This window comes from Glycine max, chromosome 9 (assembly GCF_000004515.6).
Source record: "Glycine max cultivar Williams 82 chromosome 9, Glycine_max_v4.0, whole genome shotgun sequence".
Lineage (NCBI taxonomy): Eukaryota > Viridiplantae > Streptophyta > Magnoliopsida > Fabales > Fabaceae > Glycine > Glycine max.
The window spans coordinates 36874063-37018241 of NC_038245.2; the positions used below are offsets into that span (position 1 = coordinate 36874063).

Sequence of the window (144179 nt, forward strand, 5' to 3'; positions counted from 1 at the left end):
GTAATTACGGTGTCGTAAAATGGCATTATTGTAGCAGTGGCACATTAAATTAAATAGTCAGAATTTGTGTCTTCAAAACTTTTAAGAGTAAAAAAATATCACATCTAATAGAATCTTATTATAATAATAATAATAATAATAATAATAATAATAATAATAATAATAATAATAATAATAGCTTATGACAAATGACACATCAGTGTTAATTAACGGGATATAGGTCCTAGAGTTTCTGGAGTAAGCTTCTTTATGAACTTTACTGTGTCCAAGTGTACATCAAGGTTTATGGTCCAATAAAGGAATTGTTATCAGAAGAAAACCCTCTAATCTACTGGGACATTATTATGAAAAATTACTTGACAAATTATTATTCAAAAGGCAGTGATGGGCTCTCTTGCTTGCTTCCTTTCAAGATCTGAATCAAATACACATAAATAGATTAGGGAACTCTTGATTTTCATGGAGAAGGCTTTAACTACATTATAAATAACATAAGCCATTGGTTGTGATTTGTACGTATCCAAGGAAATTATAGGTCTTATAAGTATTTATACTACCCGAACTTATGTACATGTGTATTAGGTGATCGTTATTTATGTTTGGCAAAGCAAAGGCGTACTTTGTGATTGAATTTGAAGTGGAATGGGAGACATATGCCCCAAGCCTGTGAAATGGAAAGTGAATGTCAAAATGCATGCATTTGCGTACATCTACAACTTTTTTGTAGGAACTCCAAACAAACAAGCCCTAAAAAATTCTCACCCTCAATGCATGCTAATTGCCAAGCCATATAACATAGTTTAAAAGTTGGTGCAACCAAAGTATGAACAAGTTGGTAAAAATAAGTTTATACTTAGGACATCCTCACTGTGAAAACATTTTCTCATCATCAATAGATTTTAGAGGAAACGCTAAATCTAAAAAAACAGATGACAAAGGCAAAAATAACGAAAAACAAAGTCAAATTGTCCAAAATAAAAAGCAATTGAAGTACAAATTGAAAAACAAAATCCCATGACTAAAGAACATACCATAGGGAGGTGGTAGGTGGAAATTAGTTAATTAGCTAATGCCTGGGAACCATCGACACAAAGGATGAGGCTATGCAGAAACTCACGACTCATTAACACCTTAGAGAGAGAGACTGACTTTTGTGACACCCTCTACAACACATATATGTACTAATAATAAAAAGAATAAAAATATAGAATTAATTAAAAGTTTTTTTAAAACACATTTAAATAAAAGTATTTCAAAAAGGTAAAAGGCTCAAATTCACTTTTCTAACATCATAATGGAATGTGTCCAAATAAATAATAAAATCATCTCAACTCAAAACAAAGCCGTCTAAGACTTCATGCAATTAATATAGAAACATATGCTCCAATGTCACATCCTATCAAAGCTTTGTGTTCCAACGTCTTCTAGCATGAGGTTTTCCATAGTCATCCACCTAACTATCTGCTCCCACGAATACAAAGTTTGAGATCATCACAGGATCCAAACACAAACAACACGCAGGGAGTGAGTTATCACATTCATAACTATTTGAGAGAAACGGGGCAACATAGATATACATATCATATAAATGAAATACAACTTACTTAAACATAACTCATGTCATTCCACCATTTGTCACGTAATATCACATCTCAACACAACATGTCTCATTCGTTTTCACATCATTCACGTACTAAAGGATCAAACACTATCACTCAACCAATCAATATCAGTCAATACACAAGCGTTATGCAACAGATATACTAAGACTCAATCATATATGTAATGTGGTACCATGTCAGTGAAAAACCTCGTCGGGCACCCAAGAGTACATAACAATACAAACTACATGATAGTAAGTCAGGTCACTCTCACTAGGTAAAATTATAGGGAGACCAGTTAGGGTCACACTGTTATGCAAGAATGCTCCAACCATGTGGGATCGGCACATGCTTAAAGGAGCACTCCAACCGGGTGTTTTTACCCCCCAAGGCCTAGACTCCGAAGAGTTCGTCAGGGCCTCTCCCTCCTGATTCAGGTCTAACCCAGAAAACATTTTAGCACACAAACTTTATCTATAAACTGTATAAAACACATGACTCATTAATTGTTCTCAAAATAATTTTATCTTGTTACGCTTGTAATTAAACTTGTCGGGTCCCCACAATGGTTCCCATCATAATACTTGTTGTGCATTAACTCGTTGCCCTTAAAGGGTCTTATAGTCATGTGATTGTAGGATTCATAGCTCACAACTCAATGCATACAACATCTCAATGCACATATTTATTATAAGTCAATGCATACTCAATTTATCACATACACTCGGTCTCAATCACAATGGTAACATCCCAAAGTAACATGTTATCACACCTCATGAATCATATACACTTTACCTATGAATTATGCAATACAAACAACTACTCAATTGTTTTCAAAATCATTTTAACTCATTGTGCCTCAAAGTGATTCAATTCGGCTGGATCCCATCACAATACTCGTCACGCAAAAACTCGTCGCTCTTAAAGGGTCTTAGAATTGTGTGATTGCACAGTTCATAGCTCACAACTCAATACATACAACATCTCAATACACATGTATCTCACCATTCATCACAAGTTCAATTTGTCACTTACTAGCAATTTGAATCACAATTTCATAATCTCAATATAACAATTTATCATGCCAATCTAGCAAATCTTGTCCAAAGTATAAGCAATTTTAAAAAAATGTTTCTCATAACATGTGGAGTAAAACCACTCAAAAAATTTCACACAATCATATAGAAAGAATTTCAATACAGTGAACATGCCAAAATAAATCCAAATTTGATCCTCTAAGGATCACTACACATGTTCATTCTAATCTCAATTATGATAAACTCATCCCTTACCTCTAAGCGGGCTCACGTGTGTATTTCGACAGCATCTCTAGCAGTTATCTAAGATTCCTCAAGTTTTTCCTCTGATTGTTCTATTGGGGTTTCTAAGCGTTAGAGCAAAAAAGAATGGATTAAAGCCTATATTTTAATATCTTTGTGCGAGGCACATTTATCTCTCCATGGACATTGTTTCGCAAATCCCAATGGTGGATCTATTCGAATTTGAATCTTGAACCTGGTGATTAAATTTCACAAACGAGTTTGGGATCTTAAATTTACTGGAACTGGTTTGGGTGTAGACAGAAAAAAGAAAACTACGATGCGAATGACATTTCTCTCACGTTCGACATTTTTCTGCAAATCGCAACGGTGCAAGTGTGAAAAAATGAGTTTAGAACCTAATGTTCAAATTTCACAATGATCCAACGGTTAATTCTTATAGGATCATCATTTTACTGAGATGGATTTAAGTGCATGCGAGAAAAAGAAGGGGTTTTGAGAGAGGAAGAAGAGAAAACGAGATTAGGAGGTAGAGGAAGCATAGAAACGTATCATCAGTCTGAAAAATGACCTAACATGTTTCTATTTATAGCCAGGGTACTCCCAACCTATTATTTACTCTATTTTTTTATTATTTTATAAACAAGAACTCTATTTCATTTTCTATCAAATGAATAAATAAAATATCCTTTTTATTTTCCTTCAAATTATTATTTTAGTTAATAAAGTTATTTCTCCTTATTTATTTAATTATAAAAAAACATCATTTTCTAAAACTATTTATTCTTAAATAAAAAAAAAACTCTTTTTAATTTATTTTACAAAAAATGGATGTTGTAGCTTTGGCGCTGTTATGAGCAAGGAGAGGTGAATGAAGATTAATGTCAATAAAAGAGGTATGAAATTGCAAAATGGGAGATGATGGATCTGAGAGAAAGAGAGGTCAGCAATTCCATAAGAAGACATTTCTCTAATACTGCAAAAATCGACGCCTCAATTTCCTTTCATAGTACTTGTTCAATTCAAATATACTTACCCATTTATGCAATTAAAAAAATGATCTTTTCTTATGCAATATAAATTTTCATAAAATACAAATAAAGAATCTGAATCTTGTAATTATACAATTATTAGAACTTGCATGATCAGAATCCAAAGTGAAGTTATGCACTTCAATTTATTTGCTTCAACTTTTGGGTGCAAAAGCAGGAGACTTCATAAGTTCTTGGAGTGCATTAACAAAAATGCTCATATTTTTTGTTAGCCTAAACTCTACTTCATATTGCATGCACAGGGCTGCAACAACTGCAAGTTGTACATGTATGCTCAATAATAATCAATTTTTTAGTCAACTTCCTAATCGTTTCATATCTGTGAAGTTTGGCAACACAAAAGTGTTAGGTTACAAGTGTAAGGTGAAGTCCTACATCGGGCAAAAGTGGAAAAGTTGAGCACCATATAAGTGTGCAGAAGACTCATAAACCTGAGCCTTAAGGTTTTGGGTTAAAGTGTGGTGTCAAGTTTCCTTATGTGGTAGCACGTGGTCCACCGGTGTAAATCTATCCGGTGTTTACTCCCCTCTAATTCCCCAACAACTTGTATGTTGGATTTTTTGGACTCCCTTTCTATGAGGAGTAAAGGCCCAAATGAAAAATCTCATGTCTCACTTATTTAAGTGGAGAGGGGTCAGATTAGAGAGTAAGATATAGTGAGAGAGACTTATTTGAGAAGGAAGAAAAAGAAGGAGAAGGAAAATCATTGTGATTTTCGCATAGCCACTAGAGAGTATTTTTCAGATTGCAAATGCGGATTCATTCACCGTTGGATCACATTATTTGCTCTATATTTTATGGTTTTATCTTCTTGTCTCTATTATACCAATTGGGGGTTTGTTTTGATTTGACTGTTTGTAGCACGTTTTAGTGCACTTGTTGGAGGTTCTCTTGTATCTTCATTGATTATAGTGAAGTTATTTCTTTGATCTAAAACGACCTGTAGTTTTTACCCTTGCATTGAGGGATTTTCCACGTTAAACAAATTGTGTCTTTGTTTTTTCCTTAATTTCTATTTTGTGCTCTATATTTCATTGGTGCTTGTGACACCCTTTATCCCATACATATATGTACTAATAAAAGGAAAAGAAATCACAATTAGTTAAAAGTTTTTGAAACACATTTAAAAAAATTCCTTTCAACAGGGTAAAAGACTCACATCATATTCAAATTTTTCCAAATAAATAATAAAGTCATCTCGACTCAAACAAGGCCATCTAAGACTTCATATAATTAATATAGAAACATATATCCCAAAGTCACATCCTATCAGAGCATGGTGTCCCGACGTCCTTCAACACAAGGTTCCTTAAAGCAATTCACCTAGTCATCTGCTCCCCCGAACACAAAGTTCAAGATCATCACAGGATCCAAACACAAACAATACATAGGGAGTGAGTTATCACATTCCTAACTAAGGGAGAGAAACAAGATAACATGTAGGTATAAATATCATATAAACAAAATAAAACTTACTTAAACATAGCTCACGTTATTTCACCATTTTTTTGCCCAACATCACATCACAACACAACACATCTCATTCATTTTCACAACATTCACGTACTCAAGGATCAAAACACAATATCATCAAGTCAATCAATATTGATCAATACACAAGCGTTATGAAACATATATACAGTAAGACTCAATACTATATGCAATGTGGTACCATGTCAGTGAAAAACCTCGTCGGGTGCCTAGGAGTACATGATAAGACAAACCACATACTAGTAAGTCAGGTCACTCTCACTAGGTAAAATCATAGGGAGACCAGTCAGGGTCACGCTGTTTTGTGAGAATACTTCAACCATGTGAGATCGACACAGGCTTAAAGGAGCACTCAAACTGTGTGTATTTACCCCCAAGGCCTACATTCCGAAGAGTCCGTCAAGGCCTCTCCCTCTTGATTCAAGTCCAACCCAGAAAACATTTTAGCACACAGACTCTATCTATGAACTATAAAAAACACACGACTTGTCAATTGTTCTCAAAATAGTTTTATCTCGTTACGCTTGTGATTAAACTCATCGGGTCCCCATAGTGGTTCCCATCACAATATTCGTTGCGCATTAACTCCTCACCCTTAAAGGGTCTTATAGTCGTGCAATTGTACAATTCATAGTTCATAACTCAATGCACACAACATCTCAATCACATACATACTCAATTTATCACATACACTCGATCTCAATCACAATGGTATAATCTCAATTTAACATGTTATCACACCTCATGAATCATATACACTTTACCTATGAACTATGCAATACACACAAATACTCAATTGTTTTCAAAATCATTTTAACTCGTTAGGTTCCCACAGTGGATTCCATCACAATACTCGTCGCCCTTAAAGGGTCTTACAATTGTGTGATTACACAATTCATAGCTCACAACTCAATACACATGTATTTTACCTTTAATCACAGGTTCAATTTATCACATACTCACGATTGGAATCACAATTTCATAATATCAATATAACAATTCATACAAAAGGTTTATCACAACATGGGAAGTAAAACCCCTCAAATAATTTCACACAATTATATCAAAATCATAGGTCAAAACATAAAAACATCAAGAACACTCAAATTTATCAATCAATTCTCATAAGAACATCAATTGGTACGTAAAACATAACAATATTGTATTTATAATCTTAAAGGAAAAATTATAATTCAATAAACATCTCAAAATAAATCCCAATTTAATCCTCTAAGGATCCCTACAAATGTTCATTCTAACCCCAATTGCGATAAACTCATCACTTACCTCTAAGCAGGCTCACTGTGCATTGTGACAGCAATAGCAACATCTCTAGTGGTTTCCTGAGATTCCTCTAGTTTTTCCTCCAATTGCTCTGATAGGGTTCCCAAACATCAGAGAGAAGGAGAAGGGATTGAAGCCTCCATTTTGTATTGTCTTTGTGTGATTCCGTTTTCTCTCTTCGCGAATACTATTTCTCACATCCCAACGGTGAAGGTGTTCAAAGCTGAACCACAAAGCACATATCAAAAGTTCACAACAATCCAACGGTTAACGAGTCCAGGATTGTATTTTTACTGACCTAACATGTCTCTATTTATAACTAGGGTACTTACAACTTATCATTTACTCAATTTATTTATTTTTTATCATTTTATAAAAACAAAATCTATTTTATTCCCTATCAAATGAATAAATAAAACACCCTTTTTATTTTCTCTCAAACCATTATTTTAATTGATAAAGTTATTTCTCCTTATTTATTTGATTATAAAAAAATTTATCATTTTTCTAAAACCCTATTTATTTACAAATAACAATCCTTTTTAAATTAGTTTACGAAAAATGGGATGTTACAGTGCTCCTCACAGGTTCTTGCAAGTGTGGGGAAATTTATTTTCACTGCTTATTACTCTGTTATAGAGTTTGTTATTGTGTTGGCCTGTTTCCTCCATCAGAGTGGTATCAGAGCTCTTGGTTAAGGGATTGTTTTATTACTTGCTTGAACAATGAAGGCACATATGAAGGGTGATAGAGACAAGAGCAAAAGCAAGTTTAGGTCCCGGTACAAGAATATTGAGTGTCATTATTGTCATAGAACGGAGCATATCCAGAGGAATTGTTTTCTATGAAAGATGGAGAATAAAGACAAGAAGGGTAAGCAAATAGAGAAGGATCATGATGATGACCGTGTGACTACTGCTACCAATGATGATCTTGTTATTCTCCATGACCCTGATTCGCTTAATCTTGTATCTGATGAAAGCATGTGGATAATTGATAGTGGTGCTACACTGCATGTTACAGCCAGGAAGGAGTTCTTCACATCTTACACTCCATGTGATTTTGGAGTTTTGAAGATGGGTAATGATGGCGTGTCCAAGGTGATTGGTGTTGGTGATGTTTGTTTGCAAACCAACATGGGAATGCAGTTGCTACTTAGAGGAGTGAAACATGCTCCAGATGTCCACTTTAATTTAATCTCTGTGTAGGTACTTGATGATGCTGGTTATGATAACCACTTTGGTTCTAGAAAGTGGAAACTCACTAAGGGTAACCTAATTGTGGCCAAGGGGGAGAAACTTTCAAAGTTGTATTGGGCAAAAGCTTTGGTTGCTAGAGACAATGTGAATGTTATGGATATGGAGGCATTTTTGTGGCACTGAAGGCTTAGTCATATTAGTGAGAAAGGGCTGAATTGTTTAGCCAAGAAGGATATGTTTCTAGGATTGAAGAATGCAAATTTGGAGAAATGTTCATGTTGCATGGTTGGTAAGCAAACCAGAGTATCCTTCAAGAAGCATTCTCCCTCCAGAAAATTTGAGTTGCTTGAATTGGTGCATTCAAATGTTTGTGGCCCTTTGAAGGTGAAATCCTTTAATGGTGTAGATATGATGAATAAGGCATTACTAAGAGGGAAGTTTGAAGCTTGCTTTGAGATCACCGGTTTGGTGGTCATCTCCACATAGTTGTTAGAGGGAGATTTGTTGGATTTTTAGGGCTCATTTCCTATATGGAGTAAAGGCCCAAATGAGAAAGCCTGTATGTCTCACTTATTTAAGTGGAGAGGGATTAGATTAGAGAGTAAGATATAGTGAGAGAGACTCATTTCACAAGGAAAAGCAATTACAAATCATTGAGAGAGAAAGAAGGAGAGGGGAAATCATTGTGATTTTTGCATACCCACTAGAAAGCATTTTTCAGATTGCAACTGCATATTCGTTTACCATTGGATCTTGCTGGTTTTCGGACAACAAGTTCTACATGCATGATATTTTAAAGTGTCTGGTTGGATCGGGAAAAAGATATTTGTAGAGAGAGATAAGTGTTTCAAATTATTTGCTCTATATTTTGGGGTTTTATCTTCTTGTCTCTATTGTACCAATTGGGGGTTTATTTTAATTTGACTATTTGTAGAATATTTTAGTGCACTTATTGGAGATTCTCTTGTATCTTCATTGATTATAGTGAAGTTATTTCTTTGGTCTGGACGACCCGTGGTTTTTATCCTTGCATTGAAGGGTTTTTCATGTTAAACAAATTGTGTCTCAGTTTTTTTTCTTAATTTCTATTTTGCGCTCTATATTTAATTGGTGCTCCTCATAGGTTCTTGCAAGTTTGGGGAAATTTATTTCTGCTGCTTATTACTCTGTGATAGAGTTTGTTATTGTGTTAGCTTGTTTTCCCCATCAAAAAGAAGCTTAGAGTCCATAAAGAGCATAAAACCTCAATGGATAAAATTAATGATTTATTGTAATCATTAGATTTTAAGAAAATAAATTATGAGAATGAAGAATAACTAAAAAAATTATTCTTGATATAAGTTGATCCTTCTTTATGTGTGTGTGTGTGTGTGTGTGGAATTTGCTAACATAATCCCATTTTATTTTTAGAAGGTGTACATTAACAACTTGAATCTGGGTGTATTTTAAGAACAATGCTAGTTATAGTTTGCTAACTACACCTTCTAAAAAATAAGTGGATCTATATTAGCAAGTCACACAAGCATTTGCTAATGTACACTTTACACTCACTTATTTTTTTTAGAAAAATACATTAGCAACTTGTATCTGGGTGTATTTTAAGAACAATTGTAGTTATAGTTTGTTAATATACACCTTCTAAAAATAAGCAAGTCTACATTAGAAAATCCTTATACATAAAGAAGAAGAAAAAAACCTTAGATCTATTTGTTCCACCAACAATGAATACAAAAATTCATTGCCTCATCTTCCTATTATCACTTTATGCATGTCTAAGCATTAAAGTTGTGTTTGGTTATGTGTTGCAACCACATCCAATGAAAAAAATTCGCATTCTGAGGAAAAAAAATGCCAAAGCAACACATGGGTTGCTTTTGTGTTGCGTTAAATCCAAAGGTATCAGAAACACACTTAATCGTTGAAATGCCATCACAAGAAAAAAATTATTGGTGATCAGAAAGTTGTTGCTTACTTGAAAATTTCAATAGAGATAAGTATTTCCCTACATATTATCTAATAATAAAATATAGCTTTAGGTAAGTATATACAAATCATAAGTGACATGGAAAAATAAACAACCTCATAGAGCTAAAGGGAAGAGTAATATTAATGGATAATGAAACAAAAATAAATTGATCTCATTAGAAGCAATTTGATTATTAGGTCTTAATGAGGAAAAAAAATTAACCTTGAATATCCATATTTTTAGAACCTTCTGATCAAGTCCAAGTTGTTGCTTGTGTTGATCTCATTGAGTGAGGATCTTGGTTTACAGATCTAGAAAAAGGTGATTCGTATTAAGAGATTTAACACAATATGAGAGGCGAGAGGGGTAAAAGAGGTGAGAGTAGGGCTAGGGTTTCAAAGAGAGAAAAAAACCCAATGGTTAAGTTTTAGGGTTAAATGTGAAAACTTGTTTTAAGTAAGCAATATAATATGAGTATAGGCTTAATTTTACTCTTTGTCGAGAGCAGGTTTAGTTTCAATAGATGCAAAGATCCAAAATCAAACTTGCCCAGTGAAACCTATTAATTCAAACCTTTTTATTTACCAACTCAAGCCCATCCATTAACCAATATTTTCAATCAATTTTTTTGGATATGGGTGGAGTGTCAATTCCCTACCCATCTCTACTAACAACCATCACATTAAGAATTTTTTTCATGTTAAAGTCTTTTTTTTTAATTACACAAGTCATTAATAGATTAAAATAATCTAATAATAGGAACACCAAATAACATAGTACCAAATACAAATTAAGATACATGGTTAGATATAATATTAATTTAATAAATTGTCATCTATGACATATAATTTATAATGTAGAACATCTCTTGGCTCTAACTAATTAGGTTTGAATGCCTTTCAACGAAAAAGTCGTACGTGGATCTTGAGAGAGATGTTAATAAGGAGGCCTTGTATGTTTTTCTTTTTATAAAATTTTTATTATAAAGGAGCTCCCACAAGGATTTTCATAAAGATAACTATACTCTAATTATTGCTGTCATATCATGATATGAGCCCAATAATTGAAGATCCAAAGTGTAACTTTTTTTTTTACAGATGATCCAAAGTGCAGTGTGATTTAAATAAAAGAGACCAAATGTGTAATATTGAATAAGTCACATGAACACTTTCATGATAAGGGTGGTTATCCAATATTTTAATAAAAGGACAAAAAACTTTTAGTTATATTGGGATAACATTATTAATATTCTTTACAATAAAATTAAAAATTACCACTTTAATTTATTAATTAAAATCACAACACTAAATTATGTATCTTGAAAGTTAAAAAAGTGCAAATGATGATATATTAATTCTTTCTTTCTAAAATTTTCACCACCTGTCAAATAATTATTTTATTCCAAATGAAGTCATTTAAAAAATATTTCATTGAGTTGTTTCTTTAAAATTTATTTTTCAAATAGTTTGAATTGTAATAACAGTTCCTTTTTTAATGATAATAACGCCCTTATAATTAATCTTTCTTCAGTTTCTTGACATTATTTAATAAATCTTGGAATAAAGAAAGAATGTTTAGCTTAAACAAATTAACCTTTAAAAAAAGCTTAAACAAATTAATGTAAAGGATCAATAGACCCGTTGAAGGCAGAAATTACTTTATGGTCTATCACAATTGTAGTTAGGAACATAATTCTTTCACCAAATTTTTATATAATATTTAATTAAATTTTATTAATTTTTTTAGGCTAAAATATATGTTTGTAATTCTTAATAAATATTTAATTTTATGTTTATTTCTTAATAAATTTTTTCTTTATTTTTTATTTCTGATAAAACAAAAAAAATATTTTATTTCTTGACACTTTTTTTAGTTCTTATATATTAACAAATTTTATATTTTTCTGGATAATTTTTTATATTTTTATTATGTTTTTGAAAAAGACTAATAATAAATAAATTTTTTATCAGGATCAATAAAATTTAATAATTTATCCGGAATTAAAAAAAGTGACAAAAATAAAAATTTTGTTTTATCAGAAATTCAATAAAAAATTATTAGGAAGTAAAAGAAAATCCGATATTTATTGGTAATCAAATTAAACATATTTCAACGATAAATTAAAAATTTGAGTTGTCCCATGAAGAATCACGTAATAACAATAGGGAGTTTACAACAGAGATACCTTTCTCAACCAAGTGGGCTAAATTCTTTTGATAGAATTACTTAATAATTTGAAACTACCTAATAATTTCTCTCAAAATATTGACTATTGCATTGGCTAAGTGAATAGCAGGCCCCATACAATATTAACAGTGAACCAAGTTTGACTTGCATTCTATCTACTATTCAACCTTTACCAACTTCCTCATCACCAATGTTTTTCTTTTTTCACTCTACCCTTAGATACTTTACTGTTTCTGCTACTTTCCACTATGGTGGTCACCACCGGCACAAATGAGTTAGAGACAAGTGATGGCTCTACTTATGATGGTAGAGCTGAACGAATATCTTTTGATGATTCAAAAACTGGGGTGAAGGGCCTTGTAGATTCTGGGATCACAAAGATCCCACGCATGTTCCATTCTGGCAAATTGGACCTCAGTGAGACCTCACTAAGTGCCTCAAATATCATCAGTATCCCGATCATAGATCTTCAAGAGGTTAACAAAAGTTCATCTCTGCATGCTGAAGTGGTTGACCAAATTGGAAGTGCATGCAGAAAGTGGGGTTTTTTTCAGGTGATGAATCATGGTGTTGGTGTTGATGTTTTGGATGAGATGATATGTGGAATCCGTAGGTTTCATGAACAAGATGCTGAGGTAAGGAAAACCTTTTACTCCAGAGATAGCAATAAGAGAGTCAGATATTTTTCCAATGGTGGCCTGTTGAGAGATTTGGACCAGCCTGCCAACTGGAGGGATACTATTGCTTTTGTTGCAAATCCTGATCCTCCCAACCCAGAAGAAATACCAGCAACATGTAGGTAATGATTCTAATTTCAATTATGGCACTTAAACCTGCACTTGGTGAGGCACGAAGGCACAAGGCTTTAAGGAAAATAATCCATCGACACACCTAAGTGCTAATTGAGAAAGAGAGACAAGTATAGATATGATAGTTGATATGATCTGATGGGAACAGAGATGAAGAGCAATGATAGACCTTATTAAGGTGTTAGATATATAGCAGTGTTTACATTTTTTGCGGTTGTGGTTGTGGTTGGTCCTTGATATTTTGGCCAATTTTGCGGTGGTTGCAGACACCCCGAAAATCTTGACATTGCAGTCACAATTGTGGTTGTTTGTCCATTTAATAGGGGATTTGGAATTTCTTGTGTTAGTAAGGAATATGAAAATATGATGTTATGAGAGAGAAAGATAGAAAACAATTATAATAGGACTGACCAAATACCGGTAAATTGGGTGTATTAATTTTATTTGTGTCTTGATGTTTGTTAACATCTTTAGTTCTTTTTTGGCTGTAAATTGTGAAAACTGCAGAGCCGGATCTTAGGTTGCTCTAGGTTGTTTTATAAGCAAAACATCTATACTTGTAATTGAGGAATATAAATGCATCTTTCTTCTATTTCATATTTGTTGCAAGGAATTTAGTAAGGTTACTTGTGCTTTTAACTGTGGACCCTATAAAATTTGGACATTTTTGCTTTTCATTTGATGAAATGTTTATTTATTTGTAGAGACATTGTGGCTGAGTATTCAAAGAAAGTAAGGGCATTGGGAGTTACAATCTTAGAGTTATTGTCAGAGGCTCTTGGTCTTGATCCTTCTTATCTTAAGAAAATGGACTGCTCTGAGGCACTTTTTATTATGGGTCACTACTATCCGGCATGCCCTGAACCCGAATTAACTCTGGGCTCTACGGAGCACACTGATATGGACTTCATGACAATACTTCTGCAAGATCAAATGGGTGGTCTTCAAGTTCTTCATGAGAATCAATGGATTAATGTTTCTCCTGTGCATGGGGCACTTATTGTTAACATTGGAGATCTCTTACAGGTAACTACTTTAATAGTTATTTTATGTTTTCTATTGATAAATGGAATTGAAATAACTTAAAAATTACCAATTCAATGAAACTACTATAAGAGAAATTTTATAATTGTTTATCTTTAAATATGATGTGTTAAAGAGAAAGTTAGAATAACTCCTTTAAAAAAAAAGTTGGAATGTTGCCTTAGGTGATTTGGGAATGCCTAGAGAAGAGTTGTAGAAGATTCAGAAAGCAGAGTAGATTAGATTAAGGGTAGCCTAATTGCTAGAGACAAAGGAAGACTGAGAATAATTTAAGCAATAACATTAAGAAGGATTGAGAAGTCAATAATTTGAAATTTGATACTAGGATTTACAAAAGAACATTATGGTATCGTTTAATACTATATATGATTTATGTAGCTGACCCAACCTAGCGGTCAAAAATCTTGGTTGTTGTAGTTTGGCTTTAAATATGTTGGCAGATGCAAAAATTGCAGAATGGTCCATGCACCAGAGAAAAACAGTTTGTGAAAAGCGGCTAGGATTTTCTAGGTGTAAATCATGGCATACGATTTGTGATACAGCTGAAAACGTAATTAAGAAACAAACAGCTGAATTAGCAGAAGCAGAACCAAAGGAAGCAGAATCACCAAACTCAGGGGCAAAGATGGAAGAATCAAGACCAAAAAGGACCATTACCAAACCTCTTTACCTGCGGGATTTCGTGGAATGAATGAGCAAAATGAGGCACCCAGCAGAGGAACCACGCACCCTCAAATTCACCTTGTCAGCTGAGGTGTCATAATTCCGTTAGGATTAAGATCCAATTACTTTGTCTTTTCCTCCAAGGCTACATGCCAGCAAGAATGAATCATTAGAATTTGTATAAGCAAAACGCTATATAAACAGAACAGGATGTATCTAAGGATTCAAGGAAATAATACTCAATTTTCTCTTATCTTCTTTCTCTCTGGAGACACCTAGGTCTCGAAAGCTAGGTTCCCCCCTTCCTTGTTCATAACAAAATTGGTGCTTTCATTTCGTCCTCCCATGTCTGACCATAACCCTTCCGCCCTTGACCGCATTGAAGATGCAATTTCAAAACTTGCTTCTAGCCAACTACAGGTCACTGAAAAACTCGAGGATTTACTCCTTCGCATGGCCAACCTCGAACAGACAGCACACTCAAACACATATCCCTCATCCTCTTCACCCACACCTGCATCAAACACCATAACCATTACTCACCCGAAAATGAAACTGGACATACCTCAGTTTGACGGCTCAAACCCTTCGGGGTGGGTCTTCAAAATAACTCAATTCTTTGCCTACCACTCTACACCCGAATGCGAGCGCCTCACGATTGCCTCCTTTTACATGGAGGGCCCAGCGTTAGCGTGGTTTTAGTGGATGACCCGAAACCACTAGCTGACCACTTGGGCTGGTTTTTTAGAAGCACTCGAGGCACGATTCTCACCTTCACCTTACGAGGACCCCATCGGGATCCTCTTCAAACTCACACAACAAGGATCTGTGACAACTTACCTCAACCAGTTCGAATCCCTGGCTAATCGGATTGTCGGTCTGCAACCCTCCATGCTCCTTAGCTGCTTCATCTCAAGCTTGGACCCCGACATCCGCTGCGAGGTGCAGGCGTTACAACCCCTCACCCTGGCTCACGCCACCGGCTTGGCCCGCCTCCAGGAGGATAAACTCGCCGCCCAACGCCGCTCCCCATCCCACTCTCCCTCCCACCACCTTCCTCCACCCCCAAATCCCCTTCCTTTACCACCTCCACCCAACCCTAATGTTTTTTCCTCACCCTCTTCGTCTACCCCTTTACTCCCCACTCCACCGAAACCACCCCCACTTCCCTTTCGCCGCCTTACTCCGGCCGAACTAGCCAGTCGCAGGGAACGCGGCTTATGCTTCCACTGCGACGAGAAGTTCACGAGAGGGCATCGCTGCGCCTCTCGGTTCTTTCTCTTAGTGGCTGATGAGGACGACCCAAATGCCCCAGCTGAGCCTTTAATAGACAACCCTAACCCGAACCCGGACGAACAAGACCCGCCCCAACCGGACCAACCCAAGGCCCAAATTAGTTTCTATGCATTGTCGGGTCATTCTGCCCCGAAGACCCTACGTTTATTGGGCCACCTTGCTAACCGCCCCGTGATCATTCTGGTGGACGGCGGAAGCACGCACAACTTCATGCAGGCCCGCCTCGTCCGCCACCTTGACCTCACCACCCAACCCACCCCTCCCCTGCGAGTTCACATCGGAAATGGCAACCTTATTGAATCCCACCAACTATGTCCCTTCGCCACCCTTCAGATACAAGGCCATACCTTTACCCTGGACCTCCATGTCCTTCCCATTTGCGGCGCCGATGTGGTCCTCGGAGTCCACTGGTTAAAGTCATTGGGACCTATATTAACGGACTACTCAACTTTGACTATGAAGTTCGTCCACCATGGTACCATCATCGAACTTCGCGGCGATACCACCCATTACATTGAAGCTATCTCCCCCACCCAGCTGCGTCGTATGGTTCAGACCGACGCCGTCAATGAATTCTTTCATCTTTGAGTCTGCCCCCCACCACCATCGTCCCCCACCATTCCCCCGGCAATCCTTCCCCTTATTCATCAATTTGCTTCCCTATTTCAGACCCCCACCAGACTACCCCCTTCTCGCCCCACAAACCACCAGATACACCTACTCCTTGCGCTTCCCCGGTCAACGTCCGACCATACCGGTACCCATACTCCCAAAAACAAGAAATTGAAACCCAGGTCGCCGCAATGCTTCAATCAGGGATCATACGCCCGAGTACGAGTCCCTTTTCATCACCCGTATTACTCGTGAAGAAGAAAGATGGATCGTGGCGCTTCTGTGTTGACTATCGGGCATTGAACACCTTGACCGTGAAGGACCGTTTTCCAATCCCTACAATAGATGAACTTTTAGACAAACTTGGTGGTGCAAACTGGTTCTCTAAATTGGACCTCATGCAAGGGTATTACCAAATTTTAATGGCGGACTCCGACATAAGCAAAATGGCCTTCCGCACGCACCATGGCCATTACGAGTTCCTCGTAATGCCTTTTGGGCTTTGCAACGCCCCATCTACGTTCCAAGCTACAATAAACTCTACCTTTGGCCCCTACTTGAGAAAATTCATCATCATCTTATTTGATGATATCCTCATTTATAGCCGAACCTTCCCAGAGCACTTGACTCATCTTCAGACCACCTTCCAAATTCTTCACGACAATCATTTTTTTCTCAAAATTTCTAAATGCACCTTCGCGACCTCAGAAGTGGAGTACTTGGGCCATATTGTCTCCCCGGGGGGAGTACACCCAGTACCAGCTAAAATCGAGGCGGTCCAGCAATGGCCCACCCCTCAAACCGCCAAAGCCTTACGAGCTTTTTTGGGCCTCTCTGGGTTTTACCGGAGATTCATTAAAGGCTACTCCACCATAGCAGCACCCCTTACCCTCCTCCTTGCGAAGGATGCCTTCTGCTGGAATGACATGGCTGACAAAGCCTTCCAGCAACTGAAGGACGCTCTATGTCACGCCACAGTGTTCCGCCTACCGGACTTCTCATTGCCATTCGTGGTCGAAACTGATGCTTCCGGCGTCGAGATAGGAGTCGTTCTCTCTCAGCAGAACCACCCCATCACCTTTTTCAGCAAGACCTTCTTCGCCAAGCTCTTGCACGCCTCTACCTATGTTCGCTAGCTCGCCGCCGTCACCACCGCCATTAAAAAATGGCGCCAATACCTTTTGGGGCACCCTTTCACCATTCTCACCGACCACCGCAGCCTGAGAGAACTCATGGCGCAACCAATTTAGACACCAAAGCAACACCGTTATCTGGCGCGACTCCTAGGATACGATTTTTCCATACAATACCGCGCCGGCAAGGCCAACATGGTGGCAGACTCCTTCTCCCGCCAGATGGACCCTCTCCCCGCCGGCCAATTTTTCCTGCTAACCATTCCCAATTGTCTTTTTTTGCAGGAACTCAAGAAGGAGATACTAAACAATCCCACTTTCCGTGATTACCGCCAGCGTATTCTGGACAACCCCATGACCACCCTGATTGTTCCATCAACCAGGAATTCATTTTGCAGAAAGGGCGGATATGGCTCCCCAAAGACTCACACTTCATCCCTACCATCATCACGGAGTTTCACGACACACCAACAGGTGGCCACCTCGGTATCTCGAAAACCATGGCACGCATTGGTGAGAATTTCACTTGGACTTCCATGAAAAAGGATGTACACCTCTACATTTCCACCTGTCTAATATGTCAGCAGACCAAGAATGTTCATCAGAAGCGCGCGGGCTTACTCTTCCCTCTTCCAATTTCTGCAAGACCCTGGGAAGATCTATCACTAGATTTCATAGGGGTCTACCTCCAAGTCGCGGCCATTCAATAGTGCTGGTCATCGTCGACCGTTTTTCAAAGGGGGTCCACCTCGGGTCTCTCCCTGCACAGCACACAGCCTTCGAAGTTGCTCAATTGTTCATGGAAATCTGCGGCAAGATTCACGGTCCACCTCGCAGCCTTGTCTCCGACAGAGACCCCCTATTCCTTAGTCGCTTCTGGCGGGAATTGTTCATGCTCAGTGGCACGACACTCAAGATGAGCACGGCGTATCACCCTCAGACGGATGACCAAACAGAAGTTATGAGCCGCGTCATCGAGCAATACCTCCGGGAGTTTGTTCACCGGAAACTGACGACTTGGCGGCGCTTCTTGATGTGGGCCGAATGGTCCTACAACACCTCTTCACACTCAGCCACAGGGATGTCCCCTTACGAGATCAAATTCGGGAAGAAGCCACCTCACTTTCCCCAATACTTAGCAGGTGTCTCAAATGTGGAGGCAGTGGACACGTGGATATCCTACTCAAGCCCTATCATCCCTCACAGGTCACCCAGACCAGGCCCACTCCCTTACCCAAAGACGCTGAAGACAATCAGCCCATCATCTCCCCTCTTGCGATACTCGACACTAAGTGGCAAGGCTTCGGAGACGACAAACAGTTCCTTGTCTTGGTTCAGTGGGCAGGTCTCTTATCGAAAGACACCACTTGGGAACCATGGACACTATTGCAGACTACTTACAACCTTGAGGACGAGGTTGTTTTGCATGCGCAGGGGAATGATACAGCTGAAAACATAATTAAGAAACAAACAGTTGAATTAGCAGAAGCAGAACCAAAGGAAGCAGAATCACCAAACTCAAGGGCAAAGATGGAAGAATCAAGACCAAAAAGGACCATTACCAAACCTCCTTACCTGTGGGATTTCATGGAATGAATGAGCAAAATTAGGCACCCAGCAGAGGAACCACGCACCCTCAAATTCACCTTGTCGGCTGAGGTGTCATAATTCCGTTAGGATTAGGATCCAATTACTTTGTCTTTTTCCTCCAAGGCTACACGCCAGCAAGAATGAATCATTAGAATTTGTATGAGCAAAACGCTATATAAACAGAATAGGATGTATCTAAGGATTCAAGGAAATAATACTCAATTTTCTCTTATCTTCTTACTCTCTGGAGACACCTAGGTCTCGAAAGCTAGATTCCCCCCTTCCTTGTTCATAACAATTTGCCACTATATGCATATGTACTTAATTTTAAGTACATAGTTAGGGTTGCAAATTGCGGTTGTGGTCACATGGTCATACTTGTATTGCAGTTTGTTAATGCATGCTGATATGGTCCACACTCACTTTTAGATGCAGTTGCGGAAATAGCCGCATCATGTGATATGGCATACAATTTTAAACAACTATATCAGTGGTTCAGAAGCAGCCAACCTTTTATGCAATGTATTACTTTTGTTGATGTTGTTGATTCAGTGATCAAGTACAACTGCATATCCTTCTCATATGTGCTTTTTCCTGTATATGTTAACAACATGATTACAGTTTCCATGGCTGTGACATTCTTTGTCATGGACTTTTAATTATTTTGACAGATTTTATTGAACAACTTTCTTAGACAATTACAGGTACTGGTACACATGCTTATTTATCATATTTGTGTTGTTCTGTTTTGTTTTTGCGGTACTCAAAGTCATTATTGTTTTCTATGAAAAGCAAACTGAAAATAGAATTAAACAAGTTGACTTATAATTTTACATAGTGGTGTCAATCCATGACCTACAACATTCATTCATTCAGCAGAAAAGACACAAAAGAAAACCATGTAACAGAAAATATTGTGGTCAAGGCGATGCCAATACATGTATACTACCATGATGTCCCCTATTATTTTTAAATTTGATGATACTTTCATATACTTTATCCTCACACAATCGTCACAAACTCCATGATAAGCTCATCTGGACCATGCAAAAGAAGTAATAGAATTATATAAACAATGGATAGTATATGGGACTTTGATAGGTAATTATTTGTAGCAATCATTTTCCTTAATCTTCTGGTCGATCTATTTTGTTTCCAAGTCCTGATTCCCTTTCAATATGGTCAGTTAAAGCTCTACTTTGAAGGGGTCAACACAAAAAAATGTTTCTTTTAAAATAGTCCTGATTTTGGACATCCATACAGTGCAAATACCCCATTGACACTTATCATTTCTCTCTATCTTTCTTTTTGTCATATTATTAACACACACATGTTTTATGATTGAATTGATCATTTTCCTTTATATTGGTGCAGCTTATGACAAATGACATGTTCATCAGTGTTAATCACCGGGTCTTGGTGAGTCATAGCCCTAGGATTTCTGTAGCAAGCTTCTTTATGAATTTTACTATGCCCAAGTGTACTTCAAAGATTTATGGTCCAATAAAGGAATTGTTATCAGAAGAAAACCCTCCAATCTACAGGGACATTACTATGAAAGATTTCTTGACACATTATTATTCAAAAGGCCTTGATGGGAACTCTTGCTTGCTACCTTTCAGGATCTGAATCAAATATGCATAAATAGATTGGTGCACTCTTGATTCTCATGGAGAAGGCTTTAACTCTTTAATCATTATAAATAACAGGAGCCATTGACTGTGATTTTCTGTATATAGGGAATTTTAAAGGACATCTTAGTATTTAATTATATATATAACATAGTTTGTGTGTATTGTTAACGGTTTAGCAAGTGCACCAAATGTCCAAGTAGTAAAACTCGGAAGTCTGAGTGTCGAATTCCACAAGGATTTTATTTTATACTTTTACTATGTGTTTGGATGAGGAATTTAAAGATTTCTAGGAAATTCAAATTCACATCATTTTGATTGCCTTGATTTAAATTCCTTTCATTTTGTAAATATTTTGTTTGGATGAGGCAATTCAATTTCTTGTATTTTAATTTTCTTGTTTGGATAAAGTAATTAAATTTCAATGAATTTCAAATTTTTATTTTTAAATATTTATTTAAAAATTAAAATTTTAATATTGAATGAAAATAAACATGAGTCATTTTTTAAATAGTTAAATATTCAAAATAAATTTAATGTTATAAAATATATAATAATAAATTTTTAAAATATTTAATAATTAAATAATCAAAATAATTTTAATGCTAAACAATTTTGAATCTTATACAATATTCTTGTAGTAACACAAAAAAACTTGGATTAAACAATACTGCAAAATTAAAAGATGAATGATATGTAATTCTTTATTCTTGTTTAAAAAATTAATTACCTAGTCTTGCAATAATTTTAAAAAACATATTAAAATTAAATAATTATGTAATTTAAGGAAAATTATCTCGTACAAAATTCAAATGATATTAATTTCATTGTTCGTACGGGAAGAAAATTCAAATTGTTAATAACGCACCAACGCATAAACACGAATCAACACAAACATTACAAGGTCCTAATTAATCAAGTTCCAAACAAAGATCTTAAACAAGAATTACAAGGTCCAAATTAAAAAAAAAAAAAACAATGTTCTTCATTCCATAATCTTCATTCATCATCAAGTGTAAAAGGTCGAGGAACCTGAATAATTAACATCCAATGCTGCCATTTAGGGGGAGAAGAAATAAGATAATATAAGTCACAAGAGGAAAGACAAATAACTATAGTGAAAATATGAGCTCAATTAGGCATAAAAAAGACTCAGTTGAACTGCCTTTAAACCAATTGTAAAATTGAAAGTTGTTAGTTACTATGTTATCAAGAAGTACCAAAACAAAAACGCAGGTTTGGATAAAAAAAGGTTATTGGGTTTCACAATCTATAGGAAGACTTCTACCAAAACTTTTCCTATTAAGCTTTAGGTGGAGTCACCTGTGCAGTTGTACAAGTTTGTGAATCCAATACAACGTGAAGGTTTGTGATTCATACAACTTTGCACTATTTCTAGAATGAGACCATTTGTGCAATAGAGAAAGAATTTCAAAAGTGAAGTAGATGTGACATAAGTATTAAACTTCTCAAATTTTTTTCATGTTAGTTTAACTTTCTTTGGGACTTTATCATTTTTTATCCATGATGCAGTTTAGCCCATGTCAGTCTTAACTAGTGCAGCGTCACTGTTAGGGAATCGACTGTGTGAAAATGGATTTAAGTATTAAAATTATCCCTGCCACCAATGATGTACATGGAGGAGTCATTGTGGACTTTTAAAGGAGCCTATGGACTCTGAAGATTTTACTACTTTGCTTAGATCTTCACTTTTACATTGGAAGCAACAGGTAAACATTATGATCTAGAGCCTAAAATGATACTTTTTGTTGCATTTACTCAATATTTCAAACCTTTATCTGAATGTGGCTGTGTGTGTGTATAACCCTTTATCTGTATGAATGTCAGCATTTTTTTTCCTGCATAACATAATGTTCTTGCCTAAAATTTATTCAGTCATAAAATGAAAACCTCTGACCTCTAGTTAGCCTTTATTAACTTTAGTAAGCTTTGCAGGGAAAAGATGGTGTTTGGATCAAGCTACCTATTGAGCTTGTTAATCTTGCTGAAACTGCAGTTAAGGTAATTTTGCCATATTTTCTTTGGGAGTTCTTTTATAAATTGTTTTATGCATGGTTCCTCATCTTGCAAACCGCTTGTCAGATCCAATACTAAGAAAAACTTGTGATAATAATGTGACAAACTCATATTAACCATATTATAACTATGATCTCTATTCTCTAATTTTGAAATGCAATGGTAATGTTTGTCTAGTATCTGATAGACATCGCATGTTAGCCTGATAACCATATTATTCATATTCAAAGCATATTGTGTCAAATCTTGTATGATTTTCATACAGTTTAAGAAATTCAAATAGATTTGTTTCTATATTTCTCTTTGATGCATATTCACAAACATATGGTGCTCACAATCTATCTCAACTCCAAATACATTCAATTCACACCCACTAACATATCAAAATCACGGAAACAAAATAAATAAAATAGAAAACAAAACATAAATCAAAAAAATCAAGCAACCTTTATAACTACAAAAATGAAATCAAAATCAAACAAACATAAACTTGAAAAAAGAAAAAAAAAAGCAGAGATGAGCGAGGGAGAGAGGAACTTACCAGCGAGAGGAAGAAAAGCCACGGAGAGGGAGTGGTAGCTCGTGACGCTGCTGAGAGGGAAAGAGAGAGAGCTTGTGATGGTGTGCTGAGAGGGAGAGAGAGAGCTCGCTTGTGACGGTGTGCGATGAGAGAGAGAGCTGGTGTGTGGTGTGCTGAGAGAGGGATACGGGGAGGAATTTAATTTCTTTGCTTTTTAATGAGAATTTCAAATTCTCTCAAATTAGTATATTAAAATACTTTGTAAAAATGACAGCATTTTAATTACTTTTAAAATACCCCATCCAAACATATTAGATTATTGAAAGGCAATTTAATATCTAAGTTGAAATTCTTTACCTGGTTAAATTTCCCCATCCAAACACAGGGTTATTGTATAATTTTCAATTTGTAAGGGAAGAAATAAAGAGTGGTGTAAAATAAGTAAAAAAAATGGTAATAGATAACAGCTAATGGTAGAGAAAATAATAAAAAGCAAAATAATTAATTAGGGAATTCAATAAAATGAGAATGTTAGGACCTAGCATCCCTTATTTGCCTGGGATGTATGATTTTTGGATTTTTCTTTATCAATTAGGTGAATTTATCCTACCCACATCTATTCAATTACTTGCCCCTGATGCCTCATGATGACAAACCTATTTTACCTACCTATCTCCCAAATGTCTTTGTAAAGATTCAATAGATAAAATGCATGAAGCTTTGATTCTAGATGCATGCTTTAATGTATGGGCATAATGTTATCATCCTATGTCTAGCAATGATTTCATTATGATATATTTTCTTTTTGTTCTATTAGAAGTTATCCTCTGTCGAGCGTCTAACCCCTGAAACTGATACATGCATATTTTCTTTATATTTTTATTAAGAGTTACCCTTTCCGAACATCTAACCCCTAACATAATGTAAAGATGAGTAATGCATGAAATATAAATAAGAAAATACAATAGGATAGAAAACATCTATTGCATTGATAAATATGAAGTACATCATACATCTCTTGGCTTTTTAGGTCTGTCAGGCCCTAACTAGGGGTTTAGTCTCTCATGGCTATCGAGGGCCTTACACTGAAATGGGGGTATAAGAATTGGTGGAGGAAAAGGGATGGAAGAAGGGAATAGAAAGAATTATGAGAGAGAGGAGAATTCCCTAAGGAAGAGTTCTCAGGCTTTGGGTATGTATGAGAGTGCTTCGAGACTCGGTGTGTCCTTTCTCCTTGGTTTGACTTTCTTTTTATAGTTACTGAAGTAAACTTAGGCCTTCATATTCGCGCTCTGCTCGCTCAGTGAAGATGCATGTTTTCGCGCTTAGCACGTGCTGCGCGCTTAGCGCTGATGCTTGTTTGTGCGCTTAGCATGGGCAGCGCGCTGAGCGCACCTTTGGATTGGGCCTGATGTTAAATCCTCAATTTTTCTTCGTAATTCCTATAGCTTTTTGCTTTTAGTCCCTCTAGTTTTTATATCTGCAACCAAAATTTAGAAAAACATCAATTCTTAAAAATTAGGCACAAATAATTGCTAAATAATTATTTTTAAAGACAATTTCGCTTTATTTTTCATTATTAATAACACATTTATTTAGCAGTTATCAAAATCCTCCAAATTAAAAACTTTGTTTGTCCTCAAGCAAAACAAATTAAGAGCAGGCTTTGAATGCTCCAACACTTTCAATAGCTGCAATTTTTCAAATTCCCTCAGCTGGTCCTTTTTACATTTTCCATGATCTTGCAATGAAAGCATAAACACACATTGAGATAGAATTGGTTAGTAGTAGAAATCAATCAGGTTGGCTTGCCTCACTTTTCCTGACAAGGTTTTAGTGTTTCCCTCTGCGCACAAGTGTCTTGGGTGAGTGTTTAAAATTTTACGACCTGCAATTAATGTTTCCAAATTTGCACTTCATCTCAGTTAAAGTTATCCTACTCACACTTGGTGGATCACTAAGGATTTTTATTGGCTTGTAATGAGGCCTGGCTAATCAAAGAAATTATGATTTTTCTGGGATTTCAAAAATTAGGGTTATAAAAGAGCATTCATCCTACAAAACTTATACTTAGCCTAGGCTTTATTTGTTTTTCACCCTCAACACTAATGGCTCTTTCTTTTTTTTTTAGAAAACACTGTTGGGCTTATTAGCTTTTTTTTTTAAGGTGCCTTATTGAGAATTGTTTTTACCTTCCTAAGATGATATTTATCCAAGCCCTCCCACAAATTAGGGGTATATCATGACTAAAACCCTTATGCTATCTTAGAACCCTAAAACAAGGTCATGGATATCTGAAAAAAATAGGCTTAGGGTCTTTTTAGAAAAATAATTATCAATTTTGGCTCAATTAAGGTGTAAGGGATAATTTATCATCAAAGGTTGGCGTTTTGGCTAACTGGATAAAAATAAAAATAAACATGGCCTTGATCATTTTTACCTCATGTAATCAATCTAACATTTTAAGAATGATTCAAAATTGGGAAATTAAAAACAGACGTTTTCTCACAAATAAGTTCACACAACTCACCAGGACAAAATAAAGTTGTTGGCTTACCGCACCATGATTTCTTTCAGATAGGCTAACCTTTTCTCTCTTTTGTTGTGATTCATACTCCACTACTTGACTAGCGCTTGCCTTCATGGAACCAGCATTTCCATAAAATTGGTATGCAACATTTCAAGTGTTTGAGCCCTTTCAAAAAAAGCCTTAGCAACAGTGACTCATAAATATCATGCAATTATTTGAGAGAAAATAAAACTAAAGACATAATGACTGAATTGAAAGGAAAATTATTTACAGATCAAGTTTATTTTTTTATTATTATTTATTTATTTTGCCTCCTTAACCCAAGTCTAGCCATGGGCCCCAATCAGTAGCTGCCAATTTTGTTATGATGTCATTCCCAACTCTAGCCTTAGTAGTCTTTCTGACCTCAAAGGGCTCACCCCCCCCCCCCCACCATCAGTAGAGGGCTAGCCTCCTAGCCAAGCAACCTACTTGATGAAGGCCTCCGGGGTCGTCAGTGGTGGGTCCATCCCCAGGTGTATGGAGAGTCTGTAAAAACCATGGGCAATGATTTGTTGGCCTTGGTAGATGGACTGAAGCATCTGACTATGTTGGTCCATCAGGATTGAGGTGGGGGGTGGTTGGCAGCGGACGGCAGGTGGTGGGGCATAGTATGTTGGGGTGTCGTCTTCTGAAGTGAAGCGAGGGAAATCCCAAGTGGAATCCCTTCCTTGAGTGGGCACTGCTTAATGTTTTCGTGAGGCCATCTTGGTTTTCTCAGATGGATTCCAACTTTTCAATTCTTCACAATTGGTCCCCTCAGCAGGAATGTTTCCTTCATGATCTAAGTCTTCCAAGCAAGACCTTAGATCTTTCTCCTCTTCATTGGGTAGACAATCCACAACATTGATAAAAGCTTTATCCAGTGAAGTTTGTGTGGTTTGGAGAATACCGACATCTTCTTTATCTACCTCCTCCACCTTAAAGCACCTCCTATCTTCCCTTGGGCATTTAATTGCTTCAAAAATGTTGGAGATTACCTTTTGGTCGTTGATACTCATTTCTAGATTGTCATTCCCCATATCTACCACGCAGTTGGCAATTAGCATAAAGGGCATGCCTATGATAAGAGGAATTTTTTCATCTTCTTCTATGTCCATGATGACAAAATCTACCGGGAAAGTAAAATGGAAGACTTTGACCAGGACATCTTCCACTACCCCGTATGGTCTGGTGACTAATCGATCTCCTAGCTGGAGTGTCATCTTGGTAGGGTCTATCTTCAGGTTTCCAATTCTCCTACACATTGACAAGGGCATCAAGTTGATGCTTGCTCCTAAGTCAATGAGAGTCTTCCCTACTGACTCATTCCCTATGGTGCAAGGGATTGTCACGCTCCCTGGGTCTTTGAATTTCTCGGGCAGCTTCCTTTATATCACTGCATTGCAGTTGCCTCCCACCACAATGCTTTCACTGTCAATGTACTTCCCCTTCTTGGTGAAGATGTCCTTCATGAATTTGGTGTAGAGCAGCATCTGCTGTAAGGCTTCCCCAAATGGCATGGTTATCTCCAACCCCTTGAATATCTCCAATAAACACTTGAAGTAGTGCTCCTTATTCTTCTTTGATGGAACTAAAGGATATGGGGGCTCTTTTAGAGGGACTGGTGGCTCTTTTTTCCTAGCCTCTCAGGCTAGTTGGTTTTTGGTCTTGGGGGTTAAGTGTAGAAGCAAGCTTCATGATGATGAATCAAGTTGATTCAAGAAGTTTTGATGATGACTAAGATGACGACAAAAACCCCAAAGAATGATTTCAAGATTTAGTCAACAAGTTCAAGATCAAGATAAATTTCAAGTTTCATGAGAAGAAATCAAGAAGATTCAAGAATCAAGAGAAGCTTGATTTCAAGATTCAAGAGAAGATTAATTCAAGATTCAAGAGAAGAAATCAAGAAGACTTCACAAGGGAAGTATTGAAAAGATTTTTCAAAAAACAAACATAGCACAATTTTGTTTTTCAAAAGAGTTTTTCTCAAAATTTTCTAAGTTACTAGAGTTTTTACTCTCTAGTAATCGATTACCAGTTTCCTATAATCGATTACCAGTAGCAAAGTTTGATTTCAAAAGCTTTTAACTGAATTTGCAACGTTCCAATTGATTTCAAAATGGTGTAATTGATTTCACGATATTGGTAATCGATTACCAGTGTATCTGAACGTTGAAATTCAAAAGCAATTGTGAAGAGTCATATCCTTTCATAAAAAGCTTTGTCTAATCGATTACATGGTTTTGGTAATCGATTACCAGTGACAAGTTTTGAATAAAAATTAAAAGATGTAACTCTTCCAATGGTTTTCAGGTTTTCTCAAGGTCATAACTCTTCCAATGGTTTTCTTGACCAGACATAAAGAGTCTATAAAAGCAAGACCTTGACTTGCATTTTAACAAGAATTACTTTCAAATTTTCATATATTCTTTTACAACCTTTGAATCTCTTTGAACATCTTCTTGAACTTCTTCTTCTTCTTCCTTTGCCAAAAGCTTTCTAAGTTTTCTGGTTTCCAAACCTTGTTCTTTCACAGCAAACAAAAGTGTGCTATATCTTTTTTATTCTCTTCTCCCTTTGCCAAAAAGAATTCGCCAAGGACTAACTGCCTGAATTCTTTTTGTGTCTCTCTTCTCCCTTTTCCAAAAGAATGAAGGACTAACTGCTTGAATTCTTTTGTGTCTCCCTTCTCCCTTTTCAAAGAATTCAAAACGACACAGTCTGAGAATTCTTTTAATTCTTCCATTTCCCTTAAATAAAAGATTTCAAAGGACTAACCGCCTAAGAACTTTGTCTTAACACATTGGAGGGTACATCTACTTGAGTTGTTGTAACTGAGAACAAGAGAGGGTATATCTCTTGTGGATCAGTTCAAGTGGAGGGTACATCCACTTGGTTGTTCAAAGAGAACAAGGGAGGGTACATCCCTTGTGGATCTTTGCTTGTAAAGGATTTTACAAGGTTGAAAAGAAATCTCAAGGACCGCAGGTCGCTTGAGGACTGGATGTAGGCACGGGTTGTTGCCGAACCAGTATAAAACTCTTGTGTTTGTTTTCTTCTTCCCTACACTCTTTAATTTCTGTTGTGCACTTTAATTATCGCTTTTACTTTTGGTTAAGTTTCTATTTCTGTTCTTTACTTTCTTAACATTATAGTAAAAGCCTAATTGAATTCAGTATCATTAAGAAGGATAGATTTTTAATTAGTAAAGGTTCATTAATAATTAATTCAACCCCCCTCCCTTCTTAATTATTTCGAGGCCACTTGATCCAACATTAAGACCTTCTTTTATTCTTCTTTTTCCTCTCTCTCCCCTTCTTTGTCTGCCCTTTCTTCCTCAAACTGGTCTCCTTCAATTTTCTCTTCCTCTCCTTGTGCTTTCTTATGGCTTCTAGTCAACATTGCCTTGCATTCCTCTTTCGGGTTTTTTTTTTTCTGTGTTGGCTCCAAAGGTGCTGGTGGGTCTTTTAGCCATTTGTTTGGCTAATTGCCCCACTTCTATCTCCAGGTTATTGATGGAGGGTTTTTTGCTCCTATGGTTGGACATGGATATCTACATGAATTGATCCAGCGTTTCCTCAAGCCTGTTAGTCTTCTCATAGAGATCTATTCCTTGGTTGGAATTCTAGGCTGGTTGACTTCCTTGCTCCTTGTTGAACTAGTTCCCCAGATGATTCCTCCAGCTTGAGCCTTGTGTGAAATTCCTCCCTTGATTGAATCTCGGCGATCCTCCTTGGTTGTAGCCTTGTAATTCGTGGCGATTCTAAGCTCCCATGTAGTTTATACCCCTAGAAGAATATTCTTAGGCTATGCATTACCCTGGCTCGTGTGCTTCTCTGCATATGTGGCATCCCCCTATTTGCATGACTGAAGAGTGAGGAGGACTTACCGCTTATAATTGTTGCGGAAGCTTGCTGAGGGTCTCTGTTAGGGCCTCTATCTGCTGGGATAATAGCTTGTTCTGGGCCAAAGTTGCATCTTGGGCTGTGAGTTCCAAAAGGCTTCTCTTTGTTGGCGTGTATGCTCGATCACAAAGGATGGCGTGATCACTAGCCGCCATGTTTTCTATCAGCTCCATTGCCTCCTCCGGTATCTTCAGCTTGATTTTTGCCCCCGCGGATGCATCAAGGAGTTGTTTTGATTGTGGTCGTAAGCCATTTATAAAGATGTTTAGTTGCATTGGCTCACTGTATCCTATGTGTAGGCATCTTTCTGAGTAGTCCGTGGAAACGGTCAAGCGCCTCGTTGAGGGATTCATTGGAAATTGATGGAATGAAGATATTTCCATCTTCCCTTCGGTAGTCTTAGACTTTGGAAAGTATTTCTTTAGGAAATTTTCTACGACTTCTTCCTAAGTACGCAAGCTATTACCCTTAAAGGAGTGTAGCTACCTTTTTGCTTCCCCTGCTAAAGAAAAAGAAAAGAGATTAAGGCGTATCACAGTTTCAGGAACACTGGTTATTTTTACCGTATTACAAATTTCTATGTAGGTGGCTAAATGAGCATAAGAATCCTCATTTGGTAGACCATGAAAGATGTTTCCTTGTATTAGCTGTATGAGAGAATAAGGGTAAGAAATGTTGACCGCTTGAACCTCCGGCCTTGCAATGCTTGTGAAGAATTGTGGAGTTGTAGTGCTAGAGTAGTCCTCTAGCGTCATTCGTCGTGCATGATCCTCTTCCATTTGAATGTAGCTTTGTGGAGAGGGAGGAGATGAGGTTTGACTGCTTCCTTGTGCTTCTTGCTCTTTTCTTTTTCTTGCAGTGTTGCTACACCTGCAAGTGGCTTCAATTTCCAAGTTGATAGGAGCTAAATCTCCAGTTGCGGTTCTACCTCGCATACACAAAAACAAGCACTACCGTGCAAATTATGGAAGAAAAGAATGGAAAAGAAAAATTGTAAAATAAAGAATAAAAGAATTATTGCTTACAAATTGAAAATGTATGGCACCCAAGTACGAAAACAAAATCCCCGGCAACGGTGCCAAAAACTTGTTAACGGTTTGACAAGTGCACCAAATGTCCAAGTAGTAAAACTAGGAAGTCCGAGTGTTGAATTCCACAGGGACTTTGTTTTGTACTTTTATTGTATAATTTTCAATTTGTAAGGGAAGAAATAAAGAGTGGTGTAAAATAAGTAAAAGAATGGTAATAGATAACAGCTAATGGTAGAGAAAATAATAGAAAGTAAAATAATTAATTAGGGAATTCAATAAAATGAGAATGTTAGGACCTAGCATGCCTTGTGTTGCCCGGGATGTATGATTTTTGGATTTTTTTTTTATCAATTAGGTGAATTTATCCTACCCACATCTATTCAATTACTTGCCCCTGATGCCACACGATGACAAGCCTATTTTACCTACCTATCTCCCAAATGCCTTTGCAAAGATTCAATAGATAAAATGCATGAAGCTTTGCTTCTAGATGTGTGCTTTAATGTATGGGCATAATGTTATCATCCTATGTCTAGCAATGATTTCATTATGATATCTTTTCATTTTGTTCTATTAGAAGTTATCCTCTGTCGAGCGTCTAACCCCTGAAATTGATACATGCATATTTTCTTTAGATTTTTATTAAGAGTTACCCTCTGTCGAGCATCTAACCCTTAACATAATGTAAAGATGAGTAATGCATGAAATATAAATAAGAAAAGACAATATGATAGAAAACACCTGTTGCATTGATAAATATGGAGTACATCATATATCTCTTGGCTTTTTAGGCCTGTCAGGCCCTAACTAGGGGTTTAGCCTCTCATGACCATTGAGGGCCTTACACTGAAATGGGGGTATAAGAATTGGTGGAGGAGAAGGGATGGAAGAAGGGAATAGAGAGAGAAGAGAATTTCCTAAGGAAGAGTTCTCAGGATTTGGGTATGTATGAGAGTGCTCTGAGACTCGGTGTGTCCTTTCTCCTTGGCTTGACTCTCTTTTTATAGTTGTTGAAGTGGACTTGAGCCTTCGTATTTGCGCTTAGTGCGCTCTGCTCGCTCAATGCAGATGCATGTTTTCGCGCTTAGCGTGTGTTGCGCACTTAGCGCCGGTGCTTGTTTGTGCGCGCCTTTGGACTAGACCTGATGTTAAATCCTCAATTTTTCTTCGTAATTTCTGCAGCTTTTTGCTTTAAGTTCCTCCAATTTTTATATCTGCAGCCAGAATTTGGAAAAACATCAATTCTTAACAATCAGACACAAATAACTGCTAAATAATTATTTTTAAAGATAATTTTGCTTTATTTTTCATTATCAACAACATATTTATTTAGCAATTATCATGTATGAGTTTATGACAATAACTTGATATATCTTCAGGGTGTCAACAAAATTTTTAATTTTTTTATTGTATAACACTGGTTTATTTTTAGTTGGAACTCCACATATGCTCAGATTACCATCTTATTTTCCACCTTTCATGTGAAATCATGACAACTCAGTCTGCAGAAGATATCACTATAATTGGTTTATTTTCATTTTGGAATCATGAATATCCATTTTGTGAACACCGTATTGATGATAGGCTCAAATTTTACAAAGTACAATTGTACATACTTCAACATAACATCACCCGTTAATTCTAAGAGTTGGTTTTAGTTTACACTTTATCATTATCATTTATCAGCGAACTTTACATAATAAAATAACGTCAAGTTCTAGAGACAGAACAACGTGAAGGCATTTTTAATTACTTTGACTTTGATTGTGATTATTTATATTATACAGTGAATATTTGCTCTAATGACATATTTTGATAATAATAATATAAAGCAAATGACATCTTTTGGTATGCTACTCCTTTCACTAGATACTAGATAACACACCATCTGTGACACCCTCTACCCCTCACATATATACTAATAAAAGAATAAAAATTCAAATATTAATTAAAAGTATTTTTAAAATATTTTTAAATACAAGCCTTTCAAAGGTGTAAAAAGCTCACATTCCCTTCCTTCTAAATCATATTCAAACTTGTCCAATAAATAATAAAGTCATCTCGACTCAAACAAGGTCGTCTAAGCTTCATACAATTAATATAGAACTTATATCCTAATGTCACATCCTATCAGAGTGTTGTGTTCCTGTGTCCTCTAGCATGAGGTTGTTCATAGTCATCCACCTATTCATCTGCTCCCCCGAACACAAAGTTCAAGATCATCACAGGATCCAAACACAAACAACACGCAGGGAGTGAGTTATCACATTCCTAACTAATGAAGAGAAACAAGATAACATGTAGGTATAAATATCATATAAAAAAATACAACTTACTTAAGCATCACTCACGTTATTTCACCACTTTGTCGCATAATATTACCTCGCAACACCACACATTTCATTTATTTTCACAACATTCACGTACTCAAGGATCAAAACACAATATCATCAAGTCAATCAATATCGATCAATACACAAGCGTTATGCAACATATACACTAAGACTCAATCCTATATGCAATGTGGTACCATGTCAGTGAAAAATCACGTCGGGCGCCTAGGAGTACATGACAAGACAAACCACACACTAGTAAGTCAGGTCACTCTCACTAGGTAAGATCATAGGGAGACCAGTCAGGGTCGCAATGTTTTGCGAGAATGCTCCAACCATATGGGATCAACATAGGCTTAAAGGAGCACTCAAACTAGGTGACCCCCAAGGTCTACACTCTGAAGAGTCCGTCAGGGCCTCTCCCTCTTGATTTAGGTCCAACCCATAAAACATTTTAGCACACAGACTCTATCTATGAACTGTACAAAACACACGACTCCTCAATTGTTCTCAAAATAGTTTTAACTCGTCGCCCTTTACGGGTCTTAGCATTAACTCGTCGTCCTTAAAGGGACTTAGCATTAACTCGTCGCCCTTGAAGGTTCTTAGCATTAACTCGTCGCCCTTAAAGGGACTTATAGTCGTGTGATTTTACAATCCATAGTTTACAACTCAATGCATACAACATCTCAATGCACACAACATCTCAATCACGTGCATACTTAGTTTATCACGTACACTCGATCTCAATCACAATGATATAATCTCAAAATAGCATGTTATCACACCTCATGAATCATATTCACTTTACCTATGAACTATGCAATACACACAACTACTCAATTATTTTCAAAATCATTTTAACTCTTCGCGCTTGTGATTAAACTCGTCGGGTTCCCACAATGGATCCCATCACAATACTCGTCGCGCAAAACTCGTCGCCCTTAAAGAGTCTTACAGTTGTGTGATTAAACAATTTATAGCTCACAACACAATACACATCTCAATATACATGTATTCTATCATTCATCACATGTTCAATTCACCACATACTCAAAATTTGAATCATCATTTCATATCTTCAATATAACAATTTATACAAAAGATTATCACAATCTGGGGACTAAAACCCCTCAAATAATATTACACAATTATATCAAAATCATAGGTCAAAATATACAAATACCAAGAGCACAATTTGTCAAGCAATTCTCATCAGAACAACAATATTTTATTTATAATAATAAAGGAAAAATTGCAATTTAATAAACATCCCAAAATAAAATTCCAATTTAATCCTCTAAGGATCCCTACACATGTTCTCACTAACCCATAATTGTGAATAACTCATCCCTTATCTCTAAGCGGGCTCACGTGTCTTCCGACAGCGATAGAGACATCTCTAACAAGTTCCTGAGATTCCTCTGATTGCTCTGATAGAGTTTCCAAACGTTAGAGAGAATGAGAAGGGATTGAAGCCTCCATTTGTACTATCTTCATGCGATTCCTTTTTCTCCCTCCGCGAATATTATCTCGCAAGTCCCAATGGTGAAAGTGTGCGAAATTGAATTTCGAACAACATATCCAAATTTCATGAAAAGCCAACGGTTAACGAAACCGGTATCGTAGTTTTACTGAGACTATTTTGGGTTTCTGCGGGAAAAGAGAAAGCTACGGTGCGAAGTGTATTTCTCTTAGCTCCGACATGTTTTTGCAATTCCCAACGGTGAGAATGCTCGGAATTGGGTTGTGAACGTGCTGCTAAAATTTCACGACGATCCAACAGTGAATGAGTCCGAGATTGTCATTTTTCTGAGACAAGTTTGGTGGACTGCGGGAAAAAGAAAGGGTTTTGGGAAGGAGGAGAGGGAAAACGAAATTGAAAGGATGAACAATCGTAAAAGCACCTAACATATCGCTATTTATACCTAGGATACTCACAACCTATTATTTTATTTATTTTTATTATTTTATAAAAACAAACTTTATTTTATTTGTTATCAAATGCATATATAAAATACCTTTTTATTTTCTCTCAAACTATTATTTTAATACACTTATTTATTTATTTATTTATTTATTTAATTATAAAAGCATTATCATAAAACTCTATTTATTTACAAATAACAACTTCTTTCAAATTAGTCTACGAAAAATGAAATGTTAGAGCATCACCGTCATGTTAAATTCTCTTAACCTTATTAGCAAGTATATGATGGTGATCCTTAACAAAGTATAATTAAAATATGCGAATCTTGAAAATATTCTTAAAACATATAGTCACCCAACTTTCATAAGGCACGATAGTTAATTCACATAAGATGTGAAAGTGTGCCTGCCTGTGACGTATGTCAAAGTATTGTAAATGTGAGATAAATGGTGGGAAGTGTTACAAATACAATACACTCCTTAGTGATTTCCAATGCAACTCTAACAATAAAAAAAAAAAAAAAGTTTATTATATTTATTGATTCCTTACCGCCAGACCCTATAGCTTATATGTTCTTACCAAACTTTGTTATGCTCGAGATGATTCACTCCAGCGTCTGGTCCGATGCTCAAGTCACATAACATGCGGGTCTAAATCTAGTTAATTTAAGAGAAATGTTAAAAATATACCTTTTAATATATTTCTTTCAATGCATTTTTATTGGCTTAAATTTATCAACAACATTTACGAAATATGGCAATTCTCACACTTGTTAAAAATAAATCTAACTCGTAATTTTATGATTTCTAATAAATTTAATCAAATAAAATAAAAATGTTAAAAGATATATTAAAAAGTGAGTCATTAATGTAGAAAAATGTCTTTCGTGAAGCTATTCATAATATTCAAACTGGGAAAGCATGCTTTGTGGGACTATGTTAATTCTCAAGTTTATTCTGTTGCTTGTGATTTTATTTTTTGAGTTGAGAACTTGTGACACCCTCTACCCCTCACATATATATTAATAAAGGATTAAAAATTCAAATATTAATTAAAAGTATTTTTAAAACATTTTTAAATACAAGCCTTTCAAATGGGTAAAAGGCTCACATTCACTTTCTTCTGCATCATATTCAAATTTGTCCAAATAAATAATAAAGTCATCTCGGCTCAAAGAAGACCATCTAAGTTTCATACAATTAATATAGAACATATATCCTAATGTCACATCCTATCAGAGCGTGGTGCTCCCGTGTCCTCTAGCATGAGGTTCTTCATAGTCATCCACCTATTCATCTGCTCCCCCGAACACAAAGTTCAAGATCATCACAGAATCCAAACACAAACAGCAAATCGGGAGTGAGTTATCACATTTCTAACTACTAGAGAGAAACAACACAACATATAGTAGCCAAATACAATTTACTTAACATATCTCACATTATTTCATCACTTTGTCATTCATCAATCACACTTTTCATCCATCAATCACACCTTTCAATCATCAATCACAATACACAGGAATCACACACTCCGATCAAGACATAATAACACATCAATTTCATAATAAGCAATTAGCAAGCGTATGCAACAGTTATGCTAAGACTCAAGCCTATATGCAATGTGGTATCATGTCAGTGAAAAACCTCGTCGGGCGCCTAGGAGTACATGACAAGACAAACCACACAATAGTAAGTCAAGTCACTCTCACTAGGTAATATTATAGGGAGACCAGTCAGGGTCACAATGTTTTGCGAGAATGCTCCAACCATATGGGATCAACATAGGCTTAAAGGAGCACTCAAACCGTGTAACCCCCAAGGCCTATACTCTGAAAAGTCCGTCAGGGCCTCTCCCTCCTAATTTAGGTCCAACCCATAAAACATTTTAGCATACAGACTCTATCTATGAATTATACAAAACACACGACTCCTCAATTATTCTCAAAAATAATTTTAACTCGTCGCCCTTTAAGGGTCTTATCATTAACTCGTCGTCCTTAAAGGGACTTAACATCAACTCGTCGTCCTAAAAGGGACTTAGCATCAACTCGTCGCCCTAAAAGGGACTTAGCATTAACTCGTCGCCCTTGAAGGGATTTATGATCGTGTGATTATACAATTCATAGTTCAAAACTCAATGCACACAACACTTCAATGCACATATATATCTCAATCATATACATACTCAATTTATCACATACACTTAATCTCAATCACAATGGTATCATCTCAATTTAACATGTTATCACACCTCATGAATCATACACTTTATCTATGAACTATGCAATACACACATTTACTCAATTGTTTTCAAAATTATTTTAACTCGTCGGGTTCCCACAGTGGATCTCATCACAATACTCGTTGCCCTTAAAGGGTCTTACAATTGTGTGATTGCACAGTTCATAGTTCATAACTCAATACACACATCTCATCTCAATACACATGTATTTCATCATCCGTCACATGTTCAATTTATCACATACTCACAGTTTGAATCATCATTTCATAACCTCAACATAACAATTTATACAAAAGATTTTATCACAACATGGGATGTAAATCCTCTAAAATAGTTTCTCACAATTGTATCAAAATCAATTAATCAAAATCATGGGTTAAACACAAAGACATCAAGAGCACTCAAGTTTATCAATCAATTCTCATCAGGACATCAATTGGTATATAGAACACAATAATATTGCATTCATAATCATAAAGAAAAATTATAATTCAATAAATATCATAAAATAAACCCAAATTTAGTTCTCTAAGGATCCCTACACATGTTCTCACTAATCCCCAATTGTGAATAACTCATCCCTTACCTCTGAGCGAACTCACGTGTCTTCAGCCAGCAATAGTAACATCTCTAGCGGTTCCTTGAGATTCCTTCAGTTATTCCTTCGACTGCTCCGATAGAATTCCGAAACGTCAGAGAGACGGAGAAGAGATTGAAACCTCCACTTGTACTCTCTTCATGCGATTCCTTTTTCTCCCTCAACGAATATTATTTCGAAAGTGTGTGCAATTGAATTTCGAACAACATATCCAAATTTCATGAAAATCCAACGGTTAACAAAATCGGGGTCGTAGTTTTACCGAGACAGTTTTGGGTTTCTGCGGGAAATTAAAATGCTACAATGCGAAGGGTTTTCCTCTAAGCTCAGATATGATTTGGAAATTGCCAACGGTGAGAATGTTCTAAATTGGGTTGCGAACATGGTACTCAAATTTTACGACGATCCAGCGGTGAACGAGTCCGAGATCATCGTTTTTCTGAGACAGGTTTGGTGGGCTGCGGGAAAAAGAAAGAGTTTTGAGAGGAGAAGGGGAAAAATGAAAATGAGGCCAAAAAGAGGCACCTGACTTAACATAACTATTTATACCTAGGGTATTCAGCCTATTATTTGCTCTATATTTATTTATTTATTTATTTATTTTATAAAAACAAACTCTGTTTTATTTTCTATCAAACAAATAAATGAAATACCCTTTTTATTTTTTCTCAAATCATTATTTTAATTAACAATTATATCTCCTTATTTATTTATTTATAAAATCTTATCATTTTTCTAAAACTCTATTTATTTATAAATAAATATCCTTTTTAATCTAGATTACTTGGGATGTTATAGAGCTGATTTAGCTCAAGTTGGTTTCCCTTGAGGCTTCTAGGCCTCCTATTTTCGTCTATTTCAACAACAAAAAAATGTAGAAAAATGTCTTGGCCCGCAAACGCAATAATAGCTGGTCCAAGAATCTTACAAGCCCCGTTGATTCAAACAGAGTTAACAACTGCCCCAGATGGAAACATTTCTTCCTACTACTAATACTACCATCTAACCCAACAATCTAATAATTCTCAAGGGACTAAAAGGGGCATTAATTAAGATCACTCATCAAAAGTTTGATTCTGTTTCCAGTTTCCAACTTTCCTGGTATGGCATTAGAGGCAGTTAATGACAGAAAAGCTGAAGTTCAAGCATTTGATGATTCTAAAACGGGTGTAAAAGGTGTCCTAGATTCTGGGGTAACAAAGATCCCTACCATGTTCCATGTCAAGTTAGACTCAACTCACACCTCACCAACTCACTCCAACTTCACCATCCCAATCATAGATCTTCAGAACATAAACAGCAATTCAACTCTGCATGCTGAAGTGGTTGACCAGCTTAGGAGTGCATCTCAGAAGTGGGGATTTTTCCAAGTGATCAATCATGGCGTTCCTGTGGAGGTTTTGGATGAGATGATCAGTGGAATCCGCAGGTTTCATGAGCAAGATGCTGAGGCAAGGAAGCCCTTTTACTCGAGAGATAGCAGTAAGAAAGTCAGGTATTTTTCTAATGGGAAGCTGTTCAGAGACATGGCTGGTACTTGGAGGGACACAATTGCATTTGATGTGAATCCTGATCCCCCAAACCCACAAGATATACCAGCAGTGTGTAGGTAATATTTCTATTAGTACTCACGAACCAATTCGCGGTTCTCTATTATAATGAACAAATTATGTTTCTCTGGTTTCTAATATAAGTTTTGGGGATAAATCATGCACATGATCCTGCTTGATGGTAGTTTTTCTATTGCCATTTTATAATAGGAAAAAGTTAAGATGCAGTTCTTTTAGTGATTTTGGTACTGTTTTCCAATCAGAAATGGACTAAGAAATCTTCATAATAAAGGTTTGCATTAAAGTTCATAAGTTACTGAGATGAAACTCCAATTCTAATTAGAGACTGACACCATAAGAGAGGTAAGGAAATGTCTCTTAAGTTTTACCCTTTGTAATATATCTGTCTAGGCAGAACTCTAGTTCTTGGCTGTTATGTGATAGAGTAAGACCAGACTTTGGTCTTTGAAATAATTCACTTTTTTCACAATACTGAATCAGAGTCTTTAGATTCTTAGACCCCAACAAGAGCCGAAAGTATTAGTTTTGGTCATTGAAAGGTCTCTCTTTTTTTTTTATCAGTTCCTGGATTCTTAAAACCTAACACAGTCCCTGAAATATCAGTATAATAAACAAGTTAGTCTATTGATTATAATGAGTCTGTCTTCGTTAGTGGAAATGCTAATGTGACAGGTTAAGTTGCTGAGGTGGCCATTAGGTTACTCTTCATTGAAGGATGCTAACTTGTAAAGAGTCCCCCCACCTATTACCTTCTTGAAGCATGTTCTCTATCTTAGGTATTTATTTGAAGGACTTTGTGTTGAGTCTTAAAATCCAGGAATAAAGGTAAAGTGCAATTTTTCAGAGACAAATTATGTTCCTCTCTTTGTGATATAAGCAAATTAAGTATTTATTATATCCAACATGGAGCAAATAAGGAAGCTCAATGTATTAAATAATCCACGAGATTTTCCTACACAAGCTCAATTAAGTCTCTTGGGTTGAATTCTCCTTACAAGATTAAATTATAACAATCGGTGTATTTGTTGAGAGCTCTCTGACCCTGAAGGGGAGACCTGGAAATGGAAAGGAATAACCTCGGAAAGGACTATTCCCATGCTATGTTTCATTGAGCAAGTAAGAATACTTGAGTAATGAGAATTGAGAACCTCCTACCAACTAGGCTAATCTTTTGGGTTAGGCTCTTTCCATGCAATTTTTACTTTTCTAGTTTCTACATACTATATAATTTCACTTGCATATCCATCAAACTTGAATCTTCCTTGTGCTTTTGCTCAACTAAATGTGCATTTGTAGAGATATTGTGGCTGAATATTCAAAACAAGTAAAAGCGTTAGGTACCACGATCTTTGAGCTACTGTCAGAGGCTCTTGGCCTTGATCCTTCTTACCTTGAAGAAATGGACTGCACTAAAGCACTTTATGTTATGGGTCAGTACTATCCAAAATGCCCTGAACCAGAATTAACTATGGGAATTTCAAAGCACACTGATTGTGACTTCATAACAATACTTTTGCAAGATCAGATTGGTGGTCTTCAAGTTCTTCATGAGAATCATTGGGTTAATGCTCCTCCAGTGCGAGGAGCTCTTGTTGTCAACATTGGAGATATTCTGCAGGTAACTTCGGGAATTGTTTACTGTGTTTTTTTTTTTACCAAAAATGATGGTCTTGAGATATGATTATCAGAGAAGCTTTATGGCCTAGATTTAGCTTTAAATAAGTTTCAAAGATGTAAAACATCACACAAAGTTCCAGACAGAAAATTTGAATGCAAAAAGTGAATAAAATTATCAAGATGTAAAGATAGGGTTTTTCCTATTATGTATTTGTACTTTAACTCAGTGGCATTCAGGGTTTAACAACCAAAGGAGCTTTTGTTTTATGTATTGCCTTTACCCATTTTTTTATGATTATATTTATATCTATATTTATCAATTTTTTTATCATCATTATGCAGCTTATGACTAATGACAAGTTCATCAGTGTTTATCACCGGGTCTTGTTGAGGAATATGGGCCCTAGAATTTCTGTAGCAACCTTCTTCATGAATTTTACCATATCTAAATGTACATCGAAGAGTTATGGTCCAATAAAGGAATTGTTATCAGAAGAAAACCCCCCAGTCTATAGGGACATGAATATGAAAGAAATCTTGACAAATTATTATGCAAAAGGCCTTGATGGGAGCTCCTACTTGCTGCCTTTAAGGTTGTGAAGCAAATAAAAGTATTAGATCGATCTTTTCTTGATTCTCATGGAGTTGGCTAGTCTGCATCAATTTATCGTAGTTAACTGGTGGCTGGTGCCTATAGGCTTTATCTGAGATTTTCAATGTCCATAGGAATTTAAATAAACTGTACAAGTTCTAGAAGAATAAAGTTTTGGCATATTTAGTTCATTGTACTATAGAAGAGCATAACTTTCAATTTTCTGTATTATGACAATTGCGTGATATGTTCTTGTGGTTGTCAATAAATTTTTCAACTTTGTTGCTGTGAATTACAAATTTGCTTTCAGTTAGTTACTTAGTTGACACTCTATATATTCTTAGTCTACCGTCTTATATTTCACCTTGCATATTGACACCAAGAGAATTTAATTCTCTACGACAAGAAGTCCAAAAAATTGGTTTACTAAGAAACTATTCATTTTGTGACTAGTCATTAACCGTTGAACTACTGCTGATAATTACTATTGATCATTTGATCTATTTTTCTTCTTGGCAATAAAATATGTTGGTGAATCCATACACACAATCTGATTGTCTTATCTTGTGTTCTGAAAATGGTTGCAACTGAATTTCTTGTATGAACATGCTTTTCTCATATCATTCTGAGCATCAAGGAAACTGTGATTCATCACAAACCACACAAAAAAAAAAAAATACACTAATACACACAATCCTTGTTTTTTATGTATAAATAAATAAGCTAAAATAGTAGACTTTCTCAATGAATTATACCAATCGGTATTGATCTACATATTTCATTGCTGCATTGTCTTAATTGAAAGTTAGCACAGCCTTATCTGAATTGTGAACAATACTCTGCCTACTGATGAATCCTGCCACCAATTACTTACATATGTCATAAAGTAAAGGCGTTGAGTTTTACAGTCTTAATTCAAGCTATTGTTAGAGGATATTGGCCTTTATACTTTATCCACTGAAGAATTGAACTCTGCTGATGTTATAAAAAAAATTCAAGTAACCACTAGAGTCATTTTTTTTTTAGGGCTACAATCAATACATAAAATTGACGTTTTAAAAAACGCTCTGTCAATTAAGAAAACATGGTTGGTTCATACATAATCATGTTCTAATGGTGAGAAACTCTATAAAATTTAAAAAACTCACATATATATATTTTTTATTTAATTATGGTGTTGTTATGTGATCAAATAAATATTACTTTTTATTGGTAAGAAATAATTTCTGGTAGAAAATACAATCTCATTTTTAAAAAAAAATTCTTTATCACATACATTTACTCCATAAAAAAATTATAAGAAACAGTTTTTACACTTAAAGAAACTTTGATATTCTCTAAGCTGTTGGCATGTTGCATGCATTGAAACAGTAAACATTGCCTTCCACGTGGGTGCCTGTTTTTATTTTCTATGTGGCCACCACTATGATTAAAATATTTATACTTTTCTTTTTATTCTACATTAGTTCGAAACATGCACTCCGTACCTTAATCAATAATATATTTTATTTTTTAGTTTTTAATTAAAAATAAAAAAATAGTTCAAAGATGTAAATAATTGTCATGTTTTGAAGGTAAAACTATCTAAAAAATATGTACACGAAATGAGATAATTATATTTAGAATAGTTATAGATTAATTATACATTACATGTTGTGGTTATACCATAACGCCAATATTTGTTACATGAGATGATTACTTTGATCTATTTTTTTTAGAGAAGATTACTTGATCTGTTGTTAAATACAGTACATAAATAGTTAAAATGAGTGTGTCACGTGACAGTAAGAAAGAAAAGATAATGATTTAATATTTTTGAGGTGAAACAAAAATTGGAAACATCAAAACCCAAATTCATGCATATATAGAATCCAAAATATATTTAATCCAAATATAAAATAAAACGGAATTAACTGGTGATAATTGTGAAGATCATTGACCATCCTTTCCTTGAACTAGACGAGAGACATCATCTTCATGGCAAATTGTTCAAATTAGGTCCCTTTTAGAAACTAATTTCCAAAAGGAGACTGTTTTGAAACTTTTTCCAGGGGGGTTTGTTTCTGAAAGGGACTCGCCAGTGGAGTTGGTGAGTTGGACACGTGGCGGCGCCTGGTGGACTCGCCAGTGGAGTTGGCGAGTTGCTGTCCACGTGTTGCCAAGGGATTCTTCATTCAATTTCGAGCATTTTAACATATTATGGGCCTCAAACGGACATTCCTATCAAAAGTTATACCTGTTTCAAGTTTAAAAAAAAAATTCCGTAAAAAAGCATTTCGTCAGTACGAGTGGTGGGACCCGGCACGTGGACAGCAACTCGCCAACTCCACTGGCGAGTCCACCAGGCGCCGTCACGTGTCCAACTCGCTAACTCCACTGGCGAGTCCCCTTCAAGAAACAGACCTTCCCTAAAAAAAGTTTCAAAACAGTCCCCTTTTAAGAATTAGTTTCTAAAAAGGGACCTAGTTTGAACAATTTGCCCATCTTCATCTTTCGGTAATCTTTGTTTATTATTCACGGACACACGCAGCACATTCACACACAAGTACGAGTCCTCGAGCTCGGTGTATGACCACATGATTAAAAAATAAAAATACACATTCAATATCGATATAAATAAACTAGTACATAGTATCAATGGAATATCTTATAATTTATGATAAAATATTGATACTCTTCTCTCCTTCGTCCTCCATGTTCATTCTCTACATGGCAAGTGGTTCCTCACTTGGCAAATTTACCTCAGAGGGCTTGTTTTAGAAACATTTTACCAAAGAGGGTTTCTTTTCAAACTTATAACAGACGGGGTCTGTTATGACGTGGATGCCGCCATTGTTGCCGGCGGGAAAGCTTGTACCGCCATTGACAACTGCGGGAACAAGGATCCCGCCATTGGCAACTGCGGCACTCAGCCTAAACCGCCAGTACGAACGGCGGGACAGGCTGAGTAGGAGAGAGAGAGGATGTACCGCTGATAGCAACGGCGGGACGAGGAGAGAGAGAGGATGTCCGCTGATAGCAACGGCGGGACGAGGAGAGAGGCTGTGCCGCCGTTCCTCCTGGCGGGACATGCCAACGTGGCAGTCCCGCCACTGCCTCCTACGGAACACCTTGACGGGAAAGGGCACATGCATGCTGAATCATTTTTATGCAGTTTATGCAGGCTAGGCTAGGGTTAACATGCAAGATCAATTTTTTTTTTGTGATACAGGCTAGTTCACTTGCACGCACCTCTTGCTTTAACACTATTAGATTGGATAGGACACGCACCTCTTGCTTTAACACTATTGGATTGGATATAGGGTAATCAGGAATCATCTTGCTTTAACACTATTAGATTGGATAGGACACTGTATGTATTAGATAGAGCAATCAGAAATCACATGGATGTCATTTAGATTAGGGCTAGGCAAGTAAGTAGGAACTGACGTGCATACAAATTTATTTACCTTGCAGTGGTAAAAAATTTCTATAAATAAAGCAAACATGCAATCCCTCAGCATGAAAAATTTTGTCATTGAAGAGAGTATCAAATAGTGTGTGAGAGGAAGAAAGATTTTGGTTTCGACATTGAAGAGAGTATCAAATAGTGTGAAAGAGGCCGAAAGATTTTTGCTAAGTTTGCTGATTCTATTGTAAGGATGTTTTATATTTATTTAAATAAAGTTATCTTTCGTTTTGTTTATTTATCATGTACAAATTTTTATTTTGAACTAACAAATATTATGGTTAGAATGAAATTTGAAGGTCAACTTTAAGTGTAATAATTTTGTAAATTACGTTTTAAATTTAAAAATTATTAGTAGTAATTATTTGTAAGTTTTTGTTAATGGTTTTTGCGTTTGAAGTATTATTTGACATATAATTTAATTTAAGACAAAAACTAATTACATGCTATTTGTTAAGTATTTTGTGGTTTGTCGTAAGTACAAAGTTTCACTTGTAATAAAATTTAGTATAAGTTAACAAAAAGAAATTGTAATTTTAATTATAAAAACAATAAGAAAAATATTACCATAATTTTAAAAGTCCCGTCATTTAAATTTACTAACATAAAAAGTAGCATGGGAATAACAATTTTTCGTTACTATATTTATTAGTAATTTATTGATTTTTAATAATCTTAAAAGAACTTTACTTGGATTTTAGATTATTTTATACTTTATGGTAAATAAGAAAAATATTGAGACAACAAACTAGCACTAGATCAGGTCTAATACTTCTCTAGTTTTTGAAAAATAATAGGTGAATATTTATCTCTCCAAGCAATCACTAGGACAAAATATTAAAAAATATAGTTGAATTAATTTTTAACACTCACTAATTTTCTATCTCTTTGTTTTTATGACATATATAATATTAGTTATTATACTTTAATTGTATATATTTGTTTTATCTCTTTGTCTCACTAAGTTTCAAATTAGTTGTTCACCGAGTATTTTTTTTGCCTTACATATAGTGCATATAGTTAATTAATTAACCATTGAGACTATTGACTGACATGGAGAACAATTAGGCCTTATTTGTTCTGCCCATGTTCCGTCTAAATTTTTTTAAGTCTAATCCTTTCATTATAACCCTTCCATTTTGTGTTTGTCTGGAATTTTGTTGAAGTTGAGGAATTTTCATAAATTATTTAATTAGAGTAATTTTTTTAGAATAAATATGAATGTGTAGTTTAAGTTTAATAGAGGAAGCAAATAAATATTTTATATTTGTATCATCGACAAAATATTTAATTGAAGTAATAATTTTATTTGTTAGACTAAAATTTGAAGGTAAAGTTTAAGTGAATTAATTTTTTTAATTAGAATTTTTATTATAAAATTAGTATGAGTAATTCTTTATTTTAAAAAACTATTGTTATGATTAATTATTTTTAATTTTATTATGTAGGTATATCATGAATTCAATTATTACAGTGTTGTATTTCAACGGAAGAGTATATGAAGACAATGATGGTGTAATATTTGAAGGCAGTAAAAAGGCGATTCAGATTAAACGCGGAATTAGTTTCAATGCTTTGAAAAAAAAATTGGAGATAAGGTAAAGTTAGAAAATAATGAAATTATTTCTACTATAAGTTGTAGATTTTTAGTTTCAGGAAAATATGTTGCGTTGCAAATTTGTGATGACGAAGATGTTGAAACTATGATCGAAAGTTTTCAACAACAACAACAAATGTCAGTTCTAGAATTGTACGTAGAAAAGGATGTTGCTGGTGGTTCATGTTTCATGCTGCAAATTCTGTTACGTCATGTGGACGTAATGTATCTCATCATGATCGGAACTGCCAAGAAATATAAGCAATTTACATGATGATGAAGATGATGATGATGATGATTATCTTGCATCTAACTCATACGTTGAAGAGTCTTTGATGAAGATGATAGTGATGATGGAATATCTGATACAGACGATGAAGTCACTAACATCGTTGAACCAGTTTCAATTGTTCACCCAACCGAAGGTAAATGTTTGTGAAATACAAAATTAGTTGAATACATCTATCTTTTTATGAGAATTGTATTTAATGGTAACTAAATAGGAGTAGTTTGTTGACGTGATTTTTTTTAAATTATTAGGTGTACCAGAAATTCAAAATCCATTTTGGAATGATGCTATGCATTATAATAATATCAATTGGAGTCATCCGGACGAGGAGGACATTTGTGGTCTGGACATGCCAACGACTTTTAATGTTGGACAAGAATTATATGTTGGCATGGATTTTTGACAGTAAAGATGCGGTCAAAAATGCACTGAAACAATATGTCATGAAGGTGCATCAAACTTTTAAGGTTGTTGAGACGAAATCACACAAATATATCGTTTGTTGCCCCAACAACACCGAAGAGTCTCCTTGCCCTTTTTATATGAGGGCAATTTTATCCAAAAAAACTGATGCATGGAAAGTGACACAATGGGGTGGACCGCACACATGTCTAAATATGACTATGACACAAGACCATGAAAAGCTTGATTCAAATTTAATTGCGACTTGCGTAGTAGGTACGTTTTTTATGTTCATATTATCCTACTATTGTGTTATTTGTTATTTTAATTTGTAATTTTATTTTATTATTTGAATTACAGGCATGATCAGAGAGGATCCATCAATAAAAATTTCTTTGATTCAAGAAAGGATAAATAGTGAATTTTCCTATAAGGTTTCATACAGAAAAGCATGGATGGCCAAACAAAAGGCGATTGCAATTGAATATGGCGATTGGGAAGAGTCGTATGCGAAACTCTCGTCATGGCTAACACACATGCAAAATCATTCTCCTGGCTCTTACTTTCAAATACTACATGACGATTTTATTGTTGGTAATAGCGTAAGTCGCGAACATCGTCAGTTTCATCGAGTATTTTGGACATTTGGTCAATGCAAAGAGGCTTTTAAGTACTGTAAGCCAATCATACAAGTTGACGGCACACATTTATACGGCAAATACCGTGGGACCTTGTTAATGGCCACATCGCAAGATGGAAATGGTGGTGTTCTTCCTCTAGCATTCGCCGTGGTCGAAGGCGAGACGCTAACAGCATGGTCATGGTTTTTGGCCCACTTGCGTGAACACGTCACAGATAAGAATGGAATTTGTCTAATATCTGATCGTCACGCGAGTATAAAGTCTGCTGTCGCTAACGAACATCTTGGTTGGCAACCTCCCCACGGTTATCATGTGTACTGCGTCCGACACATAGCCAGCAATTTCAATCGCAAATTCAACAACGCGAAACAAAAAGAGATGTTCAAGAAATTGGGTAAGGTTTATTTTATACATTAATTTAATTTGACTTTGATGTCTATGTACAACTTTTCATGATAACAAATTTGATGCAGCGTACACTCCTTGCAAGCATGTGTTTGATCAAAACTTAGAAAAATTTCGTCAACTGAGTCCAGCCATAGCAAGATGGATTGATCGCATTTCAAAGGAAAAATGGAGCATGGCTTACGATACATCTGGACGACGATATGGTCACATGACAACCAACCTATCAGAATGTGTGAATAAGGTGTTGAAAGATTGTCGCAGCATTCCAATAGCAGCGTTGGTCAAGTCAACATATAGTAGGTGCCGAAAGTATTTTGTTGATCGTGGTCGCCAAGCCCAAAGACAATTAAGAGAAGGCCAAGTTTATTGTTCTAAGCTTGTTACAGAACTTAGGAAAAATCAAGAACAAGCTTGTTCGCACATCGTTCGCGTGTACGATATCCACTCGACAAGGTTTGAAGTAGAGGAGACCTTCAATCCTATAACGCAACGTGGCGGACAAAAATGGGCAGTTAACTTGAATGGCCATTATTGTCAATGCGGAAGGTATTCTGCGCTTCACTATCCATGTTCACACATTATTGCAGCTTGTGGTTACGTGAGCATGAACTACTACCAATATATAGATGTTGTTTACACCAATGAACACATCTTAAAAGCATACTCCGCACAGTGGTGGCCTCTTGGGAATGAAGCGGCAATTCCTCCTTCTGATGAGGCATGGACACTAATCCCTGACCCAACTACAATTCGTGCGAAAGGTCGGCCAAAATCAACAAGGATAAGGAATGAGATGGATTGGGTCGAACCATCTGACCACCGACAAAAATGTAGTAGATGTGGAGCTGAAGGGCACAATAGGCGCCGATGTCCAATGCAATCTGACCGTGGGAGTAATTCATTTAATTGATTTATGTATGTTACATGACTGACTTGTATTGCTTTAGGTTTTGTTGAATGTATTTACTTGTTGGTCTTCAATGAAATCGTCAGTTACTTTTTGTTGAATGTGTGCTTCTAATGAAATAAAATTACATTTAGAAGTTGAAATAAATGGAGTGGATCAATTGAGGTTGAGTGACATTGGTGTTGATCGTTAGTTAGAAATGTTAGTGTCTAAGTAATTTGTCTACCTTAGTTTTTTAAACTATCTACAATGACAAACTATGGACTTAGTCATTATGGTTTAGTGTCTAAGCCTTAGGTTTTAGTGTTTAGAACTATGGGTTAGGGTTAGGGTTACTTCTTATTTTTTAGGGGTTAGGGGTTACGTCTTAGGGGGTAGGGCTAAGGTTTTTATTTTAGGGTTAGGGTTAGGGTTATTTTTTTAAAATGTGAATGGTTAGGGTTACTTCTTGTTTTTTAGGGGCTAGGGGTTACTTCTTATTTGTTAGGTGTTAGGGCTAAGTGTATTTTATTTTAGGGTTAGGGTTATTTTTTAAAATTTGAAGGGTTAGGGTTACTTCTTATTTTTTAGGGGTTAGGGGTTACGTCTTAGGGGGTAGGGCTAAGGTTTTTATTTTAGGGTTAGGGTTAGGGTTAGGGTTATTTTTTTAAAATGTGAATGGTTAGGGTTACTTCTTGTTTTTTAGGGGCTAGGGGTTACTTCTTATTTGTTAGGTGTTAGGGCTAAGTGTATTTTATTTTAGGGTTAGGGTTATTTTTTAAAATTTGAAGGGTTAGGGTTACTTCTTATTTTTTAGGGGTTAGGGGTTAGGGTTTATTTCTGAACATTGAAGGGTTAGGGCTAATTCTTAGGGGTTAGGGTTAGGTTTTTTATTTTGGGGTTAGGGTTTATTTCTGAACATTGAATGGTTAGGGCTAATTCTTAGGGGTTAGGGTTAGCTTTTTTATTTTGGGGTTAGGGTTTAGTGCTGAACATTGAAGGGTTAGGGCTAATTCTTAGGGGTTTGGGCAAGGTTATTTATTTTAGGGGTTAGGGTTAATTTATTTAATTTAGGGCTTAGGGCTAAGTTTTTTATTTTAAGGGTTAGGGTTTAGTTCTTATTTTTTAGAAAAATAAAATTACATTTAGAAGTTGATATAAAATTACTTTTTTCTGAATGTGTACTTCTAATGAAATAAAATTACATTTAGAAGTTGAAATAAAATTACTTTATTTTAAGGGTAAGGCTTTAGTTCTTAATTTTTAGGGTTAGGGCTAAGTTTTTTATTTTAAGGGTTAGGGTTTAGTTATGAAAATTTCAGGGTTTAGGACTAATTTTTATGGGTGAGGTTTAGGTTATTTGTATTTTTCGGGGTAGGGTTTAGTGCATTGGTGTTTGGGTTAGGGCTAACTTTTAGGGGTTAGGGTTAGGTTTTTATTTTAGGATTAGGGTTTATTTCGGAACAGTTTAGTGCTAAGTGCTTATATTTTATAGGTTAGGGTTAGTGTTTCATATTTAAGGGTTATGGGATACTTTTTATGTTTTATGGGTTAGGGTTTAGTTCACATTGAAGTTCATCGTTACTTAGAAACATTAGTTTTTTCCTTTTGGCTACGTTTGTTATTTGGTTTAGGGTTCATTGATTATTATAGTTTGATACGCGACATAAATTCTATCCATAAGTAAGCCTTAATAAACTGAATATCATACATTACGGCATGAATGTCAAATTACAAATATACAACAAAGCCTTAATCAACGGAGACATGCAAATCATTCATTTTGGTGTCCGTGATGCCGTGAGGATGTGCCACATGGTCGATCCCATCTTCGTGCTTGGCGATCAGGATTTCTTCTGCCCCGATGCCTCCCCGCTTCTTCTTCGTCAGCCTCCGCAGAAAATGCGTGACGCAAATCAACACCGAATAAGTCACCCATATTAGGTATTTGTCCCGGTACATTCCATTGTGTTCCTAACGGGGCATTAGGTGTTGGAATTGGCCCATGATATTGCTGTGAAGGGGTCATTGTGGGCCATGAAAAATGAGCTTGTGTTTCCGCAAAACCACCGAACGATTGCTGGGTTGCAGAAGTATCAGTTTCATGACCCTGAAAAGGATACTGATACATCTGTGTCGGATACTCAGCAAATGTTTGTGGCGTGTAATACATTCCATGGCCACGCTCCGCCATTTGTTGGGAATATTCTTCCGCTTCAACAGTGTCCCTTCTTCTGTCTATCCCCTGAGTTTCAATACTTGACTGAAGCATGTGAAACTGTTGTGGGGGAAATTGACGCTCTGATGCTGGACCATGTGACACTGGCTCAGTGACTCTCTCTTGCTCTTCGGATAAAATTGTAATTTTTTCCACATAAGGCACAAGATCATCAAATGTGCATGTTTTCCTCCCTTGAGGAGACACCATGTATTGTAATGCCTCCGCAACTTCACCCTGCATTTATAAGGGTAAGAAAATTAATGGCCATCATTAAATAAAAGTTCAACTTAAAATTTGAAAAAAAATAAAAAAATACCAATGTAGCCGTCTTTGCATTTTCTGGGTCAACAAACATCTTTGTCTTTCGCCTATACCAGACCATGTAGTCCGAGTTAAAACTCAATAGGCCTTCTTGTCGGGGATAAGCGTCGACCCTAAATGCATGTCGATTATTCCACTGTTGAATCATTGGGGCGAATAATTGCCCCCAATTTTCGTCATGTTTCCCCTTTAATGTTATGCCATGAATGTTTAGGGGTTGTGAAGGAGACTCTGGAACTGGTTGCTGCATCCCGAATTGTCTCAAGACTCTGTCTGGTTGGTGCCACTCAATAACTTGGAAACAAATTAGTGGCACCACCGCGTACCACGCGATACTTCCGACTAAACAAACGGGAGGCAACAATGATATAACGGTTGATGGGTAAGGCTCCCACACAAACTGCATATAACAACATAGTTGTGAACATTGTAGTAAAATAAGACATAATTTTTTATTTTACAAATACAATAGCATGCTTCTTACCTCATGACGTTTCATAATATCCAACTTGCGACGAAAAACTTTCACATCATCATTGCCGATATGTTGGTTTCCACGTCGCAGCCACCTACAAAGAATAAAATTTAATATACCCTAAAACCATTTATTCTATTGAAATGAAAGACGCTGTTAAAAATTACTCACCTGTGCCCTAGTGGTGTATTTTCTATTTGGGAAGGAGTCCTCTTTGGAGCCAAGGTTGGACATCGTTCCCATGCCCACAATTGTAGTAAGATGCACATACCTCCGATTGATTTAGTTTTATAATCGGTGGCACTGCACATCTCTCTATATAGAAAACCAAGTACGGCAGCTCCCCATGCATATCTGCCACATTCTTCAAAGTCACGTAAAAATTGAAGGTACCTTACCGAAACTCTGTTACTGGTTTTGTCAATGAACAAGACACCTCCAATAAATCTCAGTATCCATGCACGGGCAAACCTTCGTACTTGTTCTTCGTCGTCATCATTATTTATTTGATCAAAATGGTGAGCCAACCAACTTAATTTAACCACACTACCTTTAATTTCACCTTCTTGTGGTCTGACTCCCAATAATTCCTCACATAAATCAGCCCAATCAAGATTTGTTGGACCGATTAATGGTAAACCATCCACACTTATACCTAACAACACAGAGACGTCTTGTAGAGTGATAGTACACTCTCCGCATCTCATGTGAAACGTATGTGTTTCCGGCCTCCATCTTTCTATTAGAGCACTAATTAGTGAGGCATTTATTTTTAAGTATCCCATTTTGATAATCCACCCGAAACCAGATTGTTGAAGAAAAGGAAAAATTTGCTCTGGAATTTGTTCTTCCCCTTGATACGTGGGGACAGCGCGTCTGATATGTAATTTCCTTTCTTCTTCCCCATTCCAAACATGTTCTGAAACATGCTTAGGTTGCATCCATAATACATCAGTATCGATGGGGCCAGACTTAATGTTGATATGTGATGAAGATGATGATGAAGATGCCATTGGTACTACAAAATAAAATATTATACATGTGAAGAAAACTTTAATTTATTAGTAAACTTTAAATATATAACAATAAATTTGTAAAAAATCAAACTGGCCAATTTTTAATATATTCTATACATAAATTAAAATACATGTGAAGCAATCTTTAATTTATTACTATTTTTTTTTCTACAATTAATTAATAAATAATTGAATAAAATATAGACTAACTAATTATTTATTATACAAAAATAATAATAATGTACAATGTATCATATATTTAATCACGTAAATTTTCTATAACAAATGATATTAACCTACAAATTAAAACTAACAAATAATATATATAGCATTCTAACTAAAAATAATTAACTCAAATAATATTAAATTATCAGCTCATTTATTTAAAATACAAAATTATAATACTAAAAAGATAAATTTACGTGTGTCAAGTGTCTAATATTACAATTATTTATTTAATTGTCAAATATTTAATATTACAAAAGCTAAAAATTTCTGTGTGTCTATAATTTACAAATATATACCTAAAGTTAATATTAACTTGTGCCTAATAATAAAAAATCTAATATTACCTGTGTCATCCTAAATATCATGCATGTATATATATTTATTAGGCTAAAGTATCATCCGTCTAAATATATACTTAATACTACAAAAGCTAATATCACATATATAAAATTTAATAATATATACAACAACTAAATATATATATATACACGTAATATTTTTATACTAACTAAACAAATATATAATATTTTCAGTAACCAAATAATAATTTCAGCCAAATATTATTTTCAATTTCAGCCAAATATTATTTTCAACCAAATATATACAATAACTAAATAAAATTTTGAACCAAATATTATTTCTGCAAAATTTTATTTTCAGCCAAATATATACAATAACCAAATAAAATTTTCAGCCAAATATTATTTTCAACCAAATATATACAATAACTAAATAAAATTTTGAACCAAATATTATTTCTGCAAAATTTTATTTTCAGCCAAATATATACAATAACCAAATAAAATTTTCAGCCAAATATTATTTTCAACCAAATATATACAATAACCAAATAATATCTAACAATATATACAATAACTAAATAAAATTTTCATTCTAACTAACCAAATAATATTTTCATACTAACTAACCTAACATTCAAATATCTATTAATACGTAAAAAAAATACCTACGAATACTAACTAATTTAAACTTAGAACTTTTCATAATAATAACTAACCTACTATTTACATACTAACTAACTTAGAATATTTCTTAATTTAAACTTAGAACTTTTGATAATAATAACTAACCTACTATTTACATACTAACTAACTTAGAATATTTCTTAATAAGAACTAACTTAAACTTATAATATATATTAACAGATTTACTTAAAAAATACTTACCAGGAATTTATGTGAAAATAAGAGTAAGGGCACACTTGAAATGGAAGCACAGCAACAAGCACCAAAGAAATTTCAACCACGAGCACACGCAAGCACAGTAAGCTCTCACACACAGAAGAAGAAACAAAGAGAAATAGAACACAGGTAAAGAGAAATGTAAGCGTAAAGAATGAACTTCAACCAATTTTTTTTATAGCTGAAAACTTACTCAACGTTCAAAATTTTTTAACGTTCATGCAATAGGCTTTTCAGAACATGCAATAGGCTTTTCAGAACCTGCACCTACCTAGCTTCTCATCACTGCAACATCACTGCAAGCCTGAAACGGGTGTTCCGCAGGAGGCAGTGGCGGGACTGCCACGTTGGCATGTCCCGCCAGGAGGAACGGCGGCACAGCCTCTCTCCTCGTCCCGCCGTTGCTATCAGCGGTACATCCTCTCTCTCTCCTCCTCCCGCCGTTGCTATCAGCGGTACATCCTCTCTCTCTCCTACTCAGCCTGTCCCGCCGTTCGTACTGGCGGTTTAGGCTGAGTGCCGCAGTTGCCAATGGCGGGATCCTTGTTCCCGCAGTTGTCAATGGCGGTACAAGCTTTCCCGCCGGCAACAATGGCGGCATGCACGTCCATAACAGATCCCGTCTGTTATAAGTTTGAAAAGAAACCCTCTTTGGTAAAATGTTTCTAAAACAAGCCCTCTGAGGTAAATTTGCCTCCTCACTTCATTCTTCATCTCCCCAACCATTCTCCCCAAACCGTCACCGCGCGTGTCAACAAACGACTTCGGAACCTATGCTCATAACAGAAAATCCGAGGTTATAGCATTCGACGAGTCGAAAACCAGCGTCAAAGGTGTCCTCGATTCGCGGGGGTCACAAAAATCCCTCCCATGTTCCACGTCAACGTGGACCTCACCGACACCTCACCCAACAACGACTTCACCATCCCAATCGTGGACCTTCGAGACAAGGTTCGGCGCGTGGAGGTAGTTGACAAGGTTCGTGGAATTCGTGGGTTTCATGAAAAAAATGGTGAACAGAGGAAAAGGTTTTATTCACGCGATAATGAGAAGCGAGTGAGGTATTTTTCCAACGGGAAGCTCTTCAGATACATGGCTGCTAATTGGAGAGACAACATTGTGTTTGTTGCGAATTCTGAGCCTCCCAACTCTGCTGAAATGCCACCTCTATGCAGGTAACTAAGTCAATGTTTCTAATACTTGATCATAGCCAGGGTGAGAGAAACAATGTTTAAAAATACTTCTGATCTCCTAAATATAGTGAGTTTTGATTTTAATTTAATATTTTAAGTTTTAGCTTAAATTAATTTTTTTAAACAGTTTTTATCATTGTTTAATTACCTTCTTTTATCTCAGTGTCTAATTTTAATTTAATATAATTTTTTTTAAAAAAAATAATAATAGTTAAAAATAATTTTATATCACAATTTAAATTATTCATTGTAAATTTAATGAACTTAATTTCTATTGATTGAGTATAAAAAATTTTACATTAGTTATAATTGAATTATAATATATGATAAGTTGTAATTAAATGAGAGTTTTAAAATATTTTATAATGTAAATGTATAAAGTAGTTATTCGAACATATTTATTTATTTTGAATATTAATTATATAAAGATAAACATTTATCCTATAAAAATACCCTAGCAAAAGTAATAGTTGTGCAAATAATATAATTCCAAGCAAAGCATAGTTTGTCACATGACACTTAGTCAAGGCCACTTGTATTGGAGAACCTATCAAATTTCTTCTTGTCATTGATGAAATAATCATGCTTTTGCAGAGATATTGTGGCTGAATATACCAAAAAAGTAAGGGTGTTGGGCATTACAATCTTTGAGCTATTGTCAGAGGCTCTTGGCCTTAAACCTTCTTACTTCAAAGAAATGGACTGCGCTGAGGCACTTTATATTTTGGGTCAATACTATCCACAATGGCCTGAACCTGAACTCACCATGGGCATTACAAAGCACACTGACTGTGACTTCATGACAATACTTCTGCAAGACATGATAGTTGGCCTTCAAATTCTGCATGAGAATCAATGGATTAACGTTCCTCCGGTGCGTGGAGCTCTTGTTGTAACCATTGGAGATATTCTACAGGTAACTTCTGTAACAGTTTATTATCATGTTTCCTAAAGATAACTGTTGGTCTTGATATGGCATAAAATGATCTATTCATTGAAATGATTACCATAGAAGCTTTATATTATACTGACCACATCCAATTCTCATGATGAGTGTTAGCAGCATATTCTTTAATACATTTTTTCTAATATATTTTCTACCATTGATAAAAATTTATCAGAAACTAACACAAAATTCTGAGTGAAATTTGTTAAATAAAAGGTAAGATTTATATCAAATTTTGTGATTTCTAATCAATTTAGTTAAAAAAGAATGTGTTCAAGAGAATAGGTTGAAAAATGTTACCAGTGTTTCTTCTGTGATTGATGTAACACCATATACTCCGCACTGTCCACACATTTGTCCATACCAACATATCTTTTTCTCGATGTTTGTGTAATTACTTCACAGCCCTGTGGTTTATCTGTTCTTGCTTTCCATTTGCCTTATAGTTCTCGTTTTGGATGATCCATCTTTCAACTTGTGATTCTGTTTCAACAAGGACCTTTAAGGCTCTGATTTTCCACAACCATGAAGGCAAATCAATACGTACTTCAAAGTGTTGACATATTAATAATGGGAGATGTATCATTGTTAAGATGCTACTTAAACGGGATTGTAGAGTAACATTACCATGCACAATTTTTCATGATTATAATTATTAATTTCCCTCTTGTTGGTGCAGCTTGTGACGAATGACAGGTTCATCAGTGTTTATCCCCAGGTCTTGTCGAAGAATATAGGCCCTCGAATTTCTGTAGCAACCTTCTTCATGAACTATACAATATCTGAATGTACATCGAAGATTTATGGTCCAATAAAGGAATTGTTATCAGAAGAAAACCCTCCAGTCTATAGGGACATTACTATGAAAGAAATCTTGACAAATTATTATGCAAAAGGCCTTGATGGGAACTCTTACTCGCAGCCCTTAAGGTTGTGATTGTGAAGCAAATTAAAGTATTAGATGGGTGGTTGCCCTCATGATTCTCATTGAGATGGCTTTAGCCTGCATTTACCATGGTTAACTCTTGCCTTTTGCTGTCATTTTCAGTATCTTGTTAAATTTCTATAAACAGCATTCTTTAAGTTCTAGAGGCAAAAGGTAATGCCATATTTAATTAATTTTACTAAGGAGGATAACTTCCTGTATTATGAAAATAACTTCACATGTTCTTGTGAAAGTCAACATAATTTTCAGCTTTTTTGTTGCTGTCAAGCGCTTGAAGATCCATATATTGCGTACTTTTTAAATTTATACTTCTCCTTGCACATTTTGAAATCATGACAATTTTTAAATTTTCTTCGGTAAATAAATATCATTAAAATTGGTTTCCTATAAGTTCAGAATCGAGTATAGCAATTTTGTGAAGGCTGCAATGAGAGACTCCAGGTCTACATAGTACAACTTCACATAATTCAAAAGCATCATCACTACTTCTGCAGGTAATTTTCTCTGTTTGGGGTTCTTTTAGAAAGAAATTCCTAAACTAGGGCTATTCAGGAGATATTTTTCAGGGGGTGCTCTTTTTGCACGTACCCTGCATGGGAAGCGCCAGTAGAACTGGCGACTTCATGCATGTGCGACAAGTGTCAAGTGCTGGAGGAAAGTGCAATCCTTATTGGCGATTTGACCATTGAATTGCAACACGCCATTCCCGTTAGCGCTTTGACTGGTGTTGTCCTGTCAAGCAGCAGCAGCAGAAGTGCAGGGCTAGGCCTAGGTGCAGGGAAACGCCATTCCCATTGGCGCTTCCTGCCTCCTGAAGGCGCTGGTGCCATTGGCGCCTCGTGCTTCTTCGTTTATAAAATCCGTTTGGCCTTCAAATTTTAGCCTGCGTTTTTGAGTTTGCAGAGTGATATTGTGTGAAGAGAGAGTGCTTGGTTGGTGCTGTTTGCTTGTGTTCTTCCATTTTCGTAAAAAAATTGTAAGTTATATATTGAATCTTTTGTATGTTTTTATTTATATAGATGTTTATATTCTGATAATATAATGGTTTTAGGTAGTGTAAGATAATAATTTTGTATAGTTTAGATAGTGTAAGATAATAATAATTTTGTATAATTTAGGTAGGTAGTGTAAGATAATAATAATAATTTTGTATAGTTTAGGTAGTATAAGATAATAATTTTGTATAGTTTAGGCAGGTAGTGTAAGATAATAATAATAATTTTGTATAGTTTAGGTAGTGTAAGATAATAATAATTTTGTATAGTTTAGGTAGTGTAAGATAATAATTTTGTATAGTTTAGGTAGTGTAAGATAATAATTTTGTATAGTTTAGTTTCAATTCTTAATGTTATAGGATATAATAGATTTAGTTTAAATTTTTTATATGATAAATTAGGAATAATTTTTTATATGGTAAATTAGGAATAATTTTATATGATAGATTAATTTTAGTTGAAAATTTTTATATAGGTTTAGGTATCATAATTTAATAATTTTATATTATGGATTTATTTTAGGTACCATACTATTAAGTTTAGATTAGCTTTAGTTTAAATTTTGTATATGGTAGATACATTTAATTTAATATTTTGATGATAGATTAGAAATAATTTTATGTATTGTAAATTATTAATTAAAAAATAGGTTTGAATTAAATTTTTTATATTACGTTAATTTTAATTTTAATGATTATTAGTTTCATATGTTATGTTTAAATTAGAATAGTTTTACGTATTTTTAAATTATTGATGTTGTATGTTAAATTATTTTACTCGTAATTATTTGAAGTCATTAATTTTGTATATGGTAGATTACATTTAGTTTAAATATTTGTTACATTTAATTTAAATATTTGATGATAGATTAGAAATAATTTTATGTATTGTAAATTATTAATTAAAAAATAGGTTTGAATTAAATTTTTTATATTATGTTAATTTTAATTTTAATTATTATTAGTTTCATATGTTATGTTTAAATTAGAATAGTTTTTGGTATTTTAAATTATTTTACTCGTAATTATTTGAAGTCATTAATTTTGTATATAGTAGATTACATTTAGTTTAAATATTTGTTATGATATATTAAGAATAATTTTATGTAGTGTAAATTAGTAATTTTAAATTAGGTTAGAATTAAATTTTTTTATATTATGTTACTTATAGTTATTATTATTAGTTTCGTATGTTATGTTTAAATTAGAATAGTTTTAGGTATTTTAAATTATTGATTTTGTATGTTAAATTATTTTACGCGTAATTATTTGAAGTCATTAATATATATAATTAAATTTATATTTGTTTGTAATTTAATTTATTTATAGAATATATATGAATTAGGTTATTTGTATAATATATTTTGTTATTGAAATTTAAAAAATATAATTTCTTATTTATTTTAATTAATTTTTTGTAAATATACTTAATTTGTGTATGTATAATTAATGTATAAATTTTATTGTCAATTAATTGTATTACATTTTATTTTATAGGATCAATGGCATCTTCGTCGTCATGCTCATCAAGTATACAAACTAGGTCTGGTCCAATTGATAGTGACGTGTTGTGGATGCAACCCAAGCATGTTTCAGAACATGTTTGGAATGGGGAACCAGACAGAAAACTACACATCAGACGAGCAGTCCCGACGTATCAAGGTGAAGAACAAATACCAGAGGAAATTGTTCCTTTGCTTCGGCGATGTGGGTTTTATTGGATCATGAGGATGGGATACCTAAAGATAAATGCGGCCTTAATTAGTGTGTTCATTGAAAGATGGAGGCCCGAAACCCACACGTTTCACCTGAGATGCGGAGAGGCTACCATTACTCTCCAAGATGTGTCAGTTTTACTAGTTTTACTAGGTCTGCGTACTGATGGGGCACCACTAATTGGTTCAACAAATCTTGTTTGGGCCAATTTGTGTGAAGAATTATTAGTAGTTAGACCATAGGAAGGCGAAATTGAAGGCAGTGTCGTCAAATTAAGTTGGTTGGCTCACCATTTTTCTCATATAAATATTGATGAGGGTAACGTTGAGCAATTACAACAATTTGGATTGCAACAACTGATTCCCGGGTTTCCTTCGCAACCGCAGAATTTGCATGGCATAACGCTCAAAGGCAAACAAGATGAAAATTGGTTCCACCTGTTGGCCCCGATCATTAGTCAGTGGAACAATGCAGCTGAGTTTAGGGTCGATGTTTATCCTCGACAGGAGGGCCTACTGGGTTTTAACTCGGACTACATGGTGTGGTATAGGTGTAAAACAAAGATGTTTGTCAACCCAAACAATGCAAACACAGCTGCATTGGTATTTATCTGTTTTTCAATGTTTAACTTCTAATTAATTTCATAAGCATGAGCATTAATTTGTTAACGCTACTAATTGCAGGGTGAAGTTGTGGAGACTTTACAATATATGGTGTCACCACAAGGGAGGAACACGTGGACGATTGATGATCTCGTGCCTTACGTGGATAAGTTAGCGATTATATCTGAAGAGCAAGAGAGAATTACTGAGCCAGTGTCACATGGTCCAGCATCAGAGCGTGAATTCCCAGCCCAAGAGTTTCATATTCTTCAATCAAGTGTTGAAACTCGGGGTATAGGCAGACGAAGGGAGCCTGTTGAAGCGGAACAATATTCCCAACAAATGATGGAGTGTGGTCATGGAATGTATTACACGCCAGCAACATTTTCCGAATATCGTTCACAGATGTATCAGTATCCTTTTGCAGGTCATCATACTGATACTTTTGAGACCTCACATTCGTTCGGTGGTGTTGCGGAAACACAGCCTCATTTTTCATGGTCCACTATGACTCTTTCATAGTAGCACGATGCCCCCATGGCAACACCTAACGCCCCATTTGCTTCGCAATGGAATGTACCCAGAGTAATACCTGATATGGGCGACTTATTAGGTGTTGATTTGCGTCAGGAGTTTTCTATAGAGGCTGAGCAAGCAGAAGCGGGGAGACAACGCGGCGGCAGAAGAAATCCTGATCGTCAAGCGCGAAGATGGGATCGACCATGCGGCACATCTTCACGACATCACGGACACCATAATGACTAATTTTGATGTATCTGTGTAATTTTGTTGTTGTTTGTTAGACATTTGATTTTGACAATTAATCTATCGCATCTCATTTATTATGTCTTACTAATGTATAGAGTTCATGTGGCGCATCAAACTATAATAATTAACCAAGTTTACAACTAAAACTAAAGTAGACAAACGAAAAATAAGTTGGCTTAGGGTTAGGGTTAGGGTAAGGGTTTAGGGGTTTATGGATTATGGGTTAGTGTGGCCTATGGCTTGGGGTTACGGTTTATGTGTTTAGGTTTAGGGTTAGAGCTTATGGGTTTGGATTAGAGGTGGGGGTTATGTTTTAGGGTTAGGGTTAGGGTTGAGGGGTAGGTTTTATGGATTAGGGTTAGGTGTTTGGTTTTGGGTTAGGGTTAGGGTTAGGTGTTTAAGGGATAAGGTTTAAGTGTTTGGTTTTAGGTTAGGGTTAGGGGTTAGGGGTTAGGGGTTTAAGGGATAGGGTTTGGATTAGGGGTTAGGGATAGGGTTTAGGGGCAGGTTTTATGGATTATATGGGTTAGGGTTGTTTCCTAGTGCTTGGGGTTAGGGTTTATGGATGTGTTTTTAAGTAACGAATTCATTGAAACCCATAAATAGGTAATGTACACAAACCAAAATAAGTAATGTTTTTAACTAACAAATTTATTCAACCCCACAAATTCAATACATTGAAGAGAACTTAAACAAATACAAGTCACTCGACTAACATACATAAATCAATGATTTGAACAACTCCCACGCTCAGATTGCATTGGACAGTGACGCCTGTTATGCCCTTCGGCTCCACATCTACTGCATTTTATTCGGTGCTCAGATGGTTTGACCCAATCCATCTCATTCCTTATCCTTGTTGATTTTGGCCAACCTTTTGCACGAATTGTGGTGGGGTCAGGGATAAGTGTCCATGCATCATTAGAAGGAGGAATAGCCGCTTCATTCCCAAGAGGCCACCATTGTGCGGAGTAAGCTTTTACGATGTGCTCATTTGTATAAACAACATCTATATATTGGTAGTAGTTCAGGCTCACGTAACCAAGAGCTGCAATAATATGTGAACATGGATAGTGAAGCGCAGAATACCGTCCGCATTGACAATAATGACCGTTCAAGTTAACTGCCCACTTTTGTCTGATTTGACCAAGGCTGTTATGGGAATGTTGCGACAATCCTTCAAAACCTTATTGATACATTCTGAGAGGTTGGTTGTCATGTGGTCATATCGACGTCCTTCTCTATCATAAGCCATCGTCCATTTTTCCTTTGAAATGCGATCAATCCATGTTGCTATGGCTGGACTTAGTTCACGAAATTTTTGTAAATTTTGATCAAAAATGTGTTTGCAAGGAGTGTAGGCTGCATAAAATTAGTTATCAATAACAATTTTAAGTATATAGGGAAGTTAAATACTCGTGACCATCAAATATGAAATCTTACCCAACTTCTTCAACATTTCTTTTTGTTTGGCGTTATTGAATTTTCGATTGAAGTTGCTTGCTATGTGTCGCACGCAATAGACATGATAACCGTGGGGAGGTTGCCAACCAAGTGCTTCGTTAGCGACATCGGACTTTATACTCGCGTGTCGATCAGATATGAGACAAATACCATTTTTATCAGTGACGTGTTCACGCAAGTGTGCCAAAAACCATGACCATGCTGTCAACGTTTCACCTTCAACCACCGCGAATGCTAGAGGAAGGACGCCACCATTTCCATCTTGTGATGTGGCCATTAAGAGGGTCCCACGGTATTTGTCGTACAAATATGTGCCGTCAACTTGTATGATTGGCTTACAGTACTTGAAAGCTTCTTTACATTGCCCAAAAGTCCAAAAAACTCTATGAAACTGATGGTGTTCGCGACTAACCGTATTCCCAACGATAAAATCGTCATGTAGTACTTGAAAATATGATCCAGGAGAATGATTTTGCATGTGTGTTAGCCACGACGAAAGTTTCGCATATGACTCATCCCAATCGCCATTTTCAATTGCAATGGCTTTCTGTTTCGCCAACCAAGCTTTTTTGTACGACACCTTGTACACAAATTCACTGTTAATCCTCTCTTGAATCAAAGAAATTTTTATTGATGGATCTTCTCTGATCATGCCTGTCAATAACATAACAAAATTTAAATGATAATTAAAAAAATGAACATAATATGAACATAAAAATACATACCTACTACACAAGTGACAATTAAATCTGAATCAAGTTTCTCGTGATCTTGTGTCATGGTCATATTCAGACATGTGTGTGGTCCACCCCCATTGCGTGACTTTCCACGTATCTGTTTTTTTAGATATAATTGCCCTCATATAGAAAGGGCAAGGACACTCTGCATTTTTATTCACACAACAAATCACATACTTGTTCGTTTTGCTTTCAACAACTTTGAAGCTTTGATGCACCTTCATAACATATTGTTTGATTGCATTTTTGACTGCATCTTTACTATCAAATTCCATGCCAACATATAATTCTTGGCCAACATTAAAGTTCGACGGCATCTCCAAACCGCAAATGTCCTCCTCATCAGGATAAGTCCAGTTGATATTGTTATAATGTGAGGCATCATTCCAAAATGGATTTTCAATTCGTTGTGCACCTAACAGTTCAAAATAAAATAAAAAATCAAATAATACTTATTTAGCATTAAATACAATTGTCATCAAATAATAAATGTATTGTCTAATTTTTTTATACAACACATTATACCTTCTGCTGGGTGAACAATTCTTACTGGTTGAGGAATGTTGGTGACTTCATCGTCTGTGTCAGATATATCGTCAACACTGTCATCTTCGTCTAAAGACTCTTCAACATATGAGTTAGACACAAGATAATCATCATCATCATCATCGTCTTCGTCAATATGTAAATTACTCATATTTGTTGCCGGTTGTGTCTCATCATTAGATAAATAATTTTCACATGATGTAAGCGAATTGGCAGAATGAAATATTAAACCACCAGCCACATCCTTTTCTATGTATAATTCCAGAACTGACATTTGGTCTTGTTGTTTAAAACTTTCCAACATTGTTTCAATGTCTTCGTCGTCACAAATTTGCAAGACAATATATTTTCCTGACACTAAAAATCTACAGCTAATAGCAGAAATAATTTCATTATTTTGTAACTTTACCTTATCTCCAATTTTTTTCTTCAAAGCATTGAAACTAATTCCACGTTTAATCTGAATCACTTTTTTACTGCCTTCAAATATTACACCATTATTGTCTTCATATACCCTTCCATTGAAATACAACACTGTTATAACCGAATTCATCGTGTACCTACAAAAATAATATTTGAACACGTCAAATAAATTACAAAATGGGTATCACAAAAAGTCATTACTGAAACTTCAAAATAAAACATAATTTTAAAAAAAAATTAACTTAAAATCAATTTCACATTAAGACACTTTAAAAAAATTAACAATTTCAATGTAGTAATTTTAAACTAATCAAGATGTAATTAAAATTATTAACTTTAAATAAATTTCACATCAACACACTTAAATAACACAAAGGATTTTATAAAACTTTTAATCAAAACTAATAAAATGTAATCACAAAAGATCTCTTTATTGGAACTTCACATTCAATTTCTCTTTTAAAAAAATTTAATTAACTTCAAATTAATTTTATGGGACAAACTTATAAAAAATGAACAATTTCAACATAGTCATTTTTAACAGAAAATTTAATAATTCATTAACGAAGTTAGTAGTATAAATAATTAATCTTAACCATTAATAACTTTAAAATGGAAAAAGGTAATTACAAAATTACTACAAATATAATAAAATACTTGTAGTACGAGAAAAAACAAAGCATCAAATAACACTTTCGAGTTCAACGTTTCTACATTTTTAACACACCAACAAACCAACCTAATTTATTTAAAAATATACTACAACTTCATATTAAAAAAAAAATTCGTACTCCAAATACTTACTTCAAATAAATATCATCTATAATTTTTTTTATTCAAACTTCATACGTTCATCAACACCAACCTAATTTAATTAAAAAAATAATACAAATTTCATATTCAAAATATTTTCTTCAAATAAACATCGTTACACAATTTTTCTGTTTATTTTTGACATTTAAACACCCATTAACAAGCCTTTTAAACATAAAAGCTAATATAATTTTTTTAAAATAAAATGCTTCATACAACAGAAATTTCCAAAGCCACCAAAATGCCAAAGCTACCAAAATGAAAACAAAATGTTCAAAGGGAAAGTACTGAAGAAAAAACATAAAAGCTAATATAATTTTTTTAAAATAAAATGTTTCATACAACAGAAATTTCCAAAGCCACCAAAATGCCAAAGCTACCAAAACGAAAACAAAATGTTCAATGGGAAAGCGCTGAAGAAAAAACATAAAAGCTAATATAATTTTTTTTAAAAAAAAATTGCTTCATACCATAGAAATTTCCAAACCAACTAAAATGCTACAGCTGCCAAAACGAAAGCAAAATGTTCAAACGGAAAGCGCTGAAGAAAAAACATAAAAGCTAATATAATTTAAAAAAATAAAATGCTTCATACCACAGAAATTTCCAAAGTCACCAAAATGCCTAAGCTACGAAAATGAAAGTAAGATATTCAAAAGGAAAGCTCAGAACAAATGTAGAAGAGTCTGAGATGGGTTTGGGTATTTAAACACCTTCAAACGCCATCACCATTGGCGTTTCCATGCAAATCGCAGGTACCAATGGCGCTTCCAAAGCATCAAAAGCGGAAACGCTGTAATAACTGGCGCTTCCTTGCAAGCCTCTGCACTGCAGCACTGCAAGGACCTAGGGCACGTTTTCCCTGCACTGCAGTCGTCACTGCTGCTGGCGCTTCCAAAGCCAGCTCAGCAAAAGCGAAAACGCTGCTGGGAATGGCGCTTCCATGGCCACGTGGCTCGTCCAGCTTGAAGGTGCCATCAGAACTGGCGCCATGCATGGCCAGTTACGTGAAAAAGGACACCCCCTGGAAAATACCTTTAAAACAGCCCTAGTTTGAGAAATTATTTTTAAAAGAACCTCAAACAGGAAAATGTGCCGCTTCTGCATTCAAAACCTGAGGTGTACTTGTTTCATCAAGAGCGAAGTTTTTCTTTGTAATTTTCTTTTAGCTTGGCCCCTCCAAGTAAAATTTCCTCACTATGCTCTCTCGTAGAGAGGGGCTACCAAGGCTGTTATTGTTGGAATTTTTTTATAGTCAAAAAGTGAATAAAGAAAAATTTTCTTATTAGTTAATACTTCTTTTTTATAACGAGACTTTAATTTAAGACTTTTATTAAGGATCAAACTCCTTACCTGTTGAACTAGTAATCATTATTGGTACTAAATATCTTTTGTGGTACACCAAAAAATTATATATCTTTCGATGAGATAATCTATTTAATTACCATCAAAATAAACTTTGACAACTGTTCTGGAAAAGTAATCTCGGTATACTAAGGACCAAGTCAAGCGAAATGTGATTTTCAAAAGTGGGGTCTGTACTTTAATAAGAAAAAGTTAACGTCCCTACCCTTTCCTCATTGTCCATCCTTCTTATCTAACTATTGTACCTTTGCAAAATAACATTCTTTAGTTATTTCGAATTCGCGTAGCACAGAGAGAAGAGAAGAGAACTTGTATTTTCTGCCAGTTTCCCAGTATGGTGGCCACAAGCACAAATCAATCAGAGTTAGAAACAAGTAAGAAGGATTCCACTTATGACAGAATAGCTGAAGTCAAAGCCTTTGATGAAACAAAACTTGGTGTGAAAGGCCTCTTCGATTCTGGGATCACAAAGATACCACGCATGTTCCATCATGCCAAGGTGGAGGACCACACTGAAACCACGCCAAATGACTCGAACTTCAGTATCCCCATCATAGATCTCCAAGATATAGACACAAACTCATCCCTTCGTGTGAAAGCACTTGACAAGATTCGAAGTGCATGCAAGGAGTGGGGGTTTTTCCAGGTGGTGAATCATGGTATTGCTGTTGATCTTTTGGATGAGATGATATGTGGAATCCGTAGGTTTCATGAACAAGATGCTGAGGTGAGAAAAAGCTTTTACTCGAGGGATATGAATAAGAAAGTTAGATATTTCTCCAATGGTACTCTTTATAGAGACCCTGCTGCAAACTGGAGGGACTCAATTGTTTTTTTGTTACTCCTGATCCTCCGTATCCCGAAGAAATACCAGCAGTATGCAGGTACTAATTTTGTTTTGATTACACTTGATAATAACAATCATTCTTATTCAGCAGTGATTGAGATTGTATATTTTTCATTGAATAAACCATCAATCTTGGTCCATCAAGTATTATTCTCTCCTAAATTGTTCATGAAGTAATAAAACTATATGTATTCCCTCAGGTATTATTGCATATCTATCAATTTAGTCCCTGAGTTGATATATCTTATTAGGGTTTAAGAACCAATTTGAAGGGTTTTTCCATACTTGAGAGACTACCTAGTATGATTTCTAATATTTGAGGGATTACTAATATAGTTTTTTTTTTTTTACTTTAAAAACTATTTAGGAAAAAGGATAATATTTCTGTTTTGAATTTGAGAGGTTTATTATTTTTTGTTTTTAAAATACAGACTCAATTTAGAAAAGTTGTATACAAGCAAAAGAGGGAGGTGGTTTACAGGATATTTTTACTATTTTTATTTTCTGCTTTTGCTAATGATTACAAAAATATCACTTGTAAAATTATCATTGAAAATTAAGAATGTTTGTTATCATAAGATGAAGCAACATCAGTAGTTTAGCAAGATCCATATGGAAAAGAGTTTCACTCTTCATCTTTATTGTGTAATTCACTTTTAGACCCCATCAAATTTAGACTTTTTCCATTGTCTATGATGAAATAATCATGCATTTGCAGAGACATTGTGATTGGATATTCAGAGAAAGTAAGGGCATTAGGCTTTACAATCTTTGAGCTATTCTCAGAGGCTCTTGGCCTTCATTCTTCTTATCTTAATGAATTGGACTCCGTTGATGGACAATATCTTTTGTGTCACTACTATCCTCCATGCCCTGAACCTGAATTGACTATGGGTACTTCAAAGCACACTGATATTAGCTTCATGACAATTCTTCTGCAAGACCAGATGGGTGGTCTTCAAGTTCTTCATCAGAATCAATGGGTTGATGTTCCTCCGGTGCATGGATCTCTTGTTGTAAACATTGGGGATCTTCTGCAGGTAATTTCTGTAAACACGTGTATACTCTAACTTCTGTACGTCCTTCTTGGTCCCCCTTTCCTCACTCATGTTCCTAGTAGCCTTCTCTGTATGTATCCAAAACCACTTTAACTAATTTTTGGTCATCTTTTCCTCAATTGTAGTCACACCTATATCTTCTCGTATACAATCATTTTGTATCTTATCCTTCCTTGTGTAGCCATACACTTTTGTTGACATTCTTAGGCACTCTCACATTTTTCTCTTATTGTCCATTTGAAGTCCAATATTTACTATCATAAAGTATAGTTGGACATATAACTTTACAATAAAACTTCCTTGCAAACCAAAACAACCCCCAACACCTTTCTCTATTTTAACCATCTGACTTGTATCGTGTGAGACATCCTCATGTTGGCAACCAGAAATATTTTCAGCAGTTTTATTATATTAACATCTAAAATCTCATAACAAATGTCATGTTTTAGTTTTTAAATTTTTGTGTTTCTGCCATCTATTGTTATGCTTTATGAAAAATAATATCTGAGATACACAACTTTTGATAATTATATTTTATCAATCTCCTTCTTGTTGATGCAGCTTATAACAAATGACATGTTTGTCAGTGTCTATCATCGGGTCTTATCGAGGTATACAGGCCCCAGAATTTCAGTTGCAAGTTTCTTTGCAAACTCATCTCCACAGAGTTCATCGAAGGTAGTTGGTCCAATAAAAGAACTGTTATCAGAAGATAATCCACCTGTCTATAGGGACACTACTGTAAAAGATGTCGCAGCACATTATTTTGAGAAAGGCCTTGATGGGAACTATTTGCAACCCTTTAGGTTGTGAAGTGAATATTGAGAATTCGATTGGATCATTCTTGTATGATTTGTCTATGATTCAGTGTGTATTTTACCATGGTTAACTTGTGCCTTTGTCTATGATTTGCAGTATCTTGTGAATTTTATATAAACTGTATCAAGTTCTGGAGACAGAAGAAGGTTAAGGCACCCTAACTTATTTGTAAAGCACAAGAGCAAATCTTCTACTTTCTGTATTATCATAATAGTACAATATAAACTGCTGAAAATATTATTCTCATAGTATACATGAATTCAATTTTTTTATACTATCAACAGGTCCTAAATTATGATAAATAGACTTTTAAATTAATTATTGTAAAAATCAATAAACTTATTATACATGAAAGTGATTGCATGACAATATAAGATTTACATTGTTGATGCATATATTATTTTCTCTTTCTTTTTTTTTTCTAATCACAAGACTCTAATTTAAGATTGTGGGTAAGATCCAAACTCCTTACCACTTAAACAAGTTAGTGTTGGTAATAAATATGTATTTATAACATATCTTAAATTCTTAATCTATTTTTTCATGGAAAAATAAACTTTGAAAACCGAACGAGCTACTAAAATAATCACGTTCGAATTAACCCATTTTTTGCACATCAATAGTGGACTAGTGGCTTTTTCAAAGTGGCCTAGTTGATTGAAAAATAAACTGTGCCTACTTGTTCCACATTGGCAGCTATCAGTATTCAGTACTGTCCCACCTTATCTAATATTCTCTTTACAAGTAGATGACATTGTCTTTAGTTATTTCATTTTTGTAGCACAGAGAGAACTTGTAGTTTCTGCCAGTTTCCCAGTATGCAGGTGACCACAACCTCATATCAGTTAGAGTTAAAAACAGGTAAAGATTCCACTTGTGACAGAATAGCTGAAGTCAAGGACTTTGATAAAACAAAAATTGGTGTGAAAGGCCTCTTAGATTCTGGGATCACAGAGATACCACGCATGTTCCACCATGCCAAGGTGGAGGACCACACTGAAACCACACCAAATGGCTCAAACTTCAGTGTCCCCATCATAGATCTCCAAGATATAGACACAAACTCATCCCTTCGTGTCGAAGCACTTGACAAGATTCGAAGTGCATGCAAGGAGTGAGGGATTTTCCAGGTGGTAAATCATGGTATTGGTGTTGATCTTTTGGATGAGATGATATGTGGAATCCGTAGGTTTCATGAACAAGATGCTGAGGTGAGAAAAAGCTTTTACTCAAGGGATATGAATAAGAAAGTTAGATATTTCTCCAATAATAGTCTTTATAGAGACCCTGCTGCTAACTGGAGGGACTCAATTGGTTTTTTTCTTACTCCTGATCCTCCTAATCCAGAAGAAATACCAGCAGTATGCAGGTAATTAATTGATGTTATGTTTTTATTTGATTACGCTTGATAATCGCAATCATTAATCAGTGATTGAGATTTTATATTTTTCTTTGAATAAACCATCATTTTGGTCCCTCGAGTATTCTCTCTGCTAAATTATTCATGAAATAATAAAATTATATATGTATTACCTCTAATATTATTGAATATTCATCGGAGAAAGACAATATTCAACGGATGAATTTTAGGTTTACTCTTTTTCTTTTCAAAATAAAGACTCAATTTAGAAAAGTTGTATACAAGCAAAACAGCCAGGGGGGTTTGTTTGCAGGATGTTTTTCTATTTTTTATTTCCCGCTTTTGATAATGATTACAAAAATATCACTTGTAAAATGGGTGCTACTTTTGTAAATATCATTCAAAAATTAAGAAAAGAAAAATTACATAGATGAAGAGTTTTACTCTTCATGTTTGTTACATCACTTATAGTACAATTCACTTTTAGACCCCATCAAATTTTAACTTTTTTCCCTTGTATATGATGAAATAATCATGAATTTGCAGAAACATTGTGATTGAATATTCAGAGAAAATAAGGGCATTAGGCTTTACAATCTTTGAGCTATTCTTAGAGGCTCTTGGTCTTCATTCTTCTTACCTTAATGAATTGGACTCGGTTGATGGACGATATCTTTTGTGTCACTGTTATCCTCCATGTAAATATCCCATTTTTTAAAAATAAATTAAAAAGAATTTTATTTAAAAAAAATAAAATTTTAAAAATAATAATATTTTTATAATTAAATAAATAGGAAAAAATAATTTTACTAATTAAAATAATATTTTTAAGGTAAATAAAATAAATATATGTTCGTAGAAAAAAATATTTTATTTATTCATTTGATAGGGAGTAAAATAGAGTTTCTTTTTATAAAATGATAAATAAAAAAATAGAGTAAATAATAGGTCATGAGTACCTTAGTTATAAATAAAAACATATTAGGTGAGTTTTCACATTGACATATGCTTCTTTTCTCTTCTTTTCAATTCCGTTTTCCTTTTTTTCTTCTTCAAAATTCTTCTCTTTGTCCTGCATACACTCAAATATGTTTCAGTAAAATGACAATTTCGATCTCGTTAACCGTTGGATCATTGTAAAATTTGAACACTAGGTTTCGAACTTATTTTCACACATAACCACCGTTGGGATTTTCAAAATAATGTCTGTGGTAAGGGAAATATCTCTCGCACTTAGCTCTTTTTTTCTCGCATACACCCAAACTTATCCCAATAAAACTACGCTCCCGGACTCATTAACTGTTGGATTATCGTGAAATTTGGACACCAAGTTTGAAACGCATTTTCTCATATACACACCGTTGGGATTTGTGAAGTAATGTCTATGGTGAGAGAAATTCCTCTCGCACTGAGATAATGGAATGGAGTTTGAATCTCTTATCTTTCTCTCTAACGCTTGGAAGTCCTAGAAGAGCAATCAAAGGAAAAGCTTGAAAAATCTCAGGAAACTGATAGAGATACCGCTATCACTGCTGGACTATACACGTGAGCCTACTTAGAGGTAAGGAATGAGTTTATCGTAATTGAAGTTAGAATAAACATGTGTACGGATCCTTAGATGATCAAATTATGATTTATTTTGAGAAGTTGATTATATTGTAATTCTTCCTGTATGATTATGTGAAATTATTTGAGGGGTTTTACTTCTAATATTGTGAGTAACATTTTTGTATAATTTGTTTGTGTTTTAGATAAGATTTACTAGTTCGGTGTAATAAAATGTTATATTAGGATCATGAAATTGTTATTGGAATTGTGTATAAGTGATAAATTGAATATGTGATGAATTGTGTAATAACATGTTGCTTTAAGATTATAACATTGTTAGTGCAAAGTTGAACATGTGCTAATTTTCGAAATACATATAAATATGTGATGATAGATTGTGACATTCTGAAATGTTAAATTATGGACATGAAATTTGATTGTGAATAAGTGTGTTATTAACACTTGATGTGACAATACTTGTGTTGTAAGCTATGAATCATATAATAACCCGATTAGTAGAGAATGGAGAACGAATTCGAGAGAAAAAGAAAGAAAAGAGAGCAAACATATATTAAATGTAAAAATAAACCTAATATGTCTTTATTTATAACTAGGATACTTTGAACCTATTATTTGCTCTATTAATTTGATTTGATTTTATTATTTTATGAAATAAATTTTATTTTATTATCTATCACATCAATAAATAAAACATCTTTTTTTATTTGTAAAAGAATATTTATTTTATTTACCTTAAAATTATTATTTTAATTAATACTTTTTTTTGAATTTATTTTATGAAAAAAAACGGAAGGTCACAGTCAAGCGAAATGTGATTTTCAAAAGTGGAGTCTGTACTTTAATAAAAAAAAGTTAACGTCCCTACCCTTTCCTCAGTGTCCTTCCTTTTTATCTAACTATTGTACCCTTGCAAAATAACATTCTTTAGTTATTTCGAATTCGTGTAGCACAGAGAGAAGAGAAGAGAACTTGTATTTTCTGCCAGTTTCCCAGTATGGTGGCCACAAGCACAAATCAATCCGAGTTAGAAACAAGTAAGAAGGATTCCACTTATGACAGAATAGCTGAAGTCAAAGCCTTTGATGAAACAAAACTTGGTGTGAAAGGCCTCTTCGATTCTGGGATCACAAACATACCACGCATATTCCATCATGCCAAGGTGGAGGACCACACTGAAACCATGCCAAATGACTCGAACTTCAGTGTCCCCATCATAGATCTCCAAGATATAGACACAAACTCATCCCTTCGTGTGAAAGCACTTGACAAGATTCGAAGTGCATGCAAGGAGTGGGGGTTTTTCCAGGTGGTGAATCATGGTATTGCTGTTGATCTTTTGGATGAGATGATATGTGGAATCCGTAGGTTTCATGAACAAGATGCTGAGGTGAGAAAAAGCTTTTACTCGAGGGATATGAATAAGAAAGTTAGATATTTCTCCAATGGTACTCTTTATAGAGACCCTGCTGCTAACTGGAGAGACACAATTGCTTTTTTTCGTACTCCTGATCCTCCTAATCCAGAAGAAATACCATCAGTATGCAGGTACTAATTTTGACTTGATTACACTTGATAATAACAATCGTTCTCATTCAGCAGTGATTAAGATTGTATATTTTTCATCGAATAAACCATCAATTTGGTCCATCAAGTATTATTCTCTCTCCTAAATTGTTCATGAAGTAATAAAACTATATGTATTCCCTCAGGTATTATTGCATATCTATCAATTTAGTCCCTGAGTTGATATATCTTATTAAGGTTTAAGAACCAATTTGAAGGGTTTTTCCATACTTGAGAGACTAGCTAGTATGATTTCTAATATTTGAGGGATCACTTATATAAATTTTTTTTACTTTAAAAACTATTTAGGAGAAAGGATACTATTTCAGTGTGAATTTGAGGGGTTTATTACTTTTGTTTTTAAAATACAGACTAAATTTAGAAAAGTTGTATACAAGCAAAAGAGAGGGGGGGGGGGGGGGGTTGGTTTGCAGGAAGTTTTACTATTTTTATTTTCTGCTTTTGCTAATGATTACAAAAATATCACTTGTAAAATAGGTGCGACTTCTGTAATTATCATTGAAAAATTAAGAATTTTTGCTTTTCATAAGATGAAGCACCATCAGTAGTTTAGCAACATCCATATGGAAAAGAGTTTCACTCTTCATGTTTATTGTGCAATTCACTTTTAGACCCCATCAAATTTAGACTTTTTCCATTGTCTATGATGAAATAATCATGCATTTGCAGAGACATTGTGATTGGTTATTCAGAGAAAGTAAGGGCATTAGGCTTTACAATCTTTGAGCTATTCTCAGAGGCTCTTGGCCTTCATTCTTCTTATCTTAAAGAATTGGACTCCGTTGATGGACAATTTCTTTTGTGTCACTACTATCCTCCATGCCCTGAACCCGAATTAACTATGGGTACTTCAAAGCACACTGATATTAGCTTCATGACAATTCTTCTGCAAGACCAGATGGGTGGTCTTCAAGTTCTTCATCAGAATCAATGGGTTGATGTTCCTCCAGTGCATGGATCTCTTGTTGTAAACATTGGGGATTTTCTGCAGGTAAGTTCTGCCGCACACGTCCTTCTTGGTCTCTCTCTCCTCACTCATGTCTCTAGTAGCCTTTTCTTTTTGTATCCAAAAACCACTTTAACTAATTTTCTGTCATCTTTTCCTCAATTATAGTCACATTTATATGTTCTCGTATACAATCATTTTGTATGATGTCCTTTCTTGTGTAGCCATACATTCTGTTAACATTCTCAGTTACTCACAGTTTTCTTTTACTGTCCCTTTTAAGCCCAATATTCATTATCGTAAAATTATAGTAGGACACAACTTTATTATAAAACTTCCTTTTGAATTCCATCAGAAATAACCCTTGAAGTCTTTATCTATTTTGTATCATTTGTGAGGTGTCCTCATGATAGCAACAAAAAGCATTTTGAGTACTTGCATTGCATTGCCATCTGAAATGTTATATCAAATGCCTTGCATGTTTTATTTTTGAAAGTTTGGTATTTCTACCATCAATTGTTATGATTTATCAAAATAAAATCTGACATACCCAATTTTTTATGATCATGTTTTATCATTCTCCTTGTTGTTGCAGCTTATAACAAATGATATGTTCCTTAGTGTCTATCATCGGGTCTTATCAAGTCATACAGGCCCCAGAATTTCAGTTGCAAGTTTCTTTACAAAGTCATTTCAACAGAGTTCATTGAAGGTTGTTGGTCCAATAAAAGAGTTGTTATCAGAAGACAATCCACCAATCTATAGGGACACTACTGTTAAAGATGTCGCAGCACATTATTTTGAGAAAGGCCTTGATGGGAACAATTCCTTGCACCCCTTTAGGTTGTGAAGTGAATAATGAGAATTCGATTAGAGCACTCTTTATTCTTTTGGAGTTGGCTTTAGTGTGCATTTTATCATGGTTAACTTTTTCCTTTGACTGCGATTTTCAGTATCTTGTAACTTCTAAATAAACAACATCAAGTTCTAGAGACAGAGCATGGTTAGGGCACCCTTAATTATTTGCACTGCACAAGAGCAAAGCTTCTAGTTTCTGTATTATCATAATATAATATAGAGTGGTGATTATATTATTCTCACAGTATATATGGATTTATTTTATGTAAGAGTGGTTGGAAGTGGATCATCCTCCTACTTCAATCTATATAGTATAGACTGTAATTCACTGTATGCACTTTCTTTAGATGAGTTAAATTAAATCCAACTTTTCTGTTGTTACTTTACTTTCATCATAGCACTGTGTGGTTTATTCTGTTGTTACTTGTTACTTTGGCTTTTTGACTAATGTGCACCTTCTCTCTCCAGCAAATTCCCCAAGTACACCACTTTGAGAAATAATTTCTCAATTGTTCTATAGGGGAGTTGGATTTCACCAATGTCCTTTTCTTAAAAAAATTAAATATTATATTATATAAAAATATTTTTAATTAATTTTAAAATTATTTAATTACTAAATTATTTTTTTAATATTGATTGAATTAATTTTTTTATTAACAAATTGATATTATAGAATTTAACTATTTTTTTACATTATTTAATTTATTTGAGATATTTTTGATTGAATATTTATTTTAAAATTTGAAGTTTGTATAATAATATATTTATTTTGGAAAAAAAATTTAAATATTAAATTTAATTATTTTACTAAATATAATTAGTTTGTTTATGTCATTAGATTTAATTGAAAATGATAAAACTAAAACTTTTAACAATTTATTTATAAAAGAATATTATACTGCATTATCAATGAAATATTTAAACAATGACATTTGGCTAAAGAAAAATTTAAGATCAGGATATATTAGGACAATTGTTTCTGCTATGACCATGTTGTCGGCAAAGTCCACATTTTTTTCTACTTGCTCGTTCATTTTCGTCTTCGTCCATCTCAATGGGAATGCAAGTTAAAACGGGACGACCCTCTGTAGTCCTCTTTCTCCTTGGATCTGGACCCCACTGATCTCCTTCATATTCTTGCCACATTGATTCGTGTGGCAGTAAACCAAAGGAGTTGTCGTAGATGTGCAAAATCTGTTGTAAAGTGAATAACATTGGCACATAGGTCATGGAATCAACATTGGCAGATTTACAGGCAGTCATGACGTGAGAACATGGTAAATGTTTAGCCTGATATTCACCACAATCACACTTTTGGGATTGTAACATTACTCTAAACCTTTCAGGTGGTCTGGATGTTTCAAGTGGGGATTGAGTCTTTGTTATAATAAAAGTGTGATTGTGTTTGTCGAATTCATTTATAATGTGTGTATTAGATTCTTGTTGGCCGCTATTCATTGCATCGAAGAGGACTTTAGAATACTGTGAGCTGGAGTTGATCATTGTCTGAGTTTATCGACACCTATTAGCAAAGAGTTGTGCGGTCTTGAAATACGTCTCCTCAACCAACGATGACACCGACAAATGTCTTGTGTTTTTTAACATGGAATTAACAGACTCCAACAAATTGGTAGTCATATGTCCCCAACCTTTCCCCTCATTGAAGCATTGTACCCATTTTTGTTTAGGTAATTGATCAAGCCATTCAGCTGCACTTGGCTTATTCGCACGAATATCCCAAATATGTCGCCAATGCATTTTCTCTGTGTATGCGTAACCTGTAAATATTCAATCAATGTATTATGTTATAAAATTTGATTGAAAGAAAATTATAACGAATAAATAAAATAGATTCTCACCAGCCAACATGAGTGGTTTCTTTAAATGTTTGCAGTTTGAGTTACCGCGAAGAAATTTTTGTGCAATGTGGCACAGGCAAAAGAAATGGGATGTGTCCTGGACCCATAAGTTACTTGGGTTGTTGTAGGCACTTATAATTGAGGGGTGTCGGTCTGAAATAAGAGAAATGTTAATTTGCGGAGTAACATGTCTTCTCAAATTCTTAAGAAAAAAACACCAAGCTGAAGTTGTCTCCCCTTCTACAATGGCATAGGCAATCGGGAAGATATGGTTAGGTCTATCTTGTGTGGTAGCTATCAACAGTGTGCCAGTATACTTCTCGTAAAGCCATGTACCATTTACTTGTTCTATGGGTTTGCAATATGCAAAACCATTAATGCATGGACCAAATGACCAAAAGACACGTTTAAACAATCTTTTGCCCGATACTATTTCTCCCCCCTCATACAAGGATTTTGTTTAAGCAGCGACCACAGTCCCGGGAACACAAGATTGCAAAGCTACGAAAAGTTTTGGCAATTTGACATATGATTCTTCCCAGTTTCCATGAATCATCTCCAACGCTCTTTGCTTTGCTAACCATGTCTTCTTGTAGGATGGGGTATAATTCATGAACATTTTGATCTCTGCAATCAACGTCTTGATGGAGACGGTTGGGTTTGTTTTGACAATTGGTTGGATGATCTGTGCTATGACATGTTTGTCGAGTTGGCGATGATCTTGTCTGAGCATCGGCACGAGACAAGTGTGATGACCTCTGGTACTCTTGATAATCCATTTGTTATGCCTCTTTGAATTGCATGCGCCCAAGCTCCATGTACAACCATTTTCATGTAACTTGTAGACGAAGTTTAGCCTTCTCTCGTCAGAGTAAATTGTTCTGCAATCAAAATGATTTTTGATGTTGTATTCTTTGATTGTCCGAATACATTGTGCTCTGTCATCGAAGGTCATGTCAATCTCAAGTATACCGACTGGTGGTTGTACATTGTGTTGTTGATGAACAAAATGGTGTCGATCAATGTAGTGTGGTAGGTGGTCAAAGTTCAAGTCTATTGGACACCTAGGTTGCTGATATTGCAACAGAGGTGACGGAGATGTCGTTGGTTTGCCAACACCCTCGTCATCAATTTGGTCATCACTTTGGTCATCGCTTTGGTGATTAATGTGATCAAAGAACTGTTGATCCTCATCCTCAGTAAAATCATCCATGTTTTCATCATGAAATCGTATAATGGGATCTTCGTTAGCAATGAGATGTTCATCTCGATTTGATGTTTGCGTTTGTGGTAGTTGTGAAGGTGGCGTAAAGGGGGATGAAGGATGATTTTGTTGGTCAAAGGAGGTTTGTTGGCTATGAAAAAAAGAATCGTTCTCGAATAATATTTGTGTGTATGAAGTATAAATGTCAAATGGGTCTTGTGATTCAAGGTTGTTGTATGAAGATACTGGATTATTGAGGTCTATGTTATTGTACGGTAACTGTTGTGGATGCGGTAGTTGTAGTTGTGGACATGCGGGTTGTGGAGACAATGGTTGTGGTTGAGGAATAAGCTCAGTAACAACATAGAATTCGGCAGAATTCAATTGTGGATTCTGGAGAATTGTTTCCATCGCGCCTCTAAGATCATCATTGTCGAATAGTTGAGCTGAAATAAAACATTTTTGACCGAGATGAAATGAAATAGGAACACGAAATAACAATTGAGCAACTTGTTCAGTTACTCGAGTAGGGAGACGATTGTTAATTTTTCGAATGAATTGTGTAAACGTAATAGAACGACTGGCGTAAAAAAATATTGGGGTCGTACACGTGTACATCGATCCTTGAACTGGATCGTGTACAATGTGACCACTGTGGTAAATGATGGTCGGAATTTCTTTAGGTGGAGCCATGGTGGTGCTTATGGGATATGAGTGGAAATGGTGTGAGAGTTACAAATCGAGTTTTGTTTTGTGAGAAAGTTGTTGTGTGTGATATGTTGTTGTCAAATGGTGATATTATATATAGGCTGAGAAAGTTTAGTACCAGAGTTAGATTGGAATGTTAGATGGGAGAATTAGATTGGAAGGTTAGGATGGGAGAGTTAGTTACGAGGGTTAGATGGGAGGGTTAGATGAGAGTGTTAGATTGGAAGGTTAGGTGGGGGAGTTAGATTGGAAGGTTAGGTGGGAGAGTTAGTTACGAGGGTTAGATAGGAGGGTTAGGTGGGAGTGTTAGATTGGAAGGTTAGGTAAGAGAGTTAGATTGGAAGGTTAGGTGGGAGGGTTAGGCAGTAAAGTTAGTTACGACGGTTAGGTAGGACATTAAGTGCATGTGAGTAAATTAGTGTACATATGTGAGTGAGCAGTATGCAACCTCACACATTAATATACATGACAGACTATTCGTTTAATCATGATTTTTGACCGCAGTGTTCTATATCGCATGCGAAGGACACATGCATTGTTCAAAAACATGTTAATGGGATAAACATACGCATGTGAGTGAACAGTGTGCAACACCACACTTTAATGGGGTGTCAGTGCATGTGAGGGTTAGGTCTGACATTGCTCCCCATATCTGAAATCATGCATATGTAGACTATTATTACTGAAGTAAATTGAAAATAACAATTTCAAAGCATGCAACAACTACAACTAGATAATACAGACAGAGAAAAACTTCAACGCAATACAACAACAAAATATGTTAAATTATTCATTCCAATTTCAGGGTATTCTCCAACTTCTGCTCCATGTCGACCCAACTTAGGTCATTAACTTGAGTAAGTGATAATGAATTATGAACATCAACTTTAAGTTTCATACATATTACACTTGTCATATTGAGAAATGTATGAAACATGCATGAGACACCTTCTTCGTCAATAATTTGAATTGCCCTATATTGAACTTCACCATTTAAATGATATACAAGACAACGATACCAAAGAGCATTAATTATAGGCGTAACACCATTATCTGTAATTGATGAATGTATTGCACTGATTATATTTGGCAGCGTCATTGTTGGATTCAAGAGTAACGACTTTGTGTTGTCACCGCTGAAAATTGCATTTGCACTTGAACTTTGAATGATTTCACCATTGATATAAACGTACGCACAAATAGGCTCTGACCTATTGCTAGCCCTCTCTGTTTTCTCTCACAATTTGATTAGACACAACTGTGCAAAGTATTGGGTGACATGGTAGGTTTATATATGCAATCAATCATAGGTCCATGGTTCACGTGAATTAGAATCTTGATGCGTCACAGTACCACAGTCATGTTAACGTGCTTTGGAATCTCAAGGCCTTACAACGAGACAAAATATAAATATGGTTTGGAATCTCGAGGCATTACAATTACATTAAGTGTAACGTTGAGGCCATGCGAAATGTTGAGAACAAAGCTAGTGCGGTTATCGTATGCATGCGGGTGAATGGTGTGCATGACAATGTCATTGGTTCACGTGCATTATAATCTCGATGCGTGATAGTACCACAGTTGTTGTTAACGTACTTTGGAATCTCGAGGCCTTGCAACGAGACAAATTATAAATGTGCTTTGGAATCTCGAGGCATTACAGTTACCTTAAGTGTAATGTTAAGGACATGCGAATTATTGAGAACCAAGTTAATGCGGTTAACATACGCATGCGGGTGAACAGTGTGCACAAAATTTCATTGATTCATGTGAATTAGAATCTCGATGCATCATAGTACCACAATCATGTTAACGTGCTTTGGAATCTCGAGGCCTTACAACGAGACAAATTATAAATGTGTTTTGGAATCACGAGGCATTACAATTACCTTAAGTGTATTTGTGCTTGCAAAACTGAATATTGTTTAAATGATAAATAGATGAGAGGTGCATGTCAATACCACATTTGCATCACCCAACTTCAAATTTTATATCATTTGTATTCGGTTTACCATTTGACATCATTCTCATGGATGATAAACCTCTATTGCATCATCAACACGTTAATCATTCTCGTACTACGATTAATGAGTTAATCACTTCCTATTACCATACAATACCTGAACCAGAACCACTAATTATACCATTATTATCGTGTACCGGTTTCCAACATATTTCCCTAATCAAGCAGTGTAAAATTGATCATGCATTGATCACTGCATCGGTTGAACGATGGAGGCCTGAAACACATACCTTTCACCTGCCATGGGGAGAGTGCACCATCACACTCGAAGATGTTGCACTTCATCTAGGCATTAGAGTCAATGGTCGTGTTGTGGCTGGACCTAGCTTCTTACATTGGGATGAGTTATACCACGAGTTACTAGGGGAAGTCCCTCTCGAAAATGCACGTAAAGGAGCCGCACTGAAGCTGACATGGTTGCTAAGCATGTTGCGTGCACCATTGCCCGTAGAACCAACAACGCACCAACTACAATGCAGGTGTAGAGCTTACATAATGTGCATGATTGACGGTGCTTTAATTCCTGATAAATCTGGAAATAGAGTTCATTTAATGTATTTGAACCTATTACGTGATTTGAACAACACAAAAAAATATAGTTGTGGTTCGGCTTGTTTAGCAAACCTGTATAGAGAACTATGTCGAGCATCATCGGAGGTTGGTAAATCTATGGGTGGTTGTGTCATACTATTGTAGTCATGGGCTTGGTACCACATGCCTTTTATTGCACCAAGAGTCCCACGACCCAAAACAACTTTTCCACTAGCTAAAAAGTTATTTACATATAGCGAAATGTTAATTTTTTTAATTCAATGACGTGTATTATAACATTACAATGAATACTGATTTTGTATGTTTTACATTTCAGATGGAGTGGTGGTAGATTAGAATATTGGGCCACACCGCATGGTGACTTAGTCGGATATAGGTCTTGTATAGATCATGTGGAGAGCCATGAGGTATAATACTATCATGATCTGCACCTTAAATATGTACATACATACTAACATGTTGCCTTGTTGGCATATATTTCAGTTTTCTTGGGTCCCATATAGAGGATTTGAAGAACACCTACCCAGACGTGCATATAGAGACATGGAGATTTGGTCTGCATGTACTGCAATTATTTGTTTCTTGATTGTCGAATGACATCAAACAAATCGGGTGAAGCTACAGTTTAGACTACAACAAGATATCCATGTTGATCCCATGAATCTTGATCTACTTCACCAAATTGACATGTGAGGCAATCATTACACTGATTGGATGGAATACCATGCAGAGTGGATTAATATATGGAAAAACAAACATAATGATGTTTTAGCTGGGCAATGGGTTGAAGGAATAGTGACACATACACCAGTGTACATGGAATGGTATAGGAAAAACACTACTTTGTTCTTGTCTGTTGCACAACAACTACATGATCCACGCACAACAATTACCCAAAATGTTGCAGGGTCAAGTGTTGAACAAAAACATTTTGAAATTCCGCATCCTCAGTCAATGTATTCTACTCCTTCACCTACTCATCAAACTTTTGACCACACTGGCGAGTCAGTCACCGCAACCACCCATGAATGGATAACCGATTTATTTGGTGTCGATTTCAATACACCAAATTCAGCGACATCATATTTAGCTACTTTACAACAGTTCGATGCACCGCATTCGTTTGGAGAACAAGGTCAAAGTTCTTCAACTGCAACAACTAACATTGAAAATGTTACATAGAACAACAACATCATCATGACGTGGGAGAACCAGTCATACTGGAAAGAAGAAATCCGCAACGTAATCGGTGTCCACCACCTTGTGGGACTGGTCATCGTCTTGGTCATTGAAGTATAAAATGTTGTGATAATGGGATCAAACATGTTTAAGTACCCCTGTAACAGTATCATCAAATATGATTTGGACCCTTGCAACTATGGTTAAGTGCCCATGTTCTGCATTTTTTTTCAAATTATGTCGAACACATTAATGATATTTGTGACTCATTTTTTCTATGGTTTGAACGTCAAAGAATCCAAAAAAAATTATTTCGTGCACCAGTTCCATGGAATAACACCTCAAAATACAAGTACAAAATAATAAAAAACTATGATTTGGACCCTTGCAACTATGCTTAAGTGCCCATGTTCTGCATTTTTTTCAAATTATGTCGAACACATTAATGATATTCGTGACTCATTTTTTCTATGGTTTGAACGTCAAAAAATCCAAAAAAAATTATTTTGTGCACCGGTTCCATTGAATAACACCTCAAAATACAAGTACAAAATAAAAAAAAAAACTATGATTTAGACCCTTGCAACTATGGTTAAGTGCCCATGTTCTGCATTTTTTTCAAATTATGTCGAACACATTAATGATATTAGTGACTCATTTTTTCTATGGTTTGAACGTCAAAAAATCCAAAAAAAAATTATTTCGTGCACCGGTTCCATTGAATAACACCTCAAAATAAAAATACAAAATAAAAAAAACTATGATTTGGACCCTTGCAACTATGCTTAAGTGCCCATGTTCTGCATTTTTTTCAAATTATGTCGAACACATTAATGATATTCGTGACTCATTTTTTCTATGGTTTGAACGTCAAAGAATTCAAAAAAATTTATTTCGTGCACCAGTTCCATGGGATATCACCTCAAAATACAAGCACAAAATAAAAAAAAAACTATGATTTGGACACTTTTTCCATGGTAATAACGTCAAAAAATCCAAAAAAAAATATTCGTGACACACTTTGCAATTTTCACAAATCAATTTTTTTTTACTCTGAAATTATAATGAACTTCTGCTGCATCAATTATCAGGGATAAATCACAGTCGAAATTGACAACACTCAACAATTTGCATAGGTCTCTAAAAAAATAAATGTCTCACCAGTAAAACTGACATGACATGGACTACTCAATTTTTGTTCACTCTGATAATTATAATGGACTTCTACTCCATCAATTACCGGAGATAAATCACAGTCAAAAATTGACAACACTCAGCAATTTACACACGTCTCTAAAAAAATAAATGTCGCACCAGTAAAACTGGCATGACATGGACAACTCAATTTTTTTTCACTTTGATAATTATAATGGACTTCTGCTCCATCAATTAACAGGGATAAATCACAGTTGAAATTAACAACACTCGGCAATTTTCACACGCCTCTAAAAAAATTAATGTCGCACCAGTAAAACTGACATGACGTGGACAACTCAGTTTTTTTTCACTCAATTGTTTTTTTCACTCGACAATTTGTACATTATGGACCCTTGTAAATATGCTTATATGTTCATTTACCCGTTCATCAAAATGCACAGTTAACTAGTGACTCACTCAACTATAACCAAATTCTATAAATATCACTACAACTAAAGGCATTCGTAACAATTTCAAATTTTTATCTTAATCCCTACCACAATGTGTCACCTAACTGCATATGTTTGTGGTTACTACGACGACCAAATTTGTAATACTAATGAGGGCACCACCTTCGTTAGTAACAATACAAAAACTTTCATGGCCGACAAGGTCATAACCTTTACACAATTGTTTGAACTTGTTCACAAAAAACTAAACATTGACCCAGAACAACATATCCAACATCTCCACTTTCAGTGCCCTATATTTGAGTCAGGACAACGTTATATGTACACATCTTTTATTCTGTGAGATGATGTTGATGTTCGACAAATGTTTAACATTTTTTACAACAACCCATCACTACCATTTGTGGAGTTATTTGCCATAATCTGTCACAATAATAACCCACCACACAACCAACATGGCTCAACCTCTAATCTTGAGGACTTATCAGATGAATACGAGACTTGTTGGATCAAAAATCATGATAGTGATACTGACTCCTCTTCCGGGCCCGAAGGAAGTAACCTGTCTCCATCCCACGAACCTATATTCAAACGAGATTGGTAATCTACGGATCATTCATGTCTAAGTTATTTCTTCTTTGAAATTTTCATGTAATGTCTTATGTCCGTCTTCAGTTATCACTTTACGTATTGAAATAATTTTTCCTTTAAATTTAAATTAGCAATTTTCAGTTTACCCACTTTTACTGCAGTAGTTGACATGGTAACATAACTGTCAAAATTCACAATACTTTGCCATTTACACTACACTGTTTCTAAAAATTAAATGTCTCATTGACAAAACTGACATGAAATGGACAACTCATAATCTCTTTGTTCACTCTAAAAATAATTATGGACGTTTGTTGCTTTAATTACAAGGGAAAAATCACAGTCCAAATTGACAATACTCTGCAATTTTCACACGTCTCTAAAAATTAAATGTCTCACCTGCAAAACTGACATGAAATAGATAGCTCATAATCTCTTTGTTCACTCTGAAAATCATCATGAACGTCTGCTGCTTTAATTACATGGGAAAAATCACAGTTCAAATTGACAACATTCTGCATTATGAGCTGTCTATTTCATGTCAGTTTTGCAAGTGAGACATTTAATTTTTAGAGACGTGTGCAAAACTAACATGAGATGGACAACTCATAATCTCTTTGTTCACTCTGAAATTATAATGGACGTTAGCTCCATCACTTACTAGGGGAAAAAACATTGGATTCCAATACACATCAACGTGGCAGAATACTCATACAACTATAAATAACACAACGCATACATAATACAAACACACAATCTCACACAACATAGTTTCACAACCCAAATACAATCTTATTACTATGTCATTTTTGGGAGAAACAAGCAGTCAGACCATTGCTAACTCCAGATTAGCTTTCATTTTTCCAAATTGATCAATCATTCACAACCAAACTGGTGTTTATTTTCAAAGTCTCACTCCAACACCAATGGGAGTTCCTAACAATTGTTCTTTTGATACACTCAAGCGTAGAATGCACAACACCCTTCAACTAACCAACGATCAATTACTGGATGAAATCTACTACCAACAACCATTCATAGATGCAGGTCAATAATATTTTTTTCAATCTCTACAATTGAAAAATGATGATGATGCTTACACAATGTTAATGTGCAATGAACAATACTCGTGTGTTGGCCCTATAGAATTATTATGTACCATTATTAGAACACCGGATGCTATACTCAACCTGCTTCAATCAACCATCACTCCTACTCATGATGCAATTATGTATTACAACGGGAAGTGGAACATACCACGTCAAGGCGAGTTTTTGGGTTACTCCTTTGCTGGAACTAATCTAATAATAAGATTTGGCATTCCTCCAGGATGTGGCATGAAGAAACTCAAGGATTTAATCAAGCAAGTCGCACCTATAGGGGTTTCCCCTAATGGAATTCACGGATCACAATTGGTTAGGCGATTGTTCTTTCGACAATCAGGTCATTCTAAGTATTCCGAAAATTTGATTGAATATGAGATAACAGAATTGAAAAATGATGAAGACGTGCTAAAGGTGTTAGCACAATCCAACTATTGGAAACGATTCTGCTCAATAAAAATTTTGGCTATTTTTAGCAAACCAGTAATTCAAATAGAAGAAGACATATATTCTGCACAACATATTTTAGATCCTCATTAGTTTTATTATGTTTGAGTTGTAATTGTAATTTTTAATATGTTTCATTATTGTCGAGTATCATTTCAGTTATTGTAATTTGAGTATTTTGTTTACTTTATAAGACAAATGCATTATATATTTTTTTGTGATGTTTTTTGTACTGTATTCTAATACTACTAATTAATTTTATTATTTTTTAATTATAAGAACATACAAAAATTAACCAAACATAAATTTAACTATACAATTACATATAACTTCATCCGGCCACCAGAGGACCTTGCCGCCGGCGACCCAGTTTCCGCCGAACCTGCTGATGCCCAGTTCACAATCCTCGCAATTGACCTCAACGGTCTTGCCGTCGACCGCTACGGCATTGTGGCCGGAGTACGGCGGGCGGCGGAGACAGTGGGGTTCTTCCAGGCGGTGAATCACGAAATTCCGGTGAAGGTTTTGGAGGAGGCAATGGCGGCGGTGCGTGAGTTCCACGAGCTGCCACAAGAGTTGAAGGGTGAATATTATAACAGGGAGCTGATGAAGAAGGTGAAGTTTGGGAGCAACTTTGATTTGTATCAGTCAAAGTAAGCTAATTGAAGAGACACTCTTTTCTGTGTGATGGGTCCTGAACCACTTCATCAAGAACTGCCTCCTCCTATCTGTAGGTAACTTTGGACTTTTCAAGATTAAAACTTTTTGTATACATGGAAGAACAAAAGTTTCATTTGCATGTTATAGAGATTATTCACTCTAACAAAACAAACATTGATGCAATTCAATTGGAGTTTTAACTCCATCATTCACTTGATAAAAGTTTGCATTAAATATCATTATGCTATGAGGTGAAAATACACTTAAGAAAGTGCATACAAGTTTTATTTCATTAGTTTAACTTTTATATTCTATATACGGTTAGTGTAAAAAAAATTGCACTATTGATCAATCAAAATTGATGGTTGATATGACTTTTAAGGTTAGGGAATTGGATATGGAGTGCTTAAGTCTCACGATTATCGAGTAGTATAAGATGCTCGGTGAGTATTTAAGTGTTGATTCTATCCTTAACAACTAGTTTTTAAGGGTGTGTTCCCAACTGTTTGGGCTCTTATTGGTATCAGAATTGGTTGTAAGTAAATATCAATTGGAATTGAAAAACTTTTTTATTTTAGCCTTTTAATTTATGCACTAGTACATAGGATAGAAAAACAGAATCCTCGAATATAGATTTATGTAAAAACGAAAAGGCGGCATTTTTGTACCTAAAAAGTCATTTTTATTGGGTGATTTGATCTTGGTTTGTAGGGATGTAGCAATGGAATACTGTAGGCAAGTTCAGGTGTTGGGGAGAGTTTTGTTTGGGTTATTATCAGAAGCACTTGGACTCAACCCTGCGCATCTTCAACGCATGGATTGTGCAAAGGGCCATTCAATTTTGTTTCACTATTATCCAACATGTCCTGAGCCTGAACTCACTATGGGTACTACCAGGCACTCTGATCCTGATTTCCTTACAATTCTGCTTCAAGATCACATTGGAGGGCTCCAAGTTTTGAGCCACAATGGATGGGTTGATGTTCCTCCGGTTCCTAGAGCTCTAGTAGTAAACATTGGAGATCTGCTACAGGTAACTTCATTCTTTTTTTTTTTTTCTCTTTTACTAGTCAATGAATGAAACAAAATGAGTCTATTGTAAGAACTACTTATGTTAAGTTGTATGGCCTAATTCACAACCGGGAGGAGGAGGCAGAAGAAAGAAGATTATGATGAAAATGTATTCCATTTGCACCCTAACACTACTGGAAAGAGTATTTTCAACATTACTATTTTAACATTCATTTTTGATAAAACCGAAATTAACAAAAGGGTAATGGTATTTTTATAAATAAACTGATTTCGTAAACATTAGTTTTTGAAAAAAAATCGATATTAACATGACAATGTTAACATCATTTTTAAAAAAAATCAATGTTAATGTGATTATGTTAAAAAATCGTCATGAGCACTATGCAGATCCCTTCCTTCTCCGCCACTAACGGCACCGTCAACTTCACCTTCTCCCAGTACGCCTTCGTTAGGAACCCTAACCGAGAGTGAGAAAGCGAGAAAGCGAGAGCGATAGCGATAATAAGACGAGAGTGAGAGTGAGTGGGTGAGAGAAGACAGGGAGACATTCAATAAAAGGAAAAACACATTAAAATCCCCATTATTAAAAAACTGATGTTAATGTGATGATGTTAACACGGATGTTAGAAAAGCTGATGTTAACGAAGCTAAGTTATTTATGCCTATGTGTTATGTATATTCTTGATATGTTTTTGAGTTTTGGTTGCTCTGTGCGTTTTCGCTTGATTTGAGTCTGATTCACTATTTTTCTTCTATAGTTGTCCTGATTGCTACAGATTTGGTTTTAGGTTTATGTGTTTGTTCACTGTGGTTTTAGTTTACGTTTTGGTGAGAGCATTTCATTAATTATATTGTTTGAATGCTGGAATTGATGTAGGTTGTGTAGGTGCTTTGGATATTTACCGGATAGGAAGAAGAAAATATTGATTTCTTGAAACGTGTCCTTCAGGTATTTATATTCTATTGTTTCTTGGAATTATATGAATTCTATGGCCCGTGTAAGTGTTAGCCCATATTTTTGATGAGCTAAAAATATGCTCTAAATACGCATTAGATGTCGTCATGAATTTTGAAGCGTATTAAAGAGCAAGAATCTTGTCAGATTCTGTTGAATCGAAAAGAAAGAAGAGTCTATTGAAAAGGATTCACAGGTTCAAGGAAGTATTTACAAAATACAAGGCTAAGACAAAGGGCTTCGAACCATTAGGCGAATCGAGCTGGCGTGTGGTCGAATCGAAGTCAAGGCAACAAGAGTTCTGGATTTAGCGCAATTTCTGACAAAACTTCACAAAATTAGTTCGATTTCGAGCAATGTGGATAACCGTTCTAAGGAGCAGTTATGTGCATGCAAGGTGTACGTAGCAGGACACTTGGCATTAGGATAGTGTTCGACCGTTAGGGCAATTTATTTTCGAATGTCTATATATAGCAGTTTTTAGTCAGATTTCGAGGTCGCAGATCATTGCTACAAATCCTTATATACTCAAAGTACCCAGCGCAGAGAGAAACGAGTACGCAAGGAAAATGTATGATTGTGAACCATTTTAAGTTTCTGTAAATTTTACATTTCGAATGCAATGCATTTTACGTTTCACTTTATAATTCCTGTCTTTTAAATGGTTCATTCGATCGAATGAACTTGCTGATCCTTTCAATTCTGCAATTTGCTTTTCCCTTGCCAATTTACTTCCAGCATTTCGATTCTTTCAAAGAATTTTTACTTTCTGCAAACCTCAAAACCAATAAAGGTTTGTTGCAACGATGAACATTAAAAGCTTTACATTTAATGCAAACACACAAATGGCATGCTCCTGAGATTCACTAGTTGATCTCGCAAGTAATTGACTTAGACTAGCGATTGTTTACCAAATTTCAGCGTAAACAGTAAGTCCGATAGTTTAGGGTCTGTTTGTTTTACATTTGAATAATTGAGTTTAAAAGAATTTGTTTGTGTCTGGGAATGGCATTATAATGTTTAGAAATTTTGGTTTTGTTTGGGGGATAAAGTAGACTCACTTTTGAAGTTTAAATCAATTATTATTATTATTATTATTATTATTATTATTATAACATTGAGTAATTGCCTATGCTCTCATTTTAGGCTGTTATTGTTGGAATTTTTCTGTAGTCAAAAAGTGAATAAAGCAAAATTTTCTTATTAGTTAATACTTCTTTTTTATAACGAGACTTTAATTTAAGACTTTTATTAAGGATCAAACTCCTTACCTGTTGAACTAGTAAACATTATTGGTACTAAATATCTTTTGTGGTACACCAAAAAATTATATATCTTTCGATGAGATAATCTATTTAATTACAATCAAAATAAACTTTGACAACTGTTCTGGAAAAGTAATCTCGGTATACTAAGGACCAAGTCAAGCGAAATGTGGTTTTCAAAAGTGGGGTCTGTACCTGAATAAAAAAGTAAACGCGCCTACTTGTTCCTCATTGTCCTTCCTTCTTATCTAACTATTGTACCTTTGCAAAATAACATTCTTTAGTTATTTCGAATTCGTGTAGCACAGAGAGAAGAGAAGAGAACTTGTATTTTCTGCCAGTTTCCCAGTATGGTGGCCACAAGCACAAATCAATCCGAGTTAGAAACAAGTAAGAAGGATTCCACTTATGACAGAATAGCTGAAGTCAAAGCCTTTGATGAAACAAAACTTGGTGTGAAAGGCCTCTTCGATTCTGGGATCACAAAGATACCACGCATGTTCCATCATGCCAAGGTGGAGGACCACACTGAAACCATGCCAAATGACTCAAACTTCAGTGTCCCCATCATAGATCTCCAAGATATAGACACAAACTCATCCCTTCGTGTGAAAGCACTTGACAAGATTCGAAGTGCATGCAAGGAGTGGGGGTTTTTCCAGGTGGTGAATCATGGTATTGCTGTTGATCTTTTGGATGAGATGATATGTGGAATCCGTAGGTTTCATGAACAAGATGTTGAGGTGAGAAAAAGCTTTTACTCGAGGGATATGAATAAGAAAGTTAGATATTTCTCCAATGGTACTCTTTATAGAGACCCTGCTGCTAACTGGAGAGACACAATTGCTTTTTTTCGTACTCCTGATCCTCCTAATCCAGAAGAAATACCATCAGTATGCAGGTACTAATTTTGACTTGATTACACTTGATAATAACAATCGTTCTCATTCAGCAGTGATTGAGATTGTATATTTTTCATCGAATAAACCATCAATTTGGTCCATCAAGTATTATTCTCTCTCCTAAATTGTTCATGAAGTAATAAAACTATATGTATTCCCTCAGGTATTATTGCATATCTATCAATTTAGTCCCTGAGTTGATATATCTTATTAAGGTTTAAGAACCAATTTGAAGGGTTTTTCCATACTTGAGAGACTAGCTAGTATGATTTCTAATATTTGAGGGATCACTTATATAATTTTTTTTTACTTTAAAAACTATTTAGGAGAAAGGATACTATTTCAGTGTGAATTTGAGGGGTTTATTATTTTTGTTTTTAAAATACAGACTCAATTTAGAAAAGTTGTATACAAGCAAAAGAGGGGGGGGGGGGGGTTGGTTTGCAGGAAGTTTTACTATTTTTATTTTCTGCTTTTGCTAATGATTACAAAAATATCACTTGTAAAATAGGTGCGACTTTTGTAATTATCATTGAAAAATTAAGAATTTTTGCTTTTCATAAGATGAAGCACCATCAGTAGTTTAGCAACATCCATATGGAAAAGAGTTTCACTCTTCATGTTTATTGTGCAATTCACTTTTAGACCCCATCAAATTTAGACTTTTTCCATTGTCTATGATGAAATAATCATGCATTTGCAGAGACATTGTGATTGGTTATTCAGAGAAAGTAAGGGCATTAGGCTTTACAATCTTTGAGCTATTCTCAGAGGCTCTTGGCCTTCATTCTTCTTATCTTAAAGAATTGGACTCCGTTGATGGACAATTTCTTTTGTGTCACTACTATCCTCCATGCCCTGAACCCGAATTAACTATGGGTACTTCAAAGCACACTGATATTAGCTTCATGACAATTCTTCTGCAAGACCAGATGGGTGGTCTTCAAGTTCTTCATCAGAATCAATGGGTTGATGTTCCTCCAGTGCATGGATCTCTTGTTGTAAACATTGGGGATTTTCTGCAGGTAAGTTCTGCCGCACACGTCCTTCTTGGTCTCTCTCTCCTCACTCATGTCTCTAGTAGCCTTTTCTTTTTGTATCCAAAAACCACTTTAACTAATTTTCTGTCATCTTTTCCTCAATTATAGTCTATCTTCTCGTATACAATCATTTTGTATGATGTCCTTTCTTGTGTAGCCATACATTCTTGTTAACATTCTCAGTTACTCACAGTTTTCTTTTACTGTCCCTTTTAAGCCCAATATTTATTATCGTAAAATTATAGTAGGACACAACTTTATTATAAAACTTCCTTTTGAATTCCATCAGAAATAACCCTTGAAGTCTTTATCTATTTTGTATCATTTGTGAGGTGTCCTCATGATAGCAACAAAAAACATTTTGAGTACTTCCATTGCATTACCATCTGAAATGTTATATCAAATGCCATGCATGTTTTATTTTTGAAAGTTTGGTGTTTCTACCATCAATTGTTATGATATATCAAAATAAAATCTCTGACATACCCAATTTTATATGATCATGTTTTATCATTCTCCTTGTTGGTGCAGCTTATATCAAATGATATGTTCGTTAGTGTCTATCATCGGGTCTTATCAAGTCATACAGGCCCCAGAATTTCAGTTGCAAGTTTCTTTGCAAACTCATTTCAACAGAGTTCATTGAAGGTTGTTGGTCCAATAAAAGAGTTGTTATCAGAAGACAATCCACCAATCTATAGGGACACTACTGTTAAAGATGTCAAAGCACATTATTTTGAGAAAGGCCTTGATGGGAACAATTCCTTGCACCCCTTTAGGTTGTGAAGTGAATAATGAGAATTCGATTAGAGCACTCTTGATTCCTTTGGAGTTGGCTTTAGTGTGCATTTTATCATGGTTAACTTTTTCCTTTGACTGCGATTTTCAGTATCTTGTAACTTCTAAATAAACAACATCAAGTTCTAGAGACAGAGCATGGTTAAGGCACCCTTAATTATTTGCACTGCACAAGAGCAAAGTTTCTAGTTTCTGTATTATGATAATATAATATAGAGTGGTGAGTATATTATTCTCACAGTATATATGGATTTATTTTATGTAAGAGTGGTTGGAATTGGATCATCCTCCTACTTCAATCTATATAGCATAGACTGTAATTCACTGTATGCACTTTCTTTAGATGAGTTAAATTAAATCCGATTTTTCTGTTGTTACTTTACTTTGATCATAGCACTGTGGTTTATTCTGTTGTTACTTGTTACTTTCATTATAGTACTGTTGTTAGTTGTTAGTTGTCACTTTTCGACAACTTCGATATACTAAAGGTGATATAATATTACGAGAAATTATAAAAAAAATTATTAATTATTGTTTCTAACGACTCACATGAATTATATGGTTAAAAAAATATTCTAAATAACTCACAGTCGTTGAAAATTAAATCTTACACACACATGCAGATTGCAAACTCACACATCAACTGTTAGCACACCAAACACGCACGCAAGCACACACTGTTATTAAATTTCACGAGAAAGATAAGTTTGTAGTGTAGCACACCGAACCAAAAATGGATGTAGTTGGCGCCGGAAACTCTCTTGCGGGAACTACCACACCCTATAACTGTTTCCAAGAACTATAGGCCTTCGTGGCGGCACAGGAGGTCCGACGAGGAGCGGAGCTTCATGGCCTCCCAATTCACTGTCAGAATGGATAAATCCTCAAAGTTGGAGAGTCCCATGCAAGAGGAGATAGGGTAGAGAGAAAAGGAGGAAAAAACACGGATATTGTTTATTGGTGTGTTGGTACGAAAATGATCCAATTTAAACGTGCCACATCAGCGTGAACACATCTTTTCGAAGAATGTTTTTGAAAACCGTCTTTAAAATCTTGTTTTCGACACTGATTCTTTAAGAACCGATGTCGTAAAGTATTTTCAAATATGGTTTTGAGAAAATCGTCTTTAAAAAATTATAATTATTTACAAAAATATCACCGCTTTACTTACGACATTGATTTTTGTAAAACCAGCGTTGTAAAAGATCTTTTTTCTAGTAGTGTCCATTTTTTTAGTCCAAGTTCTGCTGTTCATCTTCAACATACAACATTAACCATATTGTTGTCTTATCCTTCATATCCTCTACATGGTAAACGAAAAATTGAGCATTACTCACATCATTATTTTATTTTTTTTCCCTATGAATTGATGCTATATTAGGATTAGGCATAATCTGTGATGATCGGATAATAAAGCTCCATGGGATAGATGTTGATGAACAATGAAGTCTGTGAATATAATTTGTAGGACTAAAGATTGTCTTTCCTTTCCTTGTTTATCACACACAACTCTATGCATTTGTATATTTGCATCCTTTGGAATTTAGTTATTGGAATGAACAGATGAAGAAATGATTGGCTGAAAGTGGATTCTATGTTGCAACATTGCAGCTAATATCCAATGACAGATTCAAAAGTGTGGAGCACCGTTTGCTTGCAAACCGCATAGGGCCTAGAGTATCAGTGACATGCTTTTTCACTCTTCATCTCTACCCAACAATAAGAATGTATGGGCCCATCAAGAAACTATTGTCGGAAGATAACCCTCCAGTTTATAGGGAAACTTCACTGAAAGATTTCATTGCTTACTATGATAACAAGGGACTTGATGGGTGTAACATCCCAATTTTCGTCATCTAGATTAAAAAGGATTATTATTTATAAATAAATAGAGTTTTAAAAAAAATGATGAGATTTTATAAATAAATAAATAAAGAGATATAGTTATTAATTAAAATAATGATTTGAGAGAAAATAAAAAGAATATTTTATTTATTTGTTTGATAGAGAATAAAATAAAGTTTGTTTTTATAAAATAATAAATAAATAAATAGAGTAAACCTAGCTATAAATAGTGTTAGGTCAGTTTTCACACTGACGGTACCTCTTCTTTCCCTTATTTTCGTTTTCTCTCTTCTCCTCTCCAAAACCCTTTCTTTTCCCCGCAACCCACAAAACCTGTCTCAGAAAAAATGATGATTTCAGACTCATTCACCGTTGGATCGTCGTGAAATTTGAGTACCACGTGCGCAACCCAATTTCGAGCATTCTCACCATTGGGAATTGTAAAAATCTGTCAGAGCTAAGAGGAATACCCTTCGCACGGTAGCTTTCTCTTTTCCCGTGGAAATCCAGAACGGTCTCAGTAAAACTACAATCCCGATTTCATTAACCGTTGGATTTTCATGAAATTTGGATATGTTGTTCCAAATTAAATTGCGCACACTTTCACCGTTGGGATTTGTGAGATAATATTTTTGGAGGGAGAAAAAGGAATCGCATGAAGGCAGTACAAGTGGAGGCTTCAATCTCTTCTCCGTCTCTCTGATGTTTGGAAATTCTATCGGAGCAGTCAGAGGAAAAACTGAAGGAATCTCAGGGAACCGCTAGAAATGCCGCTATCCCTGTCGGAAGACACGTGAGTCCGCTCATAGGTAAGGGATGAGTTTATCGCAATTGAGGGTTAGAATGAACATGTGTAAGGATCCTTAGAGAACTAAATTTGGGTTTATTTTGGGATGTTTATTGAATTATAATTTTCTCTTTATGATTATAAATACAATATTATTGTGTTTTATGTACCAATTGATGTCCTGATGAGAATTGATTGATAAACTTGAGTATTCTTGATGTCTTTGTGTTTAACCCATGAATTTGATTAATTGATTTTGAAATAATTGTGAGAAACTATTTGAGGGATTTTACACCCCATGTTATGATGAAATCTTTTGTATAAATTGTTATGTTGAGGTTATGAAATGATGATTCAAACTGTGATTATGTGATAAATTGAACATGTGACGGATGATGAAATACATGTGTATTGAGATGAGATGTGTGTATTGAGTTGTGAACTATGAACTGTGTAATCACACAATTGTAAGACTCTTTAAGGACGACGAGTATTGTAATGAGATTCATTGTAGGAACCCGACGAGTTAAAATAATTTTGAAAACAATTGAGTAGTTGTGTATATTGCATAGTTCATAGGTAAAGTGAATATGATTCATGAGAAGTGATAACATATTATTTTGAGATTATACCATTGTGATTGAGATCGAGTGTATGTGATAAATTGTGTATGTATGTGATTGAGATATTGTGTGCATTGGGTATTCACTATGAATTGTACAATCACACGACTATAAGTCCCTTTAAGGGCGACGAGTTAAAGCTAAGTCCCTTTAAAGGCGATGAGTTAATGTTAAGTCCCTTTTTGGGCGACGAGTTAATGTTAAGTCCCTTTAAGGGCGACGAGTTAATATTAAGTCCCTTTTAGGGCGACGAGTTAAAACTATTTTGAGAACAATTAAGGAGTCGTGTGTTTTGTACAGTTCATAGATAGAGTCTGTGTGCTAAAATGTTTTCTGGGTTGGACCTGAATTAGGAGGGAGAGGCCCTGACGGACTCTTCGGAGTGTAGGCCTTGGGGGTCACACGGTTTGAGTGCTCCTTTAAGCCTATGTTGATCCCATATGATTGGAGCATTCTCACAAAACATTGTGACCCTGACTGGTCTCCCTATGATATTACCTAGTGAGAGTGACTTGACTTGCTGGTGTGTGGTTTGTCTTGTCATGTACTCCTAGGCGTACGACGAGGTTTTTCACTGACATGGTACCACATTGCATATAGGCTTGAGTCTTAACATAACTGTTGCATAAGCTTGCTAATTGTTTATTATGAAATTGATGTGTTATTATGTCTTGATCGGAGTGTGCGATTCTTGTGTATTGTGATTGATGATTGAAAGTGAATTTTGAATGACAAAGTGAGGAAATAATGTAAGATATGCTAAGTAAATTATATTTGGCTACTATATGTTGTCTTGTTTCTCTCTAATAGTTAGGAATGTGATAACTCACTCCCGGTTTGCTGTTTGTGTTTGGATCCTGTGATGATCTTGAACTTTATGTTCGAGGAGCAGATGGATAGGTGGATGACTATGAAGAACCTCATGCCAGAGGACACGGGAACACAATGCTCTGATAGGTTATGACATTAGGATATATGTTCTATATTAATCGTATGAAACTTAGACGGCCTTGTTTGAGCCGAGATGACTTTATTATTTATTTGGACAAGTTTGAATATAATGTTGAAGAAAGTGAATGTGAGCCTTTTATCCCTTTGAAAGACTTGTATTTAAAAATGTTTTAAAAATACTTTTAATTAATATTTGAATTTTTATTCTTTTATTAGTATATATGTAAGGGATAGAGGATGTCACAATCGAAATTCAGCTCTTGACCATTTTATGATATCGTGGTAAATATGGAAGTGTAAGTCTGATTATTCATTGGCTTTCACAATCAGTTATTAAGTTTTCATAAATTGCAATGATCATGCATCTTATGAGCAAGATCAACCGGTTACAGACATAATTTTGAATGTAAAACTATGCTACACTTTGACATACAAAGCATCTTGTAAATGAGAAATCCAAGCCGGCTCAAACTTTGGGCTCCAACCTTCAAATCTGCTTGCTGGTTTTCTAATTTATGTGATAATTTATTGCCAGAAGATAATAGCTGTCTACATTCAAATCTGCTTGCTTTGTTTTATTTACATATGAAAGAAATCATCATATCAAAATATGATAACTATTTTCGTGGACTTCATACTCCCGCGGCAAAATTTGTGGTTTGTAATTTGATTGCTATGGAAACTAGTTTGTAGCAATTAAACAAGGCTAACAACATTCTCTTCATCAACTTAATGTCTCAACCTTTCTCATACCTAATCATGAATAAGTTTCTTAACTTTCACGACAGGTTCAACGAGTTTTAGTAGCACGCTTTATGAGGTAGCATCTTTCATCCACAATTCAAGACTCTGTGAACCTAGAAGGGAGTTGCTGTCTACTAGGAAATCACAGTTGGAACACTAAGCATAACACTACAATGCCAAAGGCTGAATGGTATTTCAGGGCTAGAAACTTCAAGCTGTAAAGTATGAGATAATTTTTTGAAGTAGCTCCTTTAACTGGCGCTTGAAAGGAATGCAAGTTAGCATGAAACTTGTTATAATCAGCAATCTTGCATGTCCTATTGGCTGTTAGTAAACTCTCAAATCTTGGTTGCATAAGTCTGAAAACGGTATTCTGTAAACTGTTAATTGGTGTAACTTGTAGTCAGTAGAAACTAATCAAGCATTGAACTCATTTTACTATTGAAAATGTTAGTTTTTATGGAATGGATGACTAAATTTGATGAATGAGCCTAAAGTTACCAGGTTTAAGTTTTGTTTCTGTGAGATGAGTTCTCTATTCCCATTAATTTTAATTTCTATTCCCAGCAGTATACGTCAAAACATCTCATGCTGTCATGACTTCGTTGAGTTTGACCTTGCTAGCTAGTAGTGATATTTTTAGAAAACGGAATAATTTTTAAATAAATTTAATATTAATAATATACTAATATATTTTAAATAAATTTCTGTAATATAACTTTTTTGCCTTTTTGTATTTTTCTTTTTAGACTTTTTTTTTAATCATTATAGTAGGTATAATAATATTAAAATCTGAGTCATAATCAGACAATGGGCCTAAATTATTTGGTAAATAAAAATGTCAGCTATTATTACACTATCATTCATTTGTTGTATGAATGAGACAACTCATGCAGTTTTAAATGTGTTTTAAAATGCCTGCAACAGTGGTAAATGGCTAGCTCCAAGGTCCATATAAGGACCTTCATTTGAAGGAGTCCACTACAAAGAAAAAGAGCAAAAAAGTGAGGATAAGTTCAGAATAGTCAAACTATTCAAGAAGATATCCCAAATTTTAGAGTCTTTCTTAGCCAAAACACAAGCTTGATTACATTTGTTGCCGATTCCATTTACATTTGCATATATATCTTGAATATTGAACTTGAAAAGAAAAAAACCTTGATTTTTAATTATAAAATTTAAAATATCATTGAAATTAAATTCTAACTCATTTATGATATGTGATTTTAATATGCAAATAATTATTTTTTACTAGTTCAAGATAAAAAGTTTAAAAAGTATGGGTACCTTCCTAAAATTCAAGGTACCGAAGCAATCAGAAATATCACTAGTCCAAAAAAATAATTATTTACTATACATAATAATCTATAAATTATTGTGTAATTTTGTTTTACTTAAATTGTAATAATTAATTTCTAGAAAAGTAAGGTGACTCTGTGAGAACATTGTTTAGTGTTGCAAGAGGTGAAGGGTGAATCACAGAGTGGCCGCGAAGGTTATGGAGGAGATTATGGCGGTGGCGCGTGAGTTTCATGACACAGCACAAGAGGTGAAGGGTGAGTTCTATACGAGAGAGAAGGGGAAGAAGGTCAAGTATGGGAGCAACTTTGATTTGTATCACTCAAAATTTGCAAGCTGCAGGGACACTCTCTATGTGCTATGGCTCCTTAATCATTTGATCAACTAAAACTTCCTTTGGTTTAAACATTTTTTTATCATCACATATTAGTTTTGTTAGAAAAGTGAGTTAAAAAAAATTGAATCCGTAACATTCTCTTTTTCTTCTCTCTTGACCCTTTTCTAATTAATGTATCAATCTTATGTCTCCGAAAGATGATAAAAATGATTTTAGTTTTTTTAAGATAAGTTCTTTTTTAAAAGGTCTAAATGTCCAATATATTTATTAATAGTGTGAATATAGCTAATTTTAGTTTTAATCCTTTAAAAATATTCTTTTTGGTTTTAACTTTTAATTTACGTAAATTTTGAAAGTAGTCCACTACTAGAAAATAGAATTTTTACATCGGTTATTTTAGACTTTCAACATAAGTTATTAACCGATGTTGAAGATACTGAAGTTGAAAGTATTATCGTTAACATCGGTTTTTCAAAACTGATGTTAATATAAAAATACAACATCGGTTATTTAAATAACTAATGTTATATAATAAAAATTATAAAAAAAAGTTATATATCTTCATATCAACATCGATTGTTGAAATAAGTTAACATCGGTTAACATTGATTTTTTTTTAAATGATGTTAATGGACACTAACAACATCGGTTTTTTAAAAAACCGATGTTGTTAATGGAAGTTAACATCGGTTTTTAAAAAAATCGATGTTGTTTTTAGGAATTTTTTTTAATATGTTATCTGTTTTTTCAGTAAACCAAAAAATTAACCTGCAAATTTTAAATCAGACCACATAACATATATAAATTTTGATTCTGTTTTGAAACAGTTTTTACCAAAATTTTGATGACAAATTTATTAATTATTATGAATTAAAAGAATATTTAATGTTAAGGATACATGAATTGTAAAAAATGTAAACTAAGTAAACTACAATTATAAAATTGCCTAAACAATCAAAGTATCATTTTAACTTTCAAATAATACTTTGTCCATTGGATTCGAAGCGTCTTCAATCTCTCTGGTTCCAATGGTCTAGCATAATTGGAATACTGCATGATATAACAAAACATAAGTTAATAATATAATACCAATCATAAGAAAATGAAATTTGTTTGAATTAAAATCATTTCCCAATTATTCTTGAAACCTCCTAAGATTATAGTTGACATCCAGTGCATGACTTAATACCCACACTCAGTGTTTTCTTCTTGTCTATTACACTAAAAACATTATGAAATTTAGATATTCAATGTTAAGTACAAATTAGTCTACACAGTACTAAAATATAAGTAAAAGCATTGTTTAAATCACTTATTTTAACAACAATTCACCTAACACCAGCCTTGGATTTACTTTATGAAGTATCGTCAAGTCCTTTCAAAGCATTGTTGAATACATAGATGGATGCTTATTGTACAATTAAAACATTGATGTTCCCAACTAATGCTAATGCAAATGTATTGAAAAACAACACTGACCTGTTAATTATTCCTTTGAGGTAATTGTCTGGCCTATTATGCAATGAACAAAACTAGATGACAATATAGGTTATTATAACTATTATACATTATTTAAATTCATTTGTTCAGTTTAACTTACCTATTCAGGTAGGCTCCTAGGTACACATCCTGTTTTGAATTCTGCATCCAGTTCTTAATATAACTTTTTGATTCAAATTGCGATTGCCCAGATCTCTGGATGGACTACGGCTCGAGGAATCCATACACATCGGCATTCCCCGCTCGCATACTTGTCTTAGTCATATGTTTGTTATTGTTAACACAAAGTAAATTATGTATGAATTTAAAACAATATGTTAGGTAATTAACAATAATGTAAATTGACTTACAGAATCCGCAACTGTATAACAAAGATGTTGAGACATTGACCATCGTGTGGTATTTCAAATAGATCTTCATGCTTTATGTACAAGGGAAAGTCTTCATTAAACAGCCTGAACACGGTAGCATCGCACAAAACCTGCAATGGCTTCAGAAAAAGCTATGGGATGGTCAATGTCATCAGATATAGGAGATCATCGACATTATGATCCGGCCTATCTGTAGGTTTTGCCGGCCCCACAACTCTCTATTTATCCAACATAGTTAATTAACATAATTAATTACAGTGAACACTTTAATTGAAAAAAGAAGCATTTAATGACACTGAAATACTTGTTCTGATAAACGCTTAAAAAGATGTGTCAGCCAAGCAAGGAAGGTGTTAAGTGCATGCCCCACTAACTTAACCTCTGCAGTGGGTACATGAATGGGAGCATCTACATCTCTAACCTCTTCAACACCAACCTTGACTTGATCATGCAACAAAGGAATGTTGCGAACAGTTGTGGATCCCTCAAAAACTCTTTCTAGGACAACCAGGCGAGGAGGATTTTATTCGATGTACAACCCACATTTATCTGAGTCACCCGTGTCTGGATCGTTCCCTAAGGGATCAACACAACTCTCATTTGTGCTGACATGAGCAGTTGAAGGACCAACCTTAGGCTCAGGAGGCAGTGCGAGTCCCTGTGATTGCATCTAGGATTGAAACTGGGACTGCATTTTGTTGAAGGATAACATCAGTTGTCGAGTCACTTTTTCTGGGATCGACTCCTCCAGCTGGTCCTTAATTTGTTGCATCAGCTGCTCTAGGTCTTCGGGAGCCATGGAGGAAGATGTGGGGGAGGTCCTTAGAGCCGGTCCAAAGTATTGCTTGATCGTGACACCGGCTCCAGTAGCATGCACACGACTAGGGTGTTCTGGTCACCCAATGGCAGTATTTAATACATCCTGACATCCATGGGCGACAAAGGAACCCTGTGAGGCCTGGTCCTCCAACGAATCCTGCAAAGAACACATTTATTGGTTTACTTAATCACATAATAAACATAAATAATTGCAATTAATAATTGAAAGTCACTTACAATCTTGTCAGCAATTTCCTTTGTTGGCTCAGACGTCATTTGCCTAGTTTTCTTGGTGCGGGCAATCTTCCATTTCACGTGTCGTCTGATAGGAGATGGAGGATCATTCACGGTGTCAGTGCTTTCGGATTGAGCAACTTCCTCTAGTTTTTTTCTTTCTTTTCTTATCCATAAACTTGTTTTCTAAATATTCATAAACCCCCATGAGACAACACGTGAGGGGCAGTGTTTTGCTTCTGGGTGACCTGTGCATTTTTTCGCACATCCTGCAAAAATACAACATTAATGAAACTCATGATTACAATGTATTATAATAAGTGAATTTAAAGTTGAAAACAATGAAAATAAAAAATTAGTTACCTCCCATGAAGGATATCTACGGGTCTAACAAAATTGGGCCCACTTCTCCTTGCTAATGTCGTACTTTTCGCATATAGTGTTGGTGACACTTTCCTTGTCGACTGCAAGTGCACATTTTGACGTCAAATCGTACTTGAATTGTCTCCACTGCTCCCCCACAGTCTGAAGTATTTTCTTTTTTGTCCTTAGACCAGATGCTTCAGGGATATCAAATTTAGCCTAACAAACAAAAAATTACATTATATTGTTACTAAATTACAATTTGATTATCAATGAATAAAACGAAAGATTTAACTAAAATAGCTGAGTATCCTCCCATATCAAATCTTTCTGAGCAGCAGGGACTTGTTTTCAATTCTCGTATGTGACATCGACCTTATCACGAGCGACGATTCCCAAATATGTTCTTAACTTCTTTCTATGGGGATTGTTGGCCTTCCCGGTCCCAGGATCGACATGGACCATCGGTCTCTCTGCCCCAACTAGTCTAGTCGCCAATGATCTTAGTTGTGTGGCTTTTCTTGTCCGCTTCAAGGTAGATGGCGACTGTGATTCTGCAACAGTAGGAGAAGGAGGAGAGCTGGGTGGTGTAGCCATTTGCCTATAAAGAAAAAAACATTAGTTAATTAACATTATCAAAAAACTGAATAAGTTATGTACATAAATGGACTAAAATCAAATACATAATAAGAAAATTACATTAGACAATGTTAATTAATTCTTCTTCATCATGATCATTACAATTAGCATGAACGTCGTCAGCTTCTTCTTCTTTGACGATGTTAGGCGACATTTGTGTGGACAAAGGACTAACATAAGTATCAATGTATGAATCATCATCTTCAACATTAACACCAATTGTTTTCCTGTGTAGAACCACTGATCACCTTTCATCACAAGGGTCTTGAACATAAAATACCTGTTTGGCTTGTTCTGCCATGATCAAAGTGTCATTCTGGTAAGCAAATTTCTTTAGATCTAGCAGCGTAAATCCTACATCATCGATCCGCACACCGGTGTTTCTATCAACCCATTTACATTTGAAAGCACAAACAATTAATTTGATATAGTTAAGCTCCCAAATTTCTTCAATGAAACCAAAGTAAGGGATGGAAGCTACACGGGGATTGTCATCATGTACACTAGCGAAGTGTTGAGATTCAGCCCTTAGGGTGACCCCACTATTTTGTATTGTAATTTTCTCATCTTGTGCTTTTGTGTAAAAGGAATACTTGTTTATATCGTATCCTTTCCAAGTTATAACATTTTTTTAGGCCCATCTGCTAGCTTTCTTAATGTTTCAGAAGCATTATCATCAACAAAAATTGTATCTTTGAACCAATCTAGGAAAGTCTTGTTATGCTTTTTCAAGACCCAGTTCTTTGGATTACTTTCTTTGTATCTTCGACATTTTTGGATTACTTTCTTTGACTAAACCTTCATGGCAAAGTACGTATGGCAAAAATTCATTACTATTATTCAACACATACAAGTGAGCTTGTTGTAAATCTTCTACAGTTGGAGTGATAACATGCAGTCATCTTGAACCTTTACTGCCCACTCTTTCGTCATGCTGAGACTCGGGAAGCCCAACAAGTTTAGCGGCTGCAATGTACTCTGAACAAAATTCAATGGCTTCTTCTGCGATATACCTTTCAACAATAGATGCTTTCAGTCGATGTAGATTCTTGGTATACCCTTTTAAGATCTTCATGTATCGCTCAACCGGGTACATCCACCGCAAATAAACAGGACCACAACATTTGATTTCTCTGACCAGATGAACAATTAAGTGAACCATGATGTCAAAGAAATCAGGAGGAAAACACATCTCCAACTGACACAATATAATAGCAGCCTCATTTTCCAGCTCATCTAACTTCACAGGATAAAGGACTTTGCTAGATATGGTATTAAAGAAAAAGCACAGTCGAGTTATGGCTAACCTGACTTTGTTAGGAAAAATGTCTTATATGGCCACGACTAACAATTGTTGCATCAAGACGTGACAATCGAGAGACTTTAACCCTACCAACTTAAGATCCTTCAACTGCACAAGGCTCTTAATATTTGAAGAATATCCTTGTGGGACTTTGACCCGGCGCAGACACTAACAAAAATTGATCTTCTCCTTTCTGGATAAAGTATGACAAGCTGGAGGAAACTATATTTTTTTACCATTAGACCTTGGATGCAACTGCGATCGTATACCCATCTTAGCTAGATCTTGAGGAGTATTCAAACCATCTTTTGTCTTGCCTTGAATGTTAATGAGCGTCCCAATGACACTATCACATACATTTTTCTCCACATGCATAACATCAATACAATGTCTAACATCTAGATCAGACCAGAACGGATGATCAAACAAAATCGACCTCTTCTTCCATATGCAAGTCTTACTTTTTTTTTTCCTTTTTTTGGGTCTTTCCAAATATAGTATTCAGGTGTTGAACCTGCTAGAAGACCTGGTCACCAGTTAATGGTATCGGTGCAGTTTCATGCTCTTGACTTCCATTAAATGCTTTTTTCAATCGCCTGTAAGGGTGATGAGGTTCTAGAAAACGTCGATGCCTAGTGTACACTATTTTTCTACCATGTTTCAGTTGTATGTAGCTTGTATCTTCTTCAAAGATGAGGCATGCACGATGGCCCTTAACACTGTAACCGCTCAAATTCCCATATGCTGGAAAGTCATTAATGGTACAAAAAAGCATTGCACGCATTTGAAAAGTCTCATTTCGAAACCCATCAAACACTAAACCCCCTCGTCCCATAACTTTTTCAAGTCTTCAATCAACGGACTTAGATAAACATCAATGTCATTTCCTGGATGTCTTGGGCCTGATATCATCATAGACAACATCATGTATTTTTACTTCATGCACAACCAAGGAGGCAAATTGTAAATTACTAGCAAAACTGGCCATGAACTGTATTGAGTGCTTAAACTGCCATATGGATTCATTCCATCACTAGCTAGTCCAAGCCTAAGATTTCTTGCCTCTTTGCCGAAATTTGGATACAAACGATCAATCTTCTTCCACTGCGAGGAATCAGTCGGATGACGGAGCATTCCATCACAGTTTCTCCCATTTGCATGCCATGTAAGGTCTTTTGCGTCATCTCCATTAGCAAACAGACACTTAAACCTTGGAATGATGGGAAGATACCACAACACCTTCGCTGGCAAGCCCTTCTTTGAGTTTTCGTCACTACTACAGTCGTCATCATCCTTTACTTTGTACCGTGATACCCCACACCTATGGCATTTGGGCATTTCTTGGAATTTATGTCTGTATAGTATGCAATCATTCGGACAAGCATGAATCTTCTAACACTTCATACCCATTGGACATAGTGTCTTCTTGGCCTGATAGTAACTTTTAGGCAAAGTGTTTTCCTCTGGAAGCATATCGTGCACAACTTGAAGTAGTGAACTAAATCTTTTGTCACTCCACCCATATATGGCCTTCACATTAACCAGACTTAACACTGCTGTCATACCCTAATTTCGTCCGGGGACTATTGTTTGGTGGCATGCAACCTTTGCTTGACCGCTTCGAGGTACTTGGCACCCATTGTTGCATGATACGTGAAGTTCCATAACGTGCCAGAAGTCAAAAGAGAGCATTGTGGCACGATCCGTGAAGTTCCGTAACATGCCGAAAATTAAAAGGAAGCATTGTTACATAATCCGTGAGGTTCCATAACATTTCGAAAGCCAGAAAAAGGGATGATTACATAATCCGTAAGGTTCCGTAACATTACGGAAGGAAAACAAGTATCGTTACGGAATTTGTAAAGTTCCGTAACGTTACGGAAAAAGAATCAGCAAAAAAGGGGGTAGGGGTGTATTTAGTAAATAGGGGGGGTGCAAATAGCAACCAGGCCCACTTGGGCCTTCCAGGAAGTTCCTTCAGAAGGCACCGGAAGCAACCTAGCTCGCCTGGGCGAGCTGAGCTCGCTTGGGCGAGCTGGGTGGCAAGCTTCTCCCTCTTTTCCCTATAAATAGGGAGAGGAGGGAAGAGCAAAAACGTCCAACCCTCCTGGTATCTGAGGATCACTTGAAATTAGTGAAAAAAAATCATTTCCGTGAAGAAAATCCACACCGAGGCGCTTCCCTAACGCGTCTGAAACGTTTCCGTGGGTGATTCCGTGAAGATTTTCCGCCGTCTTTCGTTCGTTCTTCGGTCTTCAACCGGTATGTTCCTGAAATTGAACTTTTTAATTCATTCTATGTACCCTTGGTGGTCCCCACTTGTTTTGCGTACTTTTATTTTAATTTATTTTCTTTCCGTACCCCCTTTTGACGTGCTTTAGTCATTTATTTAAGTCATTATCTCGCCTAATCAAAAAATGAAATAAATTTCCACCGATTATTTGAATTGTCATATCTGCTAATTTCTGTTAAAATGAAATCCGACCGTTCGGTCATGCCGTAACCACGTTGGAAACCAAAAAAGAGGTAAAATAATAATATATTAATAAAAAAATATCTTTTAGTAAAATAAAACAAAAAAAATCAATCGGACGTTTCTCTTTGGGATTTTTCTTTCTTAATTGAATTGACTAATAAATAAAGTGAAACTAAGGCTAAAATCAACTCACAAAATCAAGCTTTGTCAGCAAAAATCACTGAAAAAATGTTTTAAGGTCCAACGCCTTAAACGATCCTCTTTGCTTTTTTATTGGTTAACATGGACCGTTCGAAAGCGTAAGATCAACACATCACTGCCTTTTGAAAGAACTACGTAGGTCTGATTTCCTCTTCGATGGAGGGTACGTAGGAGCAAGAGCCCCGCTTTTGTCGACCTCAAAAATAAAAAAGAAAGAAAAGTTTAGATACATAATTTCACACAATTCTAATCTAAGGCTGTTGTCCTTTGGGACAAACGTGAGAGGTGCTAATACCTTCCTCAAACATGAAGATAACTCCCAAATCTGGAATATTCTTCATGACCGGTTTCCTTTGGTTTTTCTAACGTTTTCCTTTCAATAAATGTTGGTGGCGACTCCGCGCATTTTCCTCCTATGGAAGATGCACCCGTGAGCCTCGCCTCGCTCGCTCGCAAAAGGGTAGGTTGCGACAATTGGCGACTCCACTGGGGATTGTTTTTGTGAGTTAGGCCTATTTTGGGAAAGTGTGGAATTATGAAACTTTGTGTGTGCGTCTTTTCTTGAACTGTGTAAAAATAATAAATGCTGTCTTTTCTACATTTTTACATCGCATTCTAAGCACCCACGGTTTTGAGTAAAAAATGGGGCCCTATACCCGGGTTCGTGGAAATCTAAGGAGTGGAGGTGGATCTATGGTCATGCTAGGTCTTCGACTTGCTTGATAATTGTGAAACCTCATCTAGAGCTTTCTCTCTTTATAATGTGTTGTTGCTGGTATTCCATACCGTCGCAATATTATTATCTTGAGTGATGATACCTCTAGAAAACAGCCATGTGAGATATGGATCATTGGGAGTAGTTATTAGAGACCCCTAGATATTATCCTATAGGTCCCCAAATAGGGGCATGGAGCAAGCACGCTCTGTACCATTTGTTCTCATGCATTCTTCTACGAATAGCACATAAATTATAGTTTTGTTGTATATCTAGTGATATCTTGTCTCTTTAGAGTAACGCGTCACTTTTTAATGCATACGTTGGGGCGCCGCAATGCCTAGAGCATAGTATTAAAAAGATGGATCTTTTTTGGTCTTGTATATGTAAATTACCACTTGTTTTTCTTCTTTTTGTTTCATGCATGTGCATTGCATCATTCATATCAGAGCCTTGATTCACCCCTTTTTAGGTAAATGATGGGGACAAATCAAATCGGAAAAAGATTCTATCAAGTCAAGATTAAGGGCCTAGATGTCACCAGCCTTAAGGAGTTAGGGCAGTTGATGAGTCAGCTCCAGCGGTAAGCTTTTCGCAAAGCTTACGGTAAAATCTGGGACCTAGCCATGGTAGAAGTCTCCACGGAGGCCATTGCCTCCCTCGCCCAGTATTATGATCAGCCGTTGAGATGCTTTACCTTTGGGGACTTCCAGCTGTCACCCATGGTGGAAGAATTTGAAGAGATCCTAGGATGTCCTCTAGGGGGAAGGAGACCATACCTCTTCTCAGGGTTCTATCCCTCATTAGCTAGAATTTCAAAGGTAGTCCAAATCTTGGCGCAGGAATTAGACCATGGAAAGCAAGTCATAAATGGGGTGGTTGGAATACCGAGAAAATGTTTGGAGGCAAAAGCAAGAACCTTGGCAGGTAAAGGCGAATGGGCCCCGTTCATAGACATTCTCGCACTATTGATCTTCGGAGGAGTCCTCTTTCCAAATGTGGATGGGTTGGTGGATCTAGCAGCGATCGACGCTTTTCTCGCCTATCATGACCACAAGGAAAGCCCAGTTGTCGCTCTGCTAACCGACCTATATGACACCTTCGACCGAAGATGTGAGAAGAGTAGTACGAGGATTGTTTGTTGTACTCCAGCTCTTTATGTATGGTTGGTTTCGCACCTTTTTCGCCAAGAGGTGAGGCATGCTTGCCCGCTAGAAAGCCACCGTTCATGCACAGAGAAAGGAGGGGCAAATTGGGACCGACTCTTAGCAAACAAGGAAGGAGCGTTTGTCAACTTGTTCCCTCCATGGAAAGAAGGAAGAACCAGGGTTCTTATTTCATGCAGAGGATTTCCGAATGTTCCCTTGATGGGGACAAGGGGTTGCATCAGTTACAATCCCATTCTTGCTATAAGGCAACTTGGCTACCCTATGAGAGGGGCACCGCTAAAGGAAGAGCTCGCGCCTGTCATTTCATGAGGTTTCAATAAAACCAACGTGGAGACACTTCAGAAGGTCCGCAAGGCATGGGAGGTGGCGCAAAAGAAGGACAAAGAACTCAGGGGCAGTAACAATGGGCCCATCGGTGGCTACCGAAGGTGGTTGAAAGCCCACGTGCAAGGTTTGGATTGGCTCCCGAGTTTGAGAACCGCTAAAAGGGAGGAAGTTGAGGCACCGGAGGAAGACAAAAAGGTGCAGGCCCTTAGGGCAGAACTCAAGCAAGCCCAAACAGTCAAAGAAAGGTTCAAATCAGCAGCTCTTAAAATCCGAAAGGAGAATGCCAAACTAAGAGATATAAATATAGCTACCACCAAGGCCTTGGAACAAGAAACCAAGAGGGCTCATAGGGAAGAGCACGACCGGAACAAGTTCCGAGGGGCTCTGTGGGGCAGCAACAGTGAGCTTAAGCTCCGGAGAGAGGAAAGAGACCAATCACGAGTACATGGCATGGTCTTAAAGGAGTTAGCTGCTTGCTCAAGATCCAAGAAAAGTTTGGCCCAACACTTAGAAGCAACGGAGCAAAGCTTGCTAGCTATAATAGGGCAGTACAAAGAAGAGTTAAACCAGTCTTTGACCCATGAGCAAAAGCTAGTAGAAGACTTCGCACAAGCATACGTCGAGAAGGAAGCAAGAGGGAGGGTGATTGATGCATTGCATCAAGAAGCGACCATGTGAATGGATAGGTTCGCCTTGACCTTAAATGGAAGTCAAGACCTCCCACGACTACTAGCCAAAGAAAGGGCCATGGCCGAAGTATGTTCAGCCCCAGAGGAAATTCACGGGCTAATCAATTACTGTCAACACATGATAGATTTAATGGCCCATATAATTAGAAACCGTTAGGTTCTGTTGTAACACTTTTGTAAAATCTTGGCTAGATGAAAGCTTTTTTGCCTTTTTATAAAAACAGAAGTTCTGAAACCCATCACGTTGTCTAAAAAGGCCTTGAGGTGGATCTAAGTGCTCTAATCATTCATTAGCATATTCATGATTTGGTGGCATGCTCACCACTGTTTGTTTCTTTAGGGAACTCACCATAACTAAAAAAGCGCAAAGGCACCCCTATAACACCCGATCCAAAAGTAAGATGGATAACGAAGAGGGAGTGCAAGAACAGATGAAGGCCGACATGTCGACTTTAAAAGATCATATGGCTTCTGTCACGAAAGCCATGCTAAAAATTCAAAAATCAATAGAAGACAATGCTACGGCGGCCGCTTCCAATACAGCTAGGGAAGCGGAACCGGTGCTACAGCCCGCAATGAACTTGGGCCGGGATAGAAGCGCGACGGGTTTCAATCGGAGGTATAGTCCTCAAGCCTACCCTTATGGTTTACCTCCAGACTTCACTCCTCGTACCGCTCTAGACGATTTGAGCCAAGCCCCTACCTTCGAGGGGCAACTCCCTCCTCATGCCGACTATCCTTTGCAGGAAGATGATGAAGGAGATGCCCATTTAGGCCCTTTACTTCCCCCAAAAGAACCGGCCCCCCATGAGTTGCCCCAACCAAACATAATCCACCATGCCCCGTCTCAATCCGCACCCGTTAAGGAACTCGTTCCCATTTCAAAAGACAAGGGAAAGATCGATCTGCTTGAAGAGAGGTTGAGAGCGGTGGAAGGCCTCGATAACTATCCTTTCTCGGATTTAGCCGATCTGTGTCTGGTACCTGACATCATCATTCCTCCCAAGTTGAAGGTATCAGACTTCGACAAATACAAAGGGACGACGTGTCCAAAGAGTCATCTTCGGATGTATTGTCGAAGGATGGGGGCATATTCCATGGACAAAAAGCTGTTAATGCACTTCTTTCAAGACAGCTTAGCCGGAGCAGTAGTGGCGTGGTACACAAATCTGGAAGCCTCTCTGGTCTGGTCATGGAAAGACTTGGCAACAACTTTTATTAGGCAGTACCAATACAACACAGATATGGCTCCCGATCGGAACCAACTTCAGAGCATGAGCAAACATGAACATGAGTCCATTAAGGAATATGCTCAAAGGTGGAGAGACCTAGCAGCCCAAGTCATCCCACCAATGACTGAGAGAGAAATGATCACAATTATGGTAGATACGCTGCCTACGTTCTACTACGAGAAGCTGATAGGATATATGCCGACCAACTTTGCAGACCTCGTCTTCGCCGAAGAAAGAATCGAGTCCGGACTGAGGAAAGGCTAGTTTGAATACGCCTCCAACGCTGGCCCCAACAGCAATAGAAGAGCCCCAGTGGTGGGCACACGGAAAAAGGAAGGGTATACCCACACGGTCACCACCGCCCCAACGTGGATGAAAACGCCCCAAAATGCTCAAAACTCATACCAACACAACCACCTGAACTTTTTGATCCGAGCCGGAAGTTCCCTCCCAACTCAAGTAGAAGGGCCTGCCACAACAGAAAAAATGCCTGCGCAACACGCGGCCCCAGCCACGCCCCAGCCAGCCAATAATACGACTCCTGGCACGAGCTATGACAATCCACAACGCTCCCCGAGAGACCAGTTCTCTCCTATTCCCATGGCGTATTCCGAGTTATGGCCCTCATTATTGGAAAACCATTTGGTGGTGGTCATACCCGGGAAGGTCTTCCAGTCACCATACCCCAAGTGGTACAACTCAAATGCCACGTGCGCATACCATAGTGGAGCCCCCAGACACAACATTGATTCTTGCCTGCCATTCAAGTATAAAGTGCAACACCTAATAAATGCCGACTGGCTATCATTTCAAGAAGGGGGCCCCAACATTAAGACCAATCCACTAGCCAGTCATGGAGGAGCTAGCGTAAACGCCATCGAAAAGGATAGGCCGTCAAGGTCAAAGAGATTAGAAGATGTGGCTACATCCAGAAGATTCATCTACCAGTCACTGCAGGCAGCATGCATGGTCTCTCGTGGCGGAGACAAAAGCGACGAATATTTGTTTCATCTCGGGGAATCACACGACATGGAAACCTGCCTCGCGGTGGAAGAGCTACTTCAACGGCTCATGGACTGGGGGCAACTCGAAGTGTCCGAGAGAGGTAGGGAAGAACCGCAGATTTGCACGCAGCCGGCAGAAAGGAAGGCTCCCCCAACCCCCAAAGCCCTTGTAATATGTTTCACTAGGAATATGACCAGCCCCAGGTCCGAGTACCCCCTGACAGTGCCCAAGGCGACGCCATTTTCCTATCAAAGCAATAAGGCCGTCCCATGGAAATATACCCCTCCCGCTTTTGGAGAAGGGGTTGCAACTGAGGTTGACTCCTTGTCAGCCAAGGTGACCAACATTACCGGCCTTAGTGGCATAACCCGCAGTGGCCGGGTGTTCGCTCCCCCTCACTCGGCGGAATTTCCCTCCAAGGGGAAAGCACCCATGACCCAAGAGTCCGCAGGCGCGGCCACCCCCTCAAAAGAAGTGGATCCCCCGGTAGTAAAAGAAGCTGAAAAGAAGAATGGTCTCCAAGGAAAGGCCGTGACCTTGGAAGAGGCTCATGAGTTCCTTCGTCTCATCCAACAAAGTGATTTTAAAGTAGTTGAGCAATTGAATAAAACTCCAGCAAGGATCTCCTTGCTCGAACTGCTCATAAGCTCTGAGCCTCATCACGCACTATTGGTAAAGGTCCTCAACGAAGCCCACATAGCACACGACATCTCAGTTGAGGGTTTTAAAGGCATTGTTAATCACATAACTACCAATAACTATCTCGCGTTTGCGGAAGAAGAGATTCCAGTTGAGGGGAGAGGGCACAACAAAGCTCTACATGTGCCTTTTAGATGCATGGACCATGTCGTCGCTAAGGTATTCATCGATAATGGTTCAAGTTTAAATGTGATGCCAAAGGCCACCTTGGAGAAACTTCCTTTTAATGCGTCACGTCTAAAACCGAGTTCGATGGTAGTACGAGCTTTCGACGGTAGTCGACGGGAGGTGATGGGGGAAATTGACATCCCCATTCAGATAGGCCCTCAGACTTGCAATGTGGTTTTCCAAGTGATGAACATAAATCCCGCCTACAGCTGCCTTTTATGGAGGCCATGGATTCACGCGCTAGGAGTGGTCCCTTCAACACTTCACCAGAAATTAAAATTCGCGGTTGGTGGACTCTTAGTGATAGTGTCGGGCGAAGAGGATATGTTGGTAAGCTGCCCCTCCTCGGCACCATATGTAGAGGCAGCGGAGGAATCATTGGAAACAACTTTACAATCCTTCGAGGTGGTAAGTTGTGCCTCTGTGGAAACAAGTCCATTGCTACCTTGTTTCTCTAATGCGGCCCTGATGGTGACGCGGGTAATGCTCAATCACGGTTATGAGCCCGGAATGGGATTAGGCAAGGACAGCCACGGGAATGCCGATGTGGTTAACGTTAGAGGTAACCCGCACAAATATGGGTTGGGGTATGAGCCCGGGGAACCTGGAAGAAGGAATGCACCGTCAAGACTCCGGGCAGATAGGGCATGGCCCGTTCATGTTAGCCAGTGTTTCACAAGTGCCGGGATAATGTTCGAGGAAGAGGTGGCGGCAATAAGAGAAGAGGCTCCACAAGATCCGACGAGTTTCGTGCGACCATGTCATCCCAATTTCCAACTGGGGAACTGGCACGTGACGAGCCAGTCGGAAGTTTATACCGCTGATTCAATGTAATTGGAGGCTATAGATTCCTTTCTCTTTTGTTTCGTGAAACCTACCTTATTAAATAACAAAGAGATCTTGTTTCATTTGTTCTTGCGATTTCACCTTTTCTCATATCATTTTGCATGTTTTTGTTTTTTTGTCTTGAATGGTATAGATGTGAGGATCGATCCTTTGAGGATCCTAACAACGAGGGTTTGATAATCAATTTTGACCGAGAAGTAAGTCAAACAATAAACGAAGAAGAGGAAGAGGACGTCCTTTCACCAGAGTTGGAGAGATTGATCGCTCAGGAAGAATGCAAAATGAAGCCTCACTAAGAAGAAACCGAACTGATAGACTTAGAGACCGGAGAGGGAAAGAAAGAAGTGAAAGTAGGAATCGATATGACCGCACCTATCCGCCAAGGTTTGGTAACCTTTCTTGAAGAATATCAAGACATCTTCGCATGGTCGTACCAAGACATGCCAGGTCTGGACCTCGACATTGTGCAGCATAGGTTGCCATTGAATTCTGGGTCTTCCCCGGTCAAGCAAAAATTACGAAGGATGAGACCCGAAATGTCTTTGAAAATTAAAGAAGAAGTGAGAAAGCAGTTTGATGCGGGTTTCTTGGCTGTGGCTCGATACCCGGAGTGGGTAGCCAACATTGTCCCTGTCCCAAAAAAAGATGGCAAAGTGTGAATGTGCGTAGACTATCGGGATTTAAACCGAGCCAGTCCTAAAGACAAATTTCCCTTACCACACATTGATATACTAGTAGATAATACAGCTAAGTTCGCCCTTTTCTCATTTATTGATGGTTTCTCAGGGTATAACCAGATAAAAATGGCACCCGAAGATGTGGAGAAGACCACTTTCGTCACCCTATGGGGAACATTCTACTACAAAGTGATGGCCTTCGGGCTAAAAAATGATGGGGCTACCTATCAACGTGTCATGGTAGCTTTATTCCACGACATGATGCATAAAGAGATAGAAGTCTATGTAGATGACATGATTGCCAAATCTCCGATCGAGGATGAACACCTCGTCAATCTGCGTAAGTTGTTTGGAAGGCTGCGGAAATACCAACTGAAACTAAACCCCGCCAAGTGCACCTTCGGGGTAAAGTCAGGAAAGTTGTTGGGTTTTATCGTGAGCCAGAAAGGGATAGAGATAGATCCCGAGAAAGTGAAGGTCATTCTTGAAATGCCAGAGCCACGCACGGAGAAGCAGGTTTGAGGTTTCCTGGGCAGGTTGAATTACATCACGAGATTTATCTCGCAACTCACCCCTACCTACGAGCCCATCTTCAAACTATTGCGTAAAAACCAGGCGGTCCTGTGGAATAGCAACTGCCAAGAGGCCTTCGAAAAAAATCAAACAGAGCCTCACGAATCCCCCGGTGCTCATGCCCCCTGTAACATGAAGACCTCTTTTCCTGTACATGACTGTGTTAGACGAGTCTATGGGGTGCGTGTTGGGTTAGCACAATGACTCTGGGAAGAAGGAACAAGCCATTTACTATTTAAGCAAGAAGTTTACCGCCTGTGAGATGAATTACTCAATGTTGGAAAGGACGTGCTGCGCCTTGGTATGGGCGTCACATTGTCTTAGGCAGTACATGCTCAGTCATACCACATGGCTTATTTCCAAAATGGATCCCATGAAATACATCTTTGAGAAACCGGCCCTCACGGGACGAATCGCTAGGTGGCAGGTACTACTATCTGAATTCGATATTGTGTATGTCACCCAAAAGGCGATAAAGCGAAGCTCCTTGGCAGATTATTTGGCCCAACAACCCCTCCAAGATTATCGGCCGATGCACCCTAAGTTCCCGGATGAAGACATCATGGCCTTATTCGAAGAGAAGCGGACGCACGAGGATATAGACAAATGGATTGTTTGTTTCGTTGGGGCATCTAATGCTTTGGGCCATGGAGTAGGGGCAATCCTTGTATCCCCAGATGATCAATGTATCCCTTTCACGGCCAGGCTGGGTTTCGATTGTACCAACAATATTGCCGAATATGAAGCGTGTGCCCTTGGGATCAAGCTGCCATTGATTTTGACGTAATGCTACTCAAAGTGTATGGAGACTCGGCTTTGGTAATACGTCAGTTGAGAGGAGAATGGGAAACTAGGGATCAAAAATTGATACTCTATCAAACTTATATCTTGAAGTTAGTCGAATTCTTTGACGACATTTATTTCCACCACATACCTCGGGAAGAGAACCAAATGGCCGATGCATTGGCCACCTTGGCATCCATGTTCCAACTTGCCCCACACGGGGATCTGCCGTACATTGAATTCAGATCTCGGGGCAAGCCGGCACATTGTTGTGCGATAGAGGAAGAGCGAGATGGGAAACCGTGGTATTTCGACATCGAACAGTATGTCAAGAACAAAAAATATCCACCAGGGATTTCCGACAATGACAAAAGAACATTAAGGAGATTGGCTACTAGTTTCTTTGTGAGTGGTACTGTCCTATACAAACGAAACCATTACATGGCCCTCCTACGATGCGTAGATGCCAAAGAGGCGAACTACATGATTGAGGAAGTCCATGAGGGTTCATTTGGGACACATGCCAATGGGCATGCTATGGCCAGGAAGATCCTTAGAGCAGGTTATTACTGGCTCACTATGGAAAGCGATTGTTGCACCCATGTAATGAAATGCCATAAATGTCAAGCGTTCATAGACAATGTCAATGTTTCGCCACATCCTTTGAATGTCATGTCCGCCCCTTGGCCTTTTTCCATGTGGGGGATAGATGTCATAGGGGCCATCAAACCCAAGGCTTCGAACGGTCATCGCTTCATTCTCGTGGCGATAGATTATTTCACCAAATGGGTCGAAGTGGCTTCCTATACCAATGTCACGAGGAGTGTGGTGGTCAGATTCATAAAGAGGGAACTGATTTGTCGATACAGACTCCTTAGGAAAATCATTACTGACAATGGCACCTATATGAATAACAAAATGATGCAGGAAATGTGCGAGGATTTCAAAATCCAGCATCATAACTCCACCCCCTACCGGCCAAAGATGAACGGGGCTGTGGAGGCTGCAAATAAAAATATTAAGAAAATTATTCAGAAGATGACAGTGTCGTACAAAGATTGGCATGAGATGTTGCCTTTTGCCCTGCATGGATATCAAACCTCGGTACGAAATTCTACTGGGGCAACGCCGTACTCCTTGGTTTATGGGATGGAAGCGGTACTCCCATTTGAGGTAGAGGTCCCTTCCCAGAAGATACTAGCGGAATCGGGCCTAGAAGAATCAGAGTGGGCTCAAACACGCTACGACCAACTCAACCTTATTGAAGGTAAGCGTTTGACGGCCATGACCCATGGGCGCCTGTATCAACAAAGGATAAAGAATGCATTCGACAAGAAGGTGCGCCCCCGCAAGTTCAACGAGGGGGACCTTGTGCTGAAAAAGATATCCCACATTGTTAAAGATAATCGAGGGAAGTGTGCCCCGAACAACGAAGGGCCTTTCGTTGTGAAAAGGGCTTTTTTCTGGAGGGGCTCTGGTGCTCACCAACATGGATGGCGAGGAGCTGCCCTCACCCGTGAACTCCGATGTTGTCAAGCGATACTACGCTTAGGATCTGGGGCAATTGAGAAAATCACTGCATGTTCTTTTATTTTTGTGTGTTCTCCTTGGTTTCCCCTAGGGATTCCTGTCCGCTGTTATTTTCTCGTCACAGTTCTTTAAAAGAAGAGAACATGGGTTTGAGGCTTCAGTCGTCACTTTGGTTTTAAACCACGTGCAGTTTGTGATAACCTGAGCCTTTTCGCTCAGTTCATGGGGTGCCTCAAGCGCTTAATTAAAACTGAACCTGACCAGCATTCACTAAAAGAGATTGTTGCATTTGAAAAAAGTTCATGCATACGCATACACATGCATATTTTGTTACGACAGGAGCAGAATTGTCTTAGGTAGTGGTCAAATGTCGGGACAAAGCTGAAGGCAGAAACCAATCAAGGTAAAATGGTAGCGCGATCACAGTTTGTCACGCAATGTCGTTTCCTACTTTCAGGTACTTAGGGACGGACGTAAGTAGAGGCTAGGGTCACAACCGATAGATCGTCGTCCCTTGCCCATCTCTGGACAAACGGAAAGCACCGCTGCAAGGCAACCTAGTATCCTTTAAATTCCCAGTAATTATTACTGTTGTATCTTTAAAGTAAGTATTGCATGCCTAATCTACCCTGAGGGGGTTCGAGTAAGCGAACGTCGACCCGTAGGAAGCCATACTTATTTGATACCCAAAAAAAAAAATGCATGTTAGCTCGCCCGGGCGAGCAACCCCTGCACGAAGGGGGTTAAAAAGGGGGAGGGGGAAGGTTTCTGCACCCAAAACTCTCCCTCCTCATTCAAAAAGCAAAGGCTCACAGGATTCACGAGTTTTGTAGCCCTTGGGTCACCATTTTTCGAGTTTTTGATTCCATTTTGCTCTATTATTCATCTCCAACAAGTAAGTACTTCATTCTTGGGCTCTCTAGCTTTCCATTGATGTATTTTGGTGCTCTAAGTTGCATGCATTTGCTAAAAAACGTGAGGGATTTATCCTTGGTTTGTTGCTTGTTTTTGTTGAATTGAGGGGTTGTAGGGGATGGCCCTAGGCCTATGGTGCATTCTGAGATAATGGGGCATGCCACATTGCCCCCATTCCCTTGATTTTCATGCTTAAACATGCGCCCACCAAGTGTTCGGTGAAATGCCTCAATGGCATTTGTGCATGATTTTGTGAAACTTAGCTTGTGAAACAAATTGTGCACACATGGCTGCCATTGTGAGTGTGTGGGCAGTTTTGTAGAAGCTAGACTAAAGTGCCAAAAGCATGACTTACGCCTAGGAATCTAAGTTTTTGGTTTTGAATGTAAAAAATGCATGAATATTAGAACATGTTTGAGAAGTTTTTGACTAGAATTTGAATTTGCTGCCTCATGAGGAATACCTTGCACCTAGGTAGCATGAAAAATACCTTTCAATAGTATGTATATATGTGAATATATAGCATGAAAATGCGTTGCAAAGTGTGTAAATATATAGCATGAAAATGCCTTGCAAAGTGTGTGAATATATAGCGTGAAAATGCCTTACAATGTGTATGAATATATATAGCAAAAAATGCCTTTCAAAAATTTGTATATGTTTGATAGGTAGCGTAAAAATGCCTTTCAAAATATGTATATTTGTGAGTAGGTAGCATAAGGAGCCTTTCAAAAAATGTGCATATATGTGGGATGTAGCATGAAAATGCTTGTCAAAAACATACATGGATGTGTGTCATAAAATGCCTTTCACCAAAAAAATTTTATGTGGGCGTGTGTAAATGCATGTATATAGGTATGTGTCATAAAATAGCACATGCCCCAATGTGCTTGTTTTGTAAAGTGCATGCTGACACTCGCACCATATAAGTGTTGTTTGGCTCTTGTTCGTAATGATTGGTATTTTCTTGTAAACTAACTTTCCAAATGTTTGTCCTCGCAGGAAATGGCTTCGAAAAAACTTTCTGCGAAGAGATCTAGGAGGGACGCCGTGGCTGAAGGGACCAGTGCCGCCCCCGAGTTTGATAGTCACCGTTTCCAGAGCGCCGAGCATCAGCAGCACTTCGAGGCCATCAAAGGATGGTCGTTCCACCGAGAGAGATGCGTCCAGCTCAGGGACGATGAGTACACCGATTTTCAGGAGGAGATAACTCGCAGACATTGGACGTCGCTGGCTACTCTCATGGCTAAGTTTGACCCTGAGGTAGTCCTGGAGTTTTACGCTAATGCTTGGCCCACAGAAAAGGGAGTGCAGGACATACGGTCATGGGTGAGGGGTCAGTGGATTCCCTTTGACGCAGATGCCCTCAGCCAGTTCCTGGGTGACCCGCTAGTGTTAGAGGAAGGCCAAGAGTGCGAGTTTAGTCAGAGGAGGAACAGGGTCGATGGGTTCGACGAAGAGGCCATTGCCCAGCTATTATGCATACCGGGTCAGGATTTCGCTCGGACCGCTGCAGGGAGGCGGGTGCGGATCATGCGCACCAGCATAACCACCTTGACCCAGATGTGGATGACATTGCTGCTCAGCAATGTCTTGCCTACTGATCATAACTCCGACCTTCCTCTGCCAAAGTGTCAGCTGGTGTATGCCATCTTGACACGGATGAGCGTCCATGTGGCTCAGTTGATTGCTGACGCCATTTATTTATTTGCAGGTATGCCACCCACCAGGCACCCTCTAGACAAGGATAAGTCTAACAGGGCCCTGGGGTTTCCAGTATTGATCACGGGCCTCTGCCAGTCATTCAGGGTTCCCATCACACCTAGTAAAGTGATCCAACCGCCGATCACCCGGGCCTTCATTGAGAAGTATTGCACGCCTAGGAAGGCGCAGGGTGATGCACCACAGGCCGCAGACGCACCGCCACCACCTCATCAGGCTGATCCTGCTGGGTCATTAGGCATGGAGCGGTATCTACAGCACTTGGTTCGCCAGTAGGTGGACAACCACTGGGGGCAGGTGTAGATACATGAGTGTCTCTACCAGCTCAACCTCAGTCAGTAGGGCCAGGGTTTCGTTCCTTTTGCGAGCCCTACTCCAGATCATTTTAGGGCTGAGGTTGCATGGCCCAGAGATTGGCCCGAGGCCTAGGCAGGGGAGGCGCCTGCAAGATCCCCGAGCGATGCAGAGGAGGCCTGCATGGATGAGGAGATGATGAATTTGCTCGGTTTCTTGGGAGGGAGCGAAGCCACATGACCATGGGATCCCCAGATTCATATTCTTTTTTATGTTTCATCCTTTATCATTTACATGTTATTTTATTTCTATGACTTGTGGAACTAACGTTTGTTTTTTATGTTTCGATTGTCATTTGTTTTGTGCATACATTTTGTTTGGACTGTTGCGTTAGTGCTTACTTCATTATTGTCGATAATGTTTGTTGAAATTCCGGAGCCGTGTAGAGTTTTCATTTAGGAACGTCGTCCTAAAATAAAATGAACAAACATCATGATAATACCAAGAATAGAAAAAGAAAGAGGCGTTGTGAACAAAATGTCATATCTGTATATGAAGAAAAGAAAAGAGTTTTTGTATATAAAAAGTGTATGAAAAGATTTTGTGTGTATAAATAATGTGTGAAAAGAAATTCTTGTGTGTGAGCAATGAGTGTATATAAAGAAAATTTTTGTATAAACAATGAGTGTATGTTGAAAAAGGAAGAAGAAATCTTTGAAAAGGAATAGAGGTTTTATATAGACCATGTTGATATAAAGAGAAAGAGTTTTTAATGTGTGTGTATACAGAAAAAGTTTTTCATGTATAGGAATGTAGGTGTACAGAGAAAAAGCTTTCTCATAGATAGCGATGGATGTATAGTTTTTGTAAACATGCATAAGAAAAATGAAACAAAAAGGAAAGAGAAAGAAAGACCTCGAAGGTCAGCATGTTATGGTCATAGGAAGCACAAATCATTCGTAGAGAGCAAACATATCTTTTGGAAACAAGAAACTGACGCTAAGAGTTTATTTTCCAAAATAACCGAGATAAGAATGGATGGATTCGTTGAACCAATGAATGAACATAATTTGGAAACATTGGGTCTACTTGCATAAATCCCAAGCCTTAGTATCACAATGCCATAAACTGGATGCTTGAGTACCCACCTAGCTGTATGCATGACTAATTTTGCACGTTGTTTCCAAATCATCATTGTTACGCGTGCCTCGTGGAAATAATATGGGAGTTTAAACCCAAAAATGACACCCTGACATATGAATTTGTTTTGCCCCAAATATCAAAATCGGGCACGCACAATGAAAAGACCATGTTGAGACACAACCTTAAAGCTACTTTGAACCTTGGCCCATGAAGAGAATCCTCATCCTTTCCCCCGAAGAGGAGGACAACAGAATCTCCTCAAGGGAGAGCGAATAACGAATGCTAAAACTCGAATTCCCAATCAAAGATAAAAAAAGGAGGAGAGAAAGAAATGAAAAGAAAGAAAAGAAAAGGAAAAGAAGGATTCCCAATCGAAGATCGGAAGAAAGTAAAAAGGAAAGGATTGGAGGAAAACAGAATAATTCTCGATCAATAAAGGAGACCAGGAAAGAGAACAAAAGATCTTTGAACCAGATAAATTTTTGGCGAGGTAAATGACCGCCGGCAAAGGGAAACCCCATTTTGAAGTGGTTCTTCCTTTGGGATCGCCATTCAAGGTCGCTCCCGACTAGCGATGTCCCGCCCCACATAAACAAAGAGGAAAAGACCAAAACACCCAGCTTCCTCTCAAAAAACACCACCCTTGAGAAAATCCTATTGATCCGTGATCGCGCATGTAATCTTTTGGTTCGATAGGAAATCATGTGCAAAATAAAGTCATGGTGCAGCTATGGTTTGGAATTAGGGTAAAACACTTACCTGTGTGAGTTTTTTATACACCATGAGTGATTTTATTCCCAGTTTCGGTTTGACCCGACGTTTCCCCTGAATGTTCATTTAAAAGCTAAACGTTGACATCCTACCCTTCATTTTCAGTTACAAGGAAAACTATTTTGGCATATGCATATTGTTTCTCTAAAAATATGGTGCTCTTGTGAATGATTTATTTTTCCTTGCTAAAGCATGCTTGCCTATTAGGTGAAAGAACCCGGTGGACCATTCGCTCCTATGAATGTATGTATACATGATTTTGATGATGTCAAAAGAAGAATCAAACAAGGATTATTTTGCTTCAATATTAATACAAGATTGTTTCAACAAACAAAGCCTTGATTCAAGATTTCTTCAAGATCAAGCCTTGCCTCACAATGAAAGGTTTCAAGTCATTCAAGGCACATGTAATCGATTACCAATGGTTTGAAAGTGTGTAATCGATTACACATCATATGTAATCGATTACCAGAGACTCTGAACATTGGGAATTCAAATTTTAAATTGGGGAATAATTCTTGTTATCTTAATTCAACCCCCCTTCTTAAGATAACTGAGGCCATTTGTCTAAGGGTCACAACTGTTCAAGAAAAACAACTGTGTAATCGATTACACTAATTCTGTAATCGATTACCAGAGAGGATTTTCAAGGAATATCGCCAACAGTCACATCTTTTCATTAGATTTGTGAATGGCCATCAAAGGCCTATAAATAGGTGACTTGGGCACGAATTTTATGCAGAGAGTTTTGCTTGGCAAAAATGTCTTATCCTCTCAAAAGACAATGAGAGAGATTCCAAAAGAACTTCATTGTCAAATGCTCTCTCAAGAAATCCTTGATCAAACACTTGCAAAATCTATAAGGATTCTTACATGATCTTCATTGTAATATTCTTCTCTTGAAGAGAGAATTCTTCTTCCATTCTTCTTATTCAATGAGATTGGTTAAGAGACTGTGAGTCTCTTGTTGTAAAGGATTCCTGAACACAAGGGATGGGTTGTCCCTGTGTGGTTCAGACTTTGTAATGGATTTTACAAAGATAGTGGAAATCTCAAGTGGGTTGCTTGAGTACTGGACGTAGGCACGGGTTATGCCGAACCAGTATAAAACTGTGTTTGCATTCTCTCTCCCCTTATCTCATTTATGTTATTGCAATCAATTTTGCCTTGCATGTTTATAGAACATTATTAAATTGATTGTTGTTGCTTCTTCTGCATTCTAAGCCTATCCCTCTTAAGATTATTGAGGCCACAAGGTCCAACAGCTCCCACCATCATATCTTGTTCGGAGCCCCATGAATTGATTGCCATTCATGCATCCTTCACCATCGAGTCCGGAGCCCCACGAATTAATTGCCTAGCGCTGTTCATGCATCCTCCACCATTGAGTCCGGAGCCCCACGAATTGATTGCCTAGCGCTGTTTGTGCATCCTCCACCATCAAATCTTATTCAGAGCCCCATGAATTGATTGTCATTCATGCATCCTCCACCATCGAGTCCGGAGCCCCACGAATTGATTTCCTAGCACTGTTCGTGCTTCCTCCACCATCAAATCTTAGTCGGAGCCCCATGAATTGATTGTCATTCATGCATCCTCCACCATCGAGTCCGAAGCTCCACGAATTGATGGCCTAGCACTGTTCGTGCATCCTCCACCATCAAATCTTAGTCGGAGCCCCATGAATTGATTGTCATTCATGCATCCTCCACCATCGAGTTTGGAGCCCCACGAATTGATTGCCTAGCGCTGTTCGTGCATCCTCCACCATCTTATTTGGAGCCCCATGAATTGATTGTCATTCATGCATCCTCTGTTATCAAGTATGGAGCCTCCGGTGAGGGGAAAATATGGTTTTTTTATTTATTTTCCCAATCGGTTCCTTCACCAAACATATGTATACGTATATATTATGTTATTTTTGTTTGTTTTTTTGTTTGTTTGTTTTGTTTTGTGTTGTGCAGAGAAAGAAGAAGGAGAGACGGGAGTCACTTATTTCAAATTGTTTTGGGTTGGAACTATTGTGATTGAGATCAATTAAATCCCCATGATGGGCAAAGGATGGCCTTCGGGAGTCATCATAGATTAATTACGGAACGGGCTAAGACGGACGAAATCAGTGTTTTATCTTTATTTTCCTCCTATCTCCGATAAAAGGTAAGTAAAGAGGGGCAATTGTCATACCCTAATTTCGTCCGGGGACCATTGTTTGGTGGCATGCAACCTTTGCTTGACCACTTCGAGGTACTTGGCACCCATTGTTGCACGATACGTGAAGTTTCATAACATGCCAGAAGTCAAAAGATAGCATTGTGGCACGATCCGTGAAGTTTCGTAACATGCCGGAAATTAAAAGGAAGCATTGTTACACAATTCGTGAGGTTTCGTAACATTCCGAAAGTCAGAAAAGGGATGATTGCGTAATCCGTAAGGTTCCGTAACATTACGGAAGGAAAACAAGTATCGTTATGAAATTCGTAAAGTTCCGTAATGTTACGGAAAAAGAATCTGCAAAAAAGGGCAGGGGTGTATTTAGTAAACAGGGGGTGCAAATAGAAACCAGGCCCACTTGGGCCTTCCAGGAAGTTCCTCCAGAAGGCGGTGCCTTCTGGAGGAAGCAACCTAGCTCGCCTGGGCGAGCTGAGCTCGCTTGGGCGAGCTGGGTGGCAAGCTTCTCCCTCTTTTCCCTATAAATAGGGAGAGGAGTGAAGAACAAAAACGTTTGACCCTCCTGGTATCTGAGGATCACTTGAAATTAGTGAAAAAAAAAATCATTTTTGTGAAGAAAATCCACGCCGAGGTGCTTCCGTAACGAGTCCGAAACGTTTCCGTGGGTGATTCTGTGAAGATTTTTCGCCGTCTTTCGTTCGTTCTTCGTAGCTCTTCAATCTTCAACCGGTAAGTTCCCAAAATCGAACTTTTTAATTCATTCTATGTACCCTTGGTGGTCCCCACTTGTTTCGCGTACTTTTATTTTCATTTCATTTACTTTACGTACCCCCTTTTGACGTGCTTTAGTCATTTATTTAAGTCATTTTCTTGCCTAATCAAAAAATAAAATAAATTTCCACCGATCATTTGAATTGTAATATCTGCTAATTTCTGTTAAAATGAAATCTGACCGTTTGGTCATGCCGTAACCACGTTGGAAACCAAAAATGAGGTAAAATAATAATATAATAATCAAAAAATATCTTTTAGTAAAATAAAACAAAAAAAATCAATCGGGAGCTCTGCTGAACAATCTTGATGTAACACTCTTACTATCTATTTAATGTTATTTTTTTGTGTTCATTGCTTCTATCTATGCTTATTTTACACACTTGTGGCTTGATCACCCATTTGTATGTGTAGTTAGGCTTTTTAGTATTGGGAAATGCTTTAAAACCTTAGAACTTGGTTGAGCAAGCTAGAAATCTGTATGTCTAGGAATGGAGTGCAGTGATCTAGTCCATATTATGTTGTAGTCTTAATGAAACTCTTTTAGACTAAGTTTGTTGAGGGATCAAGGACAAAGTTTAAAGAGAGTTAGGCTCATTTACTTGAGGAATCATGGTTTGAGTAGTTTCTCAGCATAAGGACACTAGGATAACATTAAATAGAGAAAAACATATTTTAAATATCAAGAGAAATTCAGTAGAATGACTGTTAGTCATCTTTTACGACTAACATTTGTATAGAACAATTTTATGAAATTTATATTTTTCCCTCAATTTATGGTTCTTTTTATAGGTTTGTACATATTTTTAGCTTACTTTACTTTTTATGCAGTATATACACCTGTCAATAAGCATTAACGAGTTTTCAACTTCAATTTCAGGTAAAAAGGAGAAAAATTGGAAGGTGCAGCAGCTGGTGTCTCGCTAAGCGAGGGCTATGCGCTTAACGAGTATCATCTCCTAAGCGAGACATCAGCCCGCTTAGCGAGTAAGAAGAATCTGGAAGAGAATCTGCCACGCAAGCATGCGCTCAGCGCGCCATCAGCTCGCCCAGCGAGTCATTTGTCTCTTCCTGCGCTTTGCGCACCTGGCTCGCTAAGCCAAAAGTCACTTACTCGCGCTTAGCGCGAAAATGGTGCTAAGCGAGCCTTCGAGGTTAGAAAGCCCTTAAAAACTGAAGTTGGCGAAAAAAAGAGAGAGCTTTTGGAGGAATGCAAGAAAGCTTTGGCAGAGAACAATTGTGCATACGTGAAAGAGGCAAGGGAGCACCAAAAACTCCAACTTTTGGGAGGATCTTAGGTTTTAGGGTAATTTGTAGGTTCCTAGAGGTGGAGGAGACATCCCCACACCTGCGTAATCTTTATTTTGCTCTTTAAAATCCCTTTTGTAGTTGAAAGGTGGTACCTTGCCATAGAAGGCTAAAACTTTTGTTGGGTAACTCTACTGAGCCTTGATGTAAATATTATTTACTATCTATTTGATGTGGTTTTGTTGTGTTCATTGTTTCTATCTGCAATCAATTTCTACATGCTTGTGGCTTGATCACCCATTTTTATGTAAAGTTACGAGCTTTAGCATTGGAAAATGGATTGCATCCTTTGAACTGGATAGAACAGGGCTAGGTTATCGTATGTCTGGACACGGAGTGTAGTAATTTAGTTTTATTATGTTGTGACCTTAATGTTTTTCGGTTAGGCTAAGTTCGACAAGGGATCTGAGAACGAGGTTTAATTAGAATTAGTCCATGCATGCGAGACATTGATGATTGGGAATTTTGTCCTCAGCATAGAACACAAGGACAACACATTAAATAGAGAAAAACACTTAATTGCATCAATTAACTCAGTAGAAGAACCCAACATTTTTATCATTGGTTTATCCTTCGCTTTTAGATAGTTAATTCTGTAGTTAATTTTAGACGTGCCAATATATCTTTTGTTAATTTCAATCCATGCTTTTATTACACAATGTCTGCCAATTGAATGATAATTTCATTGAATGAAACAAGTTCCCTGAGTTCGATACTCGGTTTCTTACCGTTTTATTATTACTTGCACGACTTGGTACACTTGCCGATAAGATTTCGCAGACATCGTACCATTGCAAAAAAGTTTTTGGCGCCGTTGCCGAGGAACTTCTTTCCATTTGGGAAGTTTAGTTCAGTTTGTAGGCATTAATTCTTTATTCTTTGATTTATTGTGTTTGTGAATAGTTAGTTAGTTCAAAATTTGTTTTTCTCTTGAACAGGTTAACCACTGCTCTTGCTAGTGCTTTGTATGCGCTGTAGATCTTCTACATGTGATTTGGTTGAATTAGACTTGGAAATTGAAGCCACTTGCAGAAGAAATAATGCAAAAAGGAGAAAAAAAAACTTGCAGGAAAGGGCAGTACCAATTTTTGAGGAACCGCGTTCATATGAGTCATCTTCTATTTTCCCACAAACAAGGGAATCTAATACAGGTGCATCTGAAGCTCACAGAATGGCTAAAGATCAACCTCGTAGAGTCACCCTTGAGGACTATTCTAGTTCTATTGTGCTACAATTCTTTACAAGCATCGTGCGGCCAGAGGTTCAGGCACATAACATCACTTACCCTCGTTCCATAATTCAGTTGATACAAGGAAATTTATTTCATGGTCTACCTAATGAGTACCCATATGCACATTTGGCAACATATATTGAGATATGTAACACTGTCAAGATTGTCGGTGTGCCGGAAGACGCAGTTAGGTTGAGCTTGTTTTCATTTTCACTATCCGGATAGGCCAAGAGATGGCTACATTCATTCAAGGGCAATAGTTTGAAGACTTGGAATGAGGTTGTTGAAAATTTTCTGAAGAAGTATTTCCCTGAGTCAAAAACTGCAGAGGGAAAGGCTGCCATTTCTTCATTCCATCAGTTTCCTAATGAGTCATTGAGTGAAGTGTTGGAACGATTTAGTAGCTTGCTGCCAAAATCTCCAACTCATGGATTCTCAAAATCGATACAACTTAATATCTTTATTGATGGGTTAAGGGCACAGTGAAACCAGCTACTTGATGCTTCTGCTGGGGGAAAAATTAAATTGAAAACCCCAGAAGAGGCCATGGAATTGATTGAAAACATGATTGCAAGTGATCACGCTATCTTGCGTGACAGAACACATATTCCCACCAAGAGAAGTTTGTTAGAGCTTTCATCATAGGATGTTTTGTTGGCATAGAACAAGTTGTTGTCCAAGTAGCTTGAGACCTTAACTGAGACATTAAGTAAGTTGCCAACTTAATTACATGTTAATAAATCTTCACATTCTGTTGTTTTACAGGTAGGAAATTGTAGCATTTGTGGTAGAGCTCATGAGTCTGGAAGCTGTATTCCCATCGATGACACAACTCAAGAGGTCAATTACATGGGGAACCAGCCTAGACCCAATTTTGATGCAAGTGGATACTCAGGTTTTCAACATGGTCAGAACTACAACCAGCAGCAAGGACAGTGGAGGACTCACCCAGGGAATCAATTCAACAAAGACCAGGGTGGGCCATCTAATAGGCCGCAACAACAAGGGCCTAACCTTTATGAGAGGACGACCAAGCTGGAAGAGACCCTTGCTCAGTTCATGCAGGTTTCTATGTCAAATCATAAGAGCACAGAGTCAGCCATCAAAAACCTTGAAATCCAGGTGGGACAATTGACCAAACAATTGGCAGACAAGCCTTCTAGCAGTTTTGGAGCTAATACTGAAAAGAATCCGAAGGAAGAGTGTAAGGTTGTCATGACCAAAGGTAGGAGAGCCATCATTGCTGAGGATGAGGAGAGTTTAGTTTATGAGAACCATGAATTAGTTGTTGAAGAAGAGAAAGAAGAAGAGAAGGAAGAGGAAGAGGACCAGTTGAAGGAGGAACCAATAAATGATGAAAAGAAAGAAATAAATGAAGAGAAGAATGAAGAAAAAGAAAAAGAAAAAGAAAAAAATGAAAAAATGAGAGAAAAGAAGAGAAGAAGACTAAGAGTTAGTTGGCTCGTGATGAGAAGAAGGAGGCAATTCCAGTTGAAGGGAAAGAGGTGTCATATCCCTTGGTACCCTCAAAGAAATACAAGGAGCGACATCTAGCTCAGTTCCTTGATATTTTCAAGAAATTGGAGATTACAATGCCCTTTGGAGAGGCCTTGCAGCAGATGCCACTCTACTCCAAATTCTTGAAAGACATGCTAATGAGAAAGAGCATGTACATTCACAGCGATACCATTGTTGTGGAGGGAAATTGTAGTGCGGTGATTCAACGCATCCTTCCACCCAAGCACACAGATCCTAGAAGTGTTACCATTCCTTGCTCAATTGGTGCAGTTTCTGTTGGGAAAGCTCTTATTGATTTGGGAGCCAACATTAATTTGATGCCACTCTCCATGTGTAGGAGACTTGGAGAGCTGGAAATTATGCCAACAAGGATGACGCTACAGTTAGCGGACCACTCCATTACCAGGCCGTATGGAGTAATTGAGGATGTTTTGGTCAGAGTTAAGCATTTCACTTTCCCTGCTGATTTCGTTGTCATTGACATTGAGGAGGATGTTGAGATTCCTCTAATCTTGGGGCATCCATTCATGTTAACTGCAAGCTATGTGGTTGACATAGGAAAGAGGAAATTAGAGCTGAGCATAGAGGATCAAAAGATCAACTTTGATTTGTTTGATGAAGAGAAACATCTGCTAGATAAAAATGTGTGTTTGAAGGCAAATGAATGGAAGGTAGAGGTTCTGAAAGATGGAACAAAGTTTGATCCAGATACGCAACAGTTATTAGACCAGAATGTCTACTTGAAGGAAAATGAGTTCAATGAGGAGGTTCTAAAGGTTGGAACCAAGTTTTATCCAGATCCATAAAGTAAGATGCGCCAAGCTATTGACGTTAAACAACCGCTTCCTGGGAGGCAACCCGATCCTTTTTAATTTTCATTTCATTGCATCTAGATTGAGATTACTTGTTTGTGATTGTATGAAACATTTATTAGCATGTTTTGCATTGGCATAAGGGGTTGATTAAGCTTCTCTGAAGTTGTGGACGAAAAATAACTTTAGAAATTTTTTTAGTGATCCACTCGCTAAGCGCCCCCCTACGCGCTAAGCGAACCTTTCTTCATGTGCTAAGCAAGTCATTGCTTGTGCTAAGCGCATCAACCCCTGTTCATTGGCTGATAAGGTCTCGCTAACCGCGAACCCTGTGTGCTAAGCCCAAAAACTCTCTATAACTTCATCTTCTGGAATTGGGCTAAGCAAGTAATCTCGCTAAGCACACAGCCTTATCTCGCTAAGCGCATAGCCGCACTAGCACTATTCCTCTCTGTTGGATCATTTATGAGAATTGGGCCGAGCGGATCAGCCCGCTAAGCCCAAATAACTCTCGGGTTTAGAATTACGCTAAGCGCGACCCACTACTGCAGCAGAGAGCATGTTAATTCGCTAAGCCGGCCCATGGCCCGCTAAGCGAGAGTTGCAAGCCAATCAGAGCTGCAGAACTCGCTAAGCGCGACTCTTCGCGCTAAGCCCTATTCCTTCTCAAAATTCTAAATTTTTGCATTGGGCTGAACGAGTCTACCCGCTAAGCGCATGAGTTTAAAAACTCAAACGTCATTGTATGCTCGCTTAGCGAGTCCACGTGCTAAGCGAGGCAGTTGAAACTGCCAAAAATAAGGCTTAACTGCCTTAGGCAGTTACATTTCTTCATGCCTTTATAGTGTGCATTTCTGCCTCCCACTCGTTACCATTTTGTTATGCACTGTGCTTTCATTCTCTGCTTGCTCTTTGCTTCCCTTTTGCTCTCATTTTTCGGTAATCCAAGTAAGTATATTCCACTCTGTTTTATATTTTTCAGTTTTTGAACCTTAGGGTAGATAACCTAGTTACTGTTAAAGCTTTGATTTTTGTTAATGATTGAATGTTGTTAGGTTAGTTTTTAGCAAGCATGTTTTTAAGGGTTTTATTTCATGCACAATGTACATGATTTTGATGTGTTTTTATTAGGATCTAAGGCCTAATAGGGGCATGTGTTAAGGGGCTAAAAAGCCCCAAATTTTCTGGATTTTTCGACGATCTCGCTAAGCATGCCAGTGCGCTAAGCGAGTTCATCAGTTTTGGTTGTATATCTGGGTTTCCAGATGAACTCGCTAAGCCAGCCCTGTCCCGCTAAGCGAGTTCATCATTTTTGTTTGAATGTTTGAATGCTTGCATGAACTCGCTTAGCCATTGCACGTAGGCTTAGTGAGTATTTAAATTTCCAGTTATTATGTGAGTTCGTATGAACTCGCTAAGCCGACATGCCGTGCTTAGCGAGTTAATATGCTTAGTTCAGACTCTTAGAGTCTTTTTAGCTTCTGTTAGTGGCTAAGTGAGTGACTCTCACTAAGCCACTCAGCCCTGTAGGCTGAATAAGCATGGGCTAAGCGAGCCTGTCTTGCTAAGCCTAAGGCACTTGTGTTTTTCTCAGATTTTGTTCATGCACTAAGCCAGCCCTGCTCGCTAAGCACAATTTCTTCTCTGTTTTGTTTATTTTTGGAATTAGGCTTAGCGAGCCTATTCACTAAGCCAATTATGTTCAAGAGGTCTGTTTGGGCTAAGCGCCTACTAGTGCTAAGCCTGTTTAGTGTGTCGCGCTAAGCGCAATTATCTCTCTGTTTGAGAGTAAGGCTTAGCAAGCCTTACTCGCTTAGCCACTGTGGTTTGTCAAGCTAAGCGAGGGTGTCTCGCTTAGCCAGAGTTGTGTTTTTGTGTTGACATGCTAAGCGCACACCTATCGTGCTAAACACATGAGTTAATTTTCATAAGGCGCGCTAAGCGAGCAGTCTCGCTAAGCACCCAGTCTGTTTTTCAGTTTTATTTTTCCGCTTTCAATTTAAATAAAAACCTGTCTAACTTGTTTTCTGTGGTTCTGTTGATGCAGATGGCTTCCAAAAAGAGGAAAGCATCATCCTTTCGACCTCGCGAACCCTTTGATACAACAAGATTCATTTCCGAGGTTGCATGGGAACGATATGCACAGAACGTTCACTCCCGGAACATCCTTCCGGAAAGAAACGTGAATCTTTTTGTGACGGAGTATGACGAGTTTAGACGAGTGCTGATCTGGAGAAACTGGCATAGAGCCTTGACTCAGTATGAGGAGGGCCACATTGACGTGGCCTTGGTCAAGGAGTTTTATTCGAACCTACCCAGAAGACAAATCTCCTCGCCAGGTTGGAGTCAGAGGAAAGTTGATCAAGTTTGATGGGGAGACGCTTAATGCTTTCCTGGAGACACTGCCTATCATCTAGCCAGGAGAGCAGTACACAACTTACTCTTTATTTTGGAGGTGGCGTCCAAATCCTCAGGAGTTTACGGCTAGACTATGTATTCCAGGGCGCAAGTTTGTCCTGAATGCTGAAGGAGCACCCTGGAAGCTCCTGAGGAAGGACCTCACTACACTTGCTCAGGCATGGAGTGTCCTTTTCTACTCCAACCTCGCTCCCACTTTTCACACATCAGATTTAAATATGGATAGGGCGAGGTTGGTTTACGACTTAGTTATGAAGATGGACATGGACGTGGGCTCCATTATTTATGGACAGATTTCTTAGATGGCCCAATCCAACTCCTCGAGGCTCGGATTCCCAGCTTTGATCACAGCCTTTTGCATAGCCCGAGGTTTCGTTTCACATTCTATGACCTTTAAGTCACTCAGCCCAGCCATTAATTTGGCATACATCAAGAAGAACTGCTGGAACCTGAATGACCCTACGGTCACATTTCCAGGGACCCGTAAGGCCCGGGCTAAAGGATCTGAGGGCCCATCTTCTGCTACTCCCCCTGCTTCTACTGCACCAGCTCCCTTACCACCATCAATACCAGCTCCTCTTGGCACCTCCGCTTAGAGTTCAGAAATTATAGTGTCGATGCTGCAGAGCCTTCACCATGGTTTGTACCTGGTGATGCAGAGTATCCATGCTTTGGCTCAGCATTGGCCCATTATGAGCATGGAGGAGTTTTCAGCTCAAGTGGCCTGGCAAGGAGTCCAGCCTTCTTCTTTTGGGGGAGGTGAGGCCTCTACAGCCCAGGAGCCTCAACCAGAGCCAGAGGTAGCTGCTCAGGAGGCTGATCCAGAGGCCGCTTCAGCTGCTCAGGAGGACATTGCAGAGGCTACTCCGCAGGCATCACCAGTGACTACACCTGTGCTGGAGCTCTCTACTCCGTAGGCATCACCAGTGACTACACCTGTGTTGGAGCTCTTTGAGGAGGAGGACGATGCTACAGATATGGATTATACAGCAGATTGGGCAGCAACCTAGGATACCCCTTCTTCTCCACAGGATGACCCCTCTGTAGCACCACGGACCCATGACAGGATTTATATTTCATTTTCCTATCCATAATACACTTTTATGATTATTTTTCTGCTTTTAGTAAACTTTATGTTTCAGTTTATATTTTGTTTTAGTTTTTAATTTCAATTTTAGTAGTTAATTTAGTTTGCATATTTTAAAGCTTGTTGAACAGTTTACGGTTTCATATTTATGCAGTGGTTGTTTGGTTTGAAAAATTTTGTGTTTGTTGAATGATTTGAATTGATCGATTGCATGAATTGAGTGAATTGTGATGTGCATATCCTATGCTTTGAATGAGCATGCAGTGATTAGATGAGAGAAAAAACACATGGGTTAAGAGCATGACTGAAAATGTTAGTTAGTTTGACAGATTGATTGTAAAGATAATCATTAGCCACAACCTGGTGAGTGTGTGATCTTTAATTGTGAGAGAACGACTAGCATTGAGTAATGATTTTTGCATGAATATCTGATTATGGAATGAGTGCATGAGTTTGAAGATGATGAAGGCCATGATTGATTGAAACAACCACTTAGCCAAAAAGCTTACCATGTGAAGGAATGATATATCCCTTGCACCCATGTTGAGCTGAAAATCGGATTGCTTGATTTGAACCTTGAGCTTGTGAAATTATATCTCCATCTACCGTGTCTTAGGTTGTAGGAGAGCATTGTGGTTCAAAGAAAATTTGTCCCAAATTTGGGGGAGTTTATTGGGTGACAACAATTATGGTAAGAAGATGACAACACACACAATAAAATCAATAAGCAGCAAGTAAAAAGCTGCTAAATATTAAAAAAAAAAAAATGAAATCTCAAAAATAAAAGCTGAGTGTGTGATGTTATCTAAGAAAAGTGAAGCTAAGTGCTGAAAGGCAAGTAATTGATGCTGGAAATAAAAATGAAAAGAGTTGATCTAAGGATGAATGCTCTCCTAAAACTTAAGCTTTTGCATCCTAGAAAAACCATGATTTGTTGCAGCCCAGCCTCATTACAAGCCTAGAAAAGTCCTTCAGATTCAGTTTGTGTGTTTATGATTGTATGGCATGAGATGAATTGAAAAGATTGAGACTTGTGTTGGTTATTGATTGAGAAATAGCCTTAAACACTTGTGCTTGACTGAAACAGTGACCGTGATGAATTGGTTGATGATCCTTCCTTGATATTTGTCTTTCTTACTAGCTTATTTCATTTGTGTTGCTTAATAATCAAGTCCCCATCTTTGAAATTTTGCATGTCTTATGAAAAGCTATTGGTTAAAGCATTGTTTGCCACTTGTATCATGTGATTGAATTCTTTGGAACAAACACCATTCTTGAATAACCACTATGATTTTATCACTTGAGGACAAGTGAATTGTTCTTTCTTTGCTTGGGGACAAGCAAAACTGTAAATTTGTGGGAGTTTGTTAGTCGTCTTTTATAACTAACATTTGTATAGAAAACTTTTATGAAATTTATATCTTTCCCTCAATTTATGGTTCTTTTTATAGGTTTGTACATATTTTTAGCATAGTTTAGTTTTTATGCAGTAGATACACTTGTCAATAAGCATTAATGAGTTTTCAACTTCAATTCAAGTAAAAAGGAGAAAAATTGGAAGGTGCAGCAGCTGGTGTCTCGCTAAGCAATGGCCATGCGCTTAGCGAGTATCATCCGCTAAGCGAGACATCAGCCTGCTTAGCGTGTAAGAAGAATCTGGAAGAGAATCTGTCATGCAAGCACGCGCTCAGCACGCCATCAGCTCGCCCAGCAAGTCATTTGTCTCTTCCTGCGCTTAGCGTGCTTGACTCGCCAAGCCAAAAGTCACTTACTCGCGCTTAGTGCAAAAATGATGCTAAGAGAGCCTTCGAGGTTAGAAAGCCCTTAAAAACTGAAGTTAGCGAAAAAAAAGAGAGAGCTTTTGGAGGAAAGCAAGAAAGCTTTGGCAGTGAACAATTGTGCATACGTGAAAGAGGCAAGGGAGCACCAAAAACCCCAACTTTTGGGAGGATCTTAGGTTTTAGGGTAATTTGTAGGTTCCTAGAGGTGGAGGAGACATCCCCACACTTGTGTAATTTGTATTTTTCTCTTTAAAATCCCTTTTGTAGCTGAAAGGTGGTACCTTGCCATGGAAGGCTAAAGCTTTTGTTGGGTAACTTTACTGAGCCTTGATGTAAATATTATTTACTATCTATTTGATGTGGTTTTGTTGTGTTCATTGTTTCTATCTGCAATTAATTTCTGCATGCTTGTGGCTTGACCACCCATTTGTATGTAAAGTTAGGAGCTTTAGCATTGGAAAATGGATTGCATCCTTAGAACTGGATAGAATAGGGCTAGGTTAGCATATGTCTGGACACGGAGTGCGGTAATTTAGTTTTACTATGTTGTGACCTTAATGTTGTTCGGTTAGGATAAGTTCGACGAGGGATCCGAGAACGAGGTTTAATTAGAATTAGCCCATGCGTGCGAGACATCAATGTTTGGGAATTTTGTCCTCAGTGTAGAACACAGGGACAACATTAAATAGAAAAAAACACTTAATTGCATCAAGTAACTCAGTAGAAGAACCCAACGTTTTTATCATTGGTTTATCTTTCGCTTTTAGATAGTTAATTTTAGACGTGCTGATATATCTTTTGTTAATTGAAATCCATGCTTTTATTACACAATGTCTGCCAATTGAATGATAATTTCACTGAATGAAACAAGTCCCTTGAGTTCGATACTTGGTTTCTTACCGTTTTATTATTACTTGCACGACTCAGTACACTTGCCGATAAGATTTCGCAGACATCGTACCGTTGCAAACAATGACCCAACACTCTTCACTTGATAGTTTTCACTTTTTATAACTTTTGATATTTTGTTTATGGTCAAATAGATTTTCTAGTACAGAACTCAATATTTACTTTGCTTTTAATTCCGATAATTGTTTGCATACTGAATGTACATGGTCTGAGTGAAACAAATTTCCTGAGGATACGATACTCGGTCTAACCTTTTATACTATTTGTGCGAATTAGTACACTTGCCAACCGTCTAACAACGATCTCCCATTTCTACATCAAATGGTTCATATTGAGACCCCCTCTACATGTATGTCAATTCACCATGCCATATCCATGTGGTGTAATTCTTCTTAATCCCATCACACAACAGATGGTCCCATATGTCGTCCAACATTTGTCGTCTCCCATTCAAACTACTGATGCAAGGACAAAAATATTTTCCGTCCTCATCTGATCAACTTCTTTCGGAAGCAAATTGCAAGAACTTATCAACGCCTTCCTCATATGCAAGGCTAATGCAACTTTCGTTCATCTAACTTTGATCCATCTAAATAATAACTTCGTGATACTCACAAAGTTATTCCATGCATCAAAATCTCGCTTTTTCATTATAGGTGTGGCCTTATCCCATTCTGGAAGACATTTTTTATTGTAGCTTCATACATCAAGGTTAAGTCTCTTGTGTTAAATTTGATAAAATTTTGATAGCATTTCGCATTAGTCTCCAAGTACACGACATGAAATCAGTGAGATTAATTCCCCCATAATCAAGTATGCACTCAGAGAACAACTAGAAATGCATTGTACTGAAATTTCATCAAATTTAACAAAGAAATCTTAACCTTAATGCATGAATCTACCATAAAAATATGAGTCTCCCCAAACTGTCCAAACGGACAATTCAAGATTCAATACAAACGATTAATGCAAACTATCTGCAAGAATCTTTGTATTGAATCTCAAACGGGAATCTAAGGTTCAATCATGATAAACATTAACTATATGCACAACAATAGTCATTAATCACATAAAACAACATAAAAAGGGACTCTAACATAAACCATGCCAAGAAAAGTATGTTTTGCATTCGTACCTATGATAATGCTCAATATTAATAGTCTCTAACAATGAATACCATCAACGATGAGGCAAACATCAAAATGATAAGGGTCTGCGAGCTTATGTTGCAGCAAATAAGGGTTCAATATGTTTCTATAGAAATGACTCACATATAGATAAGACAAAAACATCAAATTTTCCAATCATAAGAACCTATGAACTAGAATGGAATAAACAAGTGAATAAGCCAAGTTCAATGCATACAAACTAGAAAATTCTTTATTGGCATAAATAATCATTCCCTCTAACTAACAAAATTTGTAGCAATCTAGCAGTTCAAATTAAATTGGCACGTAGCCAATGGAAGAAAAGAGTGAAGGTTACAATCATTACTCTACTGATGGTGGTGGTGTAACTGGGGTTGCAGGTTATATATTTTATTTACATTTAAGTTTAACACAGGGCTTACCTTTGCTGAAGGAGTAGAGACTGGCTGTGGCTTGGTTTCTACTAATGCTGGCTATGTAACTGAGGTTGCAGGCTCACTTGGTTGCTCTTCCTGCAAACACTAGTAATAATATGTTTATTAACATACTGTATAACTTTAAGTGTGGGTCGAAGAGTGGCTTAGGCTTTTCAACAAACACATAAAGGGCATTATTTCTAGCAATGGGTAATGAGGAACAGTGGCTTGTCATCACAATCAAGTGTGAGGCTAATAATTAAAACCAAATTATCAAAACTCAATCTAAAGCTTTCAAGTTTCTATGCATAACTTTCAACATCATATTATTTTTCTTCATAGTATGTCAAGTCCCATAATTAACCCAATCAAAATAACCACAGTTTCTAGTATAATCTTGCATCACACGTACCATAAACCAAATAAAACACCAAAATTTCAAAAAAGATTTCAACATGGGCTTTGCTGATTTTGTACATATACCTTGGGCAATGGGCATGTGTTAAAATGCTTAACAGGGACAATTTTTAATTTAATTACGTTGAAGGACTAAGTTGATAATGTTGGCCACATGTTGTTAGCAAGTAAAAAGAAATAAAACTGGCATATTCTGTTTACTAGGGCTATAACTATAACATCCCAGACTTGCCAAAATAAATCAATCATTGTTTACATCCTTCCTTTTTAGTTTTTCTAATTTATGTTTTCATTGAAGAATAAAGATAATTTTTCAAATTATATATGTAAGAATATTTGACATTATCTTAAGTACTTCAATTGATTTTATAGTGGCTAAAAAATTTCATTAGTCCTTGATCTATGTGGACTTGAGAATCTATTCAATATTGGATCCAATCAATCAATGTGGCTATGGATAAGGTAAATATATGGTGTAAGGCTTTAATTGACAATAAACTAGGTACAAACTTGATTAGGCCAGACCCACATACACACACGTGGCATGATTTGATTGGTGATGATATCAGTACAAGAATGTAGGTTCAATCCAAGATGATGATGAGCTTTCAATGTCCTTTTTCTAACAGGACAAGAATGCAGGTTCTGCCCTAAGGCAATTATCTAAATTCTAAAGTTCAAGGCACTAATATAAAGTCCTTGACAAATGTACAAGACATATTACTCGGCAGATCTGAGCTGAACAAGAAAGAATAGAAATTGCTTGATTTGCAAGTGAAACTTGCTAGTCGAGAATCTATATGTTCTCTCTCTCTCTCTCTCTATTTTCTCTACATTTCAACCTGTGAAGTTATTATTTATGTTATTGTTTCTTTAGTTTTTTTTGATAGAATATATAGGATGAAACTTAGAAAGTTAAAGCTGTTCAGGAAGCTGAACTTGCAGCAAGAAAGACTAATTTTGAAGTTGAACCACAAATTCAGCTCAAATTGGTTGAGAATGAAATTGAGATACAGAGATGGGCTTGGGAATTGAAGGAAGTAGATCTTACACAACGAGAGAAGCAACTACAGGAAAGGGAGCATGAGTTGGAAATTCTGTTAACAACATTGGTTCATTTTATCAAGTGCTCTTAAAGAAAAAGATCAAAGCCCGAGAGCTACTAAAAAGGAATTAGAGTTAAATAAAGTTCTTTTGCAAAAGGATAAAGAAGAGATAAACAAAACAAAGTTAGATGTACAAATGTCTTTGGTTTCATTGGAAAATAATTTAAGCCAATTTGACAATGCGAATGAGAGACACGAAGCCTTGAAAAGTGAAACAAATGACTTATCAGTTTTGGAAGTGAAACTAAAGGAAGAAATTGATGGTGTACAATCTCAAAAGTTGGAGACAGTAGCGGAGGCAGATAAGCTAAAAGTAGAGAAACCAAAGTTTGAAGCTCAGTGGGAGCTTCTACATGAAAAGAAAGAAGAGTTGTGGAAAGAAGCAGAATACATAGCAGAGGAAAAGAAGGCAGTTTTGGCTTTCATTAAGAAGGACTGTGATAAGCTAAGACAAGAGAAAGAGAATATGTGTGATCAGTACAAACGAGACTTGGAGTCGCTAACTTGTGAACGAGAAGAGTTCATGAACAAGATGGCACATGAACATGATGACTGGTTTGGCAACATGCAACAAGAGCGTGCAAATTTCTTGAGGGACGTTGAGATGCAGAATAGGAATATGAATATCCTTATTGACAAGAGGCGTGAAGAAATAGAAAAACCAATTTGGTTTTTGGATTCAGCTACACACTTAGTTTGATTGTGATCTGTGTTGATTAAGTTCATCTCCTAATAACTAACTAATATTAGTAAAATAAATAGCTATTAACTATTGTAAATTATTTAAGTATTCATTAAGTTCAACATATATACTTTTTTAGAAAATATTACCCCCTGTTTTGCAAACAAAACCATGACCAACTGGTCATTAAGGCATAACTTTATCGCTATGCCTTTATATGGTGTTAGTTCCTCCTCATTGGAAACAAGATTAATATTTATATCACTAGGCCATTCAGGTAAATATGCATTAGGCATATACTTAAAAAATATTTCCTGAGAATAAAAGATTCCTAGGAATGCTAATTTATGAATAAGTGGACATAAAGCTTTTCCACCTTCATAGGTGGGAGTAAAACTTTCACATAGTAATTGAGTGTATAGTTACTATATTTTCCCGTGGTAATTGACGATATATATATTATTTTTAGTAAAATTGAATAATAACCAAACACATTTTATAAATTTTTCCAAGAATCCTATTCCTATAAATCTCATGCCCAGGAAAGTAATTTAGTTGGGAATGAAAGAATCCTTGTACCAAACACTACTTTAGGCTAATGTTTAGGTTGAAGCCAAATCATAACATAGTCACTTACATTAAAATTGAGTCATGCAAAGCACACTAATAGTAATTTCATAGTTATTTCTACTCAATTAAAGCTACGTATAACATTGGCATGCTAATCATAGATAGGAGTAGCTAAAGACTTAGTAGAACGTGAAGGCACAACACCCAGCATGCTAAGGCTAATAGGAGTAATACACAGAGAGTATGAAAGTGCATGGTATAAAAAATGCAGCTTCTTACCTCCTTTTTGCATGCAAAATCCACACTACTAGAAATTAGGCTTTTTACATCGATTATTTGACCTTTTTTACATCGGTTATGAATCGATGTTTTAATGGGAGACGTTGAAAACGCACACCCTACAACGACGGTTGGCGGACCGATGTAGAAAGACATGATACAAAGGCAGGCCTTGAGTCAGAGCCGTCTTAGAATAATGAACATTCTAAGTCGGTTCTAAAGACAAAACCGATGTAGAATGGTGACAATTCTACATCGGTTTTCTGTCAACCGATGTAGAATGATACCAATAATGACTTAATTCTACATCGGTTGTTTGGACGACCATCTTAGTATATTGAGGTATCTACATCGGTTTTCATCCCAACCGATGTAGAATACTACCCATAATGAGTTAATTCTACATCGGTTGACCGTCTTAGTATGTTAAGTGATCTACATCGGTTTTTTGATAATCGATGTAGAATGTGTCTTTTTTTTTGTGGATTTCAGCCAGTAACAAATATGCAAATACCAAAACATGTCTCATATGCGACTTAATTTATAAATCCTGGTGAAATTTCAACAGTCAACCATGTTAATGAATAAGTACGTATCATTAAAATTAAGATTTGTCTAGCAGTAAATTTCCATAACTTATAATTAAATGTCATTGAGACAAAGAAGGCACACAAGGATAATGACATATTAACTAGTTCATTCTTCCATCATAGGATATCTAAAGGATGGCCCAACAAGACTCCTCCACTGTGACTCAAAGGTGCAGAGCAACACATAAAACTTATGGGTATATAGAAATTTAAACAACAAAATAGATTTTTAACATCATCAATCAAACCAAATTTAGCAAAGCCAGAAACATAACTACGATGAACAGAATAACAAACAACAAGGTACAAAATTGTAAACCTCAGTGCAAAATCGGAAAACTTGAACTTCTTTCTTTTGATCAATCCTATGAGCACGATGCTGAGCTTGCAGGTCTAGTTGTGGGTTCTTGTTATAACCACCAATTATGAACAACAAGAATTAGTCATGAACTTATGGCACTGCTGCAACTTAGAAGGATGCTGACAATCAATATGAATACTCGCCAATCAACATGCTTTCAACTTTTTGTTTCCTAAGCAGAACAAAATCGCACCAAATTATTCAAAAACATGATATGTTATTTCTTTTAGCTTACCTTGGTATTAACTAAATGAGGAACCCGAACCCTTTTGGAGCCATCAAGTAAACGCTTACAAGGTGAAAGGTTTTCCGTCAAGTAAACCCTTTTGGAACCCGAACCCGAACCTAGAACCTGCACAACTAACAATTGCTTCCTTCACCTCCATTGTTGTTCATGCACCTCTTTTAAGTTTCCAGAACACCAGATCCAAAATGTAAAATCGCATTTCAAAAAGGTCTCTAAAATGTAAAAA

The 144179-nt window shown here is 36.8% G+C and overlaps 7 protein-coding genes and 2 pseudogenes across 8 annotated transcripts; 8 read left to right on the forward strand and 1 right to left on the reverse strand.

Annotated features, from left to right (window-relative positions):
• The first annotated feature begins 12054 nt into the window (after window positions 1-12054).
• LOC102669426 (1-aminocyclopropane-1-carboxylate oxidase homolog 1) lies at window positions 12055-21009 on the forward strand. 2 transcript variants are annotated; one of them, XM_041004932.1, is made up of 4 exons: window positions 12055-12859; window positions 13574-13895; window positions 20582-20626; window positions 20830-21009. In XM_041004932.1, exons 1-4 carry the CDS (start codon window positions 12309-12311, stop codon window positions 20869-20871), a joined length of 960 nt encoding a protein of 319 aa, XP_040860866.1. In that variant the 5' UTR covers window positions 12055-12308; the 3' UTR covers window positions 20872-21009. The 2 variants fall into 2 exon arrangements, with proteins under 2 accessions (XP_040860866.1, XP_006587350.1); XM_006587287.4 differs by having other exon boundaries at window positions 12062-12859; window positions 20582-21009.
• Window positions 21010-38874: 17865 nt separating this feature from the next.
• Window positions 38875-42063, forward strand: LOC100778953 (1-aminocyclopropane-1-carboxylate oxidase homolog 1). The gene is made up of 3 exons (XM_006587288.4): window positions 38875-39599; window positions 40858-41179; window positions 41521-42063. The coding sequence occupies exons 1-3, from the start codon at window positions 39094-39096 to the stop codon at window positions 41776-41778; spliced, it is 1086 nt and encodes a 361-aa protein (XP_006587351.1). The 5' UTR covers window positions 38875-39093; the 3' UTR covers window positions 41779-42063.
• An 8801-nt stretch (window positions 42064-50864) lies between these two features.
• On the reverse strand, window positions 50865-52606 carry LOC106794505 (uncharacterized). The gene is made up of 2 exons (XM_014761783.2): window positions 51979-52606; window positions 50865-51896 (listed from the first exon to the last, which is right to left on the reverse strand). Exons 1-2 carry the CDS (start codon window positions 52387-52389, stop codon window positions 51216-51218), a joined length of 1092 nt encoding a protein of 363 aa, XP_014617269.2. The 5' UTR covers window positions 52390-52606; the 3' UTR covers window positions 50865-51215.
• Window positions 52607-55630: 3024 nt separating this feature from the next.
• On the forward strand, window positions 55631-58045 carry LOC100779477 (1-aminocyclopropane-1-carboxylate oxidase homolog 1). Its single transcript, XM_003533171.5, has 3 exons — window positions 55631-56079; window positions 56692-57013; window positions 57723-58045. Exons 1-3 carry the CDS (start codon window positions 55775-55777, stop codon window positions 57978-57980), a joined length of 885 nt encoding a protein of 294 aa, XP_003533219.2. The 5' UTR covers window positions 55631-55774; the 3' UTR covers window positions 57981-58045.
• A 9595-nt stretch (window positions 58046-67640) lies between these two features.
• LOC100785740 (1-aminocyclopropane-1-carboxylate oxidase homolog 1-like) lies at window positions 67641-70372 on the forward strand (annotated as a pseudogene).
• A 479-nt stretch (window positions 70373-70851) lies between these two features.
• On the forward strand, window positions 70852-73834 carry LOC121172757 (1-aminocyclopropane-1-carboxylate oxidase homolog 1-like; annotated as a pseudogene).
• Window positions 73835-73958: 124 nt separating this feature from the next.
• Window positions 73959-76836, forward strand: LOC100786255 (1-aminocyclopropane-1-carboxylate oxidase homolog 1). Its single transcript, XM_014762174.2, has 3 exons — window positions 73959-74615; window positions 75324-75645; window positions 76196-76836. Exons 1-3 carry the CDS (start codon window positions 74065-74067, stop codon window positions 76448-76450), a joined length of 1128 nt encoding a protein of 375 aa, XP_014617660.1. The 5' UTR covers window positions 73959-74064; the 3' UTR covers window positions 76451-76836.
• An 11230-nt stretch (window positions 76837-88066) lies between these two features.
• On the forward strand, window positions 88067-90427 carry LOC100786781 (1-aminocyclopropane-1-carboxylate oxidase homolog 1-like). The gene is made up of 2 exons (XM_041004916.1): window positions 88067-89424; window positions 90301-90427. The coding sequence occupies exons 1-2, from the start codon at window positions 89113-89115 to the stop codon at window positions 90307-90309; spliced, it is 321 nt and encodes a 106-aa protein (XP_040860850.1). The 5' UTR covers window positions 88067-89112; the 3' UTR covers window positions 90310-90427.
• Window positions 90428-91872: 1445 nt separating this feature from the next.
• On the forward strand, window positions 91873-94760 carry LOC100787331 (1-aminocyclopropane-1-carboxylate oxidase homolog 1). The gene is made up of 3 exons (XM_003533966.4): window positions 91873-92544; window positions 93249-93570; window positions 94117-94760. Exons 1-3 carry the CDS (start codon window positions 91994-91996, stop codon window positions 94369-94371), a joined length of 1128 nt encoding a protein of 375 aa, XP_003534014.1. The 5' UTR covers window positions 91873-91993; the 3' UTR covers window positions 94372-94760.
• Window positions 94761-144179: the final 49419 nt, after the last annotated feature.

Coding starts and splice junctions, on each gene's coding strand:
- LOC102669426 (XM_006587287.4), top strand. CDS start 12,309: ATGGTGGTCACCACCGGCACAAATGAGTTAGAGACAAGTGATGGCTCT. Junction 12,860..13,573: donor GAAATACCAGCAACATGTAG/GTAATGATTCTA, acceptor ATTTATTTGTAG/AGACATTGTGGCTGAGTATT. Junction 13,896..20,581: donor ACATTGGAGATCTCTTACAG/GTAACTACTTTA, acceptor ATATTGGTGCAG/CTTATGACAAATGACATGTT.
- LOC100778953 (XM_006587288.4), top strand. CDS start 39,094: ATGGCATTAGAGGCAGTTAATGACAGAAAAGCTGAAGTTCAAGCATTT. Junction 39,600..40,857: donor GATATACCAGCAGTGTGTAG/GTAATATTTCTA, acceptor GTGCATTTGTAG/AGATATTGTGGCTGAATATT. Junction 41,180..41,520: donor ACATTGGAGATATTCTGCAG/GTAACTTCGGGA, acceptor ATCATTATGCAG/CTTATGACTAATGACAAGTT.
- LOC106794505 (XM_014761783.2), bottom strand. CDS start 52,389: ATGCAGTTTGTGTGGGAGCCTTACCCATCAACCGTTATATCATTGTTG. Junction 51,897..51,978: donor ATGCAAAGACGGCTACATTG/GTATTTTTTTAT, acceptor TTATAAATGCAG/GGTGAAGTTGCGGAGGCATT.
- LOC100779477 (XM_003533171.5), top strand. CDS start 55,775: ATGTTCCACGTCAACGTGGACCTCACCGACACCTCACCCAACAACGAC. Junction 56,080..56,691: donor GAAATGCCACCTCTATGCAG/GTAACTAAGTCA, acceptor ATGCTTTTGCAG/AGATATTGTGGCTGAATATA. Junction 57,014..57,722: donor CCATTGGAGATATTCTACAG/GTAACTTCTGTA, acceptor TTGTTGGTGCAG/CTTGTGACGAATGACAGGTT.
- LOC100786255 (XM_014762174.2), top strand. CDS start 74,065: ATGGTGGCCACAAGCACAAATCAATCCGAGTTAGAAACAAGTAAGAAG. Junction 74,616..75,323: donor GAAATACCATCAGTATGCAG/GTACTAATTTTG, acceptor ATGCATTTGCAG/AGACATTGTGATTGGTTATT. Junction 75,646..76,195: donor ACATTGGGGATTTTCTGCAG/GTAAGTTCTGCC, acceptor TTGTTGTTGCAG/CTTATAACAAATGATATGTT.
- LOC100786781 (XM_041004916.1), top strand. CDS start 89,113: ATGGAATACTGTAGGCAAGTTCAGGTGTTGGGGAGAGTTTTGTTTGGG.
- LOC100787331 (XM_003533966.4), top strand. CDS start 91,994: ATGGTGGCCACAAGCACAAATCAATCCGAGTTAGAAACAAGTAAGAAG. Junction 92,545..93,248: donor GAAATACCATCAGTATGCAG/GTACTAATTTTG, acceptor ATGCATTTGCAG/AGACATTGTGATTGGTTATT. Junction 93,571..94,116: donor ACATTGGGGATTTTCTGCAG/GTAAGTTCTGCC, acceptor TTGTTGGTGCAG/CTTATATCAAATGATATGTT.